At 32.2% G+C, this 144,179-nt stretch overlaps 1 protein-coding gene across 4 annotated transcripts; it reads right to left on the bottom strand.

Moving 5' to 3' along the window:
• Positions 1–29,135: 29,135 nt before the first annotated feature.
• On the bottom strand, positions 29,136–102,451 carry LOC113403215 (lachesin-like). 4 transcript variants are annotated; one of them, XM_064215105.1, is made up of 11 exons: positions 102,219–102,451; positions 74,663–74,813; positions 67,077–67,183; positions 52,902–53,109; positions 49,685–49,846; positions 48,059–48,181; positions 40,192–40,366; positions 37,070–37,179; positions 35,028–35,090; positions 31,546–31,683; positions 29,136–29,366 (listed from the first exon to the last, which is right to left on the bottom strand). In XM_064215105.1, exons 2-11 carry the CDS (start codon positions 74,733–74,735, stop codon positions 29,272–29,274), a joined length of 1,254 nt encoding a protein of 417 aa, XP_064071175.1. In that variant the 5' UTR covers positions 74,736–74,813; positions 102,219–102,451; the 3' UTR covers positions 29,136–29,271. The 4 variants fall into 4 exon arrangements, with proteins under 4 accessions (XP_064071175.1, XP_026499472.1, XP_064071174.1 ...); XM_064215104.1 differs by having other exon boundaries at positions 29,142–29,366; positions 48,059–48,187; positions 102,219–102,444; XM_026643687.2 differs by lacking the exon at positions 102,219–102,451 and having other exon boundaries at positions 29,138–29,366; positions 48,059–48,187; positions 74,663–74,746.
• Between the last annotated feature and the right edge of the window lie 41,728 nt (positions 102,452–144,179).

Genomic DNA, 144,179 nt, shown 5'->3' with positions numbered 1-144,179 from the left:
TGCTTAGTAGATCGGCTACCATTAACCACTTGGGGTAAGTAAGTGGTGACCGTCCACTAAATATTCATAAGGCTCGATATTAAAATGGTCAGGGAAAACCTAAGATGATAACTAACAAAACATAAAAGTTATAGTTACTGTTGAAAATAGGAATTGGGATACATATTTTTCATTGTATGTTTTCCTTTTTTCCTTCATAGGTATTTCTATGTTCTTCATAATTTCACTAAGTGACCAATAACGTTTCCAAGTATTAGCGATTCTTCTTTCTATTTCTTTCTGCATGCATTTTTCAGTACATATTAGGTGTCCCAAGTAAATATTCCTGTACGTATTCTATTTGCTCATTATTTATCTTTATTGTCTCTGTTTGCGAAGAATTTGAAAGTCTTAAATACATATTTTAAATATTTGTGAATTTCGTGTGTGATGAATTTTAAATAGGAACGCACTCCCTTGTGTGGTCTATTGCCGTTTCACCATTGCTCTCAAAGACGACGATGCTGAGCGAGCACAGCGACGTCACCAGTTGAAAGACAGGCAGGTTACCGGAACTTGCTTGTCGTAGTTCCTTTACTCCAACTGATTGTGACCATCAAAAGCAATATTTATTGCCTCCCAAACCTCTAACTTAAACTTATCAACCATGAGAAATGTTATTTGTAGTATACTTTGAAAAATAAATAAGGTTACAATTGAATTTTAGACTTTGTAAATACACATATGATGCGATATTCAAAAGCAAAATATTATAAATTAAGGGACCACTATGTATACATAATATTATGTCTATTTCGTGGCACAGAAGTTTGTTTGATGGAAACGTTTCATACAGATAAGTATGACACAAATATGACGTGAAAATTAATGAGGGGTATATATTTTTTACTTGGCAATGTAAGGAATGATTAAATATTTTTATGGCGCCAATGTTTATAGGTATTGGTGACCACTTACCATCAGATGGCCCATTTGCCCGTTTGAATACCTGCAATATAAAAAAAGATAGACCATTTATTAATAAAGGCTAGTTTAGTAGCGTCGTAGCGTGACGCGATAGGATACATTATAACATCAAGTTACGACGGGGTCTGAAGATCAACGTTTAAAGGGAGTTATATCGTACGAAACAGCTTACCTTATTTATATGAAGATTGATATCGGATAGAAAAATCGTTTTGTTTCCAAAATAATGATAAATTATGTAAAATTATAACGCGCAATGATTGTACTGCAGTATAGAACGTTAATATTCATTTAAATTATTATGTTAAATGTGAATATATTCTGATCATATTGAATTACACTTACTAAACTATCATTAGCACCGCCTATAACTTGTATAATAAATACATTTGAATTTAATACTTTATAATAAGAAATAAGGCTGATATACTGGGTTCAAGCCCCAGATGACAAAAAAAAACTTATTGGGATTTATGTCGAAAAATTCTCAGTAATCAGGGAGATCAGAGTTTGGAAGTTAGAAGCGTTAACAGTCCCGAGCCTCGGAAAGCACGTTAAGCCGTTTGTTTTGTGCCCGAACTATTTTTAATCTCCTTAGAAATTGACCGCCATGACTAAAATCGGTCAAAATTATATCATCACCTGAACTTTAGATAAACCGTTTATTAAAAAAGGCTATATTCAAGTACAAACCCTAGGATTTCAGCAATATCTATAACATCAACCAACAGTGGCTAACAATACAGTTCTATAGTTCAATATGAACATTGATTCTATTCTACTAATAATTATCAAACGTATATCGGCAAGATTAAACATATCTCCTGGTCTGGTGCATTTTTTGCCGAGAGGTTCGGAATTGCGTTTCAACAGCGATGGTCATGGTTTTTAGTTAAGGCCTTAATGTTAATAATTCTAATGTAGATTAAGCTTTAAGTCTAAAATATTTCTACGAACATTATATCGGTTACAATAAATATAAACATAATATATAAATATAATATATAATACAATAAATAAGAAATACCCTACCTGCCTTGTAACTGTATTATTAATAATTGTCCTAAGGCTTACACACCTTGATATTTGAAGCTTGTTCCGCCGCGCTACTTTAATGCGGATTGGTAGATACACCTTTGGCAGATTTTCATTTGCAGACAAGCAGGTTTTTGACAATATTTTCCTACATAAGTTACCCGAATTTGTGACCTCATCACTGGGTCGCATTGGCTCGTGTCAGTTTTTCAATAAAATTAAATACACTATAGTAACATTTTTTTATTTTTCTATTAATACTTATATAAATCAATTACAAGAGATTATAATTATGAACCACTCATACCGACTAGTATTAGTATACAGTCGTTGGAAAGTCTCTTTATTATCATTTTTTTAACGAATTAATAGATTGAGGTTATAACGTACTGGCGACCCGCCCCGGCTGCGCACGGGTGCAATTTATTGACGAAAATGATATGATGTAAATATAATTTATACCATATAACACTCAGGATAACATAACTGGTAGAAACCAGTTTTTTTTTAGAATTGGACCATTAGTTCCTTAGGTTAACCAATTTTAGGTCTTTGTAATATAAGCATACATGTTGAGAAAGAAGGAAAAGTTTATTTAGGACACGGCAATTAAAAAATAAAAAAAATATATTAAAAAACAATAAAGAATCCTGACAAATAAAAAATAGAAATAGACAAATTATAATATAATAAATCTACAAAAAAAAGGCAAGAAAATATAAAACAAGAGATTTGGTAAGCAATTATAGTATCTAAATATGTGTAACATTCAGCTTCCGAGTTGGGTTCCAAAAACCTAAAGCTGATTTTCAACGGTACAGCAATCCACTAATGTATTATTAGGCGTTTTGACTTACTATGAATCTATTATAACACCAGAAGCGGTGCCTGAGACGTAACGGCATTTTGCTACACCGTTGCAAATATGGAGAAATGGAGTCGTCAAATCTCTCACTATTAGCTTTTTAATATACGAGTACTTAGTTTGTTTAAATTTTAAAGGACCCTTAATCGTATTATAAGGTATACAGCCGTATTGTCGATCTTCGTATGAATCGATGCCACACAATGGCAAGAAATTTCTTCGACGCTTTTGATTCGGAATTCCAACGTATCTTCGAGTTCTTAATGCAACCTGGGTTTTAACGTTTAATAAATTTATATTCTTCCATAAAGGATTAATTGATTTTGAAAAGATTTCTCTGTTCATTTCTAAGATTATAATTATAAGTATTAATATCATGTACGCACTGATCCTAGTATGCATTCCAACTAATAGTTATTAGATTTTTTGGATAAGAAATTTTCAATCTAATTATAAATTATATTTTGTTTGTGTTAATGCTATGGCAATGGACTTGAGGAATGTTTAAATTAAATTATCGTTCTGCGAAACATATGTATGATTTACATAAATACATAAAACTTACATACGCGCTCATTTTCAGTTACATTTTTATACGAAACGCCGTTACTTTTTATCAAAACTAACTAAGGTTTGTAAACTAAGGTATATAATATACACACATGGTCTCTTTATAGACCAAATACTTAATGTACGTATATAGTGATAACCAAATATTTAAGGTCTCATCTTCTGAAAAATGTAACGTGCAGTTTATTAATTCGTCTTAAAATTCTTTAAAAAAAAAGACTTGTGATCAGAGTATTCAATTAACAATTAGAAAGAGTTTGAATAGAGTGTATTTTACTATACCATATATATAAGGCATTCAATTATTTTTGCTTGATATTCTTAAGTATACAAAAACGTTCTTTAACTATTCTTTGAAATTTTACGATTGAATATTTTTGAACATTTTCTGTTGTAAAAACAAATAAATTGTCTTACAAAAGATTAACTAGCCCCGTGTAAATAATTATATAATAATAATAAGACTATGCTTATTCCTAGTGTTAACAGTGTAGGTCACAATTTCTAGAAAAAAATGTTCATGTTTATACGTACATATATACATAGCATTATCAAAATAAACAGATAGCGCTTATTGAATTATTCATGGTTTTGAATCGGGTTGGCTAGATAATTGCCGCTGGATATACTCTAGAACAATATTTATCTCTCACTTTCGTCGACGCAATCTTTCAGGAAGCAAGCACCTTGAGCCATTAAGCGGACTCTCAACATCGGCCTTGAGTCTCCTTACTCGCCTTCCGATGTAGAAGTCGAAGCCAATATTTACAGCAAATTAATTTCATAAAACAATAATATTATCTTTGATCAAGAGAGCAAGCATTTATTTCATTATTTAACCTCCGCGGTTAAGATGAAACATATTGAACACCAAAAAGAATACCTTAAATAATTGTTCGCATGTTAACATTTTCGCTGGGCTGTCAGAGTGGACTTGGAATTCGACGTGTCATATGCGGACAGACATAAAAACCGATGCCGTAGTACGTGCGCGAATATGAAGAAAGGAGATTTACCCTCGTCAACTGGACGACGGGCGGCGTAATAACTGCTAGCAACCGAGATAAACGCAGTACAAGATGAACTCTTGATACAACATGTTAGTTAAGCAACATTTTGGTCAAACAATATGCTCGGGTAATGAATTATTTTCTCTTGCAATGTCGGGGAGGCTTAGTGAAGTAGAACGTAGGTTTTTATAGACTCAAATAGTTTTTCTAGCTCTATTTTTTTTTTGCGTCTATATTCTTGGTAAATATCTGTTTTGGGCTGCGGTTATGAAAGTTGAAATTGTACAAATCATTCCCAAATCTTGTAAGGATAAAAGAAGCAGTCATCCGATAATATTATAAACAAATAAACGTATACTAAACATAAATAATTCTTATGTTAATAAATTATTTATTAAGATTATCTAACAATACCGCAGTCGACAAAATTTCTAGAGTTTCACAAATGTTACGTCACAAAGTATTGGTACGTATTTCCCATGATTTAAATTATACAAAGACTAAAGAACATCTGGTGCAAAGGACCAACCCATGTCAACTGGTAGATGGACAAACGGATTATGAAATGTCATTTTTTTAATAACTTTATTTTAATTGGAACTGTTTCAAAATTTTCTACAATTTCTTACATTTGCGGGAGGGCTTTGTGTGGGTTACACAAAGCCGTATGAAAAAGTGTACCTATGTCGTGGTCTTGCCTACTCATCAATTTTATACTGGCATAGAAAATATTTTATATATGTAAAGAAAAAAATGTATTTTTCTTTAATTTGAATTCCGCGCATAAAACGTCTCGAACGCGCAGTGACATGACAACTAAATTTTGTTAGCCATGAAAAATATTAACCTAGAATCAATCTCGTGATTGTGAAAAGTATAAAGTATCTTGTGATTTAGAAACAGACATCGTTAATAAATAAACATTAAATGTCGTTTCTCTTTTTACCGGTGCGTAAATATTATTTTTGTAAAATAATGCGTAGGTAAATACAAACTTTTATTTTATTTTTTATTATTGTAAAAATAAACAAGTAAATCTCTTTTTACAGAGAAACTCAATTGTGTTTCATTAACTGTGTCGCCCTAATAAAAAGAATACCAGAAAAAAACTTATATATATATAAGTACCTACGGGAGAAATAAGTGGACTCTATTAAGAGGAATAGAAAGGGACGGACCTCGAAATTCCGGGTCTTCTCTCCAAGGTACTTTTCTTTTAAAAAGCGCTCGCTCGGTCTTCACTTGAAGAACACGAACCAAGGGAAAGGTGATGTTATTGGAGGATAGGAGGAGGATAATCGCTCATTACACTAGCTAACTTTAAAAGACGGCGCACTAACAATGCACACGTAGCCTTCGGCGGAAAGTAAGTCTTACATCAAACTGATACCATGAACAATAGTCAACGTTTAAATATACATATGTATTAACCTAAATTCGCTAAAATACGTGTTCTTGTTATGATAAGGTGAAGTAATTTTATTATAGTCCCAAGATTTAAGTAGGTAATATTTACAATAAATATAGATAACATCAGCAATACAAAAAAGTTCACTGATTTATTTATTTAATTTCATGTTATTATCAGTTACTGTATAATTTAAGATAAGCCAATTGACATTAATCATTATTTTTATTTAATTTTTATTTGAACTTAATCAAAATATTATATGAATAACTTAGATAATATTTATTCTTCGGATGTTTTATATTCCAATTTTTATTTACATTAGCATTCTTTGTTTGTAGCGGGATCGTTCGTGTGGATATAAAGTACTGCTCCTAGTTTCATCATATCAAAATTTCATCATAATATAAATAATTCTTCCATCCATATTTTACAAAACTATATTTATCGTAAGATAAAGATATTGAGAAGCTAGTCATTCGATTTTACCTTATATCTTGTATTCGTAATTTGTGTACATGTACTAAATTTGTATTCTATATCAACTCATCATATTAAACTATTAATATATCATATTTTTAAAATTATATACGCAAAATAATCGATGGAATATTTTCTAACTTCAATGTACTATATCATACGAAATTATAATTCTTGTAATGTTTATAGGAAATACCTTCGTTTGGCCATGACGGGCAATTTCAAGGACAAGACAAGTGCAGGACAATTTATAGTACACAAGCTTATGCAAACGCATACATTATATATTGTCTACAGAGAGAGGCTATCATTATCTATTCGCATTGGATTATACTCTCTTAATCCGATAGGACTGTAATCTGAAGGACCAGAGAGAGAGAGCTTGAAGAGAGGCAGAAGTCCGGATTAACTTGTTTCAGGAGGCGAACTTCATAAGTCCTGGTTACAAATGTTCTTAACTGAAAACCTCAAAGACTTATACTTGCCCAACCTGAATTTCGATTCTAAAGACTCACAACCATATCAACTAGCGGCTACACCAATGAGATAATCAAATTATAAGAAGTATTGTAACACTGTTATTGATGATTCCTCAATATAAACAAATATCAAGCTAATATTTCTTTTACATATTTTAAACAATTTATCGAATAAGGAACAACGTAAAACAATCGCGCGAAACTTAATGATGCATCGATACTGGATGTATAAACGTGAGGCAAGTTGGAAACTGCAAACTACAGCACTAACCCGAGGCGAAGTTAGTAAGCTTCGCAGCTGTCTTAATAATTAACTGTCAAAAATTGCAAGCTATTCCGACTATTGGTATATAAATTATGGCATACTTCTATTTTATAGATTAACATATAACTTTAATCGATTAAACGTGGAAGCATTTTGAGATAAATTGGATACAGTGTCTATGAATATGTACGTGATTATGATAAGGTGAGACTGGATGTCCAAGGATTGGTAATTATTATTTTTTTTCGATAATTCAAAATAAAATTCAAGTATTTAGACATTGTCACGACAAATTCTTATCAGCTCTATATTAGTTCGAAATTAGGATTAAAAAAAATAAAAACTAAGCAAATAAATAAGTTTCTATTTCTTTGGAATATTTATCATATCGATACGTCTGACTACTATATTAATAAGTAGTAAAAGTACTACTACTACTACTACCTTGATAAGAAATGTTAGTATAGACTTTGATGGTAGAGTAAAAGTTATGAACTGTCAAGTTGGCGTCAAACTGCATTATACGAGTAGTTATAAACATTTTTACTGTTTGTTTTTGTCTTTTGTTACCTATTGGTTAAAATTCTAATATTTGATCTAACTTTTGATTTTGATTTGTAAAGTACGTAGTATTCGCTTCTTATTTTCCATCTCATTACTTACAATCCATATATTGAATTTGATTGCAACGTAAAAAAGGGAAATATATCCGACGCAAAAATAACACAAACTCAAACTCAAATTCGTTTATTCAATATACATAGGAGCATTACTATTCATTGATTGTCAAACTAAACGCTACAACCGGTTCTGAAAAGAAAACACCCAGAAAATAAATTACCTTAGAAAACCCGGCGAAAGAAACTCAGCGGGTCTTTTTTTTTTATTTTATTATTTACATAAACTGCGTTACGAGACGCTTATTTCAACTATTATCATTCTTTTCAGTGAAGTACAAAGACAATCATATTTTACATTTGGACAAAACCCTCTAAACGAACACTATTAATAAAGTAGATTTAAGGCGACAAAACATTGTCTCAACTGCCCTTAAATCTAGCTAAGCGTTCATTCATTCCTAAATTCCTTGAATTAGTCAACTCAAATCCTATGCAAATGGTCTGTTAATTACAAACTTCCTTTGTTCATTAGCGGGAGGCCCTTTTCTCTTACGAAGCCTTTCAAATTTACTTCGCCTCGTTGGAGGTGAATGCACTCGATGAAAAACTAGGACATAAAAAATATATGCATTTCCGTCTGTCGGTCGTCCCCTTCCGAATTGGAAACGAAAGAATGAGAATTATCTTTTAATCTGCTTTTAGAAAAGAGGAAATTCAGGGGATTAGCAACATTTCGTTTCGAGTATGTTTAACTTGCGTTCTCTTTATTAATATATACGTTAATTGAGGTTTTGAGATCCAACAAAAATACCACAAAGGTTTGAAATGAACACTTATCTTTTGCTTAATCTTTGAGCGCTAACTTTCTCACCTTTTTGTGTAACAAAAAGGGAATATCACAATAATAGTTAAAAATACCTACGTTATCTCATTGGTGAAAAATTGCTTCGACTTTCTTAATAGTTTTTCTATCTAGAATGTATATTCTGAAGCTTTGATAACATTAAATTTTATTTAATCTTGTACAAATGACGTTATTAAAACTTCAAATATGAACTATATAGACTAAAGAATATATTGATATATTATATTAAATATCAACAAATAAAGTATAATTTCTGTAACTTACTAACTAAATATAAACGTTACGCAAATTAATTATTATTTTGCAGAATCTATATTTAAAATAAAATAATGATATTATTATAAAAATATTTCATTACTAAAACTTTTCTAATCGTATTTACGTAGGATATAAAAAAAAAAGTTCTGGCAATCCAATTTAACACCTCTGCAAGCATGAATAATAAGAAAACAAAATAAATATTTCACTAGAAACAGATATTTACGTCAATAGATCTTAACGAAATGGCAGCCAATTTATATTGGGAACCAGAAACGCCGTAGCTTACGAAAACTGCATGTTATTTGCAGACATTTGTTTGAAGCGCATGCGGTGCGTGATCGGCGCTCGTAAGTATCGCTTTGACGGTAAACGTGCTCGAGAAACTACACCGCAGCAAGGAATCTATTGTGCTGACTGCGAGTTTCTCTTTAAGAAACTTTTATCCGCTTGATAAATACAGGCGAGAGGTAGAACCATTCGCTGTTCTGCATTCCGTCGTCTGTTGTATTATCTGCCAATATGTAATAGTCTTAACTACATTATGTTTTATATACATATCTCAATTTACTTTAATGTTATATACCTATTTGTAAATCATAATCATTTTTTTATGGAAGACTTTAGAAGATCTATTGTCTATGATAAGTTAAAGTGTAAATTCTACCGAGACGAAATTTAGTACTTATTTCAAGCTATTGAATTTTCATAATATCACACATCATCATCTTTACAGACTTGTATAGGATAGTATGATTTTTTAAACAATAAATTTGAACTGAAACTTTAAACGTTTGTTTATGATATGTGTTGGCGGACGAGCGAATAGGCCACCTGATGTTGTAAGTGGTCACCATCGCCTACAGACAATGGCGCTGTAAGAAATATTAAATATTCCTTTCATCGCCAATGTGCCACCAACCTTGGGCAACTAAGATGTTATGTCCCTTGTGCCTGTAATCATATATATAATATCTCTGAAACTACTGGACCGATTTTAATGAAACTTACTACGAAACACTGATCCCTAATTTGAATTGTACCTAACTTAAATTAAAAATGATCATCTCGATACTATTTTTAATTTTCTAGGCATTTATGGACAAACATACAAATATACAAACAAACATACACTTATGAAATTAAGCACACGTGCTTGGAAGCCTAAATGGTTCATCATATTCAAATATAATTCAATTCTAAAAATATTACTTACATACTTTAATGTCACTTTTTTTGTCGGTTAAAATAATATTGTGGATTTAATTAAAAATAATTCATAATGTCTTATTAAGTTTTTAATATATTTAGAATGATTTAATTAATACAGCATTGCTTAATTTTTTTTGTTTAAATTAAATAATGTTAAGTACTTGGGGGCAGGAATGAGGACCGTTATAGAATTTTATGTTCAACTTTAAATGGGATCCTCGAGGTACAGATTATTAAATAAAATGTTTGTCATTAAAAAAGGCAGATTTCAGAATTGCCTATTATTTAAGTATTTTGAAAGATTCAATAAACCATAAAATACTAATATTATAAGCAGATTTATTTCCCCGTTTAAATAATTCAACATTTACGATCTTAGACATTTATTTAACAAAAAAATTAAATAAGAATTAATATTTATAGAGTTTATATACAAACAATTTTAAATATAATTATAACTCCCTGGAATAATTCTAAATTATATTAAATATTGTTTAATTATTATTAGCAAATTTTATAAAACAGAGTTTATATTGCTGTATTCATTCAAATGATATATCATACAATTTGTTTTGGCAGCTAGTAAGCGAGTTGGAATATTTGCAGGCGCTACACATTCATCGCTGGAGTTTATACTGTACGGAGAAATTTTATTCCTAGTTAAAACATACAAGTTTATTCAAAACTAGTTATCATGTGTGTTACCTTTTAGAGATTCCTTAATTTTAAATTCAGCTCCATGTTCTTTACTTCAAATAAATAATTTTTACTATATTAAAGATTATTTAAAATAAATTATAAACTTTAAAACTTGGAAAAAAAAAACATGTTTTGTAAAGTATTTAGTAAAAGAATTGTAAAGAAATTCTTATTTATTTTTATAATAATATACACATCATGACATTCATTCATAGAAGCGAAAAAAATAATAAAGTTACGGTAAATTTAGGTAGTAGTAGGTTGTTTCACTTAATATATTTTTGTAAAATGACATTTCGAAACTGCTTGTGAAAGCCTACTTGAATAAAGTGTATTTCGATTTTGTTAATAGATTATTCGTGTTACACATATTTCCAGGAAAAATAGACATACTAACAGTATATATTAAACAAAAATTAAGGAAATACAAGATCAATAAATACATACAAATTGATATTATAAAATTTCATTTAACTTTACAGATACACAAGTTTCTAATATATACCTATTTCTAATTAAAGTTTATTCAGGTCAAAACTTGCAAGTCTAATTAGAACAACTTGTACTTATCTTACGGATCTAAATTTTACATTTTGGTATAGTTCCGATAACAATACATTTTTAAGGTAAGCACACAGGTTTGCTAGGTGAAGATTCTTAACAACCGTTGAGAAAATTCTTCGATATACACTCACAATTTTGATTGAATATTGAATTCACCATAACACGACTACTGCACTAAGGACTAGCTCCCGACGAGCAAATCTTCTTAACAGTTAACACAGACAAGATACGCTGTGTGACTATGCATTCAATTGTGATAGGCAGATTGCCAACATGACATTCCTATGACACAATAATAATATATTCATCATTGGATAGCAATACATTTTATTATAAATATTGTATAATATAAAATATGCACATATTTTATGAATAAAAAGTATTAAATGATTGAGGTGATATCAGACCTAGCTCCAATACTCCAGAACAATCTTTTGGACTGCGTGTTTTTTCTATAATATGTCCATCACGTATGTATAGTTTTATTTAATTATTTAATATATTTATTTATTTGTTAGACGATTTTAAATATATATTTATAGTAAATTTGAATGACTAATTTTGTACAAAAGGTCAGTTCCAATTAGTGGAATGAGTTGAATTTCGCATAGATTTCTTGTCGCTACTAATAATAACAATCTTGTGTACTGAATATTATTAACAATCAAACTCAAGTATTCAAATATTTACAATCTATTGTTTAGATGTTATTGCATTTCAGCGATTATTATTTCATATATCTATACATATAATAAAATTGGAGTGTCTGTTTGTAATATTAAAATAACCGCGTTTTACTAAATGCATATGTATGTATACCCGGTAAATATACCTAAATAACATTTTTTACAATTTTTGTCTGTCTGTCTGTTTGTTCCGGCTAATCTTTGAAACGGCTGGACCGATTTTGATGGGACTTTCACTGGCAGATAGCTGAAGTAATAAGGAGTAACATAGGCTACTTTTATTTTAGAATTATATGTAAAATAATAATAAAGTCACGCTTTTTTATTAAATTCAAACGCGCACGTAGTCGCGGGCACAGCTAGTTTAATATAGAATACTGACAAATATGACTCCTATCAAGTTATATTATCGAATTCAAAACTTGGGACTCGAAAGGAATATGCTAATGAGAAGTAAACGTTCATGTTATTTCGTATTTAAACTTTCTGACTAATACACATATAAAAACAAGAGAAATGAATTATCTCCTCGTATTTTTATAAAATGTTCAGATTTCAGACTCCAGCTAGCTTGTTAACTAAATACGTATTAAAAACTATCTAGACTGTTTACAGAACATTTGTTACAGACGAAAAAAACTACACTTCCATTTAAAAGCAATTATAAAAAAGTCGTTTAAATTATTAAAATTTTTAACTTTACACTTTTACTAACGTCGTATTTAATAAATAAACAAAAGCAAAGAGCTATTTTGATTTCAGACTTCTGAATTCTTAAGTGTGCAAGGCGCAATGTTGCAACTCTGCTCGGCACACTCGAGCAGCGTTGCAACTTTTATTGGAAAACTTATCCGAATTTACATGTCCCGCACATTATTAAAAACGCTTGTAAAAGTTTAAAAGCCCCAGAACTTCCACCTTGCACCCGAAGCGAATTTATATCCGCAAAGCCAAGACTAATTTTTATTGTTCCAGTAGGTGAAGTTATAATGGGATATTTAAGGGTTGGGTTTAAATTTTGCAGCGGGCTTAAGTTGTTCTTGATAGTGATAGTATTAAACGAACCCGTTTCATGAACATCAACTTGTGTAAGACATTTTTAATTATTACTAGATGGTTCAAATGAAAGCTAACAGTTTTTGTTTAGTGGTTTGTTAAACAGATAGATTGAAGAACATCGATGATTATTATTAAGTCAATTGAACAACTTAATCGAATCAAAAGACAGGTTTAGCTATGAGATTCTTCAGCCACAACGAGTATGGAGAGGAAAGAAGGAACCAAACCAAGAGAGAAACCGAAACCATGATCACAACGTAAAAACAGCGTGACGAGAATTTTTAATGCCAAAAAAACGTAACAACCCGAAGGGAAAAATATGATATTGCTTTTAAATATGAAATATTACGCCGAAAGTGTTCTTGTTATGAAGAAAAAGGGTTTACCCGTGTCACGGCTTCTCGGAGGGTAACGGACGATGTGTCTTCATTGGGAAAACAATGAATTGGTATTACGATCTGGTGTATTAGTTACAGTATTCATAGATTTAGGGCATCGTGTTAACTTTATTTGAATTTATTTTACGTTTGTTCAGTTTTTGATTCGAAACATCTTTGAATACCTAAAAATGAACATGGAGTAAATTGAATTAACATATAGGGTTCCGTTAATAAATAACTACATTTTTGATTATTATCCATATTGACATAATGAGGAGTCGTTTTTGTGTTTCCCAATAAATAAAAAATATATACGTGAAGAATATTATATGTGAAGGATTTAGTATATTATACAAAGGAAGCATCGTCTGCCATATGTACATATACATAGCAATATAGTATAGGCGCCTCATACATAAGGGAGAAGAGAGTATGGAGTATGAGAGTGTATGGAGAGGAGAGTATAGAGGATGGAATCATCCCGTTTGCCGTCACGGCATCTAGTCAGTCTCGCTACCGAGGAACGCCAATATAATTCTATAGACGTGTCATAGAAGAAAAACCATAGTCAAAAATAATATGGATGTTTGTTTAATTATGAATCATATATATTAATAGATGAATCAAAACATACAAGTACATAAATTGCAACAAGTCAACAGCGATTGTCAATTACTACTGATCGATGTTCTAGTTCAATGTTTATGTATACCAACAAAACTTTAATAGACGGCAACATCGTATCGTAACGACATTAGAATGATTTAATTACATACGATATTTTAGCTGACTTCTCAGTCTAGAGGCTAGATTATAAGGTTGCAAGTCTTTAGGTACTATATATAAACAGGACGAGATAATAAAAAATATTCGCTTTTTTCGCTGTAGCAATTGCGATTGTTTATTTAGGTCACATTAACAGCCTGTAAATTTTCCACTGCTGGGCTAAGGATTCCTCTCCCTTTGAGGAGAAGGTTTGGAGCATATTCCAACACGCTGATTCAATGCGGGTTGGTGGAATACACATGTGGCAGAATTTCGTTGAAATTAGACACGTGCAGGTTTTCTCACGATGTTTTCCTTCACCGCCGAGCACGAGATGAATTATAGACACAAATTAAGCACATGAAAATTCAGTGGTGCTTGCCTGGATTTATTAATAGACATTTAAATTTAAGCATTAAAATTAAATATAACGATGTCTCTATTTATGCCTTGATACGCTTATCTGATTGATGCATCGACATTAAATCTTATAGTTTCATTCTAATATTGAAAAAATATAAACTTATTAGCAAAATAAACTAAATTAGCTAACAAAAAAATAATTACTACTAACACGATTGTACAATAAATATAAAATAAACGCAATAAAAAGGTGTTATAATTTATATTGTCATATAATTCTTGCTTTTATAAATGAGCTTAAATCGAGGCTTTAGTCGTGTGAAACTTAATCTGTTTAGTGTTCGGAGATAGCCTCAAACGTTTTCAGATTATAAAACAAGTTATCTACGTAAAAACGTTTTAAAAACAAGCCAAGTTTATTTATGTATCTAAAATAATAATTAATTTAGTTTAATATACTTTAAGATTATGCGAAGTTTAAGCAGTTGAATGGAATAGGTTTAATACATCGCACATATGAACATATATACTGTAAAGCAATTTCACATCTTGGAATCATTTAATAATTCTATAAAATATCGTATAGTATAAATAGCCTCATTCTAACCGATGTGGTCCATGGAATCTGAGAATATCTGGCGGATAAATCAGGGGGAAGTCAACAGTATTGTGCCGGCTGTCTTCACCCAGTTAATTAAACTTAGGTATTTATATTCAAGCCGGGACTAAATATGTCACCACGATAAATAGTTTTCTGCTTAGTTAATTCGCGACTCTGTGTTGCAATGTTATCGGGATTGCTTTGGTATTAATAACTGTGAATTTAATTTGTTTCCTAAGTTAAATTAACACACGTTTTTAAAAATAATAATTATTTTTAATATAGACACACTGATAGGAAAAAGATCAGCCCATTTCCAATTCAGTCCTCTCATATTGTGGAAAGCATCTATCACTTTGTTTTTTTTTGTGTGTGTCTTTTGATATGTAAAAAAAATTAAAAAAAAATGATAGAAAAAGTATAGATAAGGAAAACCTGGACACTGTTGGAGGAGTTGGAGAAGGCCATACCCGCCTTAATCGAATAATTCTACATACATATATTCTTATGTTTTTACTTTTTAATGTTAGTTAAATAAATAGGTTTTATTATTAATAATAATAGTAAAAAAGAAAATAGAACATTTTACTGTTGTGTTTATCGGTACCACCACCCGGAACGGAGCAGTATTAAATAAGCACCAATATTTATTTTAAAAGGAGAGAGTCCTTTATTACATTTACTAGCTGTACCTTTTATTTACTTCGTATTTTTTACATAATAGGTAGGTGGACGTTGTAAGAAATATTACCCATTCTCTACATCGCCAATGCGCCACCAATCTTGGGAATTAAGATCACAAATCGGAACACAATAATTATTACCTTAGCTGTTGCCTTACTTCATCTTAAAGTGGATGAATAATTATTTCATTACATTTTAAAATGCGCCTAACAAATTTACGAAATAGCAACAAGTAACAACATCATACAGGGCTGTTTACTACATCATATTGTGTTATGTTACATTCAAGAACATCATCATCCTCCTGCCCTTATCCCAATTTTACTCGGGGTCGGCGCAGCATGTCTTCTTCTTCCATACTTCTCTGTCGGACGTCATCTCACTAGTAACATTCTTTCTAACCATATCGTCTTTCACACAATCCATCCATCGTTTCTTGGGTCGTCCCCCACCTCTATATCCATCCACATCCATTTTCAAAACCTTTCTCACAACATGGTCCTCATTCCTCCGCATAACATGCCCATACCAAGACAGCCGGTTTCCAGATAGCCATGTTACATTCAAGAACATTGAAATAAATTTTAAGAAAAATACATTAAAGTGATGGTAAGAGGTCACCGTCGCCCTTAGACTTTGGGTCTGTAGAAATATTATCCATTCGTTATATTGGCAAGGCGCCACCACTTTGGGAACTAAGCAGATATATCTCTTCTACCTGTAATTGCACTTTAAACCGGAACACAACAATACTAATTAAGTATTGCTATTTGGCGGTAGGAATGATTTTCGAATGCTATTCTAAATTATTCCAAATTTGGAAATCATACCAAAAGTGTTAACGAAAATGCCAATCTGGGGTTGGTTCAAAATATTGTTAGCAAGGCGAGCTTCATTCATTTACGTATCGCTCTTGCGTTGCATGAATTTTGTATTTATAATTTATTGCTATTGTTTCGTATTGTTTTACCTGGTGATAGGGCTTTGTGGAAGCCCGTCTGGGTAGGTACCACCCACTCATCAGATATTCTACCGCCAAACACCAGTACCCAGTATTATTGGGTTTGAAGGGTGAGTGAGTTAGTGTAACTAGGCATAAGAGACATAACATCTTAGTTCCCAATTTTGCGCCACGCATTGGCGATAAAGAAATAGTTAATATTTCTTATAGCATTATTGTCTATGGTCGATGGTGACCACTTACATCATCAAGTGGCCATTAGATCATCCACCAACCTATATCTTAAAAAAAATGTATATAGCTAATAATTTTTTAGAAACTAAGAATGTAAAACACTTATAAGATTAATTTTTGTATTGGTAGGTATTAAATAATGATTATTATGTTAACAAACCTGCATGTATTGGATGTAATCCCATCTTCTCGTTTGTCGTCAACGTCAACGTCGTTGAGCGGCGAGGAAGTATTTCCCCAGCTGTGTAACATAAACGAACTATAATTTACTTGAAATTAATTTTTACATATCATATTATTTATTTCACAAAATACTAAATATTTATCCGTATGTACCAATTTTATTAAACCAGATAAAGCTGAGCCATTTGTTGTTTTTCTGTTTAAATATGGAAGACATAAGAAATTTATGTTTACATGTTTATTGCAAAAGTTTATAGGCCTCCATAACTCCCGTCAGTTACCTCACCTGTCCTGCCTTCCATTACGTGAAACAGCATAGACTTACTGTTTCTATTTAAAGTCACTATAGTGAATCGTGACAGCCTGAACCTTATTTGAACTCAAGGTTGTTTATTTATATATGCACAGTTGAAAATATGAATATCATTGTAAAAAATATTATAACGTTGTATATCATAAGAATATCTATGTATGTTATGACGTTTTCAGCATTGACTAAGTGTCATCTTATCTCAAGTGTAACTGTCAATTATTATTTATTCTTAAACAGATACCGTTTATGGTGACCCTTTTTATATACATGAGATAGAGTGCTTATGTTTATGGATCCGGGTGACTTATCTTCAGGTAAATATCTTCATTAATTTAAGTGGACTTTTACACTTCACCGCAACTTCAACTGCAGGTTCTCGTCCGGAAGGTCACCTGGAAGAAATCGCTATTTAAGCGATAAGAACGTCTTTTGATCATACTATATAACATTTATCTGCGTTTGTTAGTATTTCTTATTCTAAATATAAAATATTTTCTTGTATAATTGTTCTAATTATAACGAACAGAAGTGAAACTAACTTTTTTTAAAAAGGATAGACTAATAACTATCTGACTTTATAATAACAATCAAAAAGAAAATTAAATTCTTCTCCGCTTAAATAAATAATTAATAACAACAAAAACCAAGCAAAACGTCAAATTTTGTATGATTCAGAAGTATTATGTACGAAGCTTGAGTGCTTCGGAAAAAACTTCGCCCCATAAATTAGTGTAGTTAATTATATTGATGTATTAGTTGGTAAAAAGCTAGTAAACTGTAAGATGGCAAAGGAGTTCAGCCACAACCACAAACCTCTTTTGTTTTGGTTGTTATCTGTTTGTGTGGTATATCGTTGTTATCATCTAATTAGCCAATCTTAATGTTGAACCTTTCATGTGTCAATAATGTCGTTAAATTTATATTTTACTTCTGCTCTAAGCATACATACATATATTAATCGCTTAAAGCAGATCGACACTGAATCCGAAACTAGTTCACAAATTTAAAGTTGTTCTAAGTTCGGAGTTTCGTAATTTTATCTTTAAACGATAAAAAAAAACAGTTTATCTAGAGAAGTAGATGTAATAAAATGAACACACGTAGGTAAGTTGTAGTAGATCGGTACGTGACGTGGCCGTCAGAGTAGATGAGTCTTAGAGTGAGGAACGCGGATTCGCAACAGGCTTAGGGAGTCCAGCCGAACGGACCAACGGCCTAAAGTCGTTACGAATTATATACAATTGGCTAAATATAAATAGCATATATTAAATGTCAATTTATTAAAAACTAAGGTAATCTTAAGCTAAATCATTGTTGGTCGATGGTAACTGATGGGGACATCTCGCTTCCGGCCTTAGTCCGTAAGATGGTCGCGAGCGAGGTCCGTTGCCTCACCACTCGGCGGCATGGTGGAAACCCGAGGATGGTTTTAGTGGGTAGGACAGGGCATTAGGTCCTGGCACGGGGCCTCATGGCCCCGGTTGAGTCCAACATACCCGTCCCGGTCCCCCGACCGAGTGGCATGCGTAAATACATTTCCTACTCGTAAAACAAAAAAAAGATACCACACGCGTGTTACGTATGGTAACTTTACTTTAAATAGTTTGTTAAATGACGATTCAAAAGTGCTTGTAAAAGCCTACTTGAATAAAGTATATTTTGATTTTGATATTCTACCAATGAACAACGTGCTTAGTGTTATGAGTGAATCAGTGGGCACAAAAAATATTAGTCTGTCAATGTCAAATAGTAGTTGTAACCACTAACCATCAAGAGTCTCATTTGCCAATCTGCCTAGTGTAATAAAAATATTAAAAAACAAACAGCTGTACAGCTAGCTCCGTTTGCTCAAAAGCGTTCCTTAAATAAATAAAAGTATTGTACAAATAAAAACACTAGTGGGTCACCCGTGAAACTTCGCGTTTATTCAACAGATTTGTTAAAAATTTCGAACCTATGGGTATATATATATAACCTATAGGTTTTGTTTTGATTTCATTTCATTGTGGCGGCGATTTTATCTAAAATCCTGTATGCAACCTCAGTGGGTCTAACAAATCGTGTTGACTGTAAAGTATAATTTCGACGTAATTCGCAGTAGATTGGCCATTGGTGATGAGAATACATGCAAACTTGTGTCCTTTCATTATGTACTTATGAAGATTTTTGGCTGATTTGATAGAGCAGCACAATTTCACGTTCATATGGAATGAATGGATGTTGACTTGTAAGCTTTTAAAAGCTGTCGGTTATGCGGCCATAACGTGGCGATTGTGAATAACAGCATCACGACCATTCGACCGGTTTATCTCATCATAATGGCAGTCATCTCGTCGGCTATAAAGCGGTATATATCCATTCGGTTCAATTCGAGTATTAGCGAATTCCATCATTCAAGCAGATGATCGTCAGGTTTGTTTTTCGCAAGGGCTATGCACCATGTGCCGCGAAACCAGTTCGAAGATCTTAGGATCGGCGTCGCAGTTCGGCAATTCAGCACTGATGGCTCAGTCCACGTCTTCGACAACGTGCAAGTTGCACAAGTCTTTCAGTGTCACCGGTGACAGTAAGGTAAACCGCGTTTCTGGAACTCGATGGTGTAGACAAAACATTTAACTATACCAAAAATGTCTTTCTTTGTTTTGAGATCTCACAATGTCTGGTACCAGCAAACAGTTCCTGAAGTAATGGATTAGACTGACTACTACTGAGACTACAATCGTGACAGCACGCTATTAAGCGCACACTGTAATAAAGCAGTTAAGATTAGTATTTAGTATTTTTTTTACGTCAGACTTTTCACGTCAGTAGCGAAAAAATAATAGTTACTTATTTTGAGATCATCTTATTCATAAACTCTCGCTGTCTTAAATCATCTTCACGATTGATAAAACATTAGTTAAAGTTATTAAATATTTTGTATTACAACACAAAACAAAGAACAACGTAGGTATGTCACAGTAGGTTCGCACGTATTTCGCTCTCTAACCGGCTAGTAACTTCCTTCCGGTCTCTAAAAAAAAATAATAATTGTTAAATCGTAAAAAATTAGTAAATTGAAATCAATAATTATCTTTAACTTTCTGTACATCTACGGCTCGAGCTCTTCAAAATGAGACCATAACCGATCTTTTATGTGCAGCTACCGTCACATAATCACTGGGACAAAAATCGGCTTACGTTATTAATATATAAGAAGATGTAACAATAGAAACGAGTTGTTTAACTATATACAGTACAAACGTACATTAATGATAAAACCATATAAGTACATAAATTAGGGACGCGTGACAAATCCACCCTAAAATATGACACTTCACGAAGATCTTCCTTATCTCTCGTATTATATCTTAGATATAGAGTAACTGTGCGTGAAATTTTACAAGTGTCGACGGGTTCAGACCATCCGCCAAGAGAGAGTCCACTGAATACTAACAATCAACCTGGATTCTCGAAATTCAACTTTACGTCCTAGTTATACAGTTCAAATTCAAGATCAGCTCGATTAAATGTCTTTGTTGCGATATTTCAATAGATAATCAACTGTACTTCATAGAAAATAGAGGCGTTTTCCGAAATACAGCTTCTAGACAGCATCGTCCAATTTGCGGGGAATGGACGGTCATATGAATTTTCTTTAGAGACTGACCATTTCTTGATCTTTCCAAATTGTTCCTTCAAAATTGTCTTTATATTTTCTGAGATCATTACTTATTTAAAATAAATTTTTGTTGATACAAAATATTTAGAATATTCAAGAACATTTTCTGTCTTTTAGTGAACAGTTTAATATAAAACAAATTGCTGGCCTACTCCGAGAAGGGAAGGCTTTTCCTAGTATTTAACGTAGTGTAATAAGTATTCCTAGTAATTTCTTAATAGTTAGAAAAAAAATGTACAATTAAATAAAGTAAACAATTTTTTTTTCTCAAAAATTGATCTCGAGGCATAAACTCGTCCACCCGTCGCTTAATAATGTATATTTAATGTTAAATAATTTATATATTGTTTAATCTCTATGTATCTTCGTTTACATTGCTTCAAATATATTAATGAAGAAGACAATAGTGTAGTATATAATTTATGACGTATTACTATTACACGAAGAAGTAAATTTTATTTACTTATTCAATTATATTGTATTCTATTATCTTTCTCCTTTAAGTTCTTCGGCGTCAAGTTGATCTCATTGTATCCGATGCTCAAGTTCCACTGTTTCTTAGGGAGCTTCACTGTTTTCCAGCTAGTTCTCTCATCACAGTCCAATATTTAGTAGTGGTAGTGCCACACTGCATACCTTTGGGTTGCAGCCGAATAGGCCGGCACGCCCGGGGAAGTACCACTCTCACTCAAATTCGGCGTAAAGTGGTAGCTATGCTACCGCGTTTCGTCCGGTATGTGAGAATCAAGACAGTATTTCACGTCGGCTCATCGTCTAAGACTCTACAAGGCACAAATTCGGCCACACATGGAGTACTGCTATCACCTCTGGGCGGGTGCTCCCTAGTACCAGCTCCTTCCATTCGACCGTATCCAACGTAGAGCGGCTCGAATTATCGACGATCAAGCCCTTTCCGATCTGCTTGATCCTTTGGCTTTGCGTAGAGATGTTGGATCGCTCTGCATCTTCTACAGAATTTATCACGGGGAATGTTCCGATAAATTGTTCGGATTAATCCCGGCTGCTGAATTTCACCTTCGGACATCTCGCCAAAATTCAAAATATCACCAACACCACCTAGATGTCCGAAAATCCACAACAACGCGGTTTTGAAGACATTTTCTGTCTCGCACAACCACTCGATACGACTTGGGAACCTTCAAGAAAAGAGCGTACTCTTTTCTGAAAGGCCGGCAACGCACCTGCAAGCCCCCCGGTGTTGCAGATGTCCATGGGCGGTGGTAGTCACTTTCCATCAGGTGAGCCTCCTGCTCGTTTGCCACCTCTAACACAAATACTTAAAAATAAAAACAGAATTCTGTCAATTTCTATTTTTTTCGTAGCTTACAAAATTATTTAAAAAAGAAAACTACTCATTGCATTAAAAAAAATATTTTCTTTAATAATAAATAATTGTATTTTCGCAGACTCAGTAGACGTTACTACCATTTTCGTATTGTTTCGTAGGTCTTGACTTTTTCATGACAACACGAACGACGACAATTCTTTGTTGACAATGATCAACTGATCATTGATTTCACCTATAATTGTTCAAAAAATAAACAGAATGTTGCATCTGAATTCACGGAGGAGCTTTGCTCGGTTGCGGTAGCTTGTGTCAATTAAACTTGTTCTCTCAGAGATGTGGTTTTGTTCTCGAAGGCTGTGCCAAATTTACTGCGGAACTACTAGACTTATGGCTCTTTAAAGCCTATACATGTTTTTGGGGCAAACTACGTGAGTTATAACGTTGCAAAATATCAAATGGGTAAAACTTTATAATCCCCTCGTGTGAAATTGCGTCAGCGTTCTGTAATATTGTTTATGGCTCTACTTTACAGTTTTATATGGACTTTTTGTTTTGTCATGTTATGCCATTGTGTACTCTGTGAATTATGTCACGATGATTTGTTGGAAATAGAAAACGTTTCACAAGATCTTCTTTAATCTTTGAAATTTAAAGCTTTCGACGCCTTCGCATTTACAAAACAGATATAGAATAAATTATCTGGAACTCGAAGAATCACATGTCATTTTTGTTTTATACGTTGTTTTAGTAATGTTCTAATCACAAATGAAAACAGAAATGTAATATAGTTTAAAAAAATAGGACACAATAAAACTAAACTGCGATACATATAATAAATCGCTAGCGATAAAAATTTAATGTCACGAAAATGTAAGTACCCCAAACTTTTTTACGGCAATGAAATTTACGCTTAAAGAATAATTTCAAGTTTATTATAACGCGGTGTTTTATTATTATGATATTCGCTTATATTATGAACTTAATAAAACATTATAACAGAGGACATTAGCGAGAACTATAAAATCTCATTACTCTCGGTATGGACCCAAAAGTGGTAAAAATAGATAATAGTAACCGCCTGCAAATTTCCCACTGCTGGCCGAAGGCCTCCTCTCCCTTTGAGTAGAAGGTTAGGAGCATATTCTATCAAGCTGCTCCAATACCGGTTGGTGAATTCACATGTGGCCGAATTTCGTTGAAATTAAACACAATGTTTTCCTTTAAAATTATTAAGCGCATAATTAAGTCAGTATTTCCACCAACAGACTAGAATCTTACGAATGAATAAAATTAGTTATATAAAAGTAAAATATAGCTATGATGAAACGATTTGAAATCTTAACATGGAGAAGATATATATAAGGCCGAGCAAAGGAGGAAATGCAATAAAAAGTGAAAAATAACTCAATAGGGTTTTTTGTTAAAAGGTTTTATATTATGTACTACAAAACTGTCTGAAGTCGTTGCCAAACCCTGCACGTGCCTACGTGAGGCGTGCCCACACGTATTTTTATTGAACGTTTTTTGAACAATCATGTAATATCTCCGAAAGTACTTGTTATAATTGTAACATATACGTAATTTTTTTATATGCAATAAACGGTTAAAATAATGCTATTAATTTTAATAAGGATTGCTACGTTGCTGCAAAAAATTTACCTAAATCGACGAATGTTAATGATTGAATTAAGATCTACTTAAACGATTTAAACAAATAGGTTTTATTGCGTTAATGTAGTTAGACAAACGCAATTTAAATAATTATTAGTGAAAATAAAATTGTCTGTCCAACTAAAAATCATGCTTACTCCCGGTGTTTTGAAAAAATGAATCTACCTCGAAGTAATGAAGTTTTTACAATCCAAATCGGTTTAATCGTTTTCGGGTAGTTAAAATTTCAAATGTTGATAGATTTTCATCTGATACAGGTCGGATGTTTTCCTTTAATGCTAAACTCGAGATGATTTATAGACATAAATTAAGATCATGAAACTTCAGAGGTGTTACACAAACATAACTACTGAAACAACTTGACTCCAGTTCAAGATCAGATAGTTTTTTATTTAATCAAACTAGTCGTTGTTATTCAAATGCGCCTGAACACAAGTACAACTTACCTTTATTTAGAACACATCGAATTAAAACGAATTATTGTTGACAGGTAGCACACAGGTATGAAACGTTTCGTTTCAGAGCAATCCATAAAAAAAATATATCTGTTAGAAATATACTGAAATTACAAAAAAAATAATAAGAATATACAATAACAACATCACGAGAACGAAGAACGCGATACGACCAAACAAACAACTCCAACATTTCATAAAATTCATCCCGAAATTTCTTTATTGATATAACCAAATTGGGTTGAGCAATAATTTGAACTTGTTATCGCGGTTAGAATTTCCGAAGTGTCAAATATTAGTTTACCAAATGGGAGAAAATTTAATTTGAATCGAAAATTAGGTAACGCCGAGATAAAATGGCGATCGCGCCTTCTCTCGTTTCGAGTTAAGCTTTTAAAACGTAAATATTTGAGATCGCATCACAAAGACTGACAGAGACGGTGGCTGGCTGCCAAGACCTTTTGTAGGTACTTGTTTTATATCAATTCCTTTTTCACAATCAGAGTAATTTGTGTTTCAAAACCATAAAAAATGTTTTAATGTACCAGAACATTCAGCTGAAACGCCGATGGTAATGTTTCTTGCTGGTTTAGAAGAGAACTACATCAATTGTCCTACTGGTAGTCATGAATACTATGGATAGCTGTGGTCTGATTTGGAGGGATCTGTATACAGGCATAGGGGATACTTCTTGCAGTACAAACTTAAGCACATGTATCAAAATATATCTATATACGGATATAAATCCATTTGAAAACTAGAAACAATTCATATTTAGTTAATTCCTTGTTAAAATAAGGTTAATGCTTGTAAGGTGTGTAAGCTTTTTGGTTTCCTGATGGTAAGTGGTCACCACCGTCCATATATACTGGCGCTGTAAAAAATATAAAACATTTCTTACATTACCAAGGAGCCACCAACCTTGGGAGCTAAAATATTATTTTCCTCGTGCCTGAAGTTACACAGGCCCACTGACTTTTCAAATAGTAAGTATTGTTGTTTGCTGGTAGGACTTTCGATGAGTGGGTGGCACCTACCCAGATAGACTTCCACATAGCCCTACCATCAATTAAACAACCTTTAGTTAATTATAGTTACATAATATACATCGAATTTATGTAATCTTGCAATTTCGCATCTTAAGTTTAAATGAATGAATAATAAAAAAATTAAAAAAAGACGAGAGATTTAAAATAAAATATTATCTATCTACACATTCATATAATAAAATTGGAGTGTCTGTTTGTTACATTTAAATAACCACTTTTAACTAAATGCATATGTGTATATACACGGCACATATACAAAATAACAATTGATTCAATTCATGTGTGCCTGTCTGGCTGGACCGATTTTGACGGGACTTTCACTGGCAGAAAGCTGATGTAATAAGGAGTAACTAAGGCTACTACAATAACTTGTTTGTTAAATTCAAACGCGCACGAAGTCGCGGACACAGCTGGTTAATAATAAAATAGTAATTATGTCCTCCATCCGATTTCAGCTTCGGCGGCAATTCGCAAGGGATTCTAGCCAACTGCACTGCATTTATAAATGGTGTTGTACAAATAGAAGATTACTCTTTATTACTTCACTCTCATGATGTGATAGATTAAATAATCAGACATGAACAGAAAGAGAGAGAACAGAACACGCACGACCGCCGGCTTAACGTACTTACCGAGGCAAGAAAATCGGTACTGCCAACTTATAAATTCCAGGCTGCTACTGATTTTTTTTTGGTTTGACAGAAAAAGGCAATATATTGTTACTGGTTCAACTGGGGTAATGATCCAAAACCTTGGAACCTACAGCCTCATCAAATACAACTTGGGCAATGAGTTACCCAACGAAATAGTTATTACATATGCAGTAGACAACGAGAATAGATTTGCACAACGTTAGACTAAATTTCATACAAAATGTACGATGGTAATTTATTGACTGACGATGGAAGAGAGAAACCGGTTTTTTGCATAATATTATGTATCGCGATCAGGCTATATGTCATGGTGAATTTTTGCAGAACTAGTGGAAAATTAAAATCATTCCTATTGTTTGTTTGTCTTATTCTTCACAAAACTATAATATATCACATTTTTAGATATCTTTTAATACACTAATATCTATAGAGAAATTATCATTATATTTAGTTCTCTTTAACTCTGTAATGTAACTCTAGAACATCACCAACATATATTGGTAAAAGTACCACCGCGTAAGTACACATTTGAAATAGTGTGGGTTAGAAATGTTTTTATCGGGCCGCTCCTGAAAGCCTCCATAAATAATTATAAAGCTCCCCATTTCGCCGGCAGCCGTTTAAAAGAGCAGTATTTATTCTTTCAGTTTTATCGGGTATTCTTTTTAAGAAAAATTCGTTAGCACCGGACTTGCTCTGAATTTCGATTAGAAAAAGACAAAGGAGGTAGCGAACGCTGAGCGGGAATCAATTAAAGACCATCGATTCAATGGAACCGATAACGTCTGTCAGAGTGAGTGAGAATGGCCACTCGATAAGACTGTCTGACCCGCAGATCTCCTTTTAATTATTTTAAACGCTATCGACTCGATCATCGAATTTTTTCAACGTTTTCAATTTGTTTTTTTTTTTAAGGAAGTCGTTATTCGATTTTTAAGTCTTTCAAAAAATTTAAAATAAAACTTTAGAAATGTCTGGTGAATTCAGTATGTTTCACTTAACTGCCGTTTCGTACTAGTTATTTTGAAGTGAAAGCATTTTTAGCCACGTTGAGTGATTTTTGATAGGGGTAAATCTTACTGGTTCACGACACCGATGGGGCGGCGTGCTCGTGACGTGTTACGCTAGACCTGCTACGCGTAGCGGTCATAGACACGTTTTTATTTATATAAACTCGACTGTATCGTCTCATTGGATGGATAAATTCTTGTGACTTCGCATCACGTGCGGCTATCGCAGTAACTGAAGTTATGTTCACGACTTGTAAAATATATTTGGTGTGTACAGTGCAATGTTTAAATTTCGCTTTCTTTTACAAACTTTTGAGTTCTCACTTTTTTTAAAGGAAAAAATTAAGTCAGCCGTTTGGAGACGTTGAGCTTTACTGCTAAGAATTTTAGACCAGCTGTCCGAACTTATAAAGTTTGCAGTAACAGAATTTTCTTGATAATCTCATCTCTCCGAATTCATTGGAATTTAAAAAGGAAAGAACGGGGAATAAATGCACTATAATACGAGTAAATCCCACATAAATTGAGACTACTCATTGAATCTGGCTGCAGTGATCTATATTCATTAATCGGGTTAATTTGACGGATTGTGTGTGCAATGAGATTTGAAAATTATAGTTTTTTATCATTCTTGTCTTGCATAGTACTTTTGTTTATTTATATTTGATATAAAAAATAAATTCGTAATAAACACATTCGTGTTAAATATTACTGAATAATAAAACACAGAAACATAATTTTATACTAATTTATTTAATATTCTTATTTACATCATCAAAATCGCACATTAATCTATACAATAGAGGTTTTGTAAAGATAAATTTAACCTAGAGATATATCTCTTATTCATAATAAAAGATACATATTTATACATTAATAGGTACATAATCTATTTAAGGTTAACAATTTGTTATTTATCATTAATTTATTTAACAATTAAAATGTATCATTATGTGCAGCGATTGATTCAATTATTATATACAATTATTTAAGCGTGAGGGGCAAGCCGAAGTCTATACTAAAGACAAGTGTCCACATAAACAAACAAAATAAATATATATATTATATTGATTTAACTCGGTTATTGGAAGCTACAATTAATACGCTGAAGCGGGAAATAGGAAATGTGGTCACTTGTTTTCGACTAATCACAATAATATTAAAATAAAATAATTACAGGTGTTGTTTATTCAAAATTTATTCATTACATGTTTTCAAATGAAAAATTAATCCTATCGAAACAAAATGACGTATTAAATATATTCTTTGGCACATTTTTACATCAACACGCGAAGCATGGCACCACAATTAATACAATAAATTTATCTAATGTAGGTATCGTAATACGTAACGCATGCCAGTACATCGGGTATAAAATGTAAATTTAAAACGGGAATGGAGAGGTTAACCCGAATCATGAATAATATTACAATAACATTTTAAACTATTCCGAAACACGAGACGATTGCGGTATAGATTCAATTGAAATTAATCGTATCGATCCTAGTGACGAGAAAGCCATTCGATTATTAATCTAATTTACATTTTAATTTAGTTATCGATCACAAAAAGTGTTTTGATAAAAAATTATGTCTAAAACATATTGACGGGGAAGATATGTGGAAGTACGAGTCGAGATAGGTCTGCATACCTTATAAGCTAAACGTATTGTTATTTCGGCTAGCGGTTAAAAAACCTCGTCCATACAAATATAAAATTCTCACTCTCAATCTTAAAGAAGGATATGACGCTAGTATTGCATGATATGTTAATTTATTAATTTAACAATTTTATGTCAACGATCAGAAAGGTTTAACTAATATGAACGGTACTACAATGTAACTATCATTTTTGTAATTGAAATACGTGTCATGGTATTGCCAACTTAAATTAAAATTAAAGGTACAATATATATATCTAGAACGTTCTTTATTGTATTTAGAAACAAATAAAAATATCTGATAACAAATCTATGTGAACCAAGACGACGATGGCTAAAAACGATTGCCGCCAGCATTGAAGATTTCTTGAGCCTAAAACAAATGAAATTAAGTTATTATAATTTATAGAATCATCCTTTACTATATACCTACAAATAATAAAAAAAATATCTTATGTATATACAAATAAATAATATACGTATATTATATCTATAAAAATACATAATAATAAAAATTAAATGAAGGATTTTGTGCACAATTACTTTAGAAAATAATGAGTTCTTAGATGATATTATTTTCTTATATTGATAACTTAATCATAATACATCATAAATACAAAATTTGACAATACAAAAATAAAATTCTCGGGTCAAGGTTTAACTATTTTGAACCTAGTATTAATTTTTAGTTTAACTAAGTATACATTTAAATTACAATCAAACATTTATTCAAATATTTTAATTATTTATTCGGTTGAAAAATCAAAACTTTATAGATTAAATTAAATATATAGCTATCAACGTTACAAAATGTAAATCCTATTGAGGAGGGACAGCAATAATTACCCTTTTTAACATTCAAATAAAATACATAATTATAACAATTGAATATTTCATCATATCCAGCATGAAAATAAATTAAAACTAAGTCAATGCTTTTGTATCGCCAATTATAATATATAATATCGCATTGACTATCGAGTAACATGTCTGATCTATTTATAATTATTTAAGTTTGAACGTCGTACTGAGTTGATATCGTAAGCTTACTTAGTGCAAAACGTGTAATGTGGAAATGGAAAAATAAAAGTCAAAATTCAAAAGATAAAGAAAAAGAAGGAGTAAAAAATAAATGAGACTCAACAACGAAACACGAAACAAAATACAAAAGTAATGCTTTGTGCATTTAAGCGTGGGGAGAACCAAGGAAAGGACCGCATTTTCAAATAAATACATTTATATATTTACCGAAGGAAAATATTTCGAATGTCACAATTTTCTTCTTTGTCTTTAGTTCTTTTATTTAAAGAGACATTAAAAAAATAAAAAGCTATGACATGAACTGCGCAGGAGAAATCTTTGCTATGTATGTAATAAAAATACTATTTAATTTTTAGTAGGACTATCGGTAAAGATGTTCAATGTAAACAGAGTATCGGTTTATTTAGAATTGTTATTTTAAGATATTCATTGAAGATAAGTATGTTTATCTTGTGGTGCAGATATTGTGGTAGCGCGATAGCCGCCTGCAGACCGGCTCGAATCGATTCGGCCCGAACTTCCATTTTTATAGTTAATTTTCACAATGGAAACCCTTATATTTTATTCAAACGCGTTTCTCTATTTGATATCATATTATTCGGCTGTTCAAACACTTTTTCCTCAAGCTTGGAAACTGAAAGAATTGATTGTACGCGGTCTGCACTGAATATTTATGAGGGTTAAGTGTGTATGCGAACTCGTTGAATGTTTAATCTCTATTTGGCGGTAGTGGAAAGCGACCCGGGTTCACCGCATGCCTAGATCAAATGGAACTTCCCTGAAAACCAAATACGTGTACTGCCAAATCTATTTGATATGTTAAAATTTAAACACCAATTAGTGATTCAAGTGGACGACTATCAGATAATAACGAGGCTTAATTATAGAATGATGTAGACTCCGATCTAATTTATGATTTTAATTAATTTTGAAAATTGAAATTAAGCGGTAGTTTGTATGACATCAAACGCGTAATACATAAAGCGTTGATCGTAAAAGTGGCGTTGAAAGTGAGGCATTTCTAGACGTGAGTATATCTTCAGAGCCGCGACTTCTGAACGCGTTTATTTTTTACTCCACGAAGGGGAAGAAGTCTTTAATAATGTATAGTACTGTTAGAAAGAATACAAAGAGGTGAGTAATCCCCTTACGGTTCAATGTTTCTTTAGCTGTGGAGGAACGAAGCAGTTTCATTGTTTTAGAACTTTTGTAATAGGTTAAGGTAAAAAAAACTATACGGCGTATTGGTTACTTAAGGTACGTTCATTGTAGTAGAAGCGAAGTGCAAACCAAATATTTGTGATCTAAGCTACAATAAAACAATTTAACTTGAAATAGTAAGACTAAAATGTAAATCAGTAAGAGTAAAATAGCTCTATAATGAAATGATACAACAAACTGACTGCATCACTACAAACTTTGTTTAACTTATGCCCGATGAGACACTTGTCAAGAAAATTACAAAAATATAAAATCGCAAAAGAGTGAAGTCAGTTTGCGCAGGAGCGTACCTGAGGCGTGGTGCGGGTGCGGCGCGCGGTAGACATGCGCGCGGTCCGGAGCGCGGTCGAGCTGCGCGCGCACCACGCTCGGCCGCTCTGTCACCGCGTCACGCTGCACCGCGCGGCTCGCGTTCACGCGACGCGTTGCTGCAACGCCACGCGGTTTATGAGCTGGTATGACTTTAGCAAATAATATGTAAGTAAATAAAATAAAATGCTTATTGCTTTTGCACACATCGTCGCGAAAGCGCTTTACAGACTCTTCATTGGTCTTAGCTTTGGCTTTAATTCCTATTAACTCGTTTCACATTAAAAGAAAAATATTTTAGAATACCTGTCCTGTTCAAAAATTTTAGAACAATATAAATTGACAACATATGATATTTTTTAACATACTTTTAATTAGGAATACCTGTGACCTGTCACGTGTGTATCTTGTACTTAATTTTGCATTTATATTATCTAAAGTTAGTGTTAAATAAAAACTTTAGTAAGCAAATTAAATTACACTAAAAATTAAAAGGAATTTAATATAAATAATACCATGTAATGGAGCATCTGGATTATGGGTTATGTACTAAAGCGCCTTAATTCTTTATTACTGACACCAGCGATGAGTTTGGGATATTTGTAGATCACTAAAGTTGACACAAATAAGACCAAAAAGACATTTATATTTTCATTTTTTATTTTTTATAGTATATGGTAGGTTGGCGGGCACCACGACCACCACGATACTAAGTATTGGTAGTAGAATATTTGATGAGTTGGTGATACCTACTTAAACCAACTTACACGAAGCCCTACCACCAAGCTTAAAAAAGAAAAGGCGCAGGGATTCGCAATATAGGTACATTCTTAGTACGTCTCGACATCACAAGGGGATACAAATTCCAAATTTACTTAACATTGATAGTCATCCAGGACGTTGCCTTTTATATTTACGATACAGACATCTTCCTTTATTGTAAACGGGTCTGAGTGGAAACACGTCCAGCGCGATTCACTGTTTCACATTACCATACAATGTTAACACGAGGCGGGCACTACGCCGAGGATAATGACAACTTCAGTTATTTTACTAGGTGGGAATTTCAGTTCCAGAAGAGAACGATACTTATCATTTTGTTTATGAAGCAAATTTTGCGGTGCTTTAATTTTTTGTCAGTGTTAATATAGAACTTAAGTCAAGTACATTTGAATAAAGACGGGGGTGTGCTGAGCTCCTCTGATATTTAGCTTGATCAATCAGGCTTTCTATATATCATTCTTTCAAGCAAATCTAGACGAGTAAATGTAGTCATCTATACCAATGTTATTAATGTGTAATTAACTCTGTATGTCTGTTGCTCATACACGGCTCAACCACTATCCCAAATTTGATGAAATTGGGTGATAGCTTGAACTTGAACCAAGGATGGATATAGGTTACCATTTATGCTATAACGCGAGTGGAGCCGCTGGTAGTTATACGTACATGTCGGTATAGGTTTAATCTAATTTCCTAAAGTTACCAAATGACAGTATACATTTCAGAGATATGATGGACCATTTGCTAGAACACGAAATTCTTAAAAGATTGCGGTTTAATAGGAAATCTTGACTCGTTTTTATTTGCTTGATATGTGATTATAATTTATTCATCTGGTGCCTAACGAAGGTGGACAGCGCGAGGATCTATTGGATGAAATTCTGCAACATGTGTATTCTCAAAAACCGGTAACCCGTTTCGGAACAGCGAGCTGGAAATCTTTCCCCTGAGAAGAGAGGAGTGTGATAGCAACCTTTTGCCCAGCCATGTCTGTATGTCTGTGTTCTTCTTCTAAACCACTCAACGGATTTTGAAACGATTTTCACTAAAAGAAGGGGGATGATCGAGGAAAAAAACTGTTTTTGTACGCTCACATGGCTAACGCTGATTGACTTTAGGCGATATATCAAAATATTGTTGAATTACTAGAAAATTTAGATATCAAAAAGGCTAATAATCAAATCAAAATATATTTTATTCAAGTAGACTCATGACATGACATGACATTTGATTCGTCATTTTACAGTGTTGAGTTACACCTAAATATAAGCTATATATTAAGGGCCCTTTCAAGAAAATGCTTTATTAATAAATGCAAAATGCAAACGTTCAAGCCGGAGCGGATCGCTAGTTCAATTTTATATTTTGAATTAGTTCTGCCGTCGGTTAGTAGATATTTTTTACAATATTAATTTCATTTAAATCCGTTTAAAATACTAAAATTAATTCAATTTCGTATGTTTACATGTTAATCGCTTGAATTAATAAACTTAATGTACTGATTATCAGTGTATATTAAACTAAATGATTACATTTCAATAATATAATTGTTATTACAAAATTCGATTTAATTACGTAAAACAATAAACTAATACTACGCTTAGAATTATTTTAATAATTTGTATATGGTCACATAACTAATAATTAGTAAAAACCATTTTGAAATAATACCAACGGCGACGGCTTGAAAATAACACAAATATAAGTAGGGCTATTCTGAACAAGAACTCGAATCTCACCGCAGAAAATGAACTTGAAATGTCATAATGTTTTGAGTGCTTATACATACATATGATATAAAATGGCGTATCCGTATTGTCAACGACAGTAAATTCTTACAGAATCTCACTGCTGAACTAAATTCACAATGGTAACAATAATGTGTTTGTGTTTATATCACCGGATAATTGTCGGGACCGTCAGCTCGTAATAAATCTAGCTAGATTGTGTTTAATAGCAATTTAATATTAATCTGCAGCATACGTGTATTACTTTTAATATAACGGGCCAACTTCGATTAAATTATAAACACACTAAGCTAACCCATTCTATATTGAATGCTCCGTTCATAGCAGTTTACAATCTGTCTAGATCTCGATGAGTGTGAATTGAAGGACGATATATATTATATTGAAGTTTTATAATATTAGTTTAAATAACTTAACGAAAAAGAATTTCGTGAATGAAGAATTTAGTTCACTGAATACTAAATAAACTAAAAAAATATAGCTTAATTAATATTAGTTGACTAAAAAGAAGAGCAAACAACTCATATTATTATAAACATAACTATGTATAGCATAACAAATTATATATAATTATTTTTTAATTAATCATCAAACTCGATTTTCACAATTACTGACCGTCCCGTGAACATTTTTTTATTGCACACTAAAAATACAACTGGAACTAAAATCACTAAGATTTAAGATACGATACGACTTTGTATAATCTCAATTAGGATAGGTACCATTTACTAGTGTACCACCAAGCAAAGATGTTCCTCTTTAAAGTGCGAGTGAGTCAGTGTAATTACATGTACAAGATGTATATCATCGTAGATCGTGTATTTAGCATTACTAACTAACTCAGCTGGGATAAATTGAAATAAAAAAAATATAATCCGTCTTTATATATAGCAGTTCATTTCAGGTTATTTACATACATTTATAATACTTACTTTCTTTGTTAGCATTGCTTTTCATCTCAGTTGCTTTCGGTGATGTTGAAGGCATCGGTATCTCTGAAGAAAAAATAAAATATTAGAATGTTAACAATAATACTTAATCTCATACGGTATATCTGTTTGAGGTTATAAGACTTCGCTCGCCTTTAGTGGCAATACAACACTTCAACTTTATAATATACCTGTCGCCATGACACAGTCGAAGGATATAATATCTGAATTAAATAATATTACCAAATAATTGTTAGGTCATAATAAATCTTGTATTTAATAATTATGTTAAATACATCATCTAATTATATACTTTTAATTATGCAATCTAGCTTTATATTTTATTAATGTATGCTATATAGTAACTCTGCAGTGCGATTCTGTAAGAAATCACTTCGTATCTCACTCGTGAAATGTTGATCACTAATTTACGGTGATACGCCTTTTTTATACGTAGGTATGTATATCCTATATATTTTATAATTATTATAGTCAACGTATAATATACTACTGTTACCCGCGGCTTCGCTCGCGTAGAATATGAATATATTTACAAATTAACTTATAATATTAAGTTAATGTAAGACCTCTTTGTATATCACATTAGTGTGTATTTCAGCCCTTAGGGTAGAATATCCCGAAACGCTTATATGCAAATCAACTCATTTTCAATCGGTAGCCCAAAAATAAAGTTTCGAGCTTCTAACTTCAAAAATGACGGACTTCCAGAAAAATCTGTATACGGAATCTTAAAACAATTTCCCTCCTTAGGCGTAAAATATCCAGAAACGCTTAAATACGTATCAACTCATTTTTAACCGGTATCCCAAAAATAAAATTTCTCGCTACTAACTTAAAAAAAGACGGACTTCCAGACAATACTATGTACGAAATGTCAATCCAATTTCTCTCCTTAGGTGTAAAATATCCAAAAACGCTTAAATGCGAATCATCTCATTTTTAATCAGTATCCCAAAAATAAAGTTTCATATTTCTAACTTAAAAAATAACAGACTTCCATACAAAAGTTCAACCCCTATTTCACCCCTTTAGGGCTAGAATTTCCAAAATTCGTTCCTTAGTGGGTGTCATGATATGTTAGTTTATAAGTGTACATATAAGTTTTATGCTTCTAGTTCTAAAAATAACAATACTTTCAACCCTTTTTCCAAATAAAAAGTAGCCTATGTCCTTGCTCAGGCTCTAGACTATTTGAGTACCAAATTTCATTTAAATCGATCCAGTAGTTTTGGCGCGAAAGCGAGACAGACAGACAGAGTTACTTTCGCATTTATAATATTATTATGGATTCTGACATGTCACGCTCGTTTTCAGCGGTGAGTTTCGAGTTTCTTCTTACAGAATACGTCTACTGATTCTAATACATAGTGTCACATTTTCTTAAATAATATTCCTTTTTACGTTATACAATTGAATCGCTAAACGATAATAATAATAAGATATCGTTGTTTACAAAATGTTATAAGTGATCAGGACGGTCAATTGTATTTTTTATCTTTTTATACTGATGTGATTGTGTTAAGTGATTATAAAACTTAATATTATACAACATTCAATATGTCCACATTCAACATTGGTTATTCATATATAAACTGGAATACAGCTCATGTAACATATAACGCATAATATAGTAACGCGTATTGATTTATATTACGTAATCATCTTAAGTGATTGGTCGTGGGTGAATTCGGTTTTAATATTAGATTTCACTCACGAACTCGCGCACCTTCACGTTGAATTATTATTGAGCTGCACTTACAAATATGTAACTTGTAATTTGTTGTGGAGTTGTATTTATTCTATACATAAAGTTACTTTAAATAAAAAATTTAATCCGGTCGTTATATATATTTGTATAATTATTTCTTAATATATTTAAAAAAAACAATTGTCGCCTACGTGAATATGTCCTTATCCCAAAGATTACCTGGCAGAGAATGTCGAGAGTAAATCCGTTAAATCCGTCTTTTATATATAATACAATTTTTTAGGGATAATAAAGTTGAATAAATAAATATTCTTACCGTAAAGTCTAATGGAGCCTTCGGTTTCCCCGAGCGAGTTTTTCGAGATGCATCTGTAGTTACCGAAATCGCCGGTCTGAAGATTCCGCACAGTGAGTTTCATGTGCGCTCTGTTAACAAAAGGTTGATTTTAAAAATCAGGCTGCAGATCCTATAGTCTTAGGTACAAACTCCGGGCTGACAATTAAAAGCTTATTCAGTATATATAGCTAGATATCATCAGCAGCCCGAAGTTACCCGATCGGATGTATGAAAAAAATATCTCAAAATAGAATTTCGATTCTAATAAATATTTCCAACCAATCTTTTAAATACAAAAGAGATAAATATTTAGAAGAGCACTCAATAGTTTATTCATCAGTACATTGACGGACTCTTCTAGGAATTTAGTATTGTAGACGGGTAATCAAAGTCAGGTCCTAATTTATTAGGAAGCTATTCTAAGTATTTTCGTCACGGTGAGCATTCTTAGTGGAGAACAGCCAACTACGCTGAAGATATAATATATCGTATATATTGTAGCGTATTTAGGTTAATGTATCTATTGAAACGTTAATTATTGTCCGTATGACCTGCTTCCTTCGTGTGGGCCACCGCGATTTAAAGTTAGCTAATGTATCACGATTATCCTTCTCCTATTCTCCAAGTATGTGAAGATCAAGGGATCGCTCCCAGGAAAAAAGTGTCTTCTAGAGTAAGAGCTCGGATTACGAAGTAAAAAATCCCCTTTCTAGTAATCTTAGTACAGTCCATTTATCTCTCGCGCGTACATACGTTTACAAAGTGCTAGTAGCTGCACAGACGCACGTAAGTTCCCACACTCTTATAATCCGATACGATGGCACGTCAACAAGCCGGAGAGATTTCAAGCAAAGGACTAATGTCTTAACGACCAATGCTGTACAGTCAACGTGGAACTAACATCCAAACTTTAGAACGCTACCATCTACTACTTCGTATATCTTGACAGAAGAACCCAATAAATTTTTACGGACCCAACCTGTTTGAAGTACAATATGTTAATAGACAAGATAATTATGTGTTCCTAGTCGTTAGTCAAAGTGTCATAGTCTGTATACCATGGGGTGAATTCGTTTTCCCCTGTACCTGATTATACAATAACCATTTGACTATCATTCGAGTCTTAGTACTGCATTAGGTCGATTACTCAGTGTATAGGAGCTTCATTATAATAATCGTCAATGCATAATACAATATACGGATTACGAGTGCTTGAGAGAGTGCTCTCAGCGAGCATTCAATATTAATTATGCGTGTTGCGCAAGTAACGCGCCTCATACAACTTTAACGATATCGGCGTACGGGGTTCATTTACATCGGAGTAATGTTTGACATTTGCAAATGTTAGGACAGTTGTACTAGAACAGAGAAGAGTCATTCGTTACAAATTGTGTATATTAAAGACGACATACTTTTGTAAGAGTCACTATAACTATTGTATATATATTGTTTGTTTCCTCAGAACTCCGTCTTCAATGAACCAATGTATTTTTTGTTTGGGATATTCTAATGCAATTAAAATTTTATGTAATGTAATTTTGTATAAGCAACGTCATCCATCCCACTGTTCTGAACACTTAATATTTACTTATTTACTTTGATGGTGGTCATAAAAAAAGTAAAGTAACAGATTGTATAGGTTCCACTGCTAGACTACGTATGGTATACACTATACACGAGGGACCGAATATAACATTTACAGCAAGGGTCTCACATTTTTCAGATTTTGGAACGAAGTTCTTTTATGCGGCTTATATTAGAGTAAATTGGCAGAAAACGTTACGTAAGGAAAGTGCGTTATGTTTATTTTTTTCACTATGCCTGTTATTTAATATATAATAAAGTGAAAGCAACCTCGTTCCAACCTGGTGTCTCAAAGTAAGTCCTGCTTTTTTTTCAAACTATTTATCAACATATTAAAACTACAAAATTACACATATATATTTATTTATGAGATTCTAGTAACAACTATAAAATATATTGCCGAATTATAGTCTAAATTACTTTATTGGTGATTTCATATTATATATTTGTTTACATTTATAAAAAAAAAATATACCGAATAAAACTTTTTCCTATTTGACGAAACTAAATTCATGAATTTATTTTTAAAAATAGACGTTTAAAATATATTGTAAGCTTTGAGATTGAGGAAGAACGATACGACTACGGAATATATTTCACCCTGAAGAGGGTTTCTTTTGAAAATGAAATTTAATATTACAAGATCCGTGAAGTCAGCTGCTGAAACGTTAACGGTTAATATTGCTGATATTATTTATAAGAGAGATAATGTTATGCTATTCAGATAAAATAAAATAGTAGTATTTAAGAATTTATTAGTATTAAGCAAATGAGACTACGAAATATGTGTTTGGATATAATATTTATCAAAGTAAGAGATTATTACAAGCCGAGTGAAACCTGTGCCTCGAACACGTGAACCCTGATCGAACCACCGCTGATTTTAGTAGTATTTATAATTAGTTCTGTGTTGTAGGGAAACAACGCGAGGAAATCTGCACATGTATATAATCTACTATATGTGGTTGACAACGAATTTTGAAAAGGAAAAGTGGTCTTAGTGCAGCGGTTAGACATTTGCAGACTGTTATTTTTACTATAAAATTATAATAAGTGTTTTGGTCCTGAATTATAATTGATGAATACGCACTCTGCAAAATAAAGAGATGTATGCATAGTTAACATGATACTGCGCTCGCTCTTAAGAAAGCAACCCCGTGTTCGTCCCTCTACTGATAAAAAAGGAATTTACTTTGCAGTGTAAAATTTTTAATAACAATAGTAGTCAATAATGTCCTTTTAAATTACAACAACTTTTATTTAGTAAAAAAATTATGAATTAAATAAATAAACTAAGTGCATGGTAATATTTGTTAGTGTTCAAATGTTTCTAATCAGAGCTTTCCAAACCGATAAACTTCCAAATCAAATCGCACAAATTCTCATTTCAACTTTTATTACAATTATTATACTACAACTGGCGTCTTCGTGAGAGTTAAACTCATTAAATACACTGATTATCAATATATAAGACACACAAAAAGGAACAGGTATTTCTAAATAGGCCTGTCATTCACCTGTATGAGTTTTCCTCGGTGTTAATGGCATATTTTTTAGTTGGGAGCACCATGACATTATCGTACACCCAGTAGGAGATGGCTCGGGGGTGTGCTTCAGTGTGACAGTCCACGGTGACATCGGTTCCAGCGGGAGCACCCACCAGCTGATTTGGTACCCAGATCATTGGTGAGACTGAAAACATATTTTTACTTAAGAATAGATGAATACTTTAAGTTTTTACAAATGATAATAGCAATGATATTAGTAAAAAAATATTTGGAGACTGCTGACGATGAGGAAATTGGTTTTTCACACTTCCATTCGCAATTCAAAATTTTATTTTTTTTGCATTTACCAGATAAAACATTTAAGCCTTATAGTACTAGAAAAATGTAAAAGATTTAACATTTCGCTTTATTGCCTCCACTAGTGACAGAACTGCTTGTTCATTTTTTGCACTGAGAATCGGAATCGTGATGCAACTAGAAAAAGTTACAAGCGTTCTTGCCATTTCTTTGCCTCGCGGTCATGACTTGTTATTTTTAATTTGATCTGTATTTAATTAAGTACATTTATTTCATGAACATTATACTATTACTATTTAACTTGCAAATTTACTGATAATTGATACATATTTTGCAAGCTCGATTTATGGACTAGTGGTCCGTTCTGATTTCGTACGGGTAAAATTCATTCATTCATTAAGTTACCTACTTCTTCCCCTTGAAGTTAAAATTTCCAAAAAATCGTGTTTTAGTGAGAGTATACGTCGCGTACCTTCAAGTAATAGTTAATTAAGTTTATTTATCCTCTCCCACAGGCATTACCTGTAGTTTCATAGATCTCATGATCATCAGTCATAAATCGTCGCTAGTGGTATTTCATTCAATTTTATTTAGGATATATTTTATAGTGTCATTATGTTCATCTCTCTTTCTTCTTTCATAAAAAAGGTTTATAAAACCTTATTCTTATACCTCTTATTATAATCTTGAAAATTGACGCTGGGAATGAAAAACTTCAATAGCTACAGATAATTTCATTGTCGCTAGCGTCTTTAAGTGGAAATATTAATCATATCAATTTAAAGCAACTCGACAGCGCGTGCAACGAAGTACGTTAAACTATAGGAAACTCTAAAGCAATTTATTAACTCTCAATAATGATAGATAGAGGCAAAGTTTTCTGAACGCGGCCGAATATAGCCGACGATTTTTCACATCTCCCTTGGATAATAAAATCCACACTTTGAGAACGTAATTCACATTCCCAGAGTTTATGATGGCAATTTTCAGGACGAATATTACTCGGGCCGCGTGATATGGTTTAATATTCTACGATGTTTTAAAATATTTATGAAGTCCACCTTTCTTTACGCGTACATGGAGGATGACTTCATCTTCCTCGTGTATGCTTGATGATGAGATATCTTGCTCGTGTATGATTAAAAGAGTCGTATTTTAATATTAAATTCCGTACGACATTTCCCCTTTACTTTGTACGTCAGATCTTTAGCTTTAGAGATAGTTTTAGATTATTTTCGGAAAAAAAACTGTACTTATTGATACAAATCTTTCTGTTGCTCGTAAAAAAAACGACTCGAACTACGCTAAATTAAGCCTGACAAGTGCTTAGCTTTGAGGTAGTCAGATACAGAAAAAAAATAGAATATACAAGTGTTTATTTAACTTCATATATTAGTATGTGTCCCAATCAACAAACTAAAAATTTGCACAATTTATTTTTGTAGTAATTACCTACAAATATTTAGAATATAATTTATGTAATATGTTGAAATTTTTATGTTGTTTTTGAAGTCGGCTGATTGTTTTTTAATTTTTTTTAAAATTTTTATATGGATGAATTTCTGGACGGATAATCTCAATAACTTTTTACAGGTCCAACGCTGTATTTGCCGCAGATCAGTCTCATTTAACAAACTAGCTGTCCAAGTAAAATCAAATATACTGATTAAAAATTTTATTATACATAATATGTAAATGCAAATGAAGTTATGAACGTTGTGACCGGAAACACCACAGGCGTTTTGTGGTGTAATTATTTCGGTTAATTATTTAATGTATTCTTACCTGCCAAATGTTAAATACGCTCGTAATAAATTGATCGATTTGATGTTAATTTGAAAAGGTTTCAGAATAATAGCCGAGGTGGCTCTATCGATGGAATAATTGACTTTTAAAATAGCGCGGGGCCAAATCGAACCAAGCAGCAGCGAATTTTGATGGACTTGATTTGTGTTTATAATTAATCTCATGCTCATGCTCGGTGAAGGAAAACATCGTGAGAAAACCTGCATTAATCGGATTAAATTCTGCTACAAGTGTATCGCTAATCCGCATTGGAGCTGCGTTGTGAAATAAGCACCAATTCTAGAGAGAAAAGTGGTCTCTGCTCAGTTGTGCGACAATTACGGACTTAACTTTTTATCTATTTCTATGATCAGAAGTTCTGATGATGAGAAGTCTGAACACACTGTCGGCACTCGCGTCTTCGCGTTTTTTAGGGTTCCGTAGCCAAATGGAAACGGAACCCTTCTAGATTCGTCATGTCTGTCTGTCTGTTCGTCCGTATGTCACAGCCACTTTTTTCCGAAACTATAAGAACTATACTTTTGAAACTTGGTAAGTAGATATATTCTGCGAACCGCATTAAGATGTTCACGCAAAAATAGAAAAAAATACCATAAAATGTGGGATTCCCCATACTAAGAACCGAAACTCAAAAATTGTTTTTCAATCAAATCCATATGTGTGGGGTATCTATGGATAGGACTACATAAATGGTATAGAGGTTTCTAATATCATTTTTTTTTCTAAACTGAATAGTTTGCGCGAAAGACACTTCCAAAGTGGTAAAATATATGTCCCCCCCCTGTAACTTCGAAAATAAGAGAATGATAAAACTAAAAAAAATATATGATGTACATTACCATCCAAACTTCCACCGAAAATTGGTTTCAACGAAATCTAGTAAGTAGTTTTTTTTAATACGTCATAAAGCATAAACCGCAATTTATCTTTCATTCAATCAACTCAAATTTAAAAATAAAAAATTTAATTTCATAAACATAAACCTTGTTACTTGCTGCTACAGAACCCTTCATGGGCGAGTCCGACTTGCACTTGGCCCCTTTTTTTTTAATCGTAATTAGACGGTATAAATATATAATTGTAATATTTTTTCTAAAATCACACTCGACATCTAAATATCTGACAATGTATAGAATAAGTTTAATAATAAAATCATTTTAAAATTGATAAATTATCTTATAAATATTTATATAGAAAGTAAATTAAAGTATAAAAATAATGAATATAAGTCTTTTACTCTGAAAATATAATAATATATACTAGAGACCCGCCCCGGGCTCGCACGAGTGCAATGCTGATAAAAATTAAAAAGTAAAGGATGAAAAATGGTTATTGTGGGTTATCCCTAAGAGATAGACATATACCATCGAGGACTTTTTTGAAGAACTTTTTAAGGTGTACAGTAGTATTGTAGTACATTATTTTGATCTATCTCATAGGGTTCAGTCAGCATTTGCAATGTAAGCGCAAAAAATGTATTTATTTACGGCATCACTTCAGAAACCTCTAAAATTATCAGTATTTCTCTACTATATTGAGCATGTATTATACGTATAAACCTTCCTCTTGAATTAATATATCTATTAAAAAAAAACCGCACCAAAATCCGTTGAGTAATTGTAAAGATCTAAGCATACATAGGGACAGACAGCGGTAAGCGGCTTTGTTTTTTACTATGTAAAGATTATGAAGATGATGTATTGTACTAATGAATTCACTAATAATATATATTGCCTGATCACTGAATTCTTTTATTTCTCTCTGTATATAGAAATATTATACCACGTAAATTTAGTAAGTTAGAATACTAAGATTTGGGTACGTAGCAAGTAGTATTAATATCAACTATTTTGGCAAACTAATGGAAAATACTCATCATGAGTACGAAACAAACATATCTACAATTTTTTTTCCATATGACAAGACATAGTTAAAAGTTACGATATTCCGTCGGGTACATGATATTATAATATTTTAGGTTCATTTAGAGTCTCTGGATGAAGCCTATGCTAAAATAAAAAGCAAGGGAATCAGGTATATCGCCTATCTCGATATAAATTGAAAATGTGAGTAGGTAAAAAATGGCAGACTCATAAACATAACATAAACAGCCTGTAAATTTTTGAGGAGAGGAGGAGGAGAGTTTTTGAGGAGAGGGTTTAGCGCATATTGCACCACGCTGCTCCAATGCGGGTTGGTAGAATACACATGTGGCAGAATTTCGTTGAAATTAGACACATGCAGATTTCCTCACGATGTTTTCCTTCACCGCCGAGCACGAGATGAATTATAAACACAAATTAAGCACATGAAAATTCAGTCGTGGTTGCCTGGGTTTGAACCCGAAATCATCGGTTAAGATGCACGCGTTCTAACCACTGGGCCATCTCGGCTTTCTCGGAGGCAGACTCAATAAAAGCTAATAATTAAATAAGGTAATTTTTAATACAAATACCCATGACGAACGGCACGATTCTCTTCGTTCTAACTGTAACGACAAGTCAAGTAAAACGCGATTGTGAATATAAGAAAAATCTCATTTTATAACAGTTAAATTTCCAATTTCTATAGAAAATTAATGTTATCGACTGAACGCAAGCCGGTTCGAACGCTGTGATTTCATTCAGTCAATGGAATTCATAAGAACAAATAGTCAACCGACTCGCGGTCTTTCTTTTATCGCGATTTGCATTTTTATTTATTTTTTTTATAATTATGAAAGAAGTTTTAATTAGTATTATTAACTGAACTTTTAAAAAAAGGCTTTTTATTTAAGGTTCTCGAAGGTGTTTTTAGAATTTCTAGACAAAATAATAATCAATTATTTGGCCATAGGGTATAATTTTAGGTTCTTTATTGTGTCAAGACAAGTGGTATCGGTTCGGAAAAACTGCCGGCGAAAGCAGATTCCACAGAGTTGTATTGCGAGGCAGAAAATGCCTTAGAAATCGCGCTGTTGTGGATTTTCGGAAATCTAGTTGGTGCGGGTGAAACTTGGAATTTTGACGCGATTTTCGAATTTAAAATTCAGCAACCGTCTAAAATTACTATACTTTTTTGAGTACAAACTTTTAGAGACAAATTACAGTAATCCTACAGCTATTCGACATTTGAATTGATGCGTGTAGTCTCACTGACGCGGAAAGAAAAAGTTTTTTTTTTGCCAAAATGTCATATATTTACATACATAGTATGTTAATCATATTGAGAAGAGACCCGAATTTTTCCTAATACAACACCACAACGGCATATATCCGCCTAGCTACACCACTGATCTTAAATAATTAAAATGAATAAAGAAACCACAATTGAATGTATGTTTTGTATTTATATGTAAGTTTGTAAAGCCGTGCGGTAGAAAGGAAATATTCTAATTAAACTCGGCAAAATCCAGCATGATACTCGTCTACCCATTTAAATCGTTCAACACGTTGCATCGGTAGTCGAGTTTCTGGGTTCAAAGCCTGATTTCAGCTCGTTATAAGTTTTTTTTTGTATTTATTATATTGGTAGCGACAATGGGTCAGTAGTCACCATTATCCATAGACATTTACCTGTTGAGAAGTAGACCACCTGTGATCGACTGACCTTGGAAACTAAGATGTTATGACCCTTCTGCCAGACGTCTCACTGGCTTACTCATTCTTCAAATCGGAACACAGCAGTAAAGTGTGTGATGAGCGGGTGGGTGGTAGGTATCTACTCGGACGGGTTTGACAGAGCCCGACCACCAAGTGAATTTTTTTTTTGTTGTCCTTGTTTGGATGTTGATACAATTTCAATTCCCACGCCTCGTAAAGCATGAAAGTGCGCCTCTCGACCTTAAGTTATTATTGGCATGACTAAGAGTTAAGGCAGCAAAAAAGATTGGGGTTTACTTCTATTTTTTTAATTAATTTATTATTAAAGCAGGGATCTTTATTAATGAATAAATCTATACTATTATTTATTTGAATATTATTTTATATTACGCTTTTACCCATTTCAGTTGAAGTATATTCCAATATTACATATTCTTGAAGTAAAGACTTTTTATAATCATGGAACAGACTATATAACAATAAGGATCATACAATAAGGATCAAGCGAAAGTAAAACAACAGACTTTAAACGTCTAATTGCTAGGGGCTTCTCTCCTATTAAGGAGAATGTTTGGAGCTTCCGGAACATTGCTTTAATGCATAATAAATTTCATTACGAATGAATTGTTAACAGAAAATAAACACGATTTGAACCCGCTATCGGTTAAGATTCACGTATTATACACCGCACCTGATTTAGGTAAAAAATATTCAAAATGGCAATATTGATTTCAACATGAGCAATTCCTGGGACGTGCAACTTTAAAAATGTTTTCTTTCAATTATCACCCGCCGCCATCTTATTTAGTCAGCTGAGTTTGAAAAGTGAGATTATTTAAAAGTAATTCCGTTTTCTTAGGTAGATTTTTTATTCGTGTTTAATTAAATAATGACACTTCAGTGCCGTTGAATTGTTTAATCGATTACGGACCAGTCAACTTAAGTATTCAAATTGATTTTAACTGAATATATATTTTTTTAATTTCGATGTTGGTGAATAATTATGTTTGGTTTATTTTACCTAGTGGTATCACCTAAGTGGTTATTGTTATTTTACCGATAAATACGGCTTTAGAAATACATTTTTTCTGATTAGTTAAACATTGCTATTTTCTCCATCCGAATACCAAATCAATAAAAAGAGTATTCACACTCTTATCTTGCTGTATTTCGATTTAATAAGTTTATTATTTGAATGGTTAATACCTCTTGCAATACATCTGTGAAAGAAAAAAATACTTCCGCAAGATTGTAAAAACAGTAAATAATAAAAGTACTGTGGCTTGATATACAGGCTTTCAGAATGAATTATGAATTCCTCCATACCACATCGTAGCTATATCGTGGGTAGTGTTGCTTTTTATTGTTATTATAAAGACCGTGGAGGGGTTCACATCTACAGCAGTATTTTATATTTGAAGTCTTAAATAAAATGATAATTTAGAATAATATTTAATGTTTTTTTTATGTGTTGGTTTATGGAGCGGCAACATCACTGAGATTATCACACATAATATTTTATGTGTTAATATTAAGCAACGTAGAACTGTCAAAGTTGCTCTTTTCGGGGGTGACGTTTTTAATTTAATTACCTTGATATATTTTCTGTGATGAAAATTTTACGTCGAAAGTTTTCTGTGTAATTAAGCAGGATTAAATTAAATTAGATTATAACAAATTGTCTGTTACTGCGAATTCGTTTGCGCTGAGTTTTGGTGATATATCGTTTTTAAAAGTTCCAAGGCACTCTTTCATTATATAGGACATCAGTTATATCAGAGGGCAAACTTAGATTTATTTTCTAACTGCCTTTACAGGGAACCAGGCAAACTTGTTTACATCGTATTCATATGGAGTTACTTTTTATTTCAAATTTGCAAAAAATTCAAAATGAAGCCTTTAAATATAAAAAAGACATGGCTAAATATAAAATGACATGCTCGTGTCGGTGCGTAAGTGTGAATTTATTTGTATGGTTGATTGACGCATCGAACCATAGCCATCAGTCCGACAAGTTTCAATATACAAAAACAAATACAACAGACGAATTCGTATGCGTTATTATGTTTGCATTCCTGAAATGTATTTTTTGAGTAATTTTTGGGATATTATTATTAACAAATATAGTCAGTCGATTGTATAATATTTTAACTGATCTCTTACAAGGTATATAAATATATAATATAACTTACATTCGACATCAACAATGATCCGCTTCGACACGGAAGGCGGTACCGCGTTAGTGGCGATGCAAAGGTAGGCACCCATTTCCGTGCGACTGATCCGCTGTAAGCTCAACGTGTCGCCTTCATATACTGTTACTGAAACAAAACTTATTGTAGAATATTGACCAAAGAACAATTTGCTTGATATATTGAAAATCTCTTAAGCTCTTCGTAAGCTTACTTACAAGATTACAATCATATATATTATTCGCAAAGTTATTTTTGTTTAATACCGGCTTTAGGCAGTTACACTGGCTCAGTCTACCTTCCAACTAGAACACAACAATTTAAAGTATTGCTGTTTGGCGGTAGAATATCTGTTGAGTGGGTAGTATAGGTACCTAGTGGTGGTTTACAAGCCAGTCTGCCCTAAGAAAGCCCTACCACCGAGTTTATACTAAACTATTAATGTATTAAAACTCCCACGTTAAAATTTAAATATAAACGGAATCTGATATCCTGATATTCTATTCAGAACTTTCCTGCAAGTACTATTTCTTTACTAGTAATTTAATAAATCGGAGATTTTTTAAATAAAATGAGGTTTATATAAAAATATCATGAATGAACTTTTAAATGAAGAAAGACTGTTCATAATATCGCCTTTTTATATCGTGATTTTTTTATTTAAAAAATGTTGACAATTATATCACAGAAACATTTTCTAAAGTTTATTTAAACTTATCGCTAGTAAACGTGAAGTCCAGGGATGAAAATGTAAAACTGCTTAATGAATGGACTCTTAAAGCGCTTCAAGCGGCAAAATGGAGTCAAACGTTCTGTGCCAGTCTTAAATCGCAAACGCTTTCATCCACTCCGAACGAACTCTTTCCATTAACGCCAATAAAAAGCGGATCTGGGAATATAAAACCAAACAAAGGATTAACGCTGGATGAAAACGAGAACAGTTTTGGAAGTAATTAAAACATCAGTGGAACCCCGCGAGTAATCATAGCACATGCGATTGACGTAAGGGTCACACACAATTAGTGGCAAGTGCCACTCACCGAAATGCGTTAATTTCGCCGATAAAAGAAAATCACTTGAAAAACAATTCGGAGCTCGGTGTCCTGGGACCAATGCTTCAACGGTTTAATCTGAATATGCCTTTATAATTATCTTTAGCAATTTTTGTGTTTGGGTTGGATTAGAATGGTTTTAACAGGCTTAATTACCGTGTCAACACCAGTCTTGCATTTCATAAAACACGAACATAACGCCAACAGTATTCTGCCGCTTTCATTATAAATAAGTAACATAAATGCGTCTCTTTTCTGAAATGCTTATTTAGGAGTAGTTTAGTACGTTTTGCGAGCGTACTACGAATGTATAAAGGCGTTTCTATTTAATAAACGTATTCTGATATGACAGTTATGCAAGAATTCGAAATATTTTTAAGGTATAATAGATTAATTAATTGCTTCACATACTTTCAAGATGAAACTGTTTTTTTTTTAGTGTTTGAATTAGGTATTGCGAATAAGAATTGAAATAGAAATGAAGTCTATCGAAAACTAAATAATTATGAACTATTGACTATAGTATATAACCGAAATAGTTTTGGAATAATGTTTAGATGTAGTGAAAAGTTACCTTTCTTCCTTTTGTCCACGGATATGGGCTGGCCATCTTCTCTTCGCCACATTATCTTTGGTGTTGGAAAACCATCAGCTTTGCAAACTAGGCTAATATTTTGATTCTCTCTGACTGCTACAGCTGATTGTGTACTTTCTTCGTCCAGTATATTTGGTGGTACTGTGGGAAAAATCTAAGTTTAAGTTTAAATAATTACGAATAGCATTTGTTCTTGTTCTTTCATTTACATCTGAAGTAGAAATATTTTCATAAATTAAAATATAATATATATACTGTATCACTATTTAACTTTATAAACTTATCATCATTTCTTAGTTAAGAGTATATATTACACAGCTATAAAAAAACTCTTAATTTAATTTCGACCCTCAATGCGTCAGAATAAGTTAGTTCTTTTGAAGAATTCAGAACATAATCTATTGATCTCGATCGAAGGTTAAACGTCAAAATCCAGCTTAGCATAATATTTTACAAGTATATTTTGACTTAACAATTAATATCTAGTTAACCAAAGAAAATATCGTCGGACAAAATAAACACCCAGAGATAAATCATAATTATGAGATTAAAATATGTAAAGGATAATCAGAATTGTAATCCATCTATACGACGAAATCATGATACGAACGAAAGTTGATTTTTGCAAACAGTGCGACATTTACGTGTTACAATGGTCATTTTATTTATTTCAGGGATTCAAATAAATATAGTCCGATCCCTATATTCAAAAGGTAATTCGATTAGCTTACTGATGGTAGAATTATCTACGAGACGTATTACAGAAGCGTCCCAATAAAAAAACGTTTTGAAAGTTTTGACTTCGACTTTCGAGCGATGTAAAAACTAAAAGGAAATACTTTAATAAATATGGGCATAACTGAAAGCTATTAAACTAATTGAATTGACCGCAGTAAAATCTCCTTACTCTTAACTTCAATAACCGCTTACTAATAAAGATTCAATAAATAAAGCAACCGGGAACACAAATTCATTCAAATTGAATTTTTTACCGATAGTTGCACTTCTTACCCGATCATCGTCATGAGATCAATCGAATTGGTTCCGTCATTTAAATCATGACCACAATTAAATGATGACTGTAATAAGGAGTTTATTTATTTATTTTGAATCAATATAATTTTATTTGAATTGGTCTAAATTTATAAATTTCAAACTATCGCCAACACTATACGTCTCTGTCATCTGCGGTTTCCTACTATCATTGCACGTAATTATTTTTGTTAATTAGTCATCAATATGGCGATTAAACTCTCATAGTGCGCCAATGTTGCCAGTGATAGTTGTATTTTCGTCCTAACAGACTTTTGTTAGTTTTATTTATCAAGTTATTACACGATATCAAGTTTCAATTTTTACAAAGTAATTTAAATAAAATTTAACTTTATCGAAAAAGGTGCCATTTAGTAATATTTATTTTTCTTTTTACGAAAATCTTATTATAATAAAGTTTAATTGGTCCCAACGATTAAGTTAATAAATTTTAACTTTGATTGATAAGCAAAAGTTTATAAATATATATTTACTTTATGTATTTCTTAAATATATATTTTTCTTCAATGATATATCCAGTTTTGCCACAGCACTACATAATATAATATTTCAGAAACTGGCTGTATAAGAATTTTAAATTTAAAAGTTGATAAAATTTAGCCTTTATACCCTTTACATCGCTGCTTAAAGTTTTACGGATGAAAATCTCAAGAACTTTAAATTCCAGTGGGACGTGATATTTCAGCAGTTACTGTACAATCGTGCAAGTTTGCGGTACGAGAATTTTTAAAGAATAGGAGAATTTAAAAAGTAAGTAGTGCTCTTGTATGCTCTGTACCTACGCTATTTGAATGGCACACTAATTTGTCGAAACGTTTATTTCTGGATACCTGTATTGTCGAACGGTACTTTTTTCACTTTTTTTAAATTTCAATGCCATAATTCAATTTTAAATTATCAAAAATTTTTATTCCAAACAATCGTAAAAAAATTTAAACACAATACTATAAGAATTTAAATTTGTATTTCAATGAACCGATGGTTTCGGAGAACCTTCATCATGGGAAAGAGATATAAATATTATTACATCTGGAACGTGTGTTCTTTGGGAATCGACACGAAGCCTTCACATTTTATTTCCACTTAAAAGTTTCTACGAAATGGTGGTCGTATAAAAAGACTAAGCTATCCCAAATCACTGGCTTGGGACCACCACGCCTACGTTGTTGGAATACGACGATGTTCTCTTGTTAAATTTACCATGAATGATTAATGTACTATATTATACATTTAAATAAAAATTTCATATAACTAAAATTGGACATTTTATTAATTTTTTTTTGTCTTTATTGTAGATTTATTCATTTTTCTCGCTGAGCTTCTTTCGCCGTTTCTTCTCAACTCTGAGCTGTTTCTTTCTGAACCGGTGGTTGAATTTTGTATATCAATTAGGAAGTGTAATATTTCTAAAGATGTTTGAATTTTGATTTATCACTCTAACTTCATTAAGAGTTACTGGTAATGACCGATATATTGTAAGGAGATAGTAAATGTTACTGGCTGAATATTCATACTTTTAATTATGATTTTGAGCATTAATATCGTATTTTTAATCAGCCACTCATCACATATTCTACCGCCAAAAAGAAATATTTAGTATTATTGTGTTTCGGTTTGAAGGATGAGTGAGCCAGTGTCACTACAGGCAAAATAGATAATATATATATATATATACATAATATCATAGCTCCCAAGAATAGCGGCAAATTGCCGTTGTATGGCATGGCTAACATTTCGTTCAGGACCCACCACCACCCATAGACATTCTATGGGTGGTGGTGACCACTTATCATCAAGTGGCTTATTTGCCCATCCATCTAAATACGTCACAAAAATGCTACGTAATAATATAAATAACAAGGCAATTTCCTCTAATCACAATTGCACTTTGTTATATTCGGGTTTTAACCGCGCGTGTCAACGACAGGTGCAACTCTGCTGAAATGTCCGCCAAAATTAAAAAAGTTATACGAAGAGGTAATTACATCACGAATGCACTCCATAAAATAAAACATTGACTTTATATATTGTGTGTATATAAAATATTTTAATATTGAACTGAATCAATCACATACTTAGAAACTCCGCTATTGTACCAGTTATAACTTTAAAATATTATATTTTAGTCAAATACTGGGCTTACCAACGACTTGCAAATATCCGACTTGGCTGATCATCGGATTTGTATTGACTTGACACATGTAATATCCGCGGTCTTCTTGCTGGACTTGGCTGACGTGGAGAAGCCAAGTCATAGCATTGTCGTGGGACACGCTGAACCGAGCGAGTCGGGTGATCACGTGACGATGAATCGTCAGGATCATCTGTCTGTCTATATGTATCCAGGCCACCTGTGAATAAAATTACTTGTTAATAATTATATTCCAAGAAAAATAAAGTTTTTTTTTAACGTTTCCATTATTTACAACAAAATGTATTCTGCTAGTAACTTTTAAATCGATCGCTAGTAGTTTCATTTTGAATTAAATTCGTTACTACATTTAATCTTATACTATATAATATAAACGTACAGAACTGCCTTTTGTGGAACGTATTTTTCATTACTTATTTTACAAGTAAATTTACAACAATGATATATGTATATAATCACAATACTAACATGACAATGATTCACGTTCTGATATTGAGAGCATTGGGATTAATATATTACTTATATTATTATTAAGCTAAATTTATTGAAGGGGAATAACCCAAGCCACAGTAAATTTAGTTCTAACTCGGTAGGAAATTGAATTCCAACCACATATAGTGTCGACCCATAATGTGCTTTACATACTGTTTCTAATTTTATATCCAATTATATACCGTATCTTAATAACTATCTCATACAATTATAACACTTAACTAGTGTACACATAAAAGCGATAATCAAATGAATAACATAAGGATAACATTCATAGGCGTTATTGTAATAATCTTGTAATCAAATACTCTTAATCATTCCTAATCCAAAATAAGCACAATCAAACAATAGATACAAACTTTGCTGATATAAATTGAAACGCAAAAGCTAACATTACGGGATTTCAAAATCTCGAAACCGAAACACAAACAAATGTACATTAAGCTGGAAAACTAGCTGAAACTCAACCGAGCACGCATCGTTGTTTACTTTGACGGAGTCACAGTCGCGTTAAATTTACCCGAGGAGACCGCAGACGCGGGCCGTATCGTGCCGCACTGCGCACTAGTCAATAGGTTGCATATTTTATGAGAGTTCTCAACTTGACTCCGTGTCTACTTTTAAACGTACCGGTATCCGTGGATCTGTAACCAGGACTGATCGATCGTATTGTTGAAGTAATTTACTCTCCATCGGAGTTTTAAGACGAAGTTGAAACGGACGAATTAAAGTTACGGAATGAATAAGTACGGAATAGTGGTGTACAGGTAGCAAAATGTTTTTAGACAGTTGAGGGCCTTCATATTGCTATCATTTTTTAGTTGTTAGAAGAATGATTATCGCTGGTATGTTTTACTCAATATAGTCATGTAAGTAAACCCATAAAGTCCATAAATTCAAATTGTAAGCTATAGTATGAAATCAATACTACATTAAATGTTTTGCATAAATCTATTTGAAGTCAGTTTGGTTAAGTTTATAGAGCAAAGGTAACCTAAGTTCAATACCAACCAAATCTGCGACCGATGAATTATGACATCAGGAACTCCACGGTATTAATGGCTTCGCTCCATCGATTATATAGCCATTAGCATTACCCAGACATTTGTGAACATTGACACACAAAATCTTTAATTTTTTTTACTGATTCTGTTATATTACAATTATTATTAAGCCTAAAGACATAAAAGCTTAAATTATTTTGCAAGTTAAATAAATTAATAGGAGCTTAAAAGCGTTCGTCGCGTTCCCAATTGTGTAGGTTATTGCAATTGCAAATGAGTTGGTTAATTGGAAAACGTCAACCAGAAAAGTGGGTTAAAGGTTAAGTTCCATTTATCAACATCTCGACTTAGAAACACGTTCGCGCTAATTAATATCGTCGTGGAAGAGCAAGATGTACAAGCATTTTCTAATCTATACATTTACTGGATATACTAAGTAATATTATTTCAAACATTTCTCTGCATTATTATCAGACTGAATATGTTCCCATTTAATATTATTATTATTAGGCACGTTACCGCTGTCTGTTGGAACTTTAAATTATGAAAGTTCACAAAACAAGTTTAATTTTACAAGCATTTACATAATTTATCTTTGAAGGTGGATATTATAATTAACTTAACTTTTTATTACTTATTATAACTATTTAAAATAATAAATTGAAATACGAAGCACCAAACGAGGAATCTTGATATTACAAAATACGATCTTGTAGCACTATGAAAATATTGAAGCTAAAACTTTTGTGTACGGTCTAAAAACTAAGCTAATCTATGTTTTAATGTCGTACAGCTTGTACATTAAACATCCACAGTTAACATTGGCACCCAACGTGGGACTTATGTAAAGCTACCCCCGGGCATGTACTGTAATTGCTTTACGCTCAACAACTTAAACGCGCTGCATACAAATATTGGAAATGGCGCATTCAGAAGACAAGTGTAGCTACCGTTTTAGGGTTTAATCCTGCAAAATCCGGTACAGCAACTATAAGCGAACATATTTTCGATATTTATTAAATTCTTAACAATATCAATTTGATGTTGAAACGAGCTATATTTCTCATACTGTATATATATATATATAAATGAATCTGCTTTGCAAACTACAACCTGCGTTCTCGCTGTTGATTGCACTAAGTAGTTAAAGTTTCAGATAAATATGACGAAGACGACGACGAGTATAATTTATCACGGCAAGTTTCACTTAAACCCGTGTAGTTGTTTCATCTCGATCCGTAGTATTTTGACATCAGCATTGTTAACAATGTTAATCGAAATTTATATTTAAATAAAAGGGTTCTTACATTTTGTAATATTATTATTACGAATATTATATCAATACATAAGTGTTTTGTAAAAATAAGAAGCATCAAACGAAAACCTCAACAAATCACTTAATCAGCTTGCAAATATCCAAAACAAACAGAAAGAATCGCAACTCGCAACTTGTCTCTCTCGAAGCCACTAAGCCTCTTTACCCCCCTCACCTTCCTCCACCACATACTTAACGGCAATTTCAAGTAAACCACGCGTTATCTCGCGTATTACCCGAACTTTGCTCTCGAAGTGAGCAACTCTGTTTATGCGTACAATTGTTATGTTTTCGTTTGTACAGCGAATACTAAGTTTTGTTATAAAAACTTTAATAATAAAACGTTAAACCTTATGTCATTTTGTGAACAAAATTATTTTTATGCTGTTTTAACCAATGTTCTGCCTACACAATATAAGCTGACTTACCGTGCATATAATAGACAAAATAAAAATATGATTAACGACAGACCATATTTTTATTCCAATCGATGATAGATATGTATACTTTTATCCCTATAAAGTACTGTACAACTTAACACGTCATGCTAGTAAAATAATATGAACCATTAATTCCTTTCTTCAAGACTTCTATTACAGGCATTCAATAATAATGAATTAACGATTTTGAAGTAAAAAAAATAGCAAACGTGTTAAATGTAATATTCATCGAAATTAATAGTCACATTTGGCTAATTAGTTTTAATATAAACCTGTTAACGTATGATAACTTATCAATTAACATAAATTAACGCCTGACCTATTTGAAGAGCAAAACAATGATATTTGTTTTGCTATCGAAGTTATCCGTTGGTCAGACGGCTTTGAAATTTATTATTCGAATAAGGTTCAAATATTTATTCTATCCGTAGCTATTCCGAGAATACCACTTCACTAAATATTCCTTTTGCATAAAGTAAGTAAATAACAGTCTGTATATCCCACTGCTGGACAAAGGTGGTGGTGTGTGTCTCCTTATTTTCACGAGAAGGTATAAAGAGGACTGGTTATACATGTAGCATATATTTTTATGATACAAGCAGTTTTCCTCACAATAATCAGTTAAAACTCACGCGTTCTTACAAGACCATGTCGGCTCGCTTTCGTATGTCTCTAGTAGAACCATAAAACGTTTGTTATCAAGAAGGTACACAGTACCTGAACTATTCAATCGATGGTGCCTAAGTTAAAGTATATTTGATTAGGGTCGCACTGCCGTCTGTAGTCCCTGTATGCTCATATTTATTTACTCTTTTATGAAATCTATTTCTAACGATACATTTTTGTACTTTTTTATTTCTATATTTTGTACTATTCTGTAAAATAAATGTTTATTTTATTGACAGTATTTCTATTGTATATCATTTAAGGATGCACTGGTTAAAAAATAATTGTATGTTCATTTTGAATTTGAAAAAAAAATCCTTTGTATTCCGGTTATCAGATAAATTTAAGAAAATTTGTTCGTAATAAATAAAACGAAATTGTATCGACAATTAATGAACGACTTACAAACAGTTTCTTATAATTTGTATATTGTTCTAACGAGTAATTCACTTTATTTATTGTATATATTGTAAATATTTTTGTGTAAATAAATATATTGTTTATTAACTACCTTTTTAGACTTTATTGTTCTAAACTCAATACAACTTCTTGTTGGTAGGGCTTTGTGCAAGCCCGTCTGGGTAGGTACCACCCCCTCATCAGATATTCTACCGCCAAACAGCAGTACTCAGTATTGTTTTGTTCCGGTTTCAAGGGTGAGTGACCCAGTGTAATTACAGGCACAAGGGACGTAACATCTTAGTTCCCAAGGTGACGCATTGGTTATGTAAGGAATGGTTAATATTTCTTACAACGCCATTGTCTATGGGCGGTGGTGACCACGTACCATCAGGTGGCCCATTGGCTCGTCCGCACACCGATATCATAAAAAAAAAAATTAAGCTTCTCGTAGTAAATAACACTTAAGTATACATACTCCCACTGGACTGTAACAAATTAAGAATTAGTTGAAATATAAAATTGAACAAATTATAATGAAATTACTTTATCAAAAGAGAAAATCAAGCAGACGGGGCTAATGAACTTAGCGAATACTTTTCCCAAATATACTATGACATAAAAAGAAACGAACTAACGCTACAACCCGTCCAGTTACTCTAAAATTCCAAGGCACTCCATTACTACTTAAGTATTTACGAGGCGGCAGTATCGCGATAATAGGTCTCGTAAAATAAAATAAATAATTAGAGCCGCGGCAAATTCATGAAATACTAATTCCGGGTGCAAGACGTTGTATTAGGGAAGCGATACACTTGTCCGGAATCGTATACTTTTAATATTTTTCTCATATGAAACGACATTGAAATGATAATATTGAAATAAAAAACAAAATTATTGATGATCAATAAACTAGATATATATTATAGGGATTATTACAAATAACCAATGCTTATGCTTTGAAGATATTATATAACATTGTACAAGTGTGGACGCAAACAAAGCTCTATTAGGAAATATAAATATATGTGCTATCATTTTTATTTACCCGATTGATGGAAATATGATTTCATATATATCATACATTTATAAATAAATTGTCCTCTACAGCGACACCGGGCGAGGAGGCGAATTGAAATACTCTAACCAGATGTTGGAAGCTCACTTAAGGGCTCAGAGTACGTGCGTCCTAAGTGTACTAAGGGTCCTGCGAGGCCGGACTTCAGGAACGCCTTTGCCGACCTCAAGAAATTAGTTTATATTTTCAAGAGATTAAAAACTACTAATCCGATAGATTGCCCTGTCATATTTTTTTATGTAATATTTTTTGAACGTCTTTATGCAATTATTAAACATAATCAATTAGATAGATATCAATACATATTTAGGTAGATAGACAGAAAATTGCCAGCCCGGGCGCATTCCAAGCGAATGTCATGAAAACTATTGGAAAACACGAAAATTTATATTAAAAATTGCAGATATTCAAAAAGTCTGCAAAATATTTATGATAAAAGGAAATACATAAAAGCTATTTTAAAAGTAATAGAAAAAAACTTAAATTGATATTGAAATTTATATATAAATATATTAAAACTAAAGTTCTTCATACTCTATGTTACCTAGAGAGCCGAGATGGCCCAGTGATTATAACGCGTGCATCTTAACCGATGATTTCGGGTTCAAACCCAGGCAAGCACCACTGAATTTTCATGTGCTTAATTTGTGTTTATAATTCATCTCATGCTCGGCGGTGAAGGAAAACAACGTGAGGAAACCTGCATCTGTCTAATTTCAACGAAATTCTGCCACATGTGTATTCCACCAACCCGCATTGGTGCAGCGTGATACAATATGCTCCAAAACCTTCTCCTCAAAGGGAGAGGAGGCCTTAGCCCAGCAGTGGGAAATTTACAGGCTGTTGATGTATATATGTATGTCTGATGATGATACTTTTAATTAAATATAAAAGATTAGAAGATATATCAATTTAATGTAAATTGTATTTTTAGCCCAAAAAAATTCGAAGAGGCACCGTGTTTTCATACTTGATCAAATTTTTACTGGCGGCGGGCGAAAAACAGATAAATAACTGGTTAACTGCCCTTACCCGCCACACGAGCATTTCTCGCCTGTCTGAGTACAATGATTACATATGGCCGTGTTACCGTATATTGCGGATAATATATGCGGCGTAAATTTAAAAAAACGGTACCACATCCGAACCTTTATTAAACAACGGTGTTTTGGCTTCTGAATGTTTCGAGGCTATCGCGACCGAGAGATTATTGAAATTGTAGTTTGAGTAAAATTAACTTGTTATTGTTTTTTCTAAATTTAATTGATCCATTTTTAAGAATCCACCCACAACCTAGTTTAGTAAATGAGGAGTAGCTATGAATCGGCAGCCAGTAACGCAATAGGCGACGAATGAGTGCTCAGATTAAAGCTCAACTAATTTGTCATAGTAACTCTATTACAATTACCACGAGTCGGGTTTTGTTAGAAATGAATCCTAGACCGCTATTTTTATCAATCAATCTTTTATGATCATAATATACGTACGCTGTTTTATTTAGGATCAAGGCTTCTCATATGTATTTCACGAATGTAAGTTCACTGTTAACTACTTGATCTATTTATTTATACTCCGCCCCGATCGTCATTAATATAAATATACTTTTTATATAAGATTACATACATTTATATTTATGTAAGCGTTAGGTAATTATAGAACTGTTGCTACAGTCATAGTTTCCTTATTTTACGAGATATCGATATTGTAATGTCAAAATAACAAGGATGCATGAAGATTTGTCTTATGTTTTTACTTTCTTTATAAATATCTTGAAGAAATACCATGACTTTAATACTGGGTTCTCTTCTTTTATATTTTTATTGTATCTTATTTTTTTCTATATACTTACGTTATAAATTAATAGTATATTATTATAAATAGCTGTTTAATTTTTTAATTGAATTTTAAGATGTTCCAAATTTCTCACTACTCGGAAGGTTTATAGCATAAATCGCTGATATATAGGATGCTAGAATACGTTGATGTTTAATAACAACTTTAACTTTTGCTACATTGTATATGGGCTCAATTTAGAATTCGAATCCAGGATAGAGGACCCGAATTCCACTTGACAGTCTGTAGCCGAAAAAGTTAGCCACTGGACAAACGAGTAATAATAATAATAAAGTATATACAGGCAGATTAAATCACACTTAAGTAATAAAGCGTAATTAAAGTACAATATAAACTTTTACGTGTACGTATAATAATAAAAATCTCCAGCTTAATTAGTTGTTGTCCGTATTTCTTGTGGTTTCCACGGTTAAGTGTGGGTCGTCCCTCAGCGAGCTACTTTGCCCTGCGTCTGTTTAATTACCGCGGGGGTGAATTTTGACACCCAGTTTATTCACGCCACCCGGACTTATCGTACCGAGTCTGGAGATGCGGTTTACAGTTCAAGACTAATCAGAAACATCTAGAATTTGTTGCTTCGTTTTAATTGTGTTCATTTAACATTAAGATAATACGTATAAGGGAACTCGATCCTGATTTCCTTATAAGTTCTTGTTGTTTTTAATCCATTGCTATGATTTTATGGTTTTCTATAGTGCATATCAAGTTATAAATATATTATCAAGATTGATTTATTATTGAGAGCCGAGATGGTGGTTAGAACGCGTGCATCTTAACCGATGATTTCGGGTTCAAACCCAGGCAGGCACCACTGAATTTTCATGGGCTTAATTTGTGTTTATAATTCGTCTCGTGCTCGGCGGTGAAGGAAAACATCATGAGGAAACCTGCATGTGTCTAATTTCAACGAAATTCTGCCACATGTGTATTCCACCAACCCGCATTGGAGCAGCGTTGGAATATGCTCCAAACCTTCTCATCAAAGGGAGAGGAAGCCTTAGCCCAGCAGTGGGAAATTTACAGGCTGCTAATGTATCAAGATTGGTTTAATTACTTTTTTTATAATAAAACAGAGCGTGAGCAATTCGATACACGTGATGTTTTTTTTATAAAATTCTTATTTGTAGTTAATTTTGACCTTGAAATAATTTCGAAGAAGCTTTCTAACTTACAATTTTATAACGGTACTAAATGTTAACTCCTGGGGATAAACCCATTACGCAGTTAAAATAAATATTCAGTAATGCCACCAGGCTACACTATAATACGTTACATATAAATACAATAAAGTATGCGCATTGCTCCATCAAGTATCCGCTGGGCATGGGCAAAATAAAATCACATTAAATGTATTTTATTCAAGTAAACTTTACAATAAAGCATTTTTGAAAAAGCAAGAATTTCGAAAAGCAGCCTCCGGCGTGTAGAAACAAAAAGTAACACGCATAATTGCTTTTTAAAATTACCCAGATTTAAAATAATCTATTTACAATTATTGTTCTTGAACAGTCTAACGTTGTAACACGAGCATCCGTTCAAAAAGTATCCCTAGAAGTACCCAAAGAATTTATTTTCTCTGAGAGAAAAGGTTTTGAGTGTATCCCACAACATTTCCAATAGATCATCTGGTGTTGGTTGATGAAGGAAAACGCTCTAAGGAAACTTGCACGTGTCGGATTCTGCCACCAACCCGTATTGAAACCGCAAGTTAGAATAACTTCCAAAGGTGATCAAGAGGAGGCGTAGGGGTCGTTTTAACTCAGCATTGGAAAATAAAAATAAATGAATCGACATTAAAGAGAAAATCTCTAATTATTAATAATTAAAAATATTTCTTTAAATATGTATAATTTTTGATATATTTATGTATTGAAATGAAATTTATATAATAACACATAACAAAATTAATATGTTTTCGTCAGAAATGTTATATAATACGGGGTTTTATATATTACAAAGAATAAAGTACCTTTTCATTAAGCCGTTCGTAATAAAGAACAATTAAAGAGTAGAAGGCTCAATGGGTCAAATTTAACCCTTTGTGCGGTTTCGCTCATCGAATCTAGTTGAATTTTTTACGTTCTATTTTTGTGTAATTTTTAACGAATGAGTGTTGAGTTTTTATTTTATATATCATATTTATTTCATATAATGTCTCAATTGATAAGAATTTATAAATAATAATTATAATTTACTCACTTACTTATTTAAGTGAGTAAGTACCAGCCTTTTTTTCGCTGGAAAAACACGTTACGCGTTGCCCTCACATGAAGTGGGGGCATGTGTGGTCCTCTCCGGTGCCGAGGACGCTGATTGCGCCCTAGTACACCACAATACCTACTAAAAAACCACGTGGGAGTTACGGGATCACTATCGCATACTACCGTGACGAAAGTACCACCCACTAAACAGATATTTCACTGCCAAAGAGCAATATTTAGTATTTTGGTATTGTAGTTCGAAGGATGAGTGAGTAAGTGTACAAAAACTAGTACACTTACAATATCAATGTGCTGGGTAGTGGTAACCACCTACCATCAGGCGGTCTATTAGCCAGTCCGCCTTCATATTATATGATAAACAAAGTTACAAGCGATCCTTATAAATATATGAAACAGGCCTCAGCGAATTATAACAGCGAGATAAGCTCGGAATCTCTAATTATTATCTAAACGACAACATACGAGCGACTCATGAATAATTTAATTGGTTCGCTGCAGTCCGAATGGAGGTTAACGGGCCCGTGTTCACATCACGTGCCATTTTCTGACAGCCTAGGGGTCCTTGTTAATTTTGATAGTGTATTAACCGAGTGCACTCGCTTCTGCAATTTGAAGCGTCACGGGAAAATACCGTGCGAGATGTTGATAGGCTCAATTGTTTGGAGTCGTGTACACTTACGATCTTTATATAAACAATTTGGTAATAGCATTTCGTTTGAAGCATGAGTTATCTAAGTGCGTCACACGTCTGGGCAAATTGTTTCTCTTGAAGACAGATTTGGAAAAGAAGAGGAGATTAGGTTGGGTACTTATTATTTATATTTACTATTAGGTGAGTCGAAAATTTAACCAATAAATAAGCTAACTAGTTTCCGAACTTAGTATCTCAGATATTGGAAACGATTAACTACCGAGTTTCTTGTCAGTTCTTCTCGGTAGAATCTACATTCCGAATCGGTGGTAGCTTTATTTTTAATAAAATCCTGTAAAATGACTATTCGATTCAAAGCTGCTTGTAATACTGCCTACTCGAATAAAGTATATTTGATTTTGAGTTCAGTTTGAGTTTTATTAGGTTTTCTATGACGCTTTCTGTAATACTGATAACACGTATGTAATATTTCATGATTTAGAAGAGAAGACATGAAAGCAGCTACATTATGCCAATAGTTATCTACATATTTATATACATAGTATAGTATACATAATATTATATTCTCTATTGGTTTACGAGGTGTAAAGCATGTTTTTTCCGACATCATCAACAATCGTCGTCATACTTCAACTAATTTTCATAAAATCTTAACGAATTACACTTAATCTTTCGTCATAAATTACTCTGTCTATTGGTAAAAACCGTGTGAAACTATGTTTAGTAGCTTTTAAGTCATTCAAACAAAAACACAGACGGGTAGTGGGGTAAACTTTATTTTATAATATATAGTAGCAACCTATTTAAAAGTTCGTCGCCTCCACCGCTTGTTAGAGGCCTCTACTGTGTTTTAATAAACTCATTAGTTTTTGGACTACATCCTGGCATATTCTGTTCAGATCTGCGTGTTCTTCTCAACTCATAATAATTATCCGCTTATTAGGAAGTCGTTAGTGTCTTTGTTAAAAGCATGTTACATTAAAACAAGATAGGCTTGTTTATTAGTTAAGGACAATATATTATTGTCAAAAGATTTTATTATTCGTATACGTTCGTATGTTTCAGTTTATTATCAAAATACCAAATTCCTACCAATTTTATTCGTATTGAAAGTGTACATTAAATACAAATTTATTCGAAGTATAAATGACTCGAAGTCGGCTTATATTTTATTTATAATATAATATCGTATAATAAATAATTCGTCTCATTATATACCGTGGAACAGCTCTATGTGTTAATTATAAAATTAAAATCGTTCTATGTATTCCCAAACCTTTAACTTCATTTCGCCTTCAATATCGAGGCGTAAAATTTAATAATTGAGTACACGGCTCAATTAAGCAATAATTAAGTAATTTTAATAACATTTTTGACCCGGATACGATGCGCCATTCGGGGTGGCTCGGAATAATACGAAGAGTTGGAATCGTTCATATTTTTTACCTTAATTTAAAGATCATTTTTCATGGATGCTCAAGAGCCGATGGCTAGTGACTTCCTAACTTAAACCGAAGATTGCCAGTTCAAACCAAGGCTGATTATTTATTTTCTCAATCAGTGTCGCCTAATCCAAATATATTGTGTTGGTATTAATAGAATATATCGTGAGGAAACCTGTTTGCATTTCACGTATGTAAAATTGACTGAAAATCTGTAAATCACGTTCGTGTATTATTTGTATTGTATTTATTTATAAGCGTTGACCTCACGATTATGTATTTGTATCAACAATTATATATACTTAACTGAAACTTTTAAAATTGAGAATCGGATTCTGATATAAATCGAACATTAAGTAATAAAAATTAATGAAACCAGAAAGAAAAACGTATGTAAAGAGTACTATACCTAAGCTACTAAAGTATTGGTAAGTAATCTTAAAATGTTCAAAAATCAATTACATTTGATTTAAAAAATACGATTATGTTAAGTAATAAAAATGGCCGTCACAGTTGGATGTAAATTTTGGAAGTTGAAATAATTAATATATTTTTGCAATAAATATTTGCCTTCACGTCATACACGTCGGGTTTACCCCTGAATCTCTCCAATAGAGGATTCACAAGAAAAAAATGATCATGAGAAATGAAGAGCATTAAGCTGTTAAATGTAAATAGTCATATTATAATTACCACGATAAGCATTGTATATTAACTCGTTTTACTTACTCAAAGGGTTACATTTGAAACTAAGCTTAATTAACCTTATAAATACTACTTTGTGAGATTCCATCTTCTAGGTCATGTCGTCTCTTGAATGTAATAATTAAATATTATTATTTCATATTTCAGCCTTTACAAAGTAGGTTAAAATAAGCGAGTATTTTAAATGGCGACGTTTCAGACGATTTTCTGCCAATTGCCGTGAAGTACCTCCCCTAGGGAAATCTTCTCTTGCCTACTCCTAGATGAAACGGCAAGCGTTTTGAAAACGGAACCACTTCTTTCATGGTCTGGTAAAGTATAATTAGTGTGAGACCTTATATTTCGAATTTTTCGAATGTGTGTGTATTCTGATGACAACTTCTAATCCTTAAATGATATGATAGGAATAATAATACCTTGTTGTTCAGTTGAAAAGTTCTTCAGGAATAAACTGAAACGTATCATTTTGTTGAACTGATTAAAATATATAAATAGATTACGTCGAATGTATTTTTTAATATTGAAATTATTTAATAGAAATTCAAATATAAAATAAATATTATACAAAATATTTTAACGATGTTCCATGAAAGGCAAATTTTAACAATTCACAAAAAGTCTACATTTCTACGGTATTTCTAACCCCAATATAAATTCCGTATTAAATTTAACCTTACACCGTTTTTTATTACACGCAATAAATACCACCTTGCTATCTACCATCTCCCCACCACATAAATTCACTATCAATACACTATATTTAGATCTCTCGTAACTTGGTGCCGAAACACTCACATGAGATTAGAAAGATACACTGGCGGCACTTTATACTTTTTGTCGAGAAAATTTGGAGCTCCGAATACCAATATAGTACTCCTGTCTCCATTTTTCGTTTGAATAAACGAGGGTAACTTTGCACATTTAAAATGCACATGTTGGAAGTCGAATACTGAATTTTAGAGCACTCTTTCCGATGCAATTTTAGAATAAAGTATTTTGTATTAATATACCTTTGTTTTGTGAAACAGAATCGAAACGAATATGTGAATAATTTAATTCAGCGGCTTGCATTCCATTCAAGATCAAAAAAAAAAATAAATAACGTTTGTAAATTCAATTTATTTCAAATATAAAATAATATTAAAAATACATACGTACATATTTGTTACCGACTTTAGATATTTAGATTTTGATAAATTGTTTAATAAAGCGGAAATATTACAATACTTTAATAAATCACAAACTATATCCTACAAATATTTTAGTATTTCAATTGATTCTTTCTTTATTTGATTTAAATATTTATTAGATTTTAATATGGTTTTTATTTTGACTCGAAATTAAGCAATTAAAGTCGGATAAGCAGCCGTTCGTTTGGCTATATACGAATCAGAAAGGTGTGCTGACAAATAAATACCTACATAACACTATAAAGTCGATACTTCGCTTATAAACCGAAGCCTATATACCGATTACGGTGTTTCCAACTTAAATAAAGATGAAATTCCTTACAAACTTTAATTTCCAATTTTAACTCTTTAGGGGATGAATTATCGTTAGCAGTTTCACGACTAACTTTTATTTATAAAGTATGCCTATATACCAATTTAACCCTAAGGTGATTAATTTTCAAAAAATCTTTGGCATCTTTTGCCAAACCTCATTGACATAAGCCTCAATATCGATTTCCATATTTCTAATATCAGAAACGATTAATTTTCGGTTTGGACATGTACAGGTTATATAGTTTATATATTTGATTTTATATTATACAATAAAATGTAGCTGAATTTGAGATCGTCCGGTGTAGATTTGGCGCGGCTTTGATACGCATACTATTAATTTAGTAGCGTTTCAAAACTGATCAAATTATGTGTAATATTTAAATAAAACTTACTTTGTATGTGCCAAGATGTTCGACGACGCATGGCAGACTCGCATCGCGGCCAAGCGCCACTGTCACGTTAGGTATCGGCTCAGCGAACCTTGGCTCCTCTGTTAAAACTGTAATAAAAAAATACTATATTAGTAGACTTTAATTATTTTATTCATAAGCATTAGCTTTTGTGTTATATTATATATATTATAAGCATTAGCTTTTAAAGTACCTTAAATACATTATACATTTAATATGGATCAATATGGCCCTCTACAGGATGTCACTTAAATGAATATTTTCGAAGATATTACAGATTTAAAATGCAGGTATATAGCAGTTTGTATTGTCTAATGACAAAAAATGTAAACGTTGTAAGACATTCTGTAGTATATTTAGTATAAGCATTGCACCCGCGCGAAGCCGGGGCGGGTCACTAGTAATATTATAAATGCGAAAGTAACTCTGTCTGTCTGTCTCGCTTTCACGCCAAAACTACTGGACTGATTTAAATGAAATTTGGTACACAAATAGTCTAGAGTTTGAGAAACGACATAGACATACTTTTTAATTGGAAAAATGTGTTGTAAAGGGTTGAAAAGGGCGATGAAAGTATTGTCATTTTTAGAACTAAAAGCATAAAACTTATATTTTAGGCTTTTTATCTACACTTATAAAATAACATATCATGACCACTCAGGAGGGAATTTTGGATATTCTACTCCTAAAGGGATGAAATACGGGTTGAACATTCCAATCAATCAATTAAATCAATTTTATTCAAGTAAACTTCACAATGAAGCGTTTTTGAATCGTCGATATTTAAATACTACCACCGTTTCAAAAAGCAGCTTCCATCGAGAAGAAGCGGCTAGAAACTCGCATAGTTGTTCTTTTCAAATAAACAGATTTACAATGCTGTTTTTTTACAATAATTATTGTCTTATGATGGAACCCGAGCCTATCCAGGCCTTTTTTTTCTAAAAAGTATTTTTTAATGAATAATAAGATTTATTTATTAATTTAGTCTTAATAAATTTAAAATTTGTATAGAAGTCCGTCATTTTTTAAGTTAGAAGCATGAAACTTAATTGTAAATATATTCATATTCTTCGCGAGCACAGCCGCTGGTAACAGCTAGTTTAACATAATAACAGTTCTAGTTAAACATATTCTGTCATAATAATTAATAAGCCATCCCTGTTTGGTGGTATTTTATGCCAGTACTAAACTGAACTCTTAGTTCCCAAGGTTTATGTGACAGTTTAAAATTACTTAAGGGGCTCAGTTAAGTAATATGGTTTTAATATTTGTGTATAGAATCATAAATTAGCATGACTTTCTAAAAAGCATTACAAATCTAAATTTAAATATCCGAAACTACACAGGGAAGATACGCAAAACTACTAAAATAAAACTGATTATAAGTAATTTTAAAGACGCTTTTTGTATTTTAAAACAGCTATGAATGGAACTGTGACGTGACAGGCGAAACATTCTTCATTAACTTGGGTAAAGCTGATAATAGGCGCTTTGTAAAATATACCAATAATGATGCTTAAGCAATTTTCAGAGTATTCAAATTAATAAATATAAACTAAACTTTAAAATTGGCTTAATTTTGGATAAATTATGAGATGGAAAAAGGGTCTCATAAAGATAGACTTCTAGGTGGTCTGGGTTGAAAGTGTGGGATAAAACTGGTGTTATATTAATAAAATAGGTTTTTACGTTTCTGGAACAGAAAATTTATTTTGATTAGTCATATTTCTTTTTATGGAATTTTCTAGTCGCACTAAATGATTGCAAGTAATAATTGCGTTTTAAGTTCTTAAATAGTATAAAATAATAAAACTTTATGTAAAAAAGGTGATGTTATTTTTGAATTTTCAAGACCTTACTATTTTTAAATAAAAACTCCCTTCAAAAGTCCAGAGGGCTTATCTCTCGTATTCTTAAATGATTTATAAATAGAGAATAATATATTTGTTCAGTATATGTCTAAAAGTAAACCTTCATTGTTATCAATCTTCAAATTATATTCAGTTTCGTGAGTCATATTTGTTACTATAAATGATCACATGAGATTGAATCATGTAAAATCGTTTAAATATGATCTAAATACAGAAAAAAAAAAATTTAGTTTATTTAATATAGAGATTTTTTATATTTTATTTCGCCACAGTACAGTGCTCTCGAATTTTAATTGGAGTGCCACGGCTTGTAAAACATTTTAACATAGTTTAATAAAATTTCGGACGATAGAAATTCTAAGCACAAAGCATACCTGTCTGTGTGTCGTCATAACATCGACGGTAATATAATATTTGACATATTTTATATTTATAACACAAAAAGCTAATATTATAGATAGCTCTATTATTAACGAGGCTTAGGGGAAATTAATAAAATCATCATATATTTTTGATGATATCATTTGACATCTATGGTCCACTGGAGGTCAGTCCGACTCGTATGCCGTGACGGCAAACGACAGACAGCTCTGTCAAATCCCCTTACCGCCAACGATCTCTACTCGTGTGTAGACATCGTCGATGTGTGCGTATCGCGTAAACCATATTTTTATTACTACTTCGTTTGTAATACTAATAAAATACAATTATTTAATTTTCGAAACTTTTGGTTTTACTTATTTCATTTCATATTTTTATTCTTCTAATGACCATAAAGTTATACTCTATTCCAAACATAATAGGAAGAAATTCCAAATAAGCAACATTTGGCAGTAAATTGACGCGATGTCATTGGTCGAGAGCTTGATTAATCTGCGAAATTAATGATGTTTGCGAAAAAATGGCGCTTTGACGACGTCAATGAAACTATGATCGGAATTTTGGAAGTATAATTAAAGTGTAATTAAGTAGTTACGTGTAGTAGTGTTGTATTATAAATAAATATATATTAATCATAAACTCTTAGTAGTGCACAATATAGCTGAATTATTAGCAAATCGCATGAAATACGTAAATCTACGATTTGTTTATCTTTATTCCAACTTCAATTGCAATAGGCTCTAGATTTTCCCATGTGCCATGAATCCCATAACAACATTTTTTTAAAGTGCAGTCAAAAATATTTAATAAAAATACAGATAGTAGTAATAATATATATTATTAATAAATATTCTTAAGATATTATACAAATTTTACACAAAACATTTTAATTTTAATTTAAGCCCAAGCATTACCACTAAATGTTTGTATTTAATTTCTGTTTGATAATCATCGTCAGAAAAACTGCATGATTCGTATGTCAAATTGCCGCATGTGTGACCTCAGCAGAGTGACTTTTTTTATACTAAATACCTAATGATATCAATTATAAACCCTTCTCTGAAATATACGTTTGATAAATAGAATCAGTATTTTTTGAGAATATAGTGGAAAAATAGAATATTATATACATTGTATATATTACACATACATACAAATATGGAACGAATAGAGGGCTGCCTTTTTTTTAAGTCGGTTATAACGATAAAACTAAAAACCATGAAGAAAACTTACAGTCCTGATTAGAGACGTAAATATTGACATTTTAAATTGCTGTTAATGCTGTTTTTTTTTAATGATATACGTAGGCGGATGGGCGGATTAAGTAAGTGGTCACCACTTCCCTTAGACATTGGCCCTGTAAGAAATATTAACCATTCCTTATATCGCCAATGCTCCACCAACCTTGGGCACTATGTTGGCCTTCGTGCATGTAGTTACACTGCTCACTCACCCTTCAAACCGGAACACAACAATATAAAGTATTGCTGTTTGGTTTTAGAATATTTGACGAGTGGGTGCTACACCTACGTAGAATTGGTGTGCAAGCCAGTCCTAATAAAGTCCTACCATCAAGTGCTGATCAATTTGCATTACTAGGTTCAGTCCTTGAGCTAGATGAGCGACAGTATTTGATTCTATTATATCTTCCTATATTATGTTATATAACATATTATGATAATAATATTATGTTATATATCACCCGACGTGTTGCATTATTTCTCACGTCATCAATAAAAACGTCGAATTTGGAACCGATCAATCTCCTACGTGTCTTTTCTGACATGCGTTATATTTACAAAATATTTTGCTCAACTAACGTAAATATCGTAGATACGGGTACCTGACAGTGGTTAGGAAACGTATACCTAAACTGAAGTTTAGGGGGTTTAACCACGGGCAAGTATCACTGATGATTTTTCATGTTGTTGATTTCCACCCAGATAATTAATAATTCAAATATTTTATTAAATAATCAATTATGTTATAACTTGTGAAAAAAGAATAACCAGTGGCGCTTCTTAACAGGGTCTCGTTTTTAAATTACGAATTTAAATCAACGGTGCACAAGAGTCTATTTAAATAAAGTATTTGTATGTGATTTGTGCTTGATTTTCCTTGTAATTCATCTCGTGTTATTATTTATTGCTACTATTAAAGAAGAAAATTCTGTCAATGGACTTAGTAATCTCTGGTTGGTGGATACACGTGTGGCAGAATTTCATTAAAATTAGTCACATGCCTAACTAAAGACGAACTATCGAGGTCGTCACGTGGGTTTTCTTCCATTTTAGAGTCTTTTAATTTTATATAGGATCAAGGGATATACAGACCCCGTAGCTACTTTTTTCGTAGTATTAAAATAGGAGGAGGAGAATTAGTATACGTAAGTTTCTTGGACCCTGGGTAAGTAAAAGACTAATCAGTATAACCCAACAGTATCTTCTGACTTGAAGGACGACATCTTGCACATACAACTGTGGCGACCCAACTCATTTGTAAGCTTATTATTTTAGTTAAGAAAAACAGCAATCGGAAATACCTTCTTGAATTATAATATAATTTGAGAATTAGTGACAGTGAAGCATAGAGGAGCTAGTTCTAAACTTACAACAAATGAACTAACTCTGAACTATACCGCATACATTCAAATTGATTGATGCCACATCGTCACCGTTCCTCAAAGACACGCCAAGATATGTGGAGCAAGATTTAATTACTGAAGTTGAGAACCCTTCAAAATATTGTCTTCATTAAGATGCGCCCTTTGAGCTTGTTTTATTTGAAAAGTTTTCATGTAATTTCAAAAAGTTAGTTAGCCTATAACAAGTTTCATTTACGATTGTCGCCTCACGTCGTCAGCTTCATGTTGGTCTAACTTTTTTTGTTAGTGTCATAAATTTTTCACTTTCAAAATGACACATATCCTATAAAAAAAACATTGAAATAACATGCATCGATTTCTATTCTGTATATTAAACAGTTTCGTTGCAAGTAATTCATTTAGTATCTGTGATAGTTAAAATAGATAAATTTAGATACATTTGTGAAATTTCGTAAATTGTCATAATCCGTAGTAAGTGACGCAGACAACTAGTTAAATAACCTTTCAATTAATAGCACAACCATGCTACTAAGCATTTCAGTATTCAGGCAAACATTAAGACAATAAATCTTCCGTTTATAGAATAGGGTAATATGCTTTTGATCTCTGAAAATGAGATTTGTTTATTGTTTATGCGTTTCTCGATTATCCTAGTAGTTTTATATAAATTTAACGTTGTAAATTTAACTCAGAACAAACGTAGACCGTATATAACTTTTAAATAATAGTTTATTGAAGTTTTTGGAAAAAAAAAATTTTATTAGAGCGACGCTTTTCAGGCGATGCCTTGCTGAGTTAAAATTATTATAGAAAAATGTGCAACGGCGTTTATTTATCTTTTATACATAAATCACAGCGCTTTGAATATATTACGAGATGTTACAAAGATCGCATCAGAAGACATTTGATTCTTGGTTCGGTACTTATGTATATATATATTCTTTTTCTATCTGTACCTCATTTTTCTTCTTTTAAACAACTGAACGAATTTTGATATAACTTTAACTAATAGGAAGAGTAATAACGTATATTACATTTATAATTATTTGGCAAAAGTGGCTGATGACTGCAACTATTTTGTCAGACTAACTCAGGCTAACCTTGCGGAGATATATCAATGGAATTTAGTAAAAATTCTTGGTTTCAACAGCAAATGTCTATCTTCTAAGGTACATTAATAATGTCAATTTTTATCTATGACAAATTTGTTAAAAACTGTATGTCATTTGGTCATCAATTTTCTCATAACCATTCTTAATCCTTATTCAAACTATAACATGGGTAAGTTACGTTTTGCTTTTTATAAAGATTAAATCGTATTTAACAATATTTAACAACATTCGCATTAATATAGAGAACATATCATCGTTTCCAAATTATGTGCTACAAAATTAAACGTTCGTTGCATAACAAGCGATTGAAAAATTGGCTTTCATTCTTTTCATTCACTCACGAAGCAAATATAATCGGATTTGGTTTTTTATGCTGTCTTTACTTAAGAGTAAAGACAGTTACACGTACACTGAGACATATTCTAAGTACGCGCGTCAATCATACTAATGTGAGACTGAATAGAACCATGAAATTAAAATATTGACTTTGACATTTAATGCCGTGGACATTATTTGATCTATATTTCACAATAAAATTATTATTAATATTTCACATTTATGGCACGCCTCTATAATCAAATAAATAAATAAACGTCCAAAAATAAATATACCTATTAAATATTTCTTGCTAGGCGCCCTTTTCATTCGTTCCACGTTCAGGGCTAGGGTGGGTCGCTATTTATATTATAATAAGAAAACCTAAACATTAGATTCAAAATATATTCCAAATAAACGTTTGTACAACTACTATTAAATCCTCATTTTAGAAGATTAATTTCAAAGGAAATCTGCTCACGATTCATAAAATAGGTCCTTCCTAGAACATCTAAGAAACTTAATAGTTAGTTCGTATTCATCAATCATAATTTAACTCAAATTTTTCCATATTTATTTCGACACAAACTCTTTCATCAAAACGTTCGAACTATTCAGTTTCTTGGACGTTTTTCCCGGTAGAATATTGTTCCCGAACCAGTGGTAGCTTTAGATTTAATTCAGTACTTAACATGACGATTCAAAAGTGCTTTTATGAGTTTCTACATTTGAATACATAATAATTTGATTGATTAATTATTTTTATCTTTTACATAAATGTAGGAAATAAATATCTGTGTAATACTAAATGTTAATTGAATAAATATAATAATTACTTATTCTATGAATGTAACAAAGCCGATATGAATTACTATTAGTTCGTGCAGGCTTGTATGGGTAGTTTTACTACTGTGCAATGATTCTATCACTAAAAAGCAATTTCTATTACTGTGTTTCGGTTTGGAGGGTAACTGATCTAGTGTAATTAAATCCAAAAGAGATAAGATCTTCGCTGCTATCTTGCATTGGAGCACGAAATAGATACGTTAGTAAGCATTTACCATTCGGTAGCCCAATTGATAATATCACTTCCTATATTTAGCAATCATTAAAATAAATAGACTTTTTTTCATATTTTCTCTCGATATTTACATTCCGATTCAATGGCACTTTAAAATGAAGTTGTGTTATAAAATATCGAAAAATACATGCTCGTAAAAGCCACTTGAACAAGAAAAACAATTTTAATTTTTAACATTTTGAATTGATCGTTAAACTCACCTTGACATATGATCGTGATGATTTGTATAAGGCTGATAGCAAAACTCCTGAAGGGTCCGCGTTTCCCGCTCATGGTGGCATCAGAGCTCTTGTCTCATCAATCACTTAGCGATCGACGGGCGGCGGCTCCCTCATATCGACAATTCAGCATCTGAAAATAAAGAAGACGTAAATAAGTAAAATAAAGTCACTGGTGGTAGGGCTTTGTGCAAGTCCGCCTGGGTAGCTACCACCCACTCTTTAGATATTCTACCGGCAAACAGTAGTACTCAATATTTTTGTATTCCGGTTGGAAGGTTGAGTGAGCCAGCGTACAGGCAATAGGGACATAACATCTTAGTTCCCCAGGTTGGTGGTACATAACCATTCCTTTCAACGCCATGTAAGGAATGATTATTGTCTTACAGTTCCATTTTCTTTGGGCGGTGGTGACCACTCACAACCAGGTGGCCCATTTGCTCGTCCGCCTACCTATTTTATAAAAAAGTTATTTAACCTTATTTAAATGGGACTACGTTAAAATATTAATAAAAGTAGATTAAATTCTCATACCCAACAGTGGGCTCTAAGCTAAAAAGTAAATAATGATGACGAACATATATATATTTCAATATTAATCTGAATGCTTACGTAAAGCTGGCTAACAAAGACAAAGATCGAATTTACCACATAAATAATTCACAAAACGTACGTATTGTTTAGTATCCTTGAATTTAAACAAACTCGAATTTATAAACATCAATCATAATTAGCTGTTACACTCATACTTAAGGGATTGAAAGAAAATACTATATTTTTAAGATGTCCAAAATAATTTATTTACAATTAAATTATGTATGTACATTATCGAGTCTGATCTACAGTTACTTTAACGCATTTATCTCTGGATTTCTTTAAGAAAAGCGATTTGAAAAAAATTCAAGATTTTCATGACATTGGTTAAATATGGTCTATCACATACATCACGCTACGATGATCAGCATCTAAATGTAACCTTGCGGAATGACAATTAATTAAAATAAAAGATAAACTGTTTGCAACCACTGACACTGCAAACATAGTTGGTAGTATTTTATTTGAGTTTAGTTAATGTTTATGAGACTATGCGCGTTTATCGGTCTTAACGTAAGATTGTTTCTTAAGAAACTGGAAGCGCCAATAGTCAGCGTCTGCTTTGTTAAACAAGGCAGAGGTGCTGTACATTTCGTAGCTCCGAAGGTCTAAGAGTTTCGTAATTGTTACTACACAAACTTATTTTCAGGAATGTCGCTATTCTATAAAGGAAAGATGAATTGGCTGATGTCATTCTATAATTTAGTAAATTGAACGGTGCCGCCGAGTTAAAACTAGGCGTTTCATTGATTGGCTAATCAAACAAGTTGGCTGCGACATATAGTCATTAGTAAAATTTGTTCGCATCGTATACATGGCTTATTTCCTTTATTGCCGACAGAGAGATAAATTTGTATAAGCCCAAATTAAGAACATTCTCATTGCTTAAATTAATAAACTCGTGAACTTTGTCGTATTTTTAATATTTATTATTAGGAGAGATAAATTTAATTTATGTCTTTTCAATATGTACCATATCTATATAAATGCATAAAATTTCGGAACTTAATTATCATAGTGCATATCATAGATTAAATATTCCAGAGAACTCATAACATTAATTTGCCTTTAGTCTACGTTATTTGATCGCATTACTATTATTGTATAGTATTAATAGCTGTGCCCGCGACTTTCCACCCATTCCAGAGACCAGCCATTCCAGAGATTAGTCGGAACAAACAGACAGACAGATAGACAAATATTGAAAAATATGTTATTTTAGTACATGTACCGTGCATACATACATATGCATTTAGTAAAAAGCGGTTATTTTAATACTACAAATAGACAGTGCAAGTTTATTATATTTATAGATTAAGACCATTCGTCTATATTTCCATAGACTTCCCTATCGCTCTTATTAGAATCATAGCTTTTATTAAAACACTTAATAGCCAATGCGTGTCACGAACATTGGTAATATCCCGGAGTAAGTGTTTGTTTATTAATTAAACGTTATTCAAAGCGTAACACAGGTTGTCGGTAATGTGAGAATTCAGTAATTACATTGTAACAGGCAAACTAATTTGTTGCAGAATTTACTATTACTAAAACATGATAATTGAATATAAACTATCTCTGTTTACACAACGAGTTAATGGGATTTCAATGGACATATATTTTTAAATATAATCTCACTTACGTACCTCGTTGATCTGTTAGGTTAGTAATTAATTTGTCGGGCTGTATATCGTGCTAAAAGCTAATTGTAAAAATAATAATAGATCAAAATTATTCTATATTAAATGATGGATATGACAAAAATTCTTTGATGTACATAGGAATGTAAAAGATTATTTTTTTTTATAATAATTTTTTTTACTGATTCTTTTGTTTGAGTACCTTTGATAGTTTCAAGGTTAATTGACTACATGCAGGCGTTCTACTTAAGAAAAGAGAATGGTCTTACATAAAAGTGGGTTTGATTGACTCTGAAATTATTTCCTGTAAAATATAAAAATCGTTTAATAGAATATACGTAACTAGTTTTATATGCTATATATTTTTGGTAGGGTTAGCATTAAACTTTGGTTCACACGTATTGCTAACATATGATGGCATCTTTATAGCTCCGAACTAAAACGATATGCGGGAGGAGGATCGCGCCGCGAGTGTTGATATCCTATTTACGTTCTATCGAAGCTATATAACGTAGCATTTTTATTCAATGGAAAATTAACATTTTCAAGCTCAATTTTACGTTAGAGTAAAGTAAAAGGGGACAGTTTGTAAATGTCCCACTAACGGGCTAAGTCCTCCTCTCCATTCAAGGAGAAGGGTTGGAACTTATTTCACCACGCTGCTCTAATACGGATTGGTGGATACACTTGTAGAATTTCATTGAAATAAGATTTTTTCTTTCACCGCTCAAGTTAAATTATAAATAGAAATTAAGCACATGAAGAAACATTGTTATTCCCCTGATTTAAACCCCTGATCATCGTCTGAAAAAGTTAAGTATATTCTATAATATGTAGGTTCCACTCTTACAGAGTCACAACAAGGTCCAAACCTCGGAAGAGGAGAGGAGAGAGGAGGTGTCTTTTGCCCAGCAACGGGACAGTTATCGATGTTACATTGCTTTCAAAATAAGTTTTGAAACTGTTACAAATTTTCTCGCTAAATACATTAAATTTTATTTCAAAGTAAGTGGAAATAGAAGCAATAGATAGCAAATACCAAAATGCTGGAAGTCAATTTGCAGCACCGATTGGCCTTCGACCGCCACAACTCGGTACAAAGACTCGTTAAGTAGCCTCAAACGATTCATCTGTAGCCACGACGGACGGCGAGACAAAGGCTTCGTGGATGGTACAAATGATAGGAGACTCGTTTAACGTATTATAAAGACGTTCAATTAATTTACTATATATATCAATAATAACATTTCACGCCAGTCATCAGAACTTTTATGGAAATTTAATTGATTTGAATTTACTCGTCAAACGCTAACATCTGATTCGAGTGTAGTTTCTACCAAATAAAAAAAATATATAACACTAATTATAATTTTCAAAACGAGATCTAGAAATAATTAATATTGTAGATTTTTAACAGATTTATCAAATATAATTTCAGATACGTAGCAAAAAATATATATTATACACATAGATATGGGATATCCAATGGGGAGTCCCATAGATACTTTGAGAAATATTAATCATTTCTCATACAGATATGAATGCGCCCCAAACTTGGGAATTAAAATGTTATGTACCCTGTGTTTTTAATTACATTGGCCTCCTCTAAGTTTTAAAGCCGCTAGACGCTCGTCTCTTCTATGAAAATCGACATCTAAAGGCAACCGCTCTCCGTGCCCTGAAACCCGATTTGCTCGAAGATCAAATTCAATTGTGTCAAACGAGAAATTGACTAAAAATTCAACTGTCGCCACTGACGGTATTACGTTTTTATGAATTTGAATCTATGACTTCTGTCGGCTTTGTAATATTACCGACATTTTCGTTTGTATTTCTTTGTGACGATGCTCTTCGTAATTTGGTTATGTCTATCAAATTTAGATACTTGCGATAACTTAAGTCGTAATCCTGTAAAATTTTACAAGTTTATTTTTTATTTCAGGCATTTTTGTTCTTTATTCATTTTGCCAATTTTAGTGATTATTATTATACATTTTATTATTATCGTACTGTACCCTGTATTTCCATTTATTTGTTTTAGGAACGCAGATGTTCAAATGAACTGCTCAGTGGGAAGTCACCTCAGCCCGTTACTTACTTAACTTTTATAGGAATTCAACGAAACAAAATATTGGTGACGGTGAAAGAATAATTGATGAATTGGGTGGTACCGACCTACGGATAGACTACCACTGGTTAAAATTATTTATTATAACCAATTAAAGAGTGAGTTAGAAATATTGGGTAAAGTTGACTTAATTTTTAGATTATAAATTCACGAAATAATGTCGTGAATGAGCTTTTTACCGTTGATTTTTAACTAAACGAGCATGGTCGGAGCTACTTAAGCTCACAAAGTCCTAAAAAGGCCGACGGTAAAACTGTATAAAGAGGAATTACAACTGGACACTGTCCGCCCGGAGCCGTTTCAGCGGAACCGCTGATCAATTTGCAATTCTATTATAAGGGTGAAATGATTATATTTCCTCTACGTATATCCCGGAATAAAAATTTGACAAAATATTTGCGAAAAATATTTTTATCGTCTACGATATCGTTGTTTGTTCAATGCTTGGAATTATATTAGATTTGATGTTCAACAGTCCTTTAACCGCCGGCTGAATTGACAATGTTGATGGATAATTTTATTTCCTTTTGTGTCGCGGATAATGTTTGCTCTAGCCTATTGAATAATAAATCACTCTTTTTAATATAACTAGATAGTACATTATTATATTACATAATATATTTTTTCAAGGGACCCTTAATTTAATATTCATAAGTAATGAATACCTTATTAAGTAACTTATATTGCTTAAACAAAATATACCAAATATTTATTGACAGATAAATTTTAAAGACTTCATCTCAAGAGAGCTACCTGTTAGTATCGATGATGATTGAGCACAGAGTATCAACGGTAAACAAATCAGAAAAGCATTCCCAAGAACTGTTTTCGTCAAGCAGGCAGCCGGTCGTTCGCCAAATCGAATTTCTTGTAACACTCGAAACGCACTGTCCTATTCACAAATCAATGGAATTAGGATAAGCGAATAATTATTGAAACAAGTTATAAAATAAGCAAATGTTTTAAATATATTTTGTGGACAAAAATTTCGAACGTACGATGTACTGAACGTTACATTTTCAGATATAAAGTAGATAATCTGGTCAAAGTTATCTATCTAATTATAAAAATAATATTTTCACTGAAAGTAAAAGACAGTTTAAAACCTTTATATCTGTGTCTTAATCTAGGTGCACGAAGTCACGGGCTCCACTCTTTATAAATGTATTGGCATGACCCTTCGTTGCCTATTTTCGTCATTTCCCGAGAAGTCAGCCGCGAGGCACGAGTGCTTTCCGTGCTTTACTTTGAGAGCACTTACTCTAACTTGTATCTAAGCTAGTGCATCCTCTTGCATTGTGGGTTTTTTCTAGTTCTTACTAAAATAATTAAAACATATTTAAAGAAAAAAAAAAAATCTAATCTTGGGAATAGGATAATATCTTAAAATAATAAAATGGAGTTAACTTATAAGAACTTTGAAACTCGTTAAGATAATATTATTATAATTAATGACGTGGAAAATTTTAGGGTACCTATTTAAATTATTATGTGTTTTCAAAAGCCTAGTTTTTATTATATGATAATATTAGATATTTGAATGGCATTGGTGCCGTAAATATTGAATCTTTAAATCACTCAACAGAAGCGTGTAAAGAAAATAAATTTTGAAACGTCAAAGAGACAATCATATATCGAGTTAGCTTTGAACGTTTGATAATTTAAAATTTCCTTCTTATTGCGAGCGCTGAAGCCCTCTAAATCGTGAAGCGAGTTCAAGTATCGGAGCCTTTTCAATTTTTTGTGCAAAGATATGAATATTTCCAAGGGTTATAATGCTATTAGAGTGAAAATCTCAAACCTCTAAAGGGTAATAAGGAGCGTGACTAGGAACAATTTTACCTCATCTCGCTATATTAAACGTTTTAAGGAAACCTTCCGCAAATGAGTCCTAATATTATACATTGGATATTGGAAATTGAATAGATTATTAGTAATTCCGCAAAATGATTAAATTTTTTTAAACCTGATCTCGATAATCCTTATTTGTATTTACAGAATGCATCAGTTCCCTATTTTGCACACCAAAAACACAACATACTAAAACACCTTACATTTTGATGTAAGGTTGACTATGAATGCACTTGGTGGTAGGAATTAATGCAAACCCGTCTGGGTAGGATAGGACCAGCCTCTTATCATGTATTAGACTGCCAAACAGTATGATTATTGTAGTGTTTAGATTTGAATGGTGAGTGAACCAGTCTAACTACAGGCGCAAGAGAAGTAATATACGATTTAAAGGTAACAAGATTTAAAGTTGAACACTTATCGTTAGGTGTCTGGTAAGCCAATCTTTTCAGTATATAAAAAAACAAATCTTACATTAAATCTAAAAGGCCTATAAAACATTGAAAACTTCCCAACTCTTTTTAGGAACGATGTCAGAACTCATCACGGACCACGTAATTCACATTATTCTCCAACGTTTAAACTTTCATTCCGAGTGTCAGAAACAGCGGCCGTCCGAAAATAAAGGAGCCAAGAAAATGATATATACAAGGTTGTCCTCAACTCGACGCGTTTTTATTGCCGCTGTGTGTAAAGCTTGTAGAAAAATTACTCGCGACTTACTTCTTTTATTCGTGACGGAAGAGCGGGATGGGGTGATAATTTTTTATGCTCACCCCATCGAATTGCCTGACGTCTCTATTTGCAAGCGTAATTGTGGGGTGGAATAATCGCGTTTGCAAAGTGTGCCCACTTTGTTTACTTTTGATCTTCCATTCTTTAGAATTTTTATTAGGCGTAATCAGGATTCAGTTATTAATTATAATCTTGACACTTCTATTTTTAAAACATCAAAATCGGCGTGTCTTGATGTGTGAAGCATTATTTTTACAAATCTGCCATGACTATGATCACCGTATGAATACAATCCTTAAACATTTTTGGTAATATTTAATTTACCTTAGTTTTATTTTAATTTATTCAAAATATCCAGTTAAAATTAAATAAGTTTTCTATACACCTTAAAAAAATTACTTATTGATTAAATCTGATGTTTGTTACTTTCTTTAAGCATACATTTTTTTTATACGCAATTTAAAATTGTAGCAATAAATAAAAAAATAAATTTACTCCAATCAAGTAGACCCTTTAGGTTATTCGTGTTGAAAAATTAAATTCAATTTATCATTTCGAAATGTAGATTCTACTGAGAAGAACCAACCATAAACGAAGTTTCTCTTTTACCAATAAAATGACCCGAGTAATAAACGACATAAATACATAAATGATGATTCATCGCGCTTGAAAATTAACAAATTAAACAATTCAGTGAGTAGTTTTCGTAACAAATTATTATGATTAAGTATAACAAAATGAAATGTAGAATAATAAATAAATTACAATTTCCATCGTATTTCACAGAGCGTTGGGCTAAATTAAGATTACCTAGGCTGTATCTTATTACAACATTGTGAAATTACATTAGCAATTCCGCACGAATGAGTACGCTCTTTGCAAAAACTTGCCATTCATTTATGTTTCGTAAATTCACGCAATTTGAGTGTCTGTAAGATATCTGTCTCGTCCTTACTGTGTGACCTTGATTCTTTATCTCTGTCTTATTCTCTTTCATCTCATGTGATATTTTATGCTGATATTTGTTTTTACTTAGTTTATTTCATACTCAATATGACATCATCATATCATCATAGAATATCTTAATTAAAAAAGTACCGTCGCTTTAAGCAGTTTCCAACAGATAACCATCATGGTACTTTTTGCTCTTTGTGAAAGAAGTTTAGCAAGATATTAATTCCTGATTGCAGTTAAATTTGAGAAAAGGAAAACTAATTTGTTTAAAATATAATAGAAACGACGCGCTATATAAAAAAAATCTGTTCAATTATAGACATATTAAGAAATCATTACCGTTACAAAATAAAAGTATATCCAGTAACCTTTACAAACTTAAAATATTTCGACCATCATATTTCGCCGTTTAATATTTGTATAGTACGTTACAGAACATGACAGTTTTAAAATCGAAAGAGTCGCTGTTTGTAGGTAGTCCGTTGTGTGGCTTCAAAGTGTTAAAGCTTATTGTCGTTGTTATCAAACAGATTGCGTAAAAGTTTTTAAATCAATTTGAAATATTAAAAGACAAAGTAGACGAACAAATTGATCACCTGAGAGTAATTGGTTACCAGAAGTATAAAGTTAAAGATGCTCGAAGTATAAAACACTTATAGGATTAAAGATGCTAAGTTGCCGTATACTTATAATATTACGCCAGTCCACCCAGGCAAGTTTGCACAAAACCCTAACACCGGCAATTTGTAACTCTGTCATTTTGACAAAATTCATAAGTCACAAATGCTCTTGATTTTTTTCCTGTAAAATTTTAAATACTATGATCGGTCGTAACTTAACTGTTTAGGGAATTAGTTAATATTTCTTACAGAGTCAATGACTAACATTGGCAATTGTGGTCTCTTTAGTTATTCTGGTTTCCTATATCTGACTATTCGCTGTGTGATCCGCTGTGTGGTCTAAATTAGTGCATTTCAATTAATCATGTAATTACTTAGTTAATTGAAAACACAATTGAAGTTATATACTAATACCAGGGATCCGCCTTGGCATCACATGGGTGAAATTTATTTATAAATAATATGAAGTGATACATTTATTTTATATTGCTTATTAATTTATAGAGGTATTGAAGCTAAAACTTAAATTTTAACAAAAAAATCTCGTATAACAATAACAGTATTTTGTAATCATTATTATCGTTTCAGTCAGCACGTGTCTACAAAGTACTCTTTTGACATTTATAACTTTAGCAATAAATAATAATAAAGATAACGGGAGCAAGCATTGAAAGTTACGTCTTTTCGTCTAATAGCAATTTTAGAACATTAGAGTGAAGCTACTATTATGAGCAAGGAAGCCCGTGGACATGACCAATAAAAATAATTGCTCGCTCTCAACGAAGTCAGCCGTCTTTTCAAATATGAACGGTCTTTCGCGTTGAGTCGACGATATTTCATGTTGGTCAGAACGAATACTTTCGTTGAACACGTTTAAGGCAAGACTTTAATGTTACAATAAATATATATAAACGAATTTATATTTTTTGTGTCATACGTTTTTGAAACTTGCTTTGAAATCTTTTTTACATGGAAACTTTTGATAATAATTTTCAAAAATATTGTGTTTATAACGTGAAAATCATACAGCATACTTCAATAACACTTGCAATAGTGGCTTATTTTCTTATTCAAAAGACACAGTATTCATTCACACGATCTTCAAATAATTTGATCTGTATATTCCAAATTAACGTACAACGTTTACGAACGATTTCACTTTGACCGTTGGTGCGGTAGTGTAGCATTCATTCCGCACACAGTGAGAGAGATAGGTATCTACCTATCTCTCTCACTGTGTACGAAACTGCATCTGCAATTTCCAGCGATAGAAAAATAAGCTTCAACCATGTCCATCATATCCATGAGGGATGCCATAAATATATGTCATCTTACTAAATGTCCAGACGCCCAAAACTAATAAAACACTTTATGTCACCGATTTTTCATTTTGCCGCTGGTCCCTTCGTTTTATTAGATTCTCCTCCAATCCTTGCTTCACTCTAAATTATTTTTAAAAGGCTACTTGAAAGCATTTTCATGTGTCTATTATAATCTTGACTAACGTCCTTTTATCATAAATAAACGTTTAAATTAAAATCAATTTAATCGTTATTTTAATACGCACGTACTGTAAAAACAGTTTTGTGATAACTTAAATAATTTAAAAGTTTTAAAATGTAGCTATGTGACGTTCATACATCGAAAGCTACATAAATTGAAATAACTATTGAAACGGCATAACAATCTAAAAATAATAAAAAAAACACATAGTTACTTTTGCAAGCGCAAAGACGATTTGTAAATATTAATATGCATATACCACCGTAGAACTGTCAATATCGTTAGATTGTAATCTATCTCGAGATTGTAAACTACCGAAATATTGTGAACAGTGATTTAACTCAAAATAAAACGTCAAAATTTTTAATACTTTATGATATTTCGGTTAGGATAGATTTGTATTTATAATTTAACTGAAATTACGCACATCGATAGATAATAATTTACCGAAAAATAGTGCGTCAAATTGTAAGCAGTATGTTACGGTTCACAATCTTTCGACAGTTCACAATCTCGCGAGATAGATTATAATCTAAAGGTATTTAAAATTTTACGGTGACATATATACCGTAAAAATACTACGTCGACAAAAATCAATGCTATCAAAGTGAGCGATACTGTTCGCTCGGCTTGATATCTTTTTATTTATTTACTATTTGAATCTACGCTCTCAACTTTGTTTTTATGCTTGAATATGTAGTTCTGTTTATATTTTTGATTTTTAGTGCAGGTATATTAAGACGAACAAATATACAGGTAAGTCTATCAACGGATAGCGTCTTTAAATCGAGTAGAAAAGAAATAATTATATGCGTTTTATACTGTATTTTTTAACAGTTACCTAATAATTTTCTTGCCGGTTCTTCTCAGTGTAATCCTCGTCCCGAACCGGTGGTAGCGCTTGACGATTTAAAAGTACTCGTATAAGTCTTTTCGAATAAAAATACTTTAATTTGATTTGAAATATGAATTTTGTGTCATATTTAAATTAAACTAAAACTTGCGGAAGCAACTCAACTGAATATTTTTCGCATCGTATTACGTAGGCTATATTTCTTTAAAAGAAAACAAAATTAATTTGAATAAAAATTGTTAATTCTGTCCTTAAAAATCTGTTGGCATGTTTCATGAACTAAAACTTAATTAAATAATATATATTTAATTTAAGTTTTACCTTTGGACTAGATGTTCATATTTAATAACCTTAAAGTGCTGATAATAATGCCTATTCACTAACTATATCGAGTTAACAATGCAAAGTAATATACAAAAAATGTCGATTTTCCTAATTTTCTACTGCTTGAACCGAGATGGCAATGGCTGGAATCGCTTGATGGATCTGGTAGCTCGGACGATATGCTGCATATACATAGGCCACTGATGGATGTACAGTTCACCGATTTTTATCACTGCAACGATTCTCAAGTGTGATTAGCCAACTGCGCAAGGAATATTATAGTGAAAAATGTGAACGTAAAGACACTAGACCAAGGAGGCAGTCATTTAATTTGTACATTTCAATTATATATGTATATATTCGATTCGATAATAAATAATAATTAAATATAGTGTTAATTTTGACTCGTGTACTTTAATGCTTAATGACGAAACTGACAGTGACAAGACGCAGTGACAAGACGCACTGATATTTACACGTGTTAATGTGAGCCTGTAGAGCGTCTCTAAACATCATCTTATTGAGAGCTCTCGACTGTGACGCACGTGCACACTGACCATTTCGAATGAACAAATAATATTAAAATTCAGTATAATATAATAATGGACGATTAGCATCAAAACAAGGATGATTTTTTCAAAATGAATGTCGTGATATATTCTAAAGCGATATATTCGAAATTGTTCCACTAAAGGGGAAAAAAATGTCTAATATGGAATGAGGGAAGACTAAATTAGGAAACGAATATATTTCTATTAAAAACTTACAATTTTAAAACAACTGTAATGGATTTGACGGGCTGTCTATTTCAATTATAATGGTTTCTCTTTCCAAGTGTCCCCAACAGTTACTTCGGATGGAACAAAGATACACACGTCAAATTCAGTAATCTGTTTCGTAACAGCGCTAAAACTGTTTTTACACAACATACGGAAAGCATTGTTTCCACGTCTGCTTCTATAATACGAGTTTTTTAATGTTACGTACGTAACGTATAATAAAAGTATTATTTCAATGATAAACCAGTATAACAAAACATATATTATATTAGGTATTTGATCTAATTATTAACTGCCTTAAGGTCGTGGATCCCGTGGATCCCGCTTTTTCTCACATCTAATTTATTACAAGTTATTATAATTTTTACGTTTACGTTTACATTTCTCGTAAATGTTAGTTTAACAAAAATTTTTAATCATTATTTCTGAGATATCACCAATTTATTCTAAGCTAAACATTTATTTTTTATTTTTATGTTTTTGTTCACTAGAGCCGAGATGGCCCAGTGGTTAGAACGCGTGCATCTTAACCGATGATTTCGGGTTCAAACCCAGGCAGGCACCACTGAATTTTCATGTGCTTAATTTGTGTTTATAATTCATCTCGTGCTCGGCGGTGGAGGAAAACATCGTGATGAAACCTGCATGTGTCTAATTTCAACGAAATTCTGCCACATGTGTACTCCACCAACCCGCATTGGAGCAGCGTGGTGGAATATGCTCCAAACCTTCTCCTCAAAGGGAGAGGAGGCCTTAGCCCAGCAATGGGAAATTTACAGGCTGTTTATGTTATGTTTTTTTTTTTATGTTTGTTCACTAGACTATTCGTTCATGTCTGACCGATGAGATCAAGGGCCAGGCGAGATTTTTCTGGATTTATAAAACACGTTAAGACATTGATACGCCTGAACTGTATACGGTCATGTCCAATTACTGCTCCATCAGACTATAAGAGTAAGGGAATATTGAGCGCACCTGTGGTTTTTTATACAATTGTGAACTGCGTGAGTAATGTCTCCTGATGGCTAGACTTTTAGAATAGCAATTGTAGACGAAGATATACATATATATAGAAGTATCATAGAAAAAACACTAATTAATATTATGTTAATTTTAACATTTAAATGGGTGACAATATTTTTTTACGATATTCGGACTTATTGTAATCATTGAAATTTTTATTGACGAACCTCCACGTGCTGAGTTTCCCACATTCCAGTTTCGTGTTATTAGAAGGAAGTCTGTATGTGTGTACGATCGTATATGTATGGTGGGGAATGTTTATTTTATTCCGTACACTCCAAAATAATTTTATCCTCGGATTCATTGCATGGGAGGCAATTGTGATAGTTCTATTATCCCCGTCTCTAGCGCAAGCGGTACGGTTAGCTTTAGATAATAAGGTTTGTCAAATGTTACAAAAAAAAAACATCGTCAAAGTCAAAAGTCAACGTTAAATATCTTTATTCAATATAGAAAACATTGTATTTGCTTATTGATTGTCAAAAATCTACCATCGTTTCTGAAATAAAAACCTTGGACCTGAAAAGAACTGGCGAAAGAAAATCAGCCAATTTTATTTTAATGTCATATTTTACTAATTATTCTATTCATATAATAAATAAAAATATATTTTCGTTATTTTAAACAGCAAAAAAAGCAGGCCGTCAATCAACTAAGAGGTAATTAGTTCTGTAACATCCTTTAGATCAACTTAATATAACATTAATAAAAAATATAAAGAAGTATTTTTTTTTATCTTATCTTCAATTGCCTTAAATGAAGTCAATTTAAAAAACAAGTTCTAATAAAAGTGAGTTAATTTTTTTTTATTTACAAATCTTAATTTAACTTGGAGTCGGAGACAGCGCCTGTATGCGTCACTTTATGTCGTAATTCGTAGTACAATTTTGCGGATACCTCCCAGCGTTTAATCAAGCCGAGCTACCTCAGCTAATAAGTCGTGTCCGGAGGCGTTTTGTATATGAGATATACAGTCAACGAGTTTGTTTTAATGTTTAATAAATATAATCATATAGACATGAATAATGTTTACTTGAATTGTTCTGTTTCATTATGTCAAGCTGTGACTTGTGATATTTTAAAAGGTTTTAGTTTCCTTTGTAATTTGTTTTATTATGATGGATGCCATCTCGTACTTTTAACTTTACTATGTTATATAAACTTTTTTATTTTGTTATGTTTGTAAGCCTGTTTTGAAAGGTTTAACGTAACCTGTTATTAAAATCAATAATTAGTACATTCAGAGATAATTACAATTATCAGTAATTTTCCCTTTCTTTATGAAATAAAATGAGTAACTGTTTATAAAGCTTCCCTTTTTTTTATTATCAATTGCCGCTTAGAAAACCGGCCGGACAGGATATTATCCATTATTTAACAAATATTAAAGATTGATAGCTAAATATTATAAAATATTACAGATTTACTAAAAAAATTTTATGGCATAATTTGGCGAACGAGCATATAGGCCACCTGATGGTAAGTGGTCACGACCGCCCATAGACAATGGAACTGTAAGCAATATTAACCATTCTTTACATGACCAAGGCACCACCAATCTTGGGAACTAAGATATTATGTCCCTTGTGCCTGTAGTTAAATTGGCTCACTCACCCTTCAAACCGGAACACAACAATACTGAGTACTGCTGTTTGGCGGTAGAATATCTGATGAGTGGGTGGTACCTGCGCAGACGGGCTTGCACAAAACCCTACCACCCTGCATTAATCATTAAAATATTATGACATATTAATTTACATATTCCTCTAAATTATCATGGCTTTAGTAGAATGTTTTCAAAAGTCTCAATAGCTTAATAGAATTAGTAGTACTGTGAACATTTTTAATTATTCTTTGGGCTGTTGTTATCTTCACTCAATAAGTTTTACGCTTAACTGGAGGATGAAATAGGTTTTAGTTATAAGCTAAAAATAAGCTCTGCTAACATTGCTTCAAAATACACTTAAAGTACTAGAACTATATTTATATAAAAATAAGTATTAACAAAAATGATTTTATAAGATTATTAATGATTTAAAAATAATTACATTTCACCTTATCAAATATACTATATCACATGGAAATATAATTAATATTATCAGTTGAGGAAATTAATGTCCTGCAAATTTTAATAGATTTAATTTAAATAGAATATTTATGACTCTAACGAAAATATTTCTTCATCGATATAGAAAATATCAGATAAGAATTAATCGGCTTTTTATAAAAAAACTTATATTAATTAACAATATTTATTAAAACAACAATTTAATCTTAATTAATTTATCTCAAAAGATTGTTTCTCCGTCTCGTTCAGATTTTATTTTAGAATATAAAACCACTTTAAATGAAACTAAGTGTTTATCTTAATACATTTCAAGACGATCTTTCAGCTGCACGGTTTTATTCAAATTGGCTTTAAACAAACGAAGGGAAAAGTAAAACGAACTATAAATCAGAACTGCTGCAAAAATACTCAGCCGCCGGTTATTCTTTCGTATATAAAGCATGAATTTAGTTGAATATTCATCGTTGTTCGAAAATAAAAGAAATGTTTCTCTTACACTAGTGTAAATTTCCTATAATAACCGAAGTCGGCGTAAATTAACTTTGAGCTTGTGTTATCACATTAATTAGGTTTATCAAAATCTAGATTTTATTTAAATTGACATATATGTACCCTGTCATGTAATGAAGCAGCTGGCCGAAACATGCTCCAAGGCGCCTTTGTCGACAATAAGAGATTATATTTTTACAGTTTTTTTTATAGAATCGAGATAAACTGGTCTATCTCGAGCTAGAACATTCGCATCCTGAAGAGAGCTCCGCCGAGCCACGAAAGGCGCACTGCGCGGGAGAGGCCGCGGATGCGTTATATCGACACAATCTCGCAGCCTCTCCGATCGGTGCCGAGGAAGGCCACTGCAGTGGTTTAACTGTGTGATTTTTTTTTTATTGAGAATGTAATCCCAACTTTTCACGTCCTGCATTTCTGTAATAGTTTATATCCTGTAAATTACATAATTATCGTGACGATATTTGATGCTAGGGCTTTATGCAAGCACGTCTGGGTAGGTACCACCCACTCATCAGATATTCTACCGCCAAACAACAGTACTTAGTATTGTTGTGTTCCGGTTTGAAAGGTGAGTGAGTCTCCAGTGCCCAAGGTTGGTGGCGCATTGGCGATGTAAGGAATCATTAATATTTCTTGCATCGCCATTGTCTTGGGCGGTGGTGACCAATTACCATACAGGTAGCCCAACCAATGATATAAAAAAAACGAAACCTCCATGTGTCGAATATCAAATTAGAGCAGCTTAAAAACTTTAATCAATCGGAAGCCTGAGGAACAATTAGGATACTTTATTAAATTTATCCTTTAAAAGATAAACTTATATAATTATAAAGTATGCTTAATAAAACTTAGTACTATAAGTTATGTTCAAAATTTAGGAGAGATGAATAATAATAATTAATCAAAGTTCTCGAATCCGGTACAAGTCTGTGTAAAAATAGCCTTTCTTTGCGGTTGAATTATTTTTCGCAATAAATTTCCCAAGAGATCAAAGATATTACTGATTGAATAGATTAGACTCATTTTTTTACTTGATAATATACAGAAAATTGTTTATTACTGAGTATGATCTAAATGTAAAAATATATTTTACGTTTCTTATATAAATCGCTAAGGCAAATGAAAATAATCAAAATATACTTCATATCAGTATAAATAATAAATAAATAATAAATATTAGACATCACATACATTACTCTGATCCCAATGTAAGTAGCTAAAGCACTTGTGTTATGGTAAATCAGAAGTAACAACGGTACCACATACACCCAGACCCAAGATAATATAGAAAATTAATGAACTTTTTCTACATCGACTCGGCCGGGAATCGAACCCGGGACCTCGGAGTGGCGTACCCATGAAAACCGGTGTACACCCTACTCAACTACGGAGGTCATCGAAGTATACTCTTATAGGCGTTTTTTAATCATTATTTTATAATATAAAATTAAATTAAATTTACGTCTAATCTCGAGTGTAGGCTCTTCCGAGAAGAACCGGCAACAAACTCAGTAATTATACTTTGCAAATAATTCGGTGTAACTCTTTTTCGACAGTTAAATTAGACAGGAATATTAATTAAATATATAATTTTATTTTATATGAAATATATAGGTAAATGGACCACCTGATGGTTAGTGGTCACCACCGCCCGTAGACATTGGTGCTGTAAGGAATATTAACCATTCCCTACATAACACCGATGCGCTACCGGCCTTGGGAGCTAAGATGCTACGTTCCTTGTGTTCACGCTTTAAACCGGACCGCAACAATACTAAGTGCTGCTATTTGGTGATTTAATATCATTTAAATGGATGGCAACTTCCGTTGAGTAAATTATTCTTTATCTCTTATAAATGTCATCGAAAGCCATTTACATTAGCAGCCTGTAAATTTTCCACTGCTGGGCTAAGGCCTCCTCTCCCTTTGAGGAGAAAGTTTGGAGCATATTCCACCACGCTGCTCCAATGCGGGTTGGTGGAATACACATGTGGCAGCATTTCGTTGAAATTAGACACATGCAGGTTTCCTCACGATGTTTTCCTTCACCGCCGAGCACGAGATGAATTATAACATGAACACAACTTAAGCACATGAAAATTCAGTGGTGCTTGCCTGGGCTTGAACCCGAAATCATCGGTTAAGATGCACTCGTTCTAACCACTGGGCCATCTCGGCTCTTACACGCTATATTAGTATCAATTTAACCTTTTTGTATCTTTCATCAAGTAATAAGACTTATCTCAATGTGTTTATATTATTTATTATGTATTTAGTTTTTATCAACCTCTGGTTTTGAGGGTATTCCGGTGTCCATATTCGTTCTTAGAGCTTAGTGTTTAGAGCGTTTAATTAAATATAAGTTTGAAATAATATTTTTAAAGATAAACTTCAACATATTTCATCTAATAATACTGAAATGGATTATTAATATCGCCTGCACCAAAATCGTTAGCAAAATTTCAGCTCAATCGGTCGAGTAGAATTGGTTTAAAATTCAGTTATAAAGTTTGGCCCGCACATACTAACAAGTAAAGTAACATGAAAACATTTACATAAAAGTTTTATTTATATTAATTGGGCGTTGGCGTTGGGAATTTAAATATAGGTATACTATAGTATTATATACCTATATCTATACTAATATTATATGCGAAAGTAACTCTGTTACCTCTTCACGCTTACACCGATGAACCAATTTAGATGAAACTTGGTATGGAGAAAGATTGAGTCCCGGAAAAGGACATCTGTCACTGTATTTTTAATTTACTCTTCGACGGGTTTAAGTGAGGCGTGTCGGTTTATGTGCTGTATGTAAACTTTTAGGAAGCGAGTGAACTTACGGGTAAAGACGCAGGTTCAGCTAGTAGTATAATATTTTCATGAAATTTACTGGGCCAACGTACTTTAAGTCATTAATAGGTACAACGGTACCGCTTTTTCTGTCTGAAATCGTTTTAATCTTAGTTTAATGAGGATTTTATTATGCTTTTATTATTTTATTGTTAGTTTTATTTCTTTTGCGCTGCCACAAACCTTAAACACACTTTCCTCCTGGAAATAATTGAGTATTCGAAGGTTTGGTACATCAACAAATTGTTTACTTTTTGTTATTAAATATTTATTTGAAATAAAAACAAAATTATTTATAAAATATCCTATAAAAACAAAAGAAATATAGTTGTAATATTTATTATGGGATATACCATTTAAACTTATAATTAAATTCCGTAATAAAAGAAGTTGTATTTTTACCTATATAGCAATACATATGGCACAGCTTGGTGGAATAATAAACCTTTTAATAAAGAAAATAAAGACTTTGTCCAGTAGTGGGAATTTTACATACAGTTACTTTAAATCAAAATAAAAATAAAAAAGTTACCACGGACTCGAAAAGTAGATTCTACTGATAAAAAGTTACTCAAGTTACTCTTTTGGCATGGAGTTGACGTAGAATACTTTCTTGATTAATCGACGAATTATTGAAATTGATATCAATCAACATTTATACTGTGATTCGTCCATAAACTAATACTATAAATAGTCCTTCTAACAACTTTATTGATTTGTAAAATGAAAATTAAAACACATTCGTGAAAACCGATCTCTCATCCTAAATTGTAAAAGCTGGTGATCTTTTTATCTAACAACACACACTAACGACGGTAACCGAACGTATCTTCTGTGTTCAGGTAAGAAAAACTCTATAAATCGGATCCCAAGCGACACGTGACTGAATAGAATAGGTCACTCTACAAAAGTCAGGTCCGCTGGGACCGACCCGCGGCGTTATCGTGGAACGTACGATCTAACAGTTTACAAGTGGGCTTAACTGTGCGTGTATTGAAAACATCCAAAGTTTTATTTACAGTCTTCGATAAAATTTAAGTAATTTTTAATATCGTGACTTTGCTATGACTAGAAAATGTTAGAGATAAAGATGTTGAAAAGGGATAAGAATGGATGTCGTTACTTTAGTCTTTAATAAACGTGCTTATTTTTTTACAAGCAATTTGAATAAGTTTTTCAAATTGAATAATTGAAATAATCTTATGAATTATTTGAACGTACTACTAATTACTATAAGTATTTGAAACGGGATATTTATCATGTTTTTTATTTTTATTTGGTGGAGCTCGATATTTCGAGATTATGTACGAATGTCTTCGTAGACAAATAAAAGTAAATATCCCGTTTCAAATACTTAAAGTGATAAAAATAAGTATGTTAATTTAAAATCTTGTACCACTAATTACTACTAAGAAACGCAAAAAGGGCGATAACACCAGCGATACGCGATACGTGTAATATTTTTGGTTATTCTCTGGAATTCCTCTCTTTTTCGGTGAAAATATAACACGTTATCGATCTCCGAATATACATGAACATCGGGTGTATTCCTGCGGAGTTTCATATCATTAAAACTGTAAACCTTCTACTCAATCTGTAAATTTTAATAATGAGGTTATTGTAGTTTTTTATTTTATATCCATATACTGCTCAAAAACAATTGAAGATCTCCAAAAATATACTACAATTTAGTTTATATTATATAGAGACCCGTGACGGAGCAGTTGTTAAAGGACGTGAATCTTAACCGATGATTTTGAGTTCAAATCCGTGGCAAACACCACTAAATTCATGTGCTTTATTAGTATTTATATTTCATCTCGTGCTTTGCGGTGAAGGAAAACATCGTAAAGAAACCTACATATGGTAGATGAGGATCTGCCATATGTATAAACCAACCAATCAAATTGGAGCAGCGTGGTTGAGACTCCAATACTTTTCCTCAATAGAAAGGCGTTTGTTCAGCCGTGAGACGTTAGCAGGTTGTTAATTCTTGTTTTAATATTATCTATATAACCATTTTAACATTTTAAAAATGGGTCACAATAAATATTATTTCTCTCTCTCTGATTAATTTTGATAGTATTCATTATTACGAAAACAAATATAATAACAATTAAGCTATACAATTTGGATCCGTGATGTAAGTAACTGGACGTGATCTGTCAAGAGTCTTGTATCTAGGCCAAATATTTTAGGATAATTTAATAATAAAATACATTTGGCTACAAGTCTGTTACAATTGATGTACGTAAATTTGCGTTGCCTGCATTTCTAAAATAAATATATATTGTGTTCTTATTATGAACGAAAACTATTTGATCTATTGGTCCCGTGACGTGATTTGTGACGTGAGGGCAAACGTCAAACTCTTTCAAAAACCATCAATTTCAATGCTTTGCACCAGTCTATCGTGCATTTGTATATTTATTTTATACGAGTATATTTTTGATGAGATATATATTTGAATGAGGCTTAATTAATGATGTAAACTTACCTGCTTATTAACAAGCTTTTGTAAACATCTTGGCATTGAAAAGGTTTTTGTTTCGTCGGCAATTTCTAAGTATTCCAAAATAGCAGGATTTTTTTTCTTTGATTTCGATTGTTCATAGCTTGAGAAGTATTTCAAGAAATTATATAACTGCCTGCACTACAAGGTAAGGATACCTCAATAAAAATAGAATATCCCTGCATAACGTTTAAAGACAATCTCAGGAAGGATTGCATTTTTATCCTTAGTTAATGTCAACAAATAATCGATATTCAATGATTATTTTCGTTGTATTAATTTTGATAGTTTAACTACAGCTGAAGTTATATGAATTGAAAATAAGCAGAAGGGGGTAATTAGTGCGCCATTTCAAGATTATATCGAATTGTGAATAAGGCGGTCTTCGATGTTGGAAGCTTAAAGTTCTGATCTTGTTCAAAAGTTAAAAAATCAAAATAAAATCAACCAAATACAATATAAAAGATACGATGATATATAAGAAACGGATGAAAGCTAACATCCGTTCGGAAAGTAGATTCTAGCGAGAACAGATCAGAAACTTAGTAGTTACTCTTTTCTAAAATATTAGTTACGACTATTAAATGAATTACAGAAAACTTGTAGATTTTTTTTTAATTCTTTACACTAATGTAACTTAAAAACTGGAAGTAAGTTTTTCTTGACTGCTATGACAATATCAGGTTTAATAAATATTTGATTACTTGTTAGGGAATTGTATTATTCATAAAAATATTAGAGGTTCGTTTTAAACTATAAATAAATATGAATGCATTCATTTTGTGTAATTTGCCTTTAAAACTTATATAAATGGAAATATTCGAAAAATGTATAAATTATTGGAATATGTAACAGTTATCTAGTGTTTAATATGAGTTACTATTAGTAAATTTGTACTAAATTCTATCGAAGCTACAATACAGATATTGTGACCATATTATCTGTTTAGTGTGGTATTCCGATTTGAAGGATTTACGAGCTAATGTAATTAGAGGCACAAGAGACATAACGAATTGTGTCTCCCGATTTCCGAGATTAAATATCACCGTTGGTCTAGAGGCTAGAGCTAAAAATCCCTGTTTAATTAAAAGTAATTTTTAATATCATTTTATTTTTATTAATTGTGAAAGAAGGTTACATTGCGTTAATTGCTTTTTATTTTTTTTAGATGCCTCTTTACGTCTGGTTTGAAGGAATCCTGGTTATAACGCAGGAGAACACGTGTGCTGGTAGAGAATTGCATTTTTTGGCGGTGCGACAAATAAATTTTGCCGAATTTTTTCGTGCGCGATAGCTCTGATGAACTGACTAAATGAAATTATTTTTTTATTTAATTCTACTTCAATTTTCTAATTAGTTCCAGTTCTGGGTTTACATTAATTTTCAGGTCATAAAAAAGCATCGTGGTTCTTCATCAATGTTAACGTGGTGTTGATTGTTCAATTATATTTAGTTGTAACAATATACATATATGAATATTAAATTTTATAATAAAATAAAGTTTGAAGTAAATATTCGAAGACACAAGATAAACTAAAACCCTGAAGCTGATTCCAAGCTAATGCAGATTAATAATGCTTTACTGCATAATCTCTTTGCACAAGTATCTTAACTAATGAGCAGTTCAGACGAGAGCTGCGTTGCGCCATTTCAAGCTTACATCGAATTGGTTGTTTGATTTCAATTACCTACCTTTTTAATCTAGATATTATTTTAAAAAAGAACTTACACAAGGTAAACGTCACTGTTAGCTACAATTATTACCTTTAAATATTGATATTACGCTTTTGTAGTTTCTATATTTAAAATATCATGTATTTAAATCTATTTCATATTTGTAAAAACGAAAAAAAATATATATATGATATAGTTTATTTTTCATAGATTGTCCGTCTACCTATTAAAAAAAAAACATCTAATAATAAAATTTGTCTGTGGTAGTTTTTCAGCTGTGCTTACAATAGGCCTAGAATATTACGGGAGACGATAACAGACTCAAACGACTTTATCAGATAATGTAGATCTTTTATTGTAAAATGTCTCTCTATCTACTTCTAAAGTCCTCTCTATCGGGTTCTCTATAAAAAAAAAAAGGTCGTGGCTTTTCGTACAAAATAAATTAAAAAAGCATAGCATTGGCGAAGGCTTCACATTTGTACCAATTTGAGTGGAATCACTTGGGCACGGTCTTTATTTAAGGTAATTTCAAAATTGTTCATCGAGTTGAGCAGGGCCCAAGGACTGGCAACTTCTTCAGCCTAAGTGTAAGTTTTGGCATACAAACGACACACGCTGCCAGTATTTTGGGTACTCGATGTATTGGCAAAATGGTACGAATAATTTAATTTTTTGGACATATATATTATTATTACATTTATGTCTAGGTAGATATTATTTGCACAGAGACAAGCTAAATATTAAAAAAAAAACATATAAATAAAAATACAATATGTTATTGTATAGGTAGCAGTCAGGTTATTTTGTTGTGCTTTTTATAAGCAAAGTAAATAATTCGCAATATAAATTTTTAAACATTTATAAATTCTAAGCCTTTCTAATATTGATTTAATAAACCTTCAAAATTGTCAATATTTAAATTTTAAATTAGAACATTAAAATTTAGACGTTGAAATGTTAAAGTTTAATCAACTAATTAAGATCTAACATTACACTCCATAGAGAACAGATTTTACCAATGTTATGCTTTTCATTTTTGTAAATTAAGAGGTTTTTTAGTGGACGTATACCCGAAGCCGTACAATTATATCAAAATTATATTCAATACCGATATAATTTTTTATGTCAAATGTTAAAGGTTCTTAGTTAGTATCTTAGTTTTAAATGACGTCACGTCTTTACTTATTAATAATATAATATATTTGTTAAACAGTGCTGTGTTCTTCTTTCAGACGTAAAATCAATGACAGCCGAATTTTTTTACGAAGGTGAAAAATAATTTACTACAACATACCTTCTATGAAATGATAGCTACGTTCATAGTTTCGATGCTCAGTTGATGTTAACAGGGGTTAAAATCATTGTATCGTCGTGTCATGTGATTCTTGCTGAGAAAAACAAAGGAAAACGTCGGTAGGAAACCTGAATAGCTCAGAACTAATTTACATAAACGTTGCCTAGCCTTCAGCAGACCAACTTGGAGAAATACATTTTAACATGCCTTTGCCAAAAGTAACTTTTTTATTTTACTGTTTTTTTTTTCACCGAGGAGAAACATGGCTGTTCTCAGCGCGGATTAGCTATGGGATCATTCCAATATAACGGACCTCCAGACTCTCCCATGCTATACTCCGCTAGTGGCTTGGCAGAGCTCAGAGGGCGAAAAAGTAAAATTGCTTCTCTGGACTCATTTTTTTTAAACGCGATCACACTATGACCATCATACATCTTATTTAGTTATTACATATACATATACTTATGTTAGTTTGTAATTACATATTAATCTTAGTTATTATAGATTATAGCATACATTAAACCATTATCGTTTACGCCTTAGTACTAAATATTAATCGGTTCCGTATTTCAATCAATCTCGTGTAAGGTGCCATCTGCGCCTATTGTGCTATTGTTGCTATTCGCAGCATCCGTGCGCTTGACGTGTCTCCCCTTATTTGCTTTTAAGAGGCGATTTTAATCTATACAACTATGGGGTTAAAGGCTAAATTGGTATAGCTCAATTATGTCACGCGTAAATTGTTCGATTTGTTATGTTTCGGAAATGTATTGCAAAAAATACAGAGGGTTGTTTAAATGTATATGAGATACGGGAAAATTTGTGAAAATGTAAAAATATTTTGTTTTACATATTATTTTATACAAATAATTAATATTTTTATAAATATTTCATGTCAATATCAAAGAAAGTAATGAAGATCTATTTTAAATGCAAAACTTTTAATATGACAAAAATTATTAGGAAAATCAAATTAAACTGAATATTAATTTTTAATCGTGTATTTTAAAGAATTAATACTACAAAAATTCTCGTAATGGATATAAGCAAACTAAACGAACTAAGCATTTCGAAAAAACAGTTCATTCCATCATATCACAAAATCTCTCAAGTGTCTTTTGAGGAAATTTCGCTATACCTCGTAAACTACAGGATTTGGACATTCACGAATGCTTGAAATATTTATCTCTATAGTAATACCGGAACGATCATTTGATGTCTACTTGACATTTCGCTGTCATCCTTTATATAGGAGAACCAATTTTATATTTTCCACTTCTATCATTTTGAAATATTAAATTGAAATTCCTTGCTATATAGAGCATATGTGCGAACCAGCTATGAAGGATAAAAAGTGTTGGATTATTATTTGTTGAATCTCTTACTGCTTATTCAAATTTAGAATATTAATGTTGAAGAGGAATCAAGTTGCCGCAGTGATTAGAGCACAATCGCAACCCTACTGCGGGTTCAAATCAAATTCCAATTTCCAAGTATTAATGTAAGCTTACAATTAATCTCGTACTTGGTGTTAGAAAAATAACGTGTTGTGTATCCCCCAAGTTGTATGAAAAAGCGTGGTGCAATAAATTTACTTTGCTGGGACTTACTGAAGTAAAATTTTAAAGAAAACTGTAGCGTTTTCTTTTTCTATAATACTATTATAATTAAATTGTAAAATGATGAATCCACGGAGTTTGTAGGATTTACATATATAATGATTAAATCTATTTTTTAAGAAAGCTGTGTGTGATGATAATATTTAGCTACGTCAAGAATACTTTTCTGGTACTTTCGGAAAGATAGATGTAAGAAATATAAGAAGGGAGCCTTTGACATGCCATGTTAACAACAGCATTTGAGATGTAAAGTCTTCATTATATAAATGCAAAGTATATTTATACGATATTGCTGTTTGTTATCAGAATAAATTTCATAATAAGTTAATCGTATTAGCAAGACAGGCGAATCTTTACAATGATCTATCAATAAACCAAAATCAAAGTATACTTTATACAAGTAGGCTTTTACAAGCACTTTTGAATCGTCATTTTACAAACTATATTAAGTGAAGCTACCACCGGTCCAGAATGTGGATTCTACCGAGAAGAAACAGCAAGAGACTCAGTAGTTACTCTTTTTAACATTTAATATTCAAAGTTATGTTACTTAAATACAATTACATATATAATATAGCCATATATAGCCGAATTTACAGTTTAGCTGTATAATTACTGTTATATTGACTCTTTGTAGAAAACTGAATATTATTAAGACTAGTAACAGAATGTTAAGTAGAAAATCTTTACGTCTTAGTGAACTTTATTCCAGTCTCGCTTTTCAATTGTCATTTGCAAATTCGTTTAAACGTACCGTTTCGGAATGTCGATTCTGTGTAATATACAGGAATTAAACTAATGAAAAATTTATTAGAGTTACATACAATAGTTAATCAAACCAATAAAATCAGCTTTTGATATTCGTGAAGTCCGTAAAGTTTTGTCTCAAATTATTTTTACTTTATTTTGGACAGGATATGTGGCGCCCACGAGATATTTTTCTGCGAAAATAAGAATTATATAAATATATTATTATTTTCACTTTAAAGTTTTTATGATGCATTTTTATGATTTTTTCCAAGATGATACTTTAGACTCCTCAAATTAATATTTAAGAATAACTTGTACTTAATGCTTGTCTACAACGAATTGTAGAGTAATATAAGTATGGGTATATTTATGGTCATTTATTGTAATATCCTTATTCGGATGGGCAGGGACTTCATGGTAAGTGGTAAGCACCATGATAGATTTTGACGACGTAAGAAATATTAATCATTCCTTACATCCAACATTCAATCTTGGGAACTAAAATGTAATATCTCTTGTGCCTGTGGCTGGCATTATCTCAATTGGAACACAATAATACTAAGTATTCCTGTTTGGCAGTTGAATATGTGATCGGACCCACCCAGGCGGGCTTGCACAAAGCCCTTCCACCAAGTGCAATTGCTTTCGTAAATGAAAAAAAAACCTAGATTATACTCGCTGCTCCTCGCGGTTTCCCCCGTGTCAACCGTTACTACTCCGCGAGTTGTAGCGTGTTATGTAGAATATAAGTATTTTCGATATATTCTATCTAAAGCATTTTTTTGTTCAATCTTGATATTAGCACGTTCAGTGAAATATATCATTCAGTCTCACATTTATGTAGACATTTTATTTAAGTATTTTATTCTTCCCGGAACATATTTTAAATTTATTTCATTTTTGTTTATAACTTAAGAATAATTTATGAATATCGTAAATTTAATTATTAAATGTATCTCACAAGCGTCATATAAATATGTGACAAAACTAATAAATTTATTTCATTAGGTATGTAATATATGGTATCGGATCTTAATTATTTATTTATACGATAATAATTATAATACGTTTTCTTGCTATAAAATATCTTATTCATATTACTTAAAATATATTTTCACATAAAACTCTACGATTTAAATAATCTATTAATTAATAAAAAATACTATAGCTCTCACCTCTTGAAATAATATCATTCACAAAGTTTCCTTACTCACAACGATTTAGTTAAAAAACTGAATAAAAACAACGTACCTTTTAAAACACATCCTAAAAATCCCAGACGAAACACTAACAATCCTTAAAACTCAATTCTCATAATAAAACACGATAGAACCAAACAAAAACACGACGAAAGTTCGAAACTTTTGCCGGCCAGAGTATTACTGAAGAAATAAGCGTGCACAGTCCACGGTGGCCAGCGGACTACTGAATATTTCCCATACACCCAACCGTACCGCGTACCGCCAAAAGGATTCACTTGGTTACATAGTAAGATCGAAATTTGAACGCAGTTAGGGTGCTCACTAAGACAGATCGTAGGCTATTTAGCGTGTGGATACGACGCATGCGCCATTAGTGCAAGCTGCATTACCTAGCTTTTTGGTTCTGATACTAATTCCCTCTCCGTCAGACATTTCTGTCGGATTATGTTATCTTAATATACTAGTTATGACATGATGAGGATGAGGTTCTTTTGTCGGTATCCAATAGTTCAGAGTTGCAGTGATTATAATTTTGAGTAGAAATCAACCGATTTCGGTGGCGTAAAATATTACCGAAATAAGGTTTTCTACTATGTTTGAAAAAGTACTTCAAAATGTTGATTTTCCTAATGAAAAGCCACAAAAAATATATATCGGTAAAATAAACACGTTATCTTGCCATGAATTTAAATTAAATTTTAAACCTTTTTTAGTCCCGCGAAAACGCTGTCAGTCTTTTAGGTGACGTCACATTGGTAAAAACAACAGTTGTTTATTTATTCGGCTGGCACTCATTCAATGTTAACAGCTATAAATATTTGGTGTTTTTGGGATAATAATGAATATAATCTGGCGGCTCATATTTTAGGTCACGTGATATACAGACTAAAAATTACGACTTTTAATTTCAATATAATAAATTATTAATGTCCTTTTATGACTCAAAATCAAAATATTTAAGTATAGTTCTACATATATTTTAATTTTTATAAAATTTCATAATTAATTTTTCACTACCGAAAATACCCTATTATTTCGAAAATAAAGAAATGGGTACGATTCTTCGTTTTTATTGGAGCTACATCATTATTGTACATCACTAATTAGTCGTATAATATGATGAAATCAATCAAGATATTTTATTGTTAAGTTCTTAAAAAAGATACAAGTAACCATATCGTTTTATTTTTAAATTTAATATCAACCAAAATGCCCTCCAGAATTGTGTATATGCGTGCACTTTTGAATCTGTGTACGTATAATATTACATTATATGTTATGTATATTAGTGGGCGGATCTGCCAATGGGACACTTGATGGAAGGCTATTAAATTAATTTTAACTATTCTTCACATCAACAACTCACCACCATACTTCGATCTCAGATGTTATGTCCTTTGTTTCTGTAGTTAATCTGGCTACCCATTTTTCCAAGCGAAACACAACAATACTAATTATTGTTGTTTGGCGGTAGAATATGTGGTGAGTGGTACCTACCCAGACGGGCTTGCACAAAGCCCTAACACCAAGTACTGATGATGATGATCATTATTTCATATCTTACGAATGGTGATATGGACTCCGAAATAATATCAAATAACTTACAAAAAACGTGAATAAGCTCTGATTATAAACATAAACATAAATTGAATAAGCTCTGATTATATATGAGACTATTTCTTTATTAACGTATCATGATCTTATAAATATAGTCCGATACGGTATTGAAATAGTAATAATTTATATGTTTTTAATTACGAACACCCATGTAATTTAATTCATGAAAAAACGACAACTGTCTTTCTTGTCGTTTGTCCCAGTAGAATGTATTTTAAGAACCGGCGGTGACTTTAAATTTAATTTATTAAAAGTGCTTGTAAGTGCCTCTTTGAAGAAATAATATATTTTCATTTTAGGGAAGATTGCGTAATTGTTTTTAGTATTGGTCTTTAAAGTGTAACCGGTTGAAGGGGCGAGTATTAGACTCCGCCTAGAAATTTCAGCTATCTCGAGTTCCGAATGACGTCTACCTCAGAGGCGTCTCCTATGAGATCGCATCTCGACTCTTGACTTGCTCGGTAGTTTGGAGAGTACTCCTGATACACACACACACACACACCTGATTCACATATATGGCTCTAAACTTTATATACATATATCCAGTATCAAACCTCTGGTCTGCGCGATTTAGAAATGAGGATTATTTAATTAGCGCCATTTCGGGTTACAAAATAAATAAAAATATGTTTTAAAATACTATAACACTTGATTCATTTTAGGGTGGTACGTCTAGATTTAGTTGTTTGAAATTAAAAAAAATCCAAATACGATCAACGGGCGCATGTAAAAGAAGAGTAAAGTAAGTAACTGTCGTAGATAAAATCAGATAGTAGTACACATCATTTAAAGTGCAAAAAAAAATTAAGGGTAATTACATTCAATTACAAGATAACATCTTAATTCCCAAGATTACCAGCGCATTCGCGTTTAAGGAATCGTTAATATTTCTAACAGCGTCAATGTCTATGAGTGTGACCACTTACCATCAGGTGGTACATCTGCCTGTCATAAAAAAAATGTATAAAATATTTACACATTAAATAATACAAAGCTTCCATATCCATGAAATATGTTGTTAAAACAAACAAATAAAACTAACCTCCTTATAACAGTAGTGTCAAGTAAGATTTCATTCACTCTTTGCATATAAACCGCAATTATACCTCTCCATTTCTAAATATCAGATGTAATAATAATAATAATAGTAATAAAAAAACCAAACAAAATCTTATATAAATGTATTAACCGCCTGTATATATTCAAGTGGTTCTACCAAAGGAAATAACAAGGAAGGAGCTTTTTTTACTAAGCGATTTGAGGCGAAACGGTTACGTGTGATAATTTCATCTGATATTTGGAGGTCTGAAAAGCAAGACAAGATTAATTATTACTACTTACCATCAGGTGGTCAACTTACCAGTCACCTACTTATTTGACAAAAAAGTAATAATAATAATAGCATGATTTATAAATATATAAAAATATTTTTTTTTTATCAGAGATGACAATTTCTTTTTTAATATCTTGTAAACTAAATATTAATTGTTTACTATATAATGTTATGATGTGTTACCAACTTCATGTTGTAGTCAATATCACTTAACGTCAAACGTCAGTTAATAATATCTAGTAGTTAAACATAAACCTAATGTTATATCGGCATACCGACTACAATCTGACTGTAATCGTTAATAGCATAATTACATTGCATTGTTCATGTTAATGAATTTCTCTTCACGATATCCCGTTCCGAGAGTTCATGCAAACCGTAGTTAGGGTTGACAATGATTTCAAAAATAATATTTACTTTAAATTGAAATATGTATCTTAAACGTGAACAATAGTAAGGACTGATTTTGGCCATGCTAGCAACTGCTCGCTGTCTCGAAGATATTTGAACGTCTTTAACGAAATTCAAATGTTTCGCGCAATTGCTTCGTTCATTTTGTAAAAAAGATTTTAGTACTTATATTTAACTAACATAACTTTGTTTTTTAAATGTTGGAAAAGAGTAAGTACTGAGCTTCTTCCTTGGTAAAATCTACATTTCGAAAAGGATGTAATATAGTTTTGTAAAAAGACGACTCAAAAGTGCTTGTAAAAGGATATTTTCATTTTGATTTTGATTTCATTGGCATAAGTTTGTTCGCAATCAACGCAGTCCATTACATTATAGTTGATGAATACAAGCTGATTCAAATGATTCTAAAATTAATGAAAAGAGAAAGAAACATTAACATTGAAACAGAACATATCGAAGAAAATCTCCTTTTGTATGGTACTTATTAAGTATAACTACTTCGTATTCTAATACGAGGGTGCATCTACTGGGCAATGAATAAACCTGTGAATATTTGAGTATCGAATCGACTATCACTGATTTGACGTTAATTGCCTTCGATTTAGTTATGAAGCCGCTAAAATGTAGCCCCATAAACAAGAAGTCCATAGTAAGAACAATACTTTCAGGAAGTTTAGTTTTACCTGGTGGTAGGGCTTTGTTCTAACCTGTCTGGGTAGGCACCAACCTCTTATAAGATTTTCTACCACCAAACAGCAGTACTCATTATTCTTGTATTCCGGGTTGAAGGGTGAGTGAGCCGGTGTGACTACAGGCACATAACATTTTAGTTTCCAAGTTAATGTAAGGAATGGTTAATACTTCTTACAGTGTTATTGCCTATGGATGGTGGTGTGATCACTTACCATCAGATGGCCCATTAGCTCGTCTGAATATCCAAATCATTAAAAAAAACAATCAAATCTAGTATCGAGAGGGGTTTACAAATGAGACAAATATTGACACAAAACTAAAGATCAAATCATCAATGAATGAATGAATGGTTTTTTTTTTTTATTAAATTGCCAATATAAACGAATCCTTGATTTTATTAGGAAGTAAAGCGTTCAGACATAATTTCAGTTCATTAATTTGAGTTGAAACTTTTTCATTTTGTTGCCTCGGACATAATTCCATCAGATTACAATAGGCGAAGGCGCGTGGGTGGTTTAGAATAACATTACACAAACAATAAAAATAGAAGCATAGCAATGCATGCTAACATGTAATTGCAATAATGTACTTACTGTACAATAAAATAATATATATATATACTATATATTATTTGACCTATATCTAAACTGAAGCGTCATTGATATTTTTTATTCGAATTCCTATTAAAAAATTCAGTTGGAATTTGATTTCATTCAAATATTTAATAAAATATAATTAAATATATCCTGAGTAATTTCAAATATCATAAACATATTTTTGGTAAAATATTTTGTTGTTATAGCCATTATATAATGACTATAAAAGCTAATATTTTAAATAGCAAATTTATATTTAAAATAATACATTAATCTGTCACCACACTTCATTCGTTCATTCATGTCAGCCGAAGGACGTCCACTGCTGAACATAGGCCTCCCCCAAACATCGCCACAACGACCGGTCTTGTGCAGCCCGCAACCAGCGGCTTCCCGCGACCTTCACCAGGTCGTCGGACCACCTTGTGGGGGTTCTACGCGGCGTCTTCCAGTTCATGGTCGCCACTCGAGAATTCGTCGCCCATCGGCCGTCGGTTCTTCGAGCAATGTGCCCCGCCCACTGCCACTTAAGTGTGGCAATTCTTCGGGCTATGTCGGTGACCTTAGTTCTTCTGCGGATCTCCTCATTTCTGATTCGATCTCGCAGAGAAACTCCGAGCATAGCCCTCTCCATTGCCCTTTGGGTGACCTTGAGCCTTCTTATGAGACCCATTGTGAACCCTCACCACACTAAAATGACAATATTATCAAATAAAAACAATTGAATATTTTAATACCTTAGTCTATGTGTCAATAATTATATTTACTATAAATCTGTTATCTTTACATAGTATAAAACAAAGTCGCTTTCTCTGTCCCTATGTCCCTTTGTACGCTTAAATCTTTAAAACTAATCAATGGGTTTTGATGCGGTTTTTTTTAATAGATAGGGTGATTCGAGAGGAAGTTTTTTTTATATAATACATAGACAATATAGTTAAGTAACACCGATAATTATAAAAGTTTCTAATGTGATGTCTTAAATTTATATTTTTTTTTGCGTTTACATTGTAAACGCTGGCTGAACCCTACTAGATAGATCAAAACAATGTACTACAGAATTGTACACCTCAAAAATGTCTATAAAAAAGTTCGCGATGGTATATGTCTATCTCTTAAATAACTCTTTCTTAGATAACTCACAATAAACATTTTTTATCGTTTACTTTTTAAGAGTAATAATGGCTTTTTTTCGAAGCGATTTTAAGCAATATAGCATTAATTCTTATCCAATAAGGTACCTTAAATAAATTGTGCATTCAATATAGATCAATATGGCCCTTTACAGCATATGATTTAAATTAATATTTTCGAAGATATTACAGATTTAAAAGTTGCGGAACGTAGCGTTTGCGGTGGTACCGGCCGGCCGGGGCGGCGGGAGCGTGCTGTAGGCGCGTCGGAGGCCGCGGTTCTCCCTGTAGCACTTTGAATTTAGCAGCGATCGGACGCGGTTATTATCGGAGCTCTCTAACGAGGGAAATAACAATCCATACTTCCATACTTAATATTATAAATGCGAAAGTAACTCTATCTGTCTGACTGTCTCGCTTTCACGCCAAAACTACTAGACCGATTTAAATGAAATTTGGTACTGAAATAGTCTAGAGCCTGAGAAAGGACATACTTTTTATTTAGAAAAAAGTGCTATAAAGGGTTGAAAAGGGAGATGAAAGGTTGTAAGTTGTTGAAAGTATTGTCATGTTTAGAATTTTTTATCTAGAAGCATAAACTTATATTTTAGCCTGTATATTACATATAAAATAACATATCATGACACCCACTCAGGAGGGAATTTTGGATATTCTACCCCTAAATGAGTAGATACGTATTTAAGCGTTTCTAGATAATCTACAATTAAGGGGATGAAATAAGGGTTGAAAATTTTTATGGAAGTCGTAATTTTTTAAGCTAAAAATATGAAACTTTATTTTTGGGATACTGATTAAAAATGATTATATACGTATTTAAGTGTTTCTAGATATTCCACCTCTAAGGTGTTTAATATTGGTGGGAAATTTTTATATAGATTAGTCTGGAAATCCGTCATTTTTGTAAGTTAGAGGCATGAAACTTTATTTATGGGCTACTGATTAAAAATGAGTAGCGTATTTAAGCGTTTCTTGATATTCTACTTCTGCGGGGGCGAAATAAGGGATGCAAATTTTTATGGAAGTCCGTCATTTTTTAAATTAAAAACATGAACCTTTTTTTATTTGGGCTACCGATTAAAAATGAGTTGATACGTATTTACCGGTTCTGGATATTTTACGCCTAAGGAGGGAAATAGATGTTGACATTTCGTATACAGGTTAGTCTGAAAGTCCGTCATTTTGTAGTTAAAAGCATGAAATTTTATTTTTGGGCTACAGATGAAATATGAGTAGATACGTATTTAAGCGTTTCTTGATATTCTAACCTAAGGGTTGAAATACACACCAACGTGGTAAACAAAGAGGTCATACATTAACGTAATATTTTAAGTTAATTTGTAAATATATTCATATTCTACGCGAGCAAAGCCGCGGGTAACAGCTAGTATATTATAAAATCATTATAATTAGATGAACTTCGAATGCAGGTTCTACTGAGAAGAGCCGGCAAGTAACTCAGTAATTATTATTTTTTATTACAAGATCACAAATTTATCTTACTAGACGTGTCCGCGACTTTGTGCGCGTTTGAATTTAAAAAAAAAGTTGTTCAGTACGCAGATTTTACTATAATAATTTATTAAGGGACAACACTACTGTGGCTTCAAAAAATAGATTTTTTTAAAAAAATCTAAAATACTTTTATGATTAAAATGCCGTGGGACCGTAGATATTATATTATAATATTTTGTGGAGTGGTGCAGCGGTCCGCGACGCTTGGGGTTCCCGCGCAGCTGGGCGCCATAGGGTCGCCAGGTATTCTTCCCGCCTTTCCTTTTTGGAATTCCGTTGAAAAATGGGGTGGCGGACAGAATTATCCTTTCAGGTGACGGATCGTGGCGAAAGCGCGGTTTCAGCTCGCTCTTCGGTTTAACATCCCTAATGGGCTGGTATATTAAAAAAGTGATTGACGTTATGATTAAATCGAAATACTGCATAGCTTGCGAGCATTGGGACAAAAAAGGAAACACCGCGGAATACTGGGAATGGAAAGGTACACACGACAATGAGTGCCAGGCGAACCATAGCGGTTCCTCCGGAAAAATGGATGAAATATTTCAACGGTCTGAAGAGCTCTATGGCATAAAATATAAATATTATATTGGTGACGGCGATTGTAAAACGTTTCTGGGCATATCGATTAGCGACGATTTCGAGAAAAAAAATGTGCATCGATCATGTCCAAAAAAATATGGGGACGCGCTCCGAGAAATGGTGGAAAAAAAAGATTGTCTGGTATAGAAAAGCTAGCCTGAAAATTGATTGACGAGTTGAGCACATATTTTTTGTTATTAGTGCTCAATGATGGCCCGAGAAGTCTCATGAAAGTACTGGAGACGTTGAGGATAATCATCGGTCCAAATTATTTAAAATTTTGCGTTGAGGCCGACGCAGCGCGGATCAGCTCGCGGAGCGCTCGTTCACAGACGCTGCAAAAGAAGCGAGAAAAATCTATTATCTAAAGAAATACACAGGGTTATTTCGATATCTCTGCGCGCGGTACTGGACAGCATTTTGACATTGCATCGTGACTTTATTATTAATTTATATATAATTCTAAAATAAAAGTTACTCCTTATTACATCAGCTATCTGCTGTGAAAGTTCCGTCAAATCGGTCCAGGCGTTCCAGAGATTAGCCGGAACAAACAGGTTTTGGTATAGTTATGTACCGTGTATAAATACGTATACATTTAGTAGAAAGCGGTTATTTTAATATTACAAACAGACACTCCAATTTCATTCTATATAATAATAGTAGATACCTTATTAAAAATACGATCCCTTATATATATGGATTAGTTTATCTTACAATTTAAGACGTGAAACATCTGTTTGCACGCCTTGGCATGGCGCTCTCTTATAACGTCGTGCGGCGTCTCCGCTATTGCTCTTTACTCCCACTCTACGCACACACGCGTAGCGGGTACTGTACACACAGCAAACATATATCTATTAAAATAAACTCTATGTTTTTATTTATTTAACTCTATAATTATTTTTATTTTGCTTTAATATGAATTTATTTCAATAATTCAAAAACGTTTGTGTATTGTTTACACAATCGTACAACAAATCAATTAATTTCATTCCATTTAGTAATATTTATAAATGAGAAGTAGAGCACAGCGGCATTTTAAACGCGCTCAGGTATTCCGTCTGCCCACGACTGGTATTGACAAATTAGATTGATTCAATGTATTAATGTAGCGCCAGAAATTACTGCCTTCAGCCGGACCTCCATTGATTATAGCTGTCTGATTGAAATTTCTGTCCATCACGAAATTCATTACGAGATGTTGATGTGTTTAATGTAGTCATATTAATATCGAATAGTATTCAATTTTGTTGATAGAGTACGACTCGTCTGGTTGGTTAATTTGTGCATATACTTATGTTAGTGTGAGTTTGTATAAAAGGAAACATACTAGCTGAAGCACACATTAAACTATCGGACATAGATTCTTAACATGTGATATATAGTTTCGTTTTGTTGGGCAAAGGTACATTAACAAAGCATTTTCGAAACGTCTACATTTTTTAACTTCTTACAATCGATAAAGGAAAGTCTTTGAGGTTATTGATCGTAATTAAATACAATTATTAGTGCCTTTGTCCACAAAATATATTTTTACAGCTCACTGGTTAGCTTTAGTATAAAGAATCCATTCAGATAATTTAAAAATGCGAACAACAATGTGACTGTATTTAATTATTTTATTTTTTGGCAATACATACAGGTACATATGTGACCATATGGTTCATGATTTACAGATTTTGTTAGTAGCTTAATTACAAAATCAACGATTTAATTATCCACATATTTAAATTAACATATTATCAGCGAGACAAATATCATATAATAAAATCTACAGTACAGAATATATCTATTCCAATATTATAAATGCAAATAACCCCGACTGTCTTTTTGCTAGTTCACCACGGAAAACTATTGAGCTGATTGTAATGAAATTTGATATTGAAGTAGCTTTGGACTCAGCTAAGACTATAGTTATTAGATACTGTCGCTTCTCAATTTGTTTTTGTTAATGTTATGTACGCAACATAAATGATTTTCCCAGAAATTGTGACGTACATTCTATTAACACTAGGAACAAGAATAAACTTGTTACTCCAAGTACCCGATTACACAGGGTTAGTAACTCTTTTTTGGGGTAATGTATACGTTTTTACAACAGGATCCCAAAAACGTTCAAAATTATTCAATTATAAAATTCAAAAGAATCGTTAAAGAGTGTTTGTGTGCTAAAGGATATTACAACACTAATGACTTTTTAGTTGACTGCACACCTTGGGAATGAAATGATCGCCTCCAGGCTGTTTCAAATAACTAAAATATAATTATTATTGTACATGCAAAATGGAAAAAAAAAAAAAATATCCCGCTGAGTTTCTTTCGCCGGTTCTTCTCAGATCCGAGGTGTTAAATTCCGAACCGGTGGTAGATTTTTGACTATCAATAAGCAAGTGTAAACACTTCTATATTGAATAAAGATTTTTGACTTTGACTTTGAGATATAGAATTAACTCGAAAAAAAAAACTGCTGAGAGTGGAGATGCAACTACCACAAGTATACATCTACACGTGAAACAAGCTTAAAATTAAGTGTTATAAAAGCTGTTTTAGAATTAAACTTGCATCATGATGCTACGCCCTTTTGTAGTGAACGTTGTACGGGCGTAGGTATGCGTAGCATTTTGCTACGATGAAATAAAACATATTTATTTTTTAACGTCACTCTATAAACTAAAAATTCAGATTACTAAAAGAGTCTTCATTAAAGGGTAAAATATTTTTAGTCAGGGAAATAAATAATGTTTATATTAAATAAAGAAATACTTTACACGCAATAAACAGACGTAGCGACAATGCGTAGCATAACTTAAATCTTACATTCAAATAATGATAATTTAATGGATTTAGTCACAGTTTTGTGTGTTGTTGTGTCGTTATTAACTACAAAAACTGTCGTAGGGTAGTAAATGGCACACAAAGATGTTATTTTTCTCTGCGGATTTGTTTGTGACTTAATACGTATAATTTTATTGTATAAAATGCCTACATATAATGTGTGCCATGCCATGTATACATGCCATGTTTATAATATCACAAATGCCTTTAACATAAATAGTTGGATAGTCTGTATAAATTTGAAATAAAAAACGACCTAAAATGAGCCCTATGGAACGCCAATTTATAACATAGATCTCGAAACCTTATTTTCATCAACGAAAACTGATCGAGTTTCTTGTCTCAAGTATAAAGCAATAATATTAAGAGTTTTCTCTATATCTCCGTAATGTTCAAGATTGTATAAGCGCATGTAGTGTACCTAATAAACCAATGCTCTTAATATATCGCAGAAAATAAAAATAGTATTTTGTGATTTATCTTAAATTAAACAACATATAAAATGAGCCTAACAATGCTGCTCATAGGAATAGTAGCAGTGTGTCGTTGCAACTCGTAGTGGAGCCTGGTGGAATACTCTAAATCCTTCTCTCTAAGCCAAAAATAGGCGTAGCTGAGATTTAAATAGTGTTATTGTTATATTTCTCACAGTAATTTTTATCCAAGGATTTAGTAATCAAAGGAGTAATTTCATTCTCTTTAATAATTCATATATTTTTCTAAATAAAATACCTAATTATATAAAATTATTCTGTAAAATAAAATCCCATTCAAAAATCTCTTGAAAGTAATATTTAACCATTCAATTCAAACAAATTTTTTCATCTGAATTTAAAAGAAGAATTCCTTTGACATTTATTATTGAATACCCAAAATGTCTAATCTATTACCTAAATATCAAAGGGAAATTGCAAATCAATTTACAAAGAAACAGTCGACCGCACTCGAGCATCTCGTACTTGAATATAATTCTTAATATCATAGCAATAATTATCGAATTCGCTTGCATTATTTTGTCACTTACATTAAATTATATTTAACATACACGCATTAGCTATTAACTAGTTTGAAGCAGATAAGCAGGCTTCACTGCACATCCATTGATGGCGTATTTCTAAACCACTATACTCCTTTCACAGAATCTATAGATATTAAAAGCTGCTGTAAACATCTTTATAGTTGTCCATTAATATAGGTCTTCGGATACGTGAAGGTTTTGTGGGTATTTTTAAGTTCTAATGAAGCGTGAATTGTGTTGCTTGAATAGCTATAAGAAAGATAGTATCAAGGCTAACATTTTTACACTTTGTAAGGCCTTGTAGCTTGTCTAAATAAATTCATTCAAAATTTATTCTACCACCAAATATCAATACTTTCAATAGTAGCGTTGCTTGCCGGATTAATCAATGTTTACACAGGAATAGACACTTTGTTCCGGTTCGAGAGGTGCGATTACAAGCACAATGGTCACGTCTCTATGGACCACGGATGAAGGTAATCAATTAAACACCGTGGCTATTTATTTTTCAGCCCTTTTGAAATAAATTACTGATCAGCATCTCGATTTATTTGATAGAATAAGCAAAGTGATTATTTGGCAACTTTGACTTAGTGTAGAATAACAGTAGTCAGTCAGTCAGTTTTTGTTTAACCTTTAGTCATTTAAAACATTTTCCGGAAACAAATATTTCCACTTTCATTATTTGTTACATAAAGTATTTATATATTGAAAGTCATATAAATGGCGGAAGGTGGACTTGCGATATTTTTATTAGCGATAAGGTATCAAGGGCTTTATCATTATATACTATTAAGCAAAATCTTCTGCCCCGTCTGTCTGGTTGTTTAAATGCAAAATCATTGTTACCAACCGAGTATTTCATTAAGTTTTAAGTATCTTATACATTAGGATTTTGTGAAAATTGATCCGAGATTTAGTAGCGTGCGACGCGTAAGCCAATTATTACGTGCACTACATGTAAACTCTTATTCTAACTGTATGAAATCGAGAAAAGTTTCAAGTAAATAATATATAGGTACTGTACACTTTATTTATTAAAATTTATATTTAATTTCCATACAAACATCAATCGTACCCGTCAAAGTCGCATATGTTTTGTTTTATAAGTAAATAATATCAATACGAATATGAATCTATTCCGATTCCATTGTCAAGAGAAACATATTCCATCTCAATAAAAACAAAAACACAAAAAGTAACATAGAGCTGGCTGAAGAGTGAACTCTGTAAACCCTCGCGACACCGCTGTGACGGGAGAAATTCATGGAATTCACTCGAAATGCAAGCAAATCTCGTCGCCATTGTTTCTCGAATAGAATCCAAAATCCATTGAATTTTTCTGTAAAAACATTTCACACGTTCGTACAGTACAAAAAGGAAACACAACCCTATAGTTTACACTGTATCGCTGTTAAAATAGAGGGCATTTTCGCGAGACAAATAAACTAGGGTTGCCTCGTTCGGATTGCAGAGTTCTTGCTTCACACACTTTTGTTTCGCTGATAGCGGATAAATATTATTCGGAACTAGTTTCGTCCCGTTGATTCGAGTTTCAAACGGCTGTTTTTGATTAAAAGTCGCAACTATGGCTTTGCCGTGTTACGTGAAATATGGTGTTAAAAGAAAATTGCTCAACCGTTGTTAGAATAACATATATTAGAGTAGAGAACTCAGACATGCTAAAAACGTTAGTTTTTTTTAACATTTTTTTGCTTGACATATCAAGCTATATTGTCCATGTTAGTTTTACTGAAACGAGATTGGGTTTTCTATACGGATGAAAAAATGTTATTTGACTATAGTTTTTAAAATAAATTTGCTATTTGAGTTCTAACAACAGCCAAGAAAATTTTTAATGATTTTTACCTTATTGAGAAGAAATCACAATTTTTAAACTTCAATAAAAACTAATCATGTTATCTGACAATTATATTTAGCTAATAACTCTGAACTCAATCCTGGTGTTGATTACCGATGCAAAAGTGTTTAAAGAGCGAATTTGGATTTGAATTGGAGATATGACATCGTTGTCACATAACGTGTCCATTTAATAATGAGTCGTCTTCCACCCGTCATCGATTCAGGCGATACACGGTGAATTACAAGCTAGGATTACACACAGTTATAACTACAATCTAAAGGATTCCCTAAGGCGTACTAAAAAACATCTACGATACACGAGACGGAGGACATCGACTCGTTAATAATACAAGCACTGTGACTACCTAAAGTTGCCAAGATTGTGAATTTATTTACACGACAGTAGTGTAAATTCGAAACGAAAAGACGCCAAGTTTTTAAGTAAACTCAAGATATATATACAAATAACAAACTATTCAAAAAACCTATGAATTATGAGTATAGGGTTTTAAACCTCTGTTCTGTATACAAACATTACTAGAAGATTTCCCACACAGATATATATGCGTAGTACACTTACGCGTATTTTAATCGAATTCACAACTAACACATACAAAAAGTAATACACCAAAAGGTCTGACGAATGTTCCAGAACCTTGTACAAATAACTTCAGCATAAGTAATTTGGTCGGTGATTAAGCAAGTTTAATGATGTGTAGGGTAATTAAGAGGCAATCGCGGCTTGGTGCGGAATTACCGCGTTTATTAAAATCCGGGTTCCGCATTATCAGCTGCAACTTGTTACCGCATCACGGATCTCCCGGGAATGCATTGTGCGATATTATATGAAGCTTCAAAACTATTGTGTTCATTTATATATGTTCGAATTGTACTGCCCGCAAATTATTATACTTGGACTTCAGTCGGGAGATATAGTTTAATATCCCTTTTCTCATTCCCTTGAGAATAGTTTTATTTCCCGGGATTAAATATATTACGTATTTTTATCCGGGATATAAATGGACTACTACTATGGTTAGTTTTAACAAACTCAGTAAATCGTTTTTAAGCCATAAAAACAGATTATATAGAATTTTGATATGTTAAAAAATAATTCGCCTCTAAATAATTGGTTGTTTTTTAATACAATTAGACTCAAAAAACTACATAATTACCAAAAATCTTAAAGAAGCAAATCTAGTTGTCATTTATTGTTTTGAATGCAGATACCACGAATCAGTCGTTATTTTATGGTATACGTACGTGGACAGGCAAATGGACCTTTTGGTCATGATCATCCCCCATAGACATTGGCGCTGTAAGAAATATTTACCTTTCCTTACGTCTTCAATGAGGTACTAGCCTCAGAAACTAAGATGTTATGCATGTTATGTTAGGCATGTGCCCATTAGTGACACTGATGCTGATTAACTGATGAGTGGTTACCTACCCAAACGGACACAAAGCCCTACCGCCTGGTAAAAAAAAGTAAAATAGGAGCTCGTTAAATTACATTAAATGCTTATCGTTTAATTGAATATCAGATATTCTGTGAAAATTCACGAACCGTAACACCACCCTCTTTACAAACACTGTGATCGCGATTTTTTTTACTAAACAAGTCTATTCATTTCTTATTGATGCTATAAACTAGTTCAAAGTCAAAGTTTAGCGGTAATGAGGTGACCAACAAACATACGTAGTTATTTCCACAATTATAAAACTTTTTACTTTATTTGCGAATTTGTATAACATGCCTTATATAAATGATTGTAATATAATTTTGATTATAACTTGACAATTTTCTGCGTACATCGTAAATCTCCATCCATCTAATTGTTCGAAGTATAAGCATTCTAATTTATTGTTAAAAGTCTAGACATTTCCGTATTCGAGAGCAATACTGCAAACCTGAAAAGAAACGGCAAAAAAGGCCAATACGATTATATGATTTATTTAATCAATATTATTATTTGAGACGTCCTGAAGGCGATCGATTGATTTCCAAGGCGATCTTTGAAGTTAATATTAACATATTTTAGCAGACAAACGTTCTTTAACAGGTTTTATTTATCTTTACTCCTGAATTTTTTTTAAATTGTGTTCACATTATTATTAACCCTGTCGACAGCACAGGGTTAACAATTTTAACCCTGTGCAGTCGACGGCAGGGTCGAGGCAGGTAATAGAGGTAACGAGTTTATCATTAGACTAAGTTAAATTACAAGTCTTTCGAGTTAATATATACTATACGCCGTGTAGTGTCTCGGTCCTACCACAGGGTAGATATGTCTAGATATAGAACAGTAGTTGTGTATATGAAGATAAAGTTACCATAATAAATAGAATATCTTTCACGTTGCGCTAACAACGAAATTAATAAAGTAATAATTTTATATAAATTACGGTAATTCAAGAGAGAGTACAATGTGCAAAATAAAAATTAAGTAAACATTCAGCTTAGAGGTTTTATTTAAAAATCATTTAATAAATTTAATAAAAAAACATTCAATTAAATAAATAATCATATTATATTATTTTATTTACAATAAGTTGTACAATATTTCAATAATACAATGTGTAAACAAGTGCAGAGCACTAAGATATTTCGCATCAAAACTAAAAAACACGTTTTTATCTTTACGAGTCTCGTTAAAATAAGCCCGATCAGACCAAAGTCGAATAGTTTTATTGGTTACAGAGTTCTACTGGTTGACTCTTGACAGAATCATCAGTTCAGTAACTGTATTTTGACGTTGTAATTCGTCAAAATAATTGGATGCAAGTTAAAACCGACTTCCTAGATTTTATTACGTACTGATATATTGTTAGCTGTATAATGCATATATGAATTATAAATTGATTAGTCTTCTTAAAATACTGAAATCAAAGCTACTTGAACAAAAATATTTTAATATGTTTTGATTTATTTACATGGTGTCTTGTTACGTTTTTTTTTTTTAATTTCAAATGATTTACACTTGAGTTATACAAATCATTACCCTATTTGATTTTGTGCAGTCGGATGAACATGACGAACATTACAATAAACATGGCATCGTATAGACATAAAGTACAGTTTGTAGGGCTATGAAATTCAATAGCGGTATAAAATGAATTATTTTATCGCCAATACACGGTTTAGGACGACCAACGAAATCGTTGATTTCAATGTAGCTTTTCCCACGAAATTGCTGAAAATTGGATTTTAATCTTTATTTTATATGACATAGAGGCTATATTTCATTTTTACAATGATAAATCATGCATTAATTTTGTAGTGGGTGGAACATGGATTATGAAAAACGGTTACAGGGTCCAATCCGAGCAACAATTTTATATTATTTAATTAGTATTATTTCATGATAATTATCGCTATTTTAGGTATCGCTTATGATAGATGACCTTATTCAATCATAGAATATGATTACGTTATTACAAAAAATGGGCATATTTAATATAAGAAATTGAAAGGTTACTGTTTATCAGCTAACCTAATGTTTAACAGGTTAGTCCGCTTGGCATTTTAATTTTCCAGGTTATATTAAATAAATTAATAATTTTAGGCATAGCTAAAAATCTACAAATATCTTGTAAATTGACTTGAAAATACAATATAAACGATCATTTAGTGGTAGGGCTTTTCACATACCTGGGTAGGTATTCCTAATATTCTACTGCCAGTATTGTTGTGTTCCAATTCGAAGTTTGAGTGAACCACTGTAACTGCAGGTACATGGGACATAACACCTTAATTCCCAAGGTTAGTGACACAGTGACCACGGTTCATTAGATGGTCCATCTGCTCTCAAAAAAATCTATTACGAAGAGAGTATTTAAGTCAGATTTCACGAAATATTAAGACTATTTAACTGTTTGGACTGGGCTTATGACGATAATGTTGGGGTTCTGGCCGATTTCGTCTTGGAAACTATATAATAAGGCACAGGTGTGTGTGGTAACACAAGTGCACTTTGTCTTCCTTCTTCAGGCTGCTAATGAGAATTTCTCGACAGAAAAACCAAGAGCTTGAACCCAGTACCTCGGAGCCCATGGAAGATTATATTAATAATGAGCTATGGTAATGAATACCTCTTATTAACAACATCATTGATATTAACTTGACATATTTACTCTTATCTGGAACTTATCCCTGACAGTTACATACCTCTACAGTCGAAACAGTTTGATAGTGAAGTTAAATTAGCACCGATGTTTGAAATTGATCAAGACTCAATCATTTAGATTGATTTACTATCAGAAGTCGTTGAATTGATCTCGCGTAAACTAATCTTAATTATGCCCCACTTGGTCACGATGCGCGAATGTATGGATCGGGTAAATTTGTAAATGCGAGTAAATTATTCACTAAAGTAAATGATATCGCAGTATAATCAATTATTTAGCGTTACTTTAAAATGGCGAAAAGTCCCATAGATTAAAAGATACTACAAAAGTATAGCCAAGATACGGGGTACGGGCATCCTTGAGTATTTAGTTAATTGGTATTTATCAGCTATTAGCGACGAAGGTAAAAATGACTGAAACATTGCCACAAATGCATCAAAAAGACGTAGTGAAACGACGTGGCTCCACACCAAATATTTGTAGACACCACACTGGAGTAGATTTGATTTGATAAGTTGAAAATGATAAGATTCAATTGAAAAAAAAATTTTTGAATATATTTTTTTGAATATTAATATTAAAATTAAGAAATTAATAAAATTAAGCTTGCTATATCGACAAAGGTTACCTAGAATTACTAGACAATTTGGCCACAATCTCTAGTTATGATGTGAAGGCCGTGTTCGTGACATATCCATCAAAATGAGAACAAATTTACAGTTCCCTGTTCAAATTCAATCAAGTACGCGGCGGTACAAATATTGTGTATAGCGTAACGAACTTGTAAGCAGATATCAAGGAATATAAACCTATATTAATAAATTTGCTTTTCCAGAGGTTTCATTTTTAATTCATAGAACTATTAAATATATTATATCAAAAAAATTACGACTGCTATTAGTCATAAAGTATCTACCAGTGACAGGTACCTTCGTGCATGTCCGTGTACATACGTTAGTCTACCAAATTAATAATCAACTTCACCAAAATCAGCCGAGATGGCCCAGTGGTTAGAAAGCGTGCATCTTAATCGATGATTTCGGGTTCAAACCCAGGTAGGCACCAGGATTTTCATGTGCTTAATTTGTGTTTATAATTCATCTCGTGCTCGGCGGTGAAGGAAAACATCGTGAGGAAACCTGCATGTGTCTAATTTCAACGAAATTCTGCCACATGTGTATAAGCCCCAAAATTGACATACACATGTAAAGTAAAATTTAATCTGATTTTGGTTTTTAACGTTGTTATATGTTTCAGTAATTTCCGAGATAAATACTAAAAATAACTTATGAGTAATATTTTAACCACTAAAGCAAGTATATAAATAAAATATGAACATCCATTAAAATTATATAATATTATTAAACCACATAGCGATATCTACGCCTGCAATAATTATATTAGAATAATTAGTGTAATAGTTTTAGAAGATACAGATAATATTTAAAATATCATATTAATGTGAAAGCTGCCATAAGAATTATATTTAAATAATGATAAAAGTATTAGTCTGAAAATTCATTGGTCTTCGTTGTTGCGTTGTCTCGCCATTAAAAATGTATTATACAAAAACAAGAGCTATTCTCTAGTAATTTAAGAGAACAGACTTGAAATAAAACTAAAAACTAATACGAGTATTATCTGTGTTTGATATAAAATTATACGCTTTTTTTTTTCAAAGTAAAGTTTTACGTAATATCGTCGTTTGTTTCTCACTGCAGTTTCGATTTGGAACGGTGTCGCATTGCCGGTTGCGACGATTAAAATATTCAATGAATAAACTGGCGAAAACATCATCGGAATTAAAATTAGTTTACGTTTGAATTTGACACAGTTGTATTTTAAGCTGGAATAAATACCAAACAACTACTAAAACGCTGTATAATATTTTAAAAACAATATATTATAATACCTTTTCGAAATGAAGCTATTACATCCAAACCAAACGCTTCATGTTATTAGCTTCACTTGTAACTCGTATGAAACTAATAAAGTCCGTATGTAAACATCTAGGAAGTCGAAATTAACCTACTTCAAATTATTGTATCGCTTTGAAGATACATATAATATATGCAATTTCGATTATATTTTATTTATTTATTCAAAATCGGCTTGAACACTTGCAAATGTGACACTTGATGGTAACTGGTGGTGTTCGTCATTGCACACTGTAATCACCCTGTCTCACTAAACCTTCAAAATAGAACACAACAAGACTATTATATAAATATAATATGTATATATGAACATCCAAATGTACTTGAAAAAGCCCTTCCTCCTAAGAATGATAAAATATTTTGGCAAAATCTAAATCTAATGATAGAATCGGCATCGTAGACAAGTACGTAGGATAGTGCTCGTATAACTTTTCGATTACTACTTTTTTTTTACAATACACCAATAGGAGCGTAACTATAACCATATTTAACGCAGATACTAAGCGGTAATACCTGTGCCTTTCATCGTGATGAAGATGTAGAATGATAAAATGTATTTACATATTCGACGTGAACGTCTACGAATTCATCACGAAATCGTTTTATAACATTAACACAAACTTGAACATGTTATATTGACGTGTCTAAATTTTAACTTTGAGACTGTGTAAAGCTTACTAAGACCTTATTATAACTCAAGGAAAGTACAATTAGAAGTATATTATAACACAGACAAGCTGTTTCCCAAAGTAAGGATAACTAACAGCCAGGTGTAATATCGGTACGAAAAAAAAAATGTTGTAGGATTAAATGAGTCATATTATTGTATACTTATTGACTTCCAGGCTGGATATATTACATACATATATAATTGTTGACTGTATTTTTAAATGTTGAAAAAGAGTAACTACTGAGTTACTTTTCGGTTCTTCTCGGTAGAATCTACATTCCGAACCGGTGGTAGCTTCACCTAATACAGTTTGTTAAATGACGATTCAAAAGTGCTTGTAAAAGCCTACTTGAATAAAATATATTTTGATTTTTATTCTATACAATTTATTATTATACACGAGCCCTTATATTTACTTACGTATATACTTTTATTTGTTCAACTTTAATTCATGATTTAGTAATCAATGTTTGATGATGTCGTTGGTCTAGTATCTACGGCTTTATATCTAGGCCGCAGATCCCAAACTCCTGAATTCAAATTCCAGTACGAAACGATAAGAAGTTCTTTATATAATAATAATAACTTTTATTTCAAATAAATAATCAAAAAATATCAAAAATATAACTTTTATAGAAAATAAAAATAAATGTGTTGTTCCCGTACCGATGCAGGCTACACCAAGATTTTTAAAAAGGATTACATAGGTCGTCAACTACAGTAGCCAAAATAGAATGAGTACTGCGTCTCAGCCAGCTCTCATGACTCTCGGACTTTGATTTTTTCGTTGAACATTCTCAGTAACAGTCTCGATTTTGGGTGTTGAAAGTGTGACACTGCTGTGTACGTGAATGAGTTTATCCTACCCCTGAACTTCTTCAGGTCTGAATTGCGTCGCATTGAATTATGAGTGTGAGGAATATAGACCACCTGTGTTTGCGCTCACCTGATCCAATAATTGATAAAAAATACAAAAAGACATATATTTAATTGTAATAGGGACGAAGCGGTCACACAAGAGAATTAGCAACAAAGAAAATAAAGAGTATCATTACGTTTGCCAGGCATGCTAGTTGATCTTACCCTCAAAAGAGCGAAAGAAAAGAGTCAGTCCAATAGATTGGCATTGGGTAAGACAGGCTATGTCCACTTTTATTCGTTCACTATCGACTATCCGATGGGATGGCAATCTTGACAGATTTATATTTATTTTCCCAACCTGGAACTGAATTCTGCACCTTGAATGTGCAGCCATATAACCTACATAAGTCAATTAAACAAAGACAAAAAAATGATAACTATTTTTTTTCTAATATTTTTCTAAAACATCGATTAATTGAGTTAAGTGAAATTATAATATGGCTTGAACTTCAATGCGTATTGACGGCAAAAGAACATTGAATTGTCGTGTCCATTCAACAAACAGGAAGTTTTAATCAGCAATCTGTATAGCCCAGTGTACATTATATAGCTGCACGAACCGTACGCCATGTAATAACGGCCGATATCAAACGGTCCGATATTGATGAGTTGAGCCCAACGCCAGCGTCCGCCGCGCAATGAATCACTGGCATTACCTGACTTGTATTATTACTAAACGATTATAAGCACTTAATTCCGTAAACCACATCCATTGCTTGTATTGATTGAAACGAAACGTGTTACATGGTTACATGTGCAGCGATGGATTCGAGAGTTACATTTAAATTGGTAGATGATAAATTTATGGATGCGCGCCGGGCCATAGTGCAAGCCGAAATGTTCATGCGATATATGCAAGTACTATGTACGCTACGGAACTGCAAGTTTAATACGTAATGAGTCTGATTGACGCGCTCGGTCTTTATTTATGACCGTGACGTGATTTTGCAAAAGTGAAAATCATTTCAGTGATTTCGTGTATCGAGAGGCTATTGTGCTTTAAAATACTTAAAATTCTCTGTTTGTAAATGTTTTTATTGCTTATTGAAAAATAAATTGTTACATTTTCCTTTGTCCACTATTTTTATGAGAAATTGATTCGCAATTTGGATGTTATTACCAATTCAGAAATTGAGAATTAATAATATATTAAATGTCTGTTGTACAACGATATCACATGTTGAATTATAGTCATTATAAATATTTATTTGGTTAGTAACAAGGTATTTGGATAATTCCTAATCGAAATTTCCTTATTATTACCGAACTTAGGATCGAACAAAAATATAATTGCGAGGCCGCCTAAACCCTTCATTTATGAGGGTTTATGTATTTTTGTCTTACGAAAATAAATGTAGCCGAATATTATTTTAAAAAGTCCGTCGCCTGAAATTCATAAAAATGGTCATATTCAAATATTTAATTTAATTTTGTACAATTATTTTACGATAAAACAATAACATGACTAAGTTATTATAAGCACATTTCACTGTTATCTATTTTCAGGAATAATGCATTCCTTGCTCCTTGTCCAAGTATCAACTAAGTTACCAACTCCTGTTTCAACTTACAACCAACTTTCTAAGTATAAGATAAACTAAGTTTATGATGATGCAGGCTATAGACCAGTAATTCTATCGACACCCACTGCATAATGCATGTCTGCACTTACACTTCACCTCCCTACTTCACTGAAGTATCATGGATCTCGTGCACGATTTGGTACGACCATTTACAATTTTCGATATACATTGCCGCATTGCTTATACTCTTGAAATACAGTGGCGGCTAAAACAAGTAATGTATTGTTATGAAAATGAAGGTGGAATTGATCTGCTTATTAACATAGTGGTAGGGTTAGGCCAGGAGGTCGCTCGTTTCCAAGCAATAACTCGAGAGCGCGCATTGACGAACGCGTTTCGAGGACCGGCTCTCACAAGATGGAGATCGTTTTGAATGCCTTTTCGTCGCCACTGTGTTGTGTTGACGCATCTTCAATTAATTTAAATGAAGATAAAATAATTTATTTTATAAGGATTTTAATTTTTAACGTCATCTATTTTTTTTTAATTAATTGTATATTTTAGTTTATAATCGTTGAAATAACTTTCAATATAATTATTTTGACAACAATGATTGATTGATTGAACGTTGCAAGAGATAATTGGACAATAAACATCACAAAGAATTCCTAATTCCATAAAACGTACTGTAGCTTTTTTACATAAAAAAAAACATCGTCCATATAAAAACAACGATAATAAAACGAAAAATTAATATCATCGTGTTGTTTTTTAATTAAAATAAACTGAACTTAAATGCACAAAGCGCTGTTTTGATGATATCGTATCTATTTCACTAATTATAAAGTACTGTATTGCAAAATTTAGTTAAGGTAATAATGCGGAGGCCTCAAAATCCTGACTAACCAATTAACCGTAAATTGGGTCAATTTTCCAATCAGCCTCGACATAATATATATTTTCTAATGATGTATTCACTCAATAATTACATTAATTATATGTCAGAATAAAAGTCATGATATTCAATAATTTTAACTGATTTCATAACTAGGAAAAGTTTGGCCGCTTTCATTTAGCTTACAAAATTTGATAGTTAGTTTTCGTCAAATCTTGTGAAGATTTTTTTCATGTTGGGTCGATTCAGAGGGTAATGTGTTTTTACGGTAAAGCATAGCCTGGTTCTGTGCCTAGGATTTGCTTCGTGTACTTCCATTTGAGTAGATACCATAATATATTCTACCGCCAAGAAGTAATAGTTAGCGTTGTTGTGTTCCGGTTTGGAGGATGAGTGAGTCAATGTTACAACAGACGCAAGGGACATAACATTTTAGTTCCCAAAGTTATGTACATTTGCAAAATATTTGAAATTTAAAAGATTTCAGTCAATCTTTCATAAAATTATTGGAATTATATTTTATCTAAGAGTTATATATAAATATATTGTTTATACTGATTATTTCATCTAAGACTCTCTTTGTCAGATTCAGATTGTACGAACTATTAAATGCATATCAAACATCACGCTATTGTGATACTTATTCCAATTCAAATAATGTTCATTGTTGTTATTCTAATATAAAGGTAAATATTGTAGCATGTGATCTCATGAGGAGACAATTTTCCTTTGATTTGAAAGAAAAATAAAATAATGTGTACTTTACGAATGAAATGCAAACATTACTGGAGGTCTAAAACGAGATCACATCCGTTCCGTTCCGTTGAGTTTCGTATGGAGATAATAAATATAAAAATATTATGGTAAAATTAATTTGTCTTGTAAAGTTCACAAGGAAGTCGACTTTTGTATGTTTATGTTCAAAAATGTTTCATAGCATGGTGATCTAGTGGCTAACTAAAAATGTCGCAGATCACAGACTCTCTGTGAACCAGAGACTCTGTGATCTGCGATCTGTGATCCCACCAACCAAGTTTTTGGTTCTTCATTGATTTTCTGTCGATATATATTTGATACATTTCCTATACAATGTCGAATTCTAGATTTTATCGTCGGGAGCCGTTTAGTTATGTACATTATATCAGCTTAAATGCTAGGTTGCCATAAAATTCAGTAGCAAGTTAGACTTATGCGTCGTACTAACTAGCATTAGTCCTATTCTGTAAAAGACATCCCAAAAGTCACCAAAGAACACAAACCTGATAATGTCAAAAAGTAAAATACTTCGACTAGTAATTGAAATAGCATATCACATAGTTTGTTTTCAAAATATCTCGAGTAAATGTATTGAGTTTTTATAGAATAGTATTACAGGTTAAGTAAAATGAAATCATGTAATATACGAAACATAAAAAATCTGAATAAGCTCCATTTGTAGCTTTAACTTTTAATAAATATCAAACAGGATAATTTTCTGATTTATTAGAAAATACAGTTCTTTAACTTATTAAATTATATAAAATATTGTTGTTCTGGTGTGAAATTTGAAGCTATCAAAAAACAACTCCTTTGGATCAGCTGCACGTAGTAGAATTACTTCGAGAGCAAGCAACTGTTATTTAACAGTGTTGTAGTAAAAATAATAATTACTATACTAAAAAAATTCTATAATAACTTCAATATTGACCACAGGATACGATGCGATCCTTAGATACAAAATAAAGAAGAAGAAGAAAAATAAAAAACTGTTGACTATATCAGGGAAATACCAGTTTTCTCAGAAGATGACGCTAGTTACTGGTATAATAAATTAATGGAAGCAGTTTGTTCATCAATAGTCAAGTCCAAAACCAATACAATAAGTTGGAAATAGAACAACAAGAGTTTTTGAAGTAACCGCAAAAAGTTACATAAAACAGGTATATCAAACATGAAAAAAAAGATCTCTTTAAGCAGAAAAAAGAGAATAAATTAAAAAATAACTCTTTATATTACCATCAATATTAATGTAAAGAAAAAGTTTCTTGAACTAGCAGTATTGCCATGTCTAACATACAGTTGTCAGATGTGGTCATTGAAAAACTAGGACGTTGAAGAGAATGCTATCTGTTAATGTAAAATGGAAATAAGTATGCTCGGATCAACGACTGCATCAGAAGAAAAATAAAAATAACAGATGTACGAAAAATAATTAGATTACTCAAGTGACTGAGCAGGACATATTTATAGGATGCGCAACAATAGATGGACAAAACGTGTGACAGAGTGGTTACCACGAGAGAGGAAAAGAAAAAAGGGGAGAGCAAATAAAATATAGAGAGATACTTTCATTCACAGATGTGGATCTCATTGGGTGCAAAAGACACGGGAAAGAGATGTATGGCAAAGCTTAGGAGAGGTCTACGCCGTAGAGGTAACTGCTACAAACATTCATTGATATTTATTTATGTTTATTTATACATACAAATCTAATACATAATATATACCATTTAACTAAACATTATTATAACCTAGAGTACAAGTACTCATGTAAAAGTTTATTGTAGTTGTAATAAAGGCTATTTTTATTTTTTAATTATTTTATTAGTAAATACAAACGCACACGTCATCGCTTTGATGTATTATTGGATAAAGTCAATAGCTGAATTGCGTTAGTATTTTTTTTAATTTTAAGGAACTTAAGAAAATGTACCTATTTGGCTTATCGGTATAGTGGCCTGCTTATACGCTTGCTGACTGAGATTTTCTTCTTAGAAAATCTTAGTAACAGCTGCAGTAATAAAGTTGGTAATGTTACAGTACCGTGCATCTAAATATGCTTAAAATCGTTAATCTGAATTCTTATTTTTTACGAAGAACATAATTCTAAGAGACCTATGAGTCAAAATCTCAATATCATTCATCAAGAATGTGTATTTGTCTAACTTCATATATCTAAAACAGTTCTGAAATATATTTCAATTTATTTCATCCACATAACAATTTTATATAACGATCCATTTTTATATTAAAGTTTAGTTTAACTCGTAAAACCTTACAAAGTGCGCCCGTCAATATGTCGGCGAGACAAATAGTTGGATGTTGAAGAGTGTAAATTGAAAATAATATGTCACATCTTCGCCGAGTCTGCTGTGAGCGGCCGATTTGTCCCACTAAAAGCTATGCCTACGGTCGAGTGAGCTTAAGACCTCATATAAATCAAACTATTCATATAAGTTTTATAAATGTTATAAAAAAATCTATAGCTATCCTACTTGCAATTAATGTTTTTATTACTATAAAATAGTATATTAATATAAGAATAGTTTACTACTAGTGAATACAGTCATTTGGTGCTCAAAAATGGAGTTACCTTGAAAGTGTTCCGGGAGTTTTTAGTTTTATTTATTATACTGTACCTCTAGTTATAACAATTGCTATCGTAAAATACATTGGAAAAGGAAAATGTCAAAAAAAAATTGTGGGTCCCATTTTTTTAATATGGCAGTGCGAGAGGCATAATCTCCGATTTTTAAATCAGGTAGTAAGTACATTAAACCCTAATAATAATGATTATATATCGATACCCACCCGAAAATATTGAGGACATATTTTATTAACAAATAGCCTACATGTTAAGCTTGCATTTATTTTAATCAAAAAATATGCCTACTTTCACGGAAAACGGAAAACGGTGTCGAATCTTTTAATCTAAAATACACATAGCAACAAATTATATTCATCTCATATATGTTTGTGGATATATAGCTATTTTATTTCCATATTAAGAATTTTGTTATTTTTTTTTTTAATTTAAATAAATTTAACTGTTATGTTCTTTTTGTATTATAAATAGAACTTCTTTACTATATTTCATCTATATAATTTTTTCCTGTAAATGTTAGTGACTTGAATAAATATACAAACACCCGTTACGTACATTGATTCAATTCCGAGAATTGATGAAAAATATATATTTCAATTCGTAAGAATACTTTCAGACTGTACCAATCCATGTGCGGCTTCTTATTCAGCAGAGATTTAAAGCTAGCTAGGAAATTAGAAAACCAGGATTGTTCAGGACATAAAGGCGCTTACATTTCTCAACTGCGCAGGAATAGTCAATAAATCTTAAGATTCAGTTATTTAAAGAATATCCAGAAATGACCTGCAATTCGTAGTGAGTTATATTTTGATAAAATATTAGGTCTTATAATAAAACTTCGGTCGGTTTAGTGAGATTATTTCAATTGTTATATTTTCAAAATTCGAATTCACCGGTAACGATGCTCAGTATAAACTTCAATTTAAAAAAAAATCTTATGTTTTTTTTTCGTAACACAGAATTGTGAAAGATTTTGCAATAAAAAAATAATCTATAATTAACTGTCTAATACGTAGACGAGCACTCATTTAAAGTATAAAGAAGGTTGTGTCATAAATTCAAACCTTATATCGTCAAAAAACACTCAGCAAAAGGTAAGAGTTATGTACGAACATAACTCTTGAATAATACATAATATTTAGTTGAGGCCTCGTTAATAATAAAATTAATAACATATATTTCACCTGTAATCAATTAACTTTAAAAATAAATAAACGGCTCTCATGTCAAAATAACAAAAAATATATGTCGAGGAAGGCTTGTGTGCAAAAGGTTATTATACAATTTGTGAGTTCACAGTCAATAGCACACCTTGAGAATAAAATGATCGCCTCCTGGCTATTTCTTTGTGATTTTGAATACATGTAAACATCATAAATTATATAACAAAAAAAAACAGACGAATTTCTTTTGACGTTTCTTCTAAGGTACAAGCCGGTGTTGGTTTTTCCCTTGGCGTAATACTGCTAAAAAGTTTCTAAAACACTCGACACTTCATATTATTGCATCTACTAGTAACAGGAAAACTGATTCATTTTTAGTCAAAAGAACCGTAATTGGGATTCAATGCGGAACTGCTGCTAGCATTCTTGCCATCATTCCATATTGTGGTCTACTTGTACTGAAGCTTTTTTTTACAAAATATACAAAAATACATAACTTTAAACAAGTACTACCACATAGCGCTACGTAATATTTAAATTATAAATAAATAAGTAAGTGTAATGCTTCTACATAGAATAAAGGAATTTGATTTGATTTGATTTGTAATAAGTAATTTCGAGATCGAAATCGCATCGCATGCATATATAAAGCCAAGTATATATTATATACAGACAGATTAAATGGTAACAGATACTTGGTATTCAGTTGGGTCGAGTGTTGTAAAAGAGTTCGACTTGAATTAGAATTTAAAATATATCGATTCCCTTATGAATGGGGATGAACACGAGAAATATTAACATTGCTCTCAAATTGGCTAACGCAGCTGCTTTGAAACGTGACTTGATAATACTGCAACCGACTTTAAACAATTCGGTTTGGTGTTGTAAGAAGTACTTTACATTACTTATTTATACAAACAGTATCCTGATGAAATCAATTATTGTAAAAAACAAAAAAATATATAAAATTTCATTAATTATTTCAGATTACAACCTTGTATTGTAGAAATTATTTTATATTGATTTGAAACATCTAATTTCACGCCTTGTGGGTAGGTTTGAGTCGTGTAACGTGACGGTAAGCGGCTTGACACTCTTAATCCGTCATACCCTAACTGCACTCCAACCGCTGCACTCTATGCCGCGCAGGGATACTATCTAGGTACTTGGTATCTATACTAGGTAGGTATCTAATACATTCATAGCGTAAGCCGTTTTTTATCCCAGTGATTATGGGACGATAGCTGCACATAAAAATCAGTTATGGCCTCATTTTGAGGAGCTCCATTCTTTGATGTGCAAAAAATTAAAAAAGATTCTTGATTGCAATTTACTAAATTGTTACAATTTAACAAAGAATTAATTTTAAAGAGCGGAAAATACTTACTGGATGGTTAGAGAGCGGTGCTACTACGGTTGTATAAGAATAAAAAGATAAACGTAATAAAAATTAAAGTAAATTGTTATCGACAAACTCTAATTTTAACTGAACTAATGTATATAACTAATCTATTTGTCATTAAAAATTTCATTTAAATAAGGTTTCAACTTTTTGGCGCCAAATGTAGATAAGTGACTTGCAGTTTACAACGAAATTAAATCAAAACAAAACCTGTTATACGTTTCGAAATTCCTAAAAAATATTTTGAATAAACGCGAAGACAAAAGCTGATCGTATTCCATATTCATAATTTTATTTATTTATTTAGGCTAGCTGACTGGCAAATAGACCACCTGACTGCCTAGAGACATTGATACTGTAAGAAATATTAATCAATCCTCATATCAATGCGTCACCAACTTTGAGAACCAATATATTATGTCCCTCGTCTCTTTAGTTTCACTAGCTTACTTACTCTTCAAACCGGAACACAACAGTACTAAGTACTGCTATTTGACAGTATAATATGATGAGTTGATTGTACCTACAGATAGGGGCTTGCAAATGGCCCTACTGCTAAGTACTGCAAGTATATTTACTCGGATGGCACGAGATCCACGACTCTATCACAAAGACGTAATGTAAAAACGAAGAAAAATACTGTCTAGTTCTTATTTATCTTTCAACATTTTATTTTACTTTTTAGGTGCGCTAGTTTTTCTTTATCTTAAATCGCTCTTTCACCGATAAGCCTGCATTCTGTGCTCTTAGTTTTTTTATATTGATTTCAAAATAAAAAACCTATAATAATATTCTATATCCAAGTGGGCCCGTAAAATCACTTTTGAATCGTCACGTTACAGTGTTGAATTAATGTAAAGCTACCACCGATCTGGAATGTAGATTCTACTGAGAAGAACCGACAAGAAACTCGGAAGTTACTCGTTTCATTATTTTTATTAACTTTGAAAGGATGGATTACTAGTTACAATATATTACACCAAAGGTCAATATTAGCATACACAATTCAGTATTTATTGAAATAATGCAGGAACATAATTTTTAAACTGCAAATAATAAAATGAACGTTCAAGTATAAATTCATTTCAAACTTTAAGTGCGCACTACCTATTTTGCATTAAACAGAGCTAAGCGCGCGTAGCGAATGACATTGGTGACATTTTACTTCAAACGAGCTCACAGTACGCCAATTCGTTTTCTGGTACTTAATTATGACGTTACTATAATTTGACACTCACAATCCCTGAATTAATGAACGAATGTGAACTTAAAGTAAATTTCCATTACATAGGGATAAGGTAATAGTTCCACCCGCTATTCGAACGCGGGTTGGTGGATAGATATGCGCCTAAATTTCATCCGATAGGTATTCTTATGATGTTTATTTTGGCATAGTATTGGACCAGTAACTTCTAGGGTGTACGCAGAACGACTCGGCAAAGTTTCGTCCCAATTGCAATAAGAAACAATTATGCAAACTTTAAATATTATTTATAGATCTATTTGAATCGTTTCCAATTGAAAACTCAAATTTCTTTATTCAATATTGAAGCATTACACTGAGTTACTGATTGTCAAAATTAAACACTACCATCGGTTCGGAAACTAAAATACCCTGACCTGAAAAAAACCAGCAAAAGAAACTAAGCGGGTCTTTTTTGTCAATTTTAGTATTTACATATATTCAATATAAAAATAAATAGCCAGGAGGCGATCTTTTCATTCCCAAGGTGTGTTATCAATCATAAACTCACTAATTGTATAGTAACCTTTCGCACACAAGTGTTCCTAAACATTTTTTTTTTAATTCGGCAACTGAGGCATTTTAAATGCTTTCTGGGATCCTGTTGTAGAACCGTATATATTGCCCCACAAAAGAGTTACTGACTCTATGCAGTCGAGTAACAGGAGTAACAATTTTGTGTTTGTTCCTTGTACCAATGCTATGAGTATCATATTATCTCATAAAATCACAAAAAAAAATCCGTGGATACATAACATTACAGAATATATTGAGCAGCAGTCAATATCTTGATTTCTTTAAATTTATATCTCAATGATGTTTTAGCTCCTAGGTTATAGATTGCGCGAATAGCCCTCTTCTGTAGCACAAATATAGTATGGATAGCTGCGTTTCCTCAGAGCATAATACCGTAAGACATTATGCTGTGAAAGAGACTGAAATATACTAAGCCAGCCGTATCAACATCGGTAAATAATGTAATTTTTTAGACCGCAAATGTCGCAAAACTCAAACTCCTCGCCAATCCGTTAATATAAACATCCGTTAATAGAAACACTTGGGCCTTGGAGTAATACTGCTAAAGTTTCTAAAACATTCGAAACTCCATATTTTTGCTTCTTGTAACAGGAAAGCTGGTTAATTTTTCGTCAAAGGAACCGTAATTGGGATTCAAAGCGGAACTGCTGCTAGCATTCTAGCTATCAGTCCACGTGGTCTTGATTTGTACTGAACCTATTTTTACGAAATTACAAAATTGAAAATAAGTACTATCATATTATGCTACGTCTTATTTAAATTACACAAGTAAGTGATATATTCTTAAAATTCGAATGCTGATAGAACTTGAGAAGAGTATGAAACTTTATTCTTTAATTGTCATCTCTAATCATCGATAGGCAAAAATTACCAAAGATTTATAAACAAATGGGTTTGGGCGAAAGAATAAACTTAGCTCGATTATTGTTCAAAGTTATACTTTGTTGTTTGAGATTTACTAGTCTGCTCTTTCGGATCACTGTGATAGAAACATGTTTTAAAATGCTTCTGATGCTTCTGAGGAACTTATGTGTTGTGTGTTTGCTTTCACCAGCATCTGAAAGATGCACGTTAAGTATATACTGATTTCGATGTCAAAATATTACACATTAAAGCAATGATATGTAACAAATATATAGTTAGAACTTTCTTTTGATCGTATCTTGTATTTCGCAAAGTATATAAAGCGTTTTAATGAGAAAATTATTAGGTTCATATTTGTAAAGTGTAACTAGAACGCCAGAACGAAATAACTATGACCCACTATTCCAACTATGAAATGAATAGATTCTGATGAGCGATTCATCTGAATGAAAATTTAGATTGCATTTGTTGCTTAACTAAACCTTTAATTAATGTTTTAAGCAGTTCCTATTTGAATATATGTTTGTGTCATTAACTAGTATGTTCTTTATAATTAAGATGTGTAATTAAAGGGTTGTCCCTTTGACAGCTCCGGCAGATTGCTAAAAATATAAAGTAGGTATACGGTGCCTTTGACTATTTTTGGCATGCTTTAAATAGGCGTGATCTGACCTATGATTGCGGAAGATTCCTACTATCTTATGCGAGGGATGAACTACTATCCAAAAAACGTCCACCCTGCAGGTGGGCATCATAAACTTATCACAAATTCTTCCGACAAACACTCAGGATGGTTGTTTTCTGGTTGAAACAAAAAGTGCGCCAGTGCAACTACACAATACACGTGGGACATAACATCTTTGTTCCCAAAGTTGGTGGTGCGAAGTAAGGAATGGTGAATATTTTTGACGGCGCCAATGTCTATGGGCGGTGGTGACTACATACCATCAGGTGGCCAAGTAACCTGTCTCCCTACTAAATATCCCGATGCTAATATTTCTTATTCTTTATTTTGGACTTTGAACAATAGTATCTTGTAAAGTGAAAACAACAGCCTATAAACGTTAGAATGTTAGGCTGTGCTCAACTCCTCTGAACAAGAACGTTTAGGGCTTACGACCATGCTCCGTAAATGACTCGCATTAATTACGACACGTGCACATTTTCTATGCTCCTCTGTGTGTTATGATATATCTAAATATTTTTGACATTCTGTCTAGTCAATTCCGGTTGTGATATTATAAATGGCGAAGGAATGTTATTCCAAGATGAATATAAATCTGGAAGATTATATAAAAAAACAGTATCACTCAATTAATGATGGTGATGATTATGATGATGGACCAAGCAGTCTTTCAGTTTATGAATCATGATATATTCGTTTATTTAACCTCAGTATACATATTTTTTTAGTTATATATTTATATATATACCGTAATTTTAAGTATTAAATGATAAAAAAATATCGGCGGTAATATTTTGAGTTCTATCACATTGAAATTAAGGATTACAATTGTATTTACGTTAGGATATATTTTTCATCCACCCGAGGTATGTTCCCTACTAAGTGCATCTGGATCTCTACGTGCATCTGTTCGCTGTCTGTTGGAAATTTCTCGTTACCGCAATAATCCACCTTCAGGTTGAAATAACATTCCGTATTTTACAATTTACGGGAAGGAACTCTGTAGTGAAGTTGGAAATATTTTCTCATGACTGTATTAAAAAATCATGACTACAATTAAATGTGATCTTGAATAATTTTCTAAATCTATCCATGCATGAAATGTGCGAAAATGGTTCAGTACAGGTTGAACAGGTGAATTTAACCAAATATTACGGCGTCAAAGAAGCCAGTAAATTTTAATTACTTTGAAGGTAATTACTACAAGTTAAGGAATTAATACATCTCGTGATGGGTGGCGATTAAAAACATAGTACGTGTGGGTTGTTTAAAACCGACATAGTATATGTCATCATGTATGAGGAGGCCTTAGCCCAGAAATAGATAGAGGATGGTGACCGTTAAATAGCAGTACATATATATATATATATATATATATATATAATAACCACTTTACAGTACTCTCTTTCCATGAAACACTTATTTTGTTGGTTGTCTTAAAAAATTAAAATATAAATTATTTCAAAATATTATCTGTGGTTCATTGACACAGCGATTATAGGTTATATTTAATGTTTTGTTTTTTATAATTTCTACTTATTATATCTAACTATCTAATAATCTATTAATTATTATATTTTATTAAATTAAATTAAATTAAACGTGATGATGATGAAGATGATGATGTCGTCCGACCGATTTCACTTACGGTCAATATTATAGGAGACTTCCTACGTAAAGCCTATTCCAATGGAAGTAGGAAAAGAGATAAACAAACCTTAGATTAAGGTATTTCACGCGATTTGCTAATAATACAGCGACATTGTGTACTACTAAGGATTTATAAATAATATATCTTTATTTATAATACAACATTATTACACTTAATTACGTATTTCCACTTTAATTTTACTTCCAAAATTCCGAACAGTGTCATCGACATCCAAAAGGCTATTTTTTCGCAAATCCATAGTGAATATCATAGATTAATCAAGCTCTTAACCAATGATATCGCGTCAATTTGCTGTCAAATGTTGTTTATTTGGCTTTTTTCCTGTTATGGTTGGAACAGAGAATATATTATATATCAAGTACGCAAGTGTGTGCTACACGGGTGCGCTCTCTATTCCGTCACTTATATAATCCGATGGGACGGCAAATTCAACACGACCGGAAATAGTTCAGGAGCAGGACCAAAGCCTTTACATGCCTGTACATAAGAGTTCACACTTTCAACTGGAAGTCTGGAACTTCGAGATGTTAGTGAGAATTTACTGACAAAAAAACCCAAGAACTTTTTATCGGACCGACCTTGGTTTTAAATTCAGAACCTCGGGATCTGTGATCTTATATCAAGCCACCGAACTAACGAAGCAGTCATTATGAGATACAAGAACAATATCTAGGTAGCTTCTGATATATCCAATACCTATTTGTTCGTAGATTGAAATATGCCTTATAATAAACTTATACTATGTATTTTAAATAGAAAATTTGGTCCGTCTGTTAATTTATCCATGTTAAGTACTAGCACATGGAAAGTTTCTCATAAAGAAATTTTAATTCAGTATTTTTAAACGATTGTAATTTAGATTATTTTTAATAGAGTTTAGATTTAATGCATTTTTAAATTTCCTGTTAAACATTGTGTTGATGCGTGCGGGAATACGAAATGAGCGTGTTTGTTGGACCGTGCTTATATCAACAATGCGCCATGCGCTGCCTCCGTTCACTCGAATAACTATCCACTCTATCGCTCTACGCTATGAAAGTCAAAAGAAGTAGTCAAAATAACAACTTAATCTTTACCATTTAAAGTCACGTAACTAATTTTAATTATCATTTGTTAGCAGTATATACAAGAGCTGAAAAACTTAGGCTTTCAACTTCAACTAATACTGTTTAACAGTTTCTGTTCTGTTATTTATTTAAAAGACACTTAATTTTTAATTATATTTAAATAGAGGTACAATAATTCTAAAAGGTATTTTTTTTATATGATTTAAAAATTTAATCGTTATTATGCTTCGGCTTAATAAAATCAGAGTGCAAGGTAGCACTCTAGCACCCAGTACATGCCGAAACTGAAACGTTGTCTATGAAAACGAGATATCGTGATATGACACGGTTTTAAATATAGGTGTGGACGTAATTCGGAGCCTGATATAAAACTGTAATCTCAAAATATAATTACAAGCATCCACGGATTTACGTCCAACATATAGCTGTCGTCATAGGAAACCAGAGCGGCAGCGAAGCGGGGCATCGCCGCACGTCAAAATATTTTTCTGAGCCAGCTCATGCCGTTACGCTACTGCCTGGTTGCAATGCAGTTTAGGTTATATAAATCTATAGACATATTAGTTGTTATACTTCGCCGCATTGACATGGTTTGATTTAATAATGATATAAATATATACTCAATAATATTCGAACCTTTACCTATAGAATATCGTGCAAAATGCTCCACCAATCAACATATTCACAAGGACATAAGATACTTTTGTCCCGATCGATGGAGTAGTTCCCTCGAGTGCTATAAAATGAAGTTAACACGGGTCACGCTGAGGGAATGAGTAAGTATTTATATATAAAAAAAAGTCTCTTTGATAAATGAAATACTTTAAAGTAAAACAATTATTCACATTTTTCAATCAAAAGACATTACTAATGAGACTAAATTTTTTTTTTTCACACGCTTTCCTTTTATTTTCCATTCATATATTGTTTACGTTAATTCGAAATTATCACAAATTAAAAAAATGCTTCACTTAATAAGACTTTTATAAGTAGATTTGAAACGACATTGTAAAGACTACACTTTAAATAAAATTTAATACTATTTTTAACCAATTACATTAAATAGTTAATATGTTCATAATTATATAATATGATAATACAATTAACAATTTAATTATTATTTATCGTAACATTTACATTAAGTATTTTAAAGATATGTAAAACGAAAACTAAACGACAACAATTGAACTTGTATAGAATAATTGACGACGTATTTATAGCCGTGTATATCCGTTTATTCGTTAACAAAGCACACGTAGCAGTAATCGGTCACGCATAGCGCAATATAGCCCGATGTAGTACTAAATAAACGCCTACCAGCCATTACCCGACTTGCTTTGCCATGCTAAATAATTTAATCAGCGATTAACACATTACAAGATCCTAGTTGACGCTATGACAGTATTACGAGATTAGTTGGCGACGTTCGAATTTATTTTTAAACTAGATTCTGACCACGGTTTCTCCTGTCAGTGAGAGGGGAACCTCTATGTCAATATCGCAGGTGTCAGGTACATATGTGATGAGTTACTGGTCTGATTGTAGGTACCATCTCTTTCTTAATACGTTTTATATGACTTGTTCATAAGCGAACTAAATAAAATGTCTATATAGATATCGATGTGAATAAATATTATTCTGGATGAGTCTCGAGTTACAATTTGCTGTATAGGTATATTTCTGTATGTACAAGGACTCCGTTAAATAGATGAAATATTACGCACTTTTTCCCCAATTGGCGGCCCCAGCAGCTGAGGCGGTTGTAAAAAAAACGTGACCAGAACGAAAGCGACACCAGGGTCGCTTGTATATGATAGGTAAGGGTATGTTTCGCGCCCGACTACGCTTAAACGATTAAAAAAATTTTTTGATTGTGTTCTAGGTAGGCTTATCTTTAATCGTTTCTTTGGGAAATATTTAAAAAAAAAAAATTGTGATACAAGGCGGACAAGCAATTCGGCCCGATGATGGTAGGTGGTCGCCACACAATGGCGCTGTAAGAAATATTAACGTTCCCAACACGCCATCAACCTTGGGAACTAAGATCTCGTACTTTTAGTTACACTGGCTAATTCAAATACTTGTGTTACTAAAATCGATCATATTTTGACGCTTATAAAATTAAATCTAAAGTATATTTGTACATACGGAAATATTTTACAGCTTAATTAATAATCATGTTTTAAAAATATTGAAAATATAAAATATATTCTTTTTATAAAATTATTTCTTTTTGTTTGATATAAAATTGAAAATTTATAAAATTGCAACACCGATTTTAAGGCATTATGGTTATTATTTTTTCTAATCAAATCCTTGCTGTCTTTGGTATTATATTTATTTTCTCTTTGATTTTACGTACAAAACATGCAATTTTTTGATACTTTATGGATTTGTGTTATTTTTATGTGATGTATTTAGTTATGTATGCAACTTTTTGTTTCCCAAATGAATGAATTAAAATACAAAAAATAGCCTTTAATTAAAAATAACTTTGAAAAATCCGTAGACTAATAAATCCGTTGCGGAACCATATTGGAAGTTCAGAAATTCCACGCGCGATACTTTTAGTAAATATATAATACCCGTATTACGAACGATACCACGTATTTTTATTATTTGAAATATAATTTCGTAATATAATAAAACTTCTTTGATAAAACTTGTTAACTCTTTAGAAACCGTAACCGATATCTCCGATAGCGGCACGATTCAGTGTTCACTTCTAGTTTATTTCTTTCGAGTTTCGCTCGTCACTTTTATTCCGCACTTTAGCTTCTACCTCAATTCAGCCACTCTCATCTTTCCCTGCATCAGAATTTGCTAAAATAACTCTCCGTTGTAATTTAAGCTCTATTACACGGACGATATGGTTGATTTTCAAATGAGGAATTAAGTATCTGCAATGTTTTTACTTTTCATTGCGACGACGGAATATGATGCAGAAATGTAAAATGTAAGGACAATTGAGTGGAGAGGGAGGCGCAAATGTGTAGCGAGCGCTACCCTTTGTCTCGGCCATGAAATGACATTTTTTTTAGAATAGTGTTCTTTTTTCAAATTTGCTTGAGGAAATATGGGATTTTCATTCGTCTCTAATTAGAAGCATGTTTTTATAAGGAAGTCATCGCTCACTATATTATTTTAAATTTACTTTTGTATCAGTTAACGCATTCATGTGAACTTATTTGAAAATGTTTCTAAGACTTTTGTCCGTTAACGTTACTACCGTTAACGGATTAGAACCTTATTCGGTTTCTGTGCCTACGACTGCCAATCCCAAGAGTGGATTCTACTATTCAAGATCAAAAAATAATTTAGTTTTTCGATAAAGAAATTCGGGGCAGCCTAGAGATTAAAAATTGGTAATGATTGCTCGTGCTAGAGAAAATACGTTAAGCCCTGTAGCTTTTCAGGGTGGTATGGCTTTTTGCAATCACAATGGTCACAAATTCCACCGCCAATCTATGGTAACCCTCATAATACCTATAATTCGTGTTATAATACACTTTCATTAAATAGGCTCTTACAAGTTTCATTAAATTTAAGACACCAAGTTTAAAAACGTAAATCACTAGACATATTGAGAAGAATCGGTTAAAAGCCTATAGTTACAATTAGTAATATACACATACAATTATTTTTATATATCTTGTATAAAAAGAAAAAATACTAAAGCCTAACTTTCTTACAATCTATATAACAGAATAATATGCCTAATGTGCTTAACATGGGGATTAAATTTATTCATTGTTAAATGCAAAATGATCGCGTAGCATCTGAACAGCGTTGATGACCCAGAACGTGAGACGTCGACGCAACAATAATATGCAATGTTCGTAAACTCAGTTTTAATATTTAAACGTCAAAGATCCGCATCTAGAGTCTGGTCACGGAACGTAAGAATATTTTGAGCAAGTTCCAGTCGCTCTGGGAATCGTAAATCTTAAATTCTAAGTCGTTGTGGCGTCTCCGATATGCTTAATCCCTGGGCTGCAATAGGCTTTGACACATTGTAGTATTCACTGATCTGACGCGCTCTAATTTTATTTGTGCACTAGCTGAGCTCACTACTATCCTCATGTGGAATTCATGAAAACCATTTTATTAAAAGTATTTAAAATGCAGTGTCTCTGTGCACTCGTATTGTAGGTATAACATTGTTAGGTCTGATTCCTTGACCTCAAATGTGATCTTAAGATGTTTACTCATATCATATTATTATTAATATTTCCCACATTGTGCATTTGATTTTTTTGCTAGATATCAAAAATATAATATCTAATTAATAATAATAAGTATTATTTAAGGAAATAAGTTGTCGATCACTTTATAAAAATATATATTTTAACGTAGTATTCAATTAATGACCTGTTATTTCGAAGTCAGCACACACAAACGTAAATAAAATTACCGATGTAAAACCTAGAAAGTCCTGGAATAATAATATAAAATATATTCTATAATTAAAACTAATCAACATGACGTAATTATGGAACAATTCAAGACAATAGTGTCACCGCTGCCCCACAATAGAATGTAAACTGACCAACTAAGGTTACATTATCGCTTTTAAACAAAACACACCTGGAGCTAAAATAACATTCTCGTAACAAGAACTCGAGATTAAACGACAAATTAGTCGCTAAGAGGCGATTAATGTCCTCTGAAGATGTCGCGCACCACCCAATGAATTAACGCTTCAACAATTATTTGTCCTGCTCTTACAAATAGAAACCGATGAGGATGGAATTCGTTGGGCTATCAACACTATATCCCGGGTTCGACTTGACGGACTAATTTTGTTGTAGCATATACATCGCGTTATCACTTTAACACTTTGAGAGCAAGCCTTTAAAAAACATCAATGTATTGGATGTCAGCAATAAATGTTATGTTAGATAACATGTATTGCTGAAATCTTTGATTGCCATAATCATACCGACGGCTATTAAAAATATATATAACAATCTATTAATAGTTAATATTCTATAATCTCGTTATATTTGTGAAAAATTCTAATCACTGAATCAACATCTTTGTAAAATTTTATGTAGATAAATATTTAATATTACAACATTTTCTCTCATTTAAAATAGTAATTAATTCGTATTCGCATTAGTAATCAAAGAAGCGATACAAGGGTCTCTTATAAATAATAATAAAATATTTATCATATTTGGTCTATAAAAATACTTTTGAATACCTTTTACGAATTACTATTTACTGCATAAATTTGAACATTTCAATTTTATTTATTTCAAAGTACTTTTAAGTAAGTGTAATAAACGTTTAAATATTCCGACCGCAGTTGACTTTACGTTAGCCAAAACTTAAATGGAACTAATTAAGGATCAAGTAAAGGTGCTATTCCACTGAGCAAACGCCGCGAACAAACAAAATATTTACGTCAAAGTGACCGATAGGGATCCAATATCGTCGCTAAACAAAGGTTTACAAGAGTTTTGGATACGCCCACGCCGCTGCATATTCAACGCGGGACTAAAGTCAATATAGACCAGGAGGCAATCAATTAATCTAATCTAATACTTGGTACAGTTTTGCTAATTAATAATATAGAAAAAACTAAATAAATGCTTTCCTAATAATTTCATCATTCTCGGTTCAATATTTTATTTATAAGAAAAATATAAAACTATAATAAAGTACAGGCTGTTGGAAAATTTCACCGCGTACTTGCCGATTAAATAAAATAATTATAGCACTGTCTGCAAAGCTAATTGAGTTGAAATTTGCAGTGGTTTTAGTAGGTAATTTTCCACAAAAAAAAATAAAGTAAAGCTTGGTTCTACATCGGATCGAAGAGTGATTTGAAAGATAAACTAATTATTCGATTAAAAGAAAGAGACTGTTTTTGTGCATACAATCTTTTGTATTGTAATATACATATTTTGTGCAACTATATGAACTATAGCTATACGATTCTATACGATTGGCGAGGCTCACGGAGATAACGTTATTACAGTAAGCTATTATTTCACAAATTGATAAGATACATCCATACATACATTAACACCCAGTAAATTTCCCACTGCCTGACTAAGGCCTCTCTCTTTGATGAGAAAGTTTGGTGCATATTCCACCACGCTGCTCCAATGCGGGACGGTGGATACACATGTGGCAGAATTTCGTTGAAATTAGACACATGCTTATTTGCAACGAAATTCCTCACGATGTTTTTCTTCACCGCCGCGCACAACATGAATTATAAACACAAATTAAGCACATGAAAATTCAGCGGTGCTTGCCTGGGTATGAACCCGCAATCGGTTAAGATTCACGCGTTCTAACCACTGGGCTA

Source organism: Vanessa tameamea, chromosome 6, assembly GCF_037043105.1.
Source record: "Vanessa tameamea isolate UH-Manoa-2023 chromosome 6, ilVanTame1 primary haplotype, whole genome shotgun sequence".
Classification (NCBI taxonomy): Eukaryota; Metazoa; Arthropoda; class Insecta; order Lepidoptera; family Nymphalidae; genus Vanessa; species Vanessa tameamea.
The sequence above is the reverse complement of the archived record's forward strand: the minus strand, read 5'-3'. Positions and strand labels throughout refer to the sequence as shown.

Coding starts and splice junctions, on each gene's coding strand:
- LOC113403215 (XM_064215104.1), bottom strand. CDS start 74,735: ATGAGCGGGAAACGCGGACCCTTCAGGAGTTTTGCTATCAGCCTTATA. Junction 48,188..49,684: donor CGTGGACAAAAGGAAGAAAG/GTAACTTTTCAC, acceptor GTTTTGTTTCAG/TAACAGTATATGAAGGCGAC. Junction 37,180..40,191: donor ACCGAGGAAAACTCATACAG/GTGAATGACAGG, acceptor TTTTGTTAACAG/AGCGCACATGAAACTCACTG.